Genomic DNA, 144,179 nt, shown 5'->3' on the forward strand with positions numbered 1-144,179 from the left:
CTTTTCTTACATCTCCAACGTTTTATTAGACATTCTCAACGTTTGATATGCTAGCTGGCTCTAAAAATAATGATTACATAACAATGTAATGCAAAATATATTTTTAATTAAATACTGCTATGTAGAATATTAATACAATAAATATATTATGATACATTAATAATATCAACAATAAACTTTTTAAATTTTGAATCTTTTCCATAAAATAGTTCAACATTTTTCCTCTTGATATTATAGATAGTGTATAATCTTAGTTAGTAATCAGTAGAATAATTAATATTCCATTTTGAGTCATACACAATTTTTAATGGTGTCTCATCGAAAGGCTCAATATAATTTTAGTCTTTGGTATTATGTTGTTCAATTACTGTTTGAACAATGGCAGTAACGTTTGCTGGTGCTTTTTTTTTCATAGATTCATTTTTATAGTCCATCGTGATATTTTCTGAAAATGCCCTTTTTATTTTTCTTGCACTTTCACTGTCTATTATCACATTATTTTTACACAGGTAACAGTTTCGGCACGTAGACAAGATATGTTTTACGATCTTAGTAGGAGAGTAGGACTTTCTTTTATTGATCGTCCGTTGAATCCTAATACCTGAAAGGTGACGATTGGATGTATCAGTAGGTAATGTCTTACCTGTAACAGTATCAAGGAGTAGTCCTCTATCATCAATGATTATTTTTATGTTGTCATTATCTTTGAGTGCAATCATCTCTGGAGATCTCAATCTCGCATAACCACCAACGTAAGAGTTGAATTTTTTCGGTATTCCAAAGAAATTTAATTCCTTACTGTCATGACAATGCATGCATACATTTCCAAGAGTGCTACCACCTGTACTTGTTTCAAAGTTTAAATATTTCTCTTTGTCGGCATTCAATGCTACAATAACCTTGTTATGTAAACACACTTTATTAAAATGTTCAATCTGCACTTTTTTTTTTAAATATATTACTTATTTTTTTATAGTTCCAATGAGTAAAAAATAATGATTTAATACATGCAATAGATTAGGTTGTGTCAATAACCAGTCATAGAATACCAGTGGGAAAGTCACCTCATGTCTCCGATAAATCGCAGAGTTCTGTCAATAACATGTCAAATACTGCCAGTGGGAAAGTCATATCATGTCTCTGACCAATCATAGAGCGCAATTGTTACAACTGTAAGCATATTTTGACATTTTAAGTTATGTACAGAAAGAAAAAATAAATAAAGTTGAAAAATTTCGAAGTTTTAAAAAGTTTGAATTAAAAAATTTTAGGATATTGAGTGTCTTTAATTAAAAACTAGTGCATTACAGATTCTCTCAAACCAAGTAAAGATATTTTAAATTATAAAAAAACTACTTATTTAACAAAACCATTTATTTTTTAAATACAACAACTTCCAGAAAAACCACAATGACAAATGCAACTGAGTCTCTACATCCCATGAAATAACGTTAAAATTATACAAAAACTACTGTTATAAAATTAAAATTTAGATTTTAATTAATCAACATTAAAGAAAATACTCAATTAAAACTTAATATGAGACTCTCAAACACTTTACAGAAATATAAAAGTATGCAAAAAATAATTCATTACAAAACAAATTTATATTTTATCTACAACCACTTCAACAAAACAAACACTGAATAAGGAAACAGGGACTCACAAACACCTGCATGCAAAATTTATTTATAGAAAAAACTCATACTTTAACAAACACATTTATTTTTTAAATACAACCAACAAAGTATAAAAAACACGTATTAAGTAACCTGAGTCTATCAAACCTCTTCAAGCTATATTAAAAGATACAAAAACGACTTATTGAAAACACCAAGATAGTTTTGAAAGACAACACCGTAAAGAAAAAATCACCCGGACTAGGGAACGTGAGTCTCTCAATCACCTAAAAGTTCTTTTAAAATATACAAAACTACTTATTTAAAAAGGAAAATTCGTTTTTTAATGACAATCAAGGAAAGAAAAAACACAATGAATTAGGCACCTGTGTCTCTCAATACACTTAAATATATTTTAAAATAAACAAAAAACTAAAATAAATAAAATCTATAATATATTTTTTTGAAAAAATATTAAATAAAATAAAAACTGAATAAGTAACCTGAGTCTCTCAAACCCCGTAAAGATCTTTTAAAAGATAAAAAAAATAATTATTTAACACAATTATTTCGTTTTTAATTACCAACACGTAAATAAAAATAACACGGAATTAGGCTACTGACTCTCTCAATCCCCGTATATATAATTTAATAGATAAAACAACTACTTCTTTAACAGAAATAGTTAGTTTTTAATGAAAAACACGAAAAGAAAAATCACACGGAATTAGGCAACTGAGTCTCTCAATCCCCGTAAAGCTCTTTTAAAAGATACAAAAACTACTTAATGAACAAGAATATTTATATTTTAATGAAAATCAAGTAAAGAAAAATCACACGGACTTAGGATACAGAGTCTCTCAATCAAAGTAAATCTCTTGTAATATATTTAAAAAATACTTAATTTACACCTAAATATATATTTTAATGAACATCAATTAAGTAAAAATAAAACGGAATTATGCAACTGAGTCTCTCAATCCCCGTCAAGCTCTTTTAAAAGATACAAAAACTACTAATTTAACACTAAAATTTCTTTTTTAATGACGATCACGTAAAGAAAAATCACACTGAATTAGGCAACTGAGTCTCTCAATCCCCGTAAAGATCTTTTAAAAGATACAAAAACTACTTATTTAACAAAAAAATTTCGTTTTTAATGTCAATAAAGTAAAGAAAAATCACACGGAATTAGTCAACTGAGTCTCTCAATCCCCGTAAAGCTCTTTTAAAATATACAAAAACTACTTAATTAACAAAAATATTTCGATTTTAATTACAAACAAGTAAAAAAAAATCACACGGAATTAGGCAACTGAGTCTCTCAATCACCTTAAATCTCTTTTAAAAGATACAAAAACTACTTATTTAACATGAAAATTTCTTTTTTAATTACAATCAAGTAAATAAAAATCACACGGACTTAGGAAACTGAGTCTCTCAATCCCCGTAAAGATCTTTTAAAAGATAAAAAAAATACTTATTTAACACAAAAATATCAAATTTATTGACCAACAAGTAAAAAAAAAATAACACGGAATTAGGCAACTGAGTCTCTCAATCCCCGTAAAGATCTTTTAAAAGATACAAAAACTACTTATTTAACACAAAAATTTTGTTTTTATTTACCATCAAGTAAAGAAAAATCACACGGAATTAGGCAACTGAGTCTCTCAATCCCCGTAAAGTTCTTTTAAAAGATACAAAAACTACTTATTTAACAAAAAGAAACCCCATTTAACTGAACCCCTGTATAACTGAAACACCTGTACAACTGAACCTCCGTGCTAAATTTCATTACGTTTAATATCTAGTCACCAAATCCTCCAAGCCTCAGAACAAAAAGGGATTTTTAAAACTGGGAGCCGGATTTACGAAAAAAAAAGGGATACCCCCCGTGCACCTGAGCCCCCCGGGTGCGTGTACCCGGGGATAACCGAAATCCCTCCGTGCAACTGTCTCCACGGTAACTGAAGCCGCGTGCCCCTCACTCCGCTATGCGCCCCACCCCCCTCCTAACACATTTCAGACCATTATTTTTAAATTGACAATATTTTTCAAAAGTTACTTACGTATTATAAAGACCACATCGGCGAGGTAAAGCTAGGTCAAGTCACAATGTCATTCTATCGTTACTTTTCAATTAAGCTATTGAATACTTTCTAGCAATGTCCCTTGTAAGCGTCTACGCAAATATCTTTTCGCAAATATCTTTTCGCAAAAAAAAATTCGCAAATCTCGTAAACTAAAGAAGTAATTACCCTTTTCAAATGCATTACTCGTTCTATTAATGAAACCCATGAAACGAATAGCCAAGTTTTTAAAAAAAAACCTACTAATCAACTTACAGATGAATGACCACGGATTTAACATAAAAAAAACTTGTATATCATGAACTAGAAATCTACGTCAGAAAAAATGCATAACACTGTAACAAGACGTGCTGGTTTTTTTGAGCTTATCACCAAAAAGGCAGTGAACTTTGAAACTGCGTCATTCCTCTTGGCAAAGAGTGTGTTGACCTGTAACTACTAGAAAAAACCTGTTTGTACGGGGGCCCCATAGAACTGCATAGATCTATTCTACTAATAATGCTGGGAAATCCTGTGCCCCCTTCATAGAAATGTCCCCTTCCCCAAGGAAACATCCTCCTTGGAAAGATCCTCCCACGTAACCCCCTCCTCAGACCCCCCCCCCCGACCAGGAAACAAACCCTCTTGAAACGTCTGTATGCTTCCCATTAATCAATACTATATGTAAACAATGGGCGAAGTTCATGACTTGCAGTCCTTCTACCAGAAATTTTGTCAGTTTAAGTATTCTATAGTATATATGTGTAAGGCCGTCAAATATATTAAGTAACATGGATATTTGAAAATTTTGATTGGGTGACTTCGGGAAAAAATGAGCGTGGGAGGGGGCCAAGTTGCCCTCCAGTTTTTTGGTCACTTAAAAAGGGCACTAGAACATTTAATTTCCGTTTAGATGAGCCCTCTAACTATATTCTAGGACTACTGGATCGATACGATTACCCCTGGGGAAATAACAAAAAATAATAAATAAATAAATAAACACGCATCCGTAATCTTTCGTCTGGCAAAAAAATACAAAACTCCACATTTTTGCAAATAGGAGCCTGAAACTTCTATTGTAGAGTTCTCTGATACGCTGAATCTGATGGTGTGATTTTCATTAAAGTTCTATGACTTTCAGGGATTCTTTTCCCCTTTTGTCAAAAAAAACTTTAAATTTTCTCAGGCGCGTTACTTTTGATGGGTAAATTTAAACTTACTGAAACTTATATATTTGAAATAGCATAAAAATCTGATTCTATTGATGTATCTATTGGTATCCAAATCCCGTTTTTTAGAGTTTCGGTTACTATTGAGAATTTCGGATTCCGGTTTTTAAAGTTTTTGTTACTATTGAGCCGGGTGGAACCTTACTTACGGTTCGTTACCACGAACTGTTTGAAAAGGAAACTTTATGATTATTTTGTAGACAAGTTCGAACTGAACCAATCTAGATAGTATTAGGACTACACAAGCGCTTTGGAATTTGTATCATAACTTAAAATTCTCCGTTGTGTGAAATAAACGGATTTCCAGAGATCATATTATGGTTTATTTGTTCTCCGTTTCGGGTAATGTTAGGTGAGACCAAGATGTTGTTGCCTGTTAAATCAATCCAATATCTTTGCGTGCTGTTTAATGACTTCGCACTTAAGATAATATTTGTTTTTATACCTAAGTTCTTAAGTTAATTTTAATTTCATACTGAAAGTTCCTGATATTAGAGCTCGTGTGAGACAATGAAAAGCGTTAGTTGTTGTTGTGAGGCTATGTGCTCACTTTTGACTTCTAAATCAGTATTCTTGTTTTTTATACTTGACTATTGTGTTTTTAGTAAAGTGCTAGTTTTCTATAATCTTACAAATATAGGGAAATATCACCAGTTGGTTTATTTGCACTAGTTTTATCGATATACATTAGACAAGCTGTGAAACAATAATTTTAGTTCGTTTTAAGTTTCAATTTCGCTCTTTACTTCCCTCATAAATTTTTTTTTTTTTAATTAATAGTTTACACAAGTTGGCTAGAAAGCACCACTCATTTGGTGGCTTTAAAAGAACGGTAAAAAAAAATTTTGATCGTTAACGCCCACATGCGGTTGATGTCTCTGGTCTAAATCGGGATTGACTGTTATTTTGCGCATTGGGTAAGACACTTTTCTCCGGCTCAGTTCTTACCAAATAGTTGGCGGTTGGTTGATATTTTTCCTTTTTAATTTTATTTCCGTCTTTTTCTATTATATTTTTTCACTGCATCCCCAGCCATAGTGTCTTATAAGGGGGAGGGGGTGTTTTTGATGTTTTTTTAAGGTTTGTAAATCATAAAAATAATTAATCGTACTCTATACTTAGATCCTGCATTAGCCTAATCCATATAGATTTTCGTCCCCATTCAAGACAAATATTCCTACTTAATTGTATGTTTTGCTCAGTGCGCTAGATTCTACGGTGGGCGGATTCAAACTTTCGTTAATTAACACTCACTTAGCTATTTAATCACATTTATTTCTTCGAAATAGGCGTAACATCTTTTTCAGTCTTTCATTATGCTATATTGAGCATTATACATTTCGTTCCTTTTTAATTTAATCTCACTACAATACGGTAGGCTGCTGTTTCATTGTTTCAAACTTAACGTTTTCTCTTTCTACCTCGTAAAGTAACAGTTTTTTGTATGTCCTGCTTTTCAGGGCATATACACATACTTTATGTTATGGATCAAACTGGATGCATTATGGCAGCAGGATTCCCACCTAAGATTTAATCGTTTTCTTCCTATAAATATTTAAAGAAAATTCACTTTCAGCACCTGTTACTTTATTAAAAATGAGAACTCATATTTTACTATGCAGGAGAAACTAAAAATAAACTTTTATTAATACGTTGATGATTTTAAATGCTTGTAATATGACGGAATGCCTGCAATTACTGAGCCATAAGCGGAAACACTTTAATTACTGGCCACACAACCTATCAACAGGCAAAAAATTTACATTTCATACGGTTTAAGGTGGTGTTTATTTACTTTAGCGGCTAAGTTAAAGAGAAAGAGGCTCTCCACAAATGACATACATCAATAAAGATAAAAGAACAAGTGGTATTCGTATTCTTGATTAATAGGATCTAATGAGCTATTCAAATAAGAAAAAAACGTAAGAGGAAAAAGTCTTTCTCTTGGTATTGTTTTTAGCTTGCGCAATAGTTTCTTTTGTAAAATAAGTATTATTTATGATTGGAAAATTTGCATTTGATTTAATGAAGATTAATCACAATATTTTGGAGCAAAAATTTCCCGCTATTTGATTATTACACCATTTTGCTTTTATTTAACTACATTATTAAGATTGTTTTCTCAAGGTTTCATCGTTATTGCCATTATTTTTAAAATGAGTTGCCAGTTTTATGATAAGCAAAGTTTATATTTGGCAGATGTTTTCTGGGATCTTTTGTTTTATGAGAAAATAACGGTCAGCAAAAATTCCGAGAGCTTGAAATCACCTGAAATAATGATCATACTTGCCGCTTTGATACTCATAATCATCCTGTTGGTTCTAAATAACAAAGTAATGCTTGTCACTAGGGCCGTATCCAGGTTTTTTTTCGGGGGTGGTGTTTTACACAAAAATATTATTTTATTTTTTTGGGGCGGGGGCGAGTAAAAAAAAACTCTAAAACGCGTAGAAAAAATTGTTTATATCCATTTTTGTTACGTTTTTATGACTCAAACAAACATTTCGTGGGGGTAGGGGTTCAAACCCCTATGATCCTATATTTAGGATCAGCATTATAAACACATTCTTTTGATACATTTATTGACATCAAAATTCCGTTTTTAAAAGTTTCGATTACTATTGAGCCGTATCGCTTGTTTCTTTATTGTTTTTTTTTATTACGTATATGTTATTACGTATATGAGGGGGTTCTCCCCTTAGTCAATACCACGCTCTTTACGTTAAAAGTTAAAAAAATTTTTGATTCACAAACCCCTGAATCATAAAGGCAGTTTAATTAGAATAGATAGCTCTTTTGAAAGCACTAAAGAAAACTGTAGCGTAAAGAGCGAGGTATTGAATTGGAGTATAACCCCCTCCCATACTTTATAATTTCTGTTAGTTTTAAGTTATAATATTCCTTCTAACATTTCAGTTGAAAAAACTTGTTTTTTTTATATTTAATTTCTGATCGTTTTTTAAATAATGATTATAAATCTAGTACCCCCTTCAAAGACCTTGACCTGCACCCACATGAACATCCTCTCCGGAAAGATTAGCTAGAGTAACCCCTCCTCTAGCCCCCCCCCCCTCCCGAAAAAATTCTTCCTGAAAATTGTTGTATACTTCCCAATATCCAATAAATAATGCTGGCAAAATTCCGTTTTTAAAAGTTTCGATTAGTATTGAGCCGTATCGCTTGTTTTTATATTGTTTTTTTTTTTTTATTACGTATATGTTATTACGTATATGAAGGGGTTCTCCCCTTAGTCAATACCACGCTCTTTACGTTAAAAGTTAAAAAAAAAATTTGATTCACAAACCCCTGAATCAGAAAGGCCGTTTAATTAGAAGAGATAGCTCTTTTGAAAGCACTAAAAAAAACTGTAGCGTAAAGAGCGAGGTATTGACTTGGGGGAGAACCCCCTCACATACGTTATAATTTCTGTTCGTTTTAAGTTCTAATATTCCTTCTTACATTTCAGTTGAAAAAACTTGTTTTTTTTTATTTAATTTCCGATCTTTTTTAAATAATGCTTGGAAATCCGGCTCACCCTTCATAGAAATGTCCCTTACCCCAAAGAAACATCCTCCGCGGAAATATTCTCCCGAGTAACCCCTCCTCTAGCCCCCCCTCCAGAAAAAATCCTTCCTGAAAATGGTTGTATACTTTCCAATAACCAATAAATAATGCTGGCAAGTCCGGCGCCCCCTTCATGGCAATTTCCCTTCACCCATGAAAACTTCCTTCATTAACAGATCATCCAACATAACCACAGACCCCCCCATACCTCCACCAACCCGAAAAAAACCTCCATAACACTTCTGTATACTTCACAATAACCAATACGATATGTTAACATTTGGTAAAGTTCATAACATTTAGCCCACCCGCTGGGAACTTCGGGGATTAAGTCATCCTAAAAGACATATTTATCATATTTTCGACCATGCTGAACAAAATGGCTATCTCAAAATTTTGATCGGGTGACTTTTGGAAAAAAATAAGCGTGGGAGGGGGCCTAGTTGTCCTCCATTTTTTTTGGTCACATAAAAAGGGCACTAGAACTTTTAATTTCTGTTCCAATGAGCCCTCCCACGATATTCTAGGACCACTGGGTCGATACGATCACCCCTGGGGGAAAAAAAAAAAAAAACAAATAAAAACCCCACCGTTATCTTTATTCTGGCAAAAAAATGTAAAATTCCACATTTTTCTAAATAGGTGCTTGAAACCTCTACAGTAGGGTTCTCTGATACACTGAATATGATGGTGTGATTTTCATTAAGGTTCTATAACTTTTAGGGGTCTTTCCCCCTTTTTTTGAAAATCAGCCAAATTTTCTCAGGCGCGTAACTTTTGATGGGTAGCACTAAACTTGATAAAAGTTATATATTTGAAATCAGCATTGAAATCTGATTCTTTTGATATATCTATTGGCATCAAAAACCCGTTTTCTAGAGTTTCGGTTACCATTGAGCCGGGTCGCTCCTTACTTACAGTTCGTTACCACGAACTGTTTGATATACCCCCTGCAGCTAAAGTTGTTCATGCATTGGCGCACTGTAAACAGGTTTCTTTCGCTAGTTCCTTTCACATAAGCGTGAGAAAAGACAAAGACAAGTGACAGAATAGATGGGAAAAATATAGTTTGGGCTATACAGTGGCACATTAGGGGGGTGGGAGTAAATTTTTGAACAGTGTGCAGTCAGAAAACAATTCTTACTTCAAAATATGCAGGATAATAGTAGCTAGTAGCTAGCACATTTTGCATGCAGACCTGTTGCACTTTACCCCCACTCCCGAATGTGCAAATATATAGCCCTAATTTGTTTCTAAAGTATTATATTTTTATTATACTTTATATTCTATTAGGATTAAGCTAACTTCACTTCTTGAGTGGTATTGGGTATATCATTCAAGTACCCTCAACTCTCATTGGTTTATCAAGAATTTTATGTTTGAAAGTTTAACAATGTTCCACTCGAGAACGGCGTACATAATTGGCACTGTAGTCGTACGTAATTTTGATTTTATCGGACAGTGTGACTAAAATGTCTCCTGGGTATACTCTTAATTCTTGTCAAGTCCCATTGAGATCCAATCATCTCTATTGTTAGATTTCGTGCTTATAGGAAGGCTACTAAAGAGCCATCTATCACAAAGAGGTTGGGTCCAATATGGGCTCCCAAAAAGTACAGCTAGATCAGTTAATTTTAATTTCAACCAAGTATAGCTGAGATCAAATGATCTCTGCTGATAGATCCCCTGATAACAATAATTCAAGGACCCCCCCCCCCAAACCCCCATGACAATCCCTTAGAGGCCTTGATTTCAGTTATAATCCTCAACTGATATAACTAAAACACTAGCTCTTAATTCCCACCAAGTTTGGTAAAGATCTCACGTTACTTCCCCATTATATGGGCATTTTTATAAAGTCAAGTTTGGTTAATGCTAATCACTGTATATATAAATAGCTAATCACTAATTATATACACAGTAATGCTAATGAAATAAAATAAAATAGTATGAATATATAATAGTTTATAAACAAATTTGGGCTATATATTTGCACATCAGGGGGGAGAGGACAAAGCATAGCATATATTAAATACGTAACCTAACCTAGGTACCTCCCCCCCCCTAAACCCCAAAAAACAACAGTTTAAATATCGTATACGCAATGAAAACCACGCTATGGATTGCATTACTCCGAAGCTGTCTCTTGAATTAACCCGTCAAAAACGGGTTTTTCGTGACTGATTTCCTTGCAAATGCCCATATAAGAGAAAGTACCGATCTGACAATCCCTTCTGACAGATGTCCAGATGAAAAAATTAAGGGATCCCATCCCCTTCTCCAACAAAAATTGGATCATTTCCAAGCACCCCAAAAGCTAGATTAGAACACTAATTTTTAATTTCCTTCAAACTTAAATTAGATCTGGCAGCTTCTATCGGAGGATGTCATCGTTTCAGCAGTAGTTGTAACCTAGTAAAGAGCGAACAACAGCCCACAATAACCAAAAGTTAAAATTCGCATTTTGAAAAAAAAATGCCTAGTGAAGAAAAAATTGCCCATCCGACACTGATTCAGGAATAGTAACTATTATTTAAGTTCTTCTTAAAAGTAAAAATTTATTGCGAAAAGATATTAATGGTGATTTCAAAATAGAACCTGATACTCCACGAAAATAGCGTCGGATTGAAATAAAAAAATGCACCATTGGAATCAGCATGGTCAAAAATATTGTACAGGATAATAAGAGTCCTCCACCTTGAACAACAAGGATAATCACTTTTTTGTATGGGTAGCACTGACGTTCTTTTTTTTCTATTACTGCTAGCAGGTGACCAGAACATCATAAAGAGGTGTTTAATAGTTCATTTGAACATAAATTAAATTTGCTAGTGCCCTTTTAAGTGACCGAAAAGATTGCAGGCAGCTATCCCACCTTCCCTAAAGGCCCCCTCCCCCAAGTCGTCTTATCAAAATTTTGGGATAACCATTTTGTACAGCATAGTTTAAAAGTCTAAAAACTAGTTTTGGTGATGATATGACACTCCAAAGTCCCTGCGGAAAGGGCTGTACATGGTATCAGGCATATCGGTATGAAGCGTATTGGTATCGTGCGTGTCGGTGTCGGGTGTATCGATATCAGTTGTTTTTTTTTTTTTTTAAAGCATTGTTTTGTGCCTTCTATCATGGTTGCAGTAGTAGCGGCAATCATGGCTGCAGCAGTAGCTGCAACCTACTAAAGGGCAAACCACAGCCCAATCTCATTAAAAGTAGAAAAACGTATTTTGAAAAAAAAAACTGATGAGAAAAAATTGGCAGCTGACACTGATTCAGAAATGATATTATTTCGCTAATCTTATAAGTAAAATTTTCATTGCAAGAACACAGTGATTTTAAAGAAGAGCCCGAAACTCCTCTAAAATGGTGTCATATCAAAATAAAAATTGCACCATTTGAATCAGTATGGCTAAGAACCTTGTATAGGGTAATTAGAGTCCCCCAACTTGAACAACAAGGAAAATCACTTTTTGCATGGGTGGCAGTGATGTGTATTTTTTTTCTATTTAACGGGTTAACGGATTACCAGATTATCATAAGGAGATGTTTAATGATTTATTCGAGCGGAAATTAAAATTTCTACTGCCCTTTGAAGTGATCAAAAATATCGGAGGGCAGCTAACCCCCTTCCCAAAAGCCTACTTCCCCTAAAGTCGTCCGACCAAAATTTTGAGATATGTATTTTTTTTTTCAGGATAGTTGAAAAGTCCAATAATTATTCTTTTGGTGATGACGTGACCCTCCATAGCCCCTGTGAAAGTGTTTTCAATGGGAAGGAAATTTTCTGGGGGAAATTTCCACGAGAAGTTCCTGTGATTATTCCCAGGGACCCGAGAATTTCCACGAGAGGTCCTGGGATTATTTGAAAACCGTGACAAACTAATCAAAAAAAATGAAAATTAACTGGATTAAGGAGTAACATAAAAACTTAAAACAAACAGAAATTATTCTTTATAAGAAAGGGGGTTGCCCCCTCCATAATAAAAATTTAATAGTTCACGACAGTGCTGCTTCTACATTAAATTTAAATTAAAAACGGGCAAAGATTGATTGAAAAAATTAAGTTTTCAGCGAGGTCAAAAACCTAATATTGAGGAATTACAGTCCCACACCTTTAACACGAACAAAAAATGTTTTTTTTGCATTGTTATCAATTATGTGTCTCGTTTTTTCCTACCAGGGCTAGGGGGTGAGCAGAAAATAATAGATTTTTTATTTACCCTTTAGCAGTACTGTCTTTAAATAACACTGTTTTTGTAACCCCCTTTCCTTTATAATTCCCTCTCGGGGGCCTTTGCATAAAAATTCTACTAAGTTTAATTATTTGTCATGCTGATGTGGCCTGTAGCTTCTGCCCACAAAAACAATTTACTCTTTTCTCCATTTTTTTTTTAATTAATTAAAAAACTTTTTCCACGAAATAAGTTTTTCAAAGAAAAGTAAAGAACTCCAGTAAACCAAAAATGAGCAAAAATAAAATCAAATAATCAACCAAACTTGAAACTACCACAAATCAGCATCGATAAATAAATGAAACCCAAAACAGACAGAAATTCCAATAAATGACCCAGTCAAACTCAAAAAGAGCAGAAACTAACATAAGTTTACAACTTTAATAAATCAAATAATATTAACATTTTGATTAGTAAATATCAGATTATCTATATTAAACTGACAATGCACATTCATTTGTATTTTTTCAGTAAAGTGCAAATTTTTTTTGGCCTTGGGAAGGCATAGGGGTTTTGCGCCCAACTTATGTTAATTTCTGCTCGTTTTGAGTTTGACTCGGTTATTTATTGTAATTTCTGTTCACTTTGGGTTTCGTTTATTTATCGATGCTGATTTGTGGTAGTTTAACGCTTGGTAGATTATTTGATTTTATTGTTGCTCATTTTTGGTTTAATTGAGTTCTTTACTTTACTTTGAAAAACTTATTTTGTGGAAAAAGTTTTTTTAATTAATTTCTGTTCGTTTTATGTTGACATGGTCTTTTCAGGCTTTTCAGGGAAAAAGAAAATAATACTTCAAACCTTTTCGTTTTTAAGACTTTGTAGTTTGGCCTGCTATTTGTAGGCTGGAGAAAAATTTTCAGCAATTTTTAACAACATACACCCTTTTAAAAATCTGGACACAAATAGTACTGTTTAATTAAGTTTCATGCCTCCTCTAGTTGACCTGAAATGAAAAACTTGATACCATTCGCAAAAAAAATATGTTTACTTTCTTTAATAGCTTGGATACACTTACGCTATTTTGATTTGGTTAAATTTTAAGAGCAGAAGTAGCCCCGAAAGTTTGAACATAATACCCTCAGTCGTTCTTGGGATACTGCTGAGATGCCTTATTGGTAATTAGCATTATCACAGTGAATTTTTATTTAATCTTAAGGAAAAATTTATTTTTTAAACATAATGGGCAAATGGGAGGGTGGGCGTGGGAGGGTGGGCGTGGAAGGGTGGGCGTGAGAGGGTGGGAGTGGAAGGGGGATTCGTTGCCCTCAAATCACTTTCGACTATTAAAAAGGGCATCTGCCCTTTGTATTATCAATCGAATGAGCCCTTTTCGAAGTTCCCACGACAACTCCTTCGATACGAATTGCCCTGGTCTAAACAACAACAACATCAACAAAAAATAATACATTATACCCACATCGATCTTTACTATAGAAATGTCAAGCCTTCCCATCACTTTCGACTATTCAAAAGAGCACTGGGCCTTTCGATTTCAAATCGACTGAGCCCTCTTGGAAACGACAACACTTTCTATAAACACCTTATATGCCCCCAGGTCATAAATTACAGCCCGTTCCCCAAGGGTGATTAGTGTGGTTGTCATCCTCTAAGACCGACGTTACAACTTTCAACGTAGTTGAACTTTCAACTACGTTAAACAAAATGGCTATCTCAAAATTTTGATTGGATGTCTTTGGGGAAATGGTGGGCGTGAAAGGGGTGGTAGTGGCTCTCCAATCACTTTCAACTATTAAAAATGGCCCTAGACATTTCATTTTCCAATCAAATAAGCCCTTTTGAAGTTTCTACGACAAAACTTTCAATAAAGTCTTATATGCCCCCAGGGTATAACTTAAAACCCTTGCCCTGAGGGTTGGGGGGGTGGAGTGTCATTCTCAAAGACCTAATTTCCAGAATTTTCTACTACGTTGAACAAAATGGTCATCTGAAAATTTTGATTGGATGTGTTTGGAGGAATGGTGGGCGTGAGAGGGGTGTTAGTTACCCTCCAATTACTTTCGACTATTACAAAGGGCACTAGCCCTCTCAATTTCCAATTGAATGAGCCCCTTTTGAAGTTTTACGACAACTCTATCTATAAAAAACCTTATATGCCCCCAGGGCCGAACTTACAACCCTTGCCCTTGGGGCTCTGGGGGGCTTGTCATCCTTAAATACATAATTACCAGAACTTTCAACTACATTGAACAAAATAGCTATCTCTAAACTTTGATTGAATATTTTTGGGAAATGGTGGGCACAAGAGGGGGGTCAATTGCTCTCCATTCATTTTTGACTATTAACAAGGGCAATTTCAATTTCCAATCAAATAAACCCTAATTGAAATTTCTATAACAACTTTCTATATAAACTTTACATGCCCCAAGGCATAACGTACAACCGTTGCACTAAGGGATCTGAGGGGGTTATCATCCTAAAAGACGTAATTTCAAGAACTTTCAACTACGTTCATCAAAATGGATATCTCAAAATTTTGATTGGATGTGTTTGGGAAATGGTGGGCGTGAGAGAAGCGTTAGTCGCTCTCCAATCACTTTCAACTATAAAAAAAGGCACTAGCCCTTTCAATTTTCAATTGAATGAGCTCTTTTGATTTTTCTACGCTTTCAATAAAAACTTTATATACCCCCAGGGCATAACTTATAACCCTTGTCCTGAGGGCTGTGGGGAGAGGGGTTGTCATCCTTAAAGACCAAATTTCCGAAACTTTCAACTACGTTGAATAAAATGGCTATCTAAAATTTTGATTGGATGTGTTTGGGGAAAAAATATGCGTGAGAGGGGAGTTAGTTGCCCTCAAATCACTTTCGACTATTAAAAAGGGTACTAGCCCTTTCAATTTCAAATCGAATGAACCCTTTTTTAAGTTTCTACGACAAAGATTTCAATAAAAACCTTATATGCCCACAGGGCATGACTTATAACCGTTGCCTTGAAGACTGTGTGGGGGAGTGTCCTGCTCAAAGGTATAATTTTCTGAACTTTGAACTACGTGGAACATAATGGCTATCTCAAAATCTTTATTGGATGTGTTTTGGGGAAATGGTGGGCGTGCAAGGGGCGTTAGTTGCCTTCTAGTCAATTTCGACTATTAAAAAGTGAACTAGCCATTTGAATATCCAATTGAATGAGCCCTTTTTGAAGTGTCTACGACAACGTGTTATACAAAACCCTTATATGCCCCCTGGGCATAATTTACAACCCTTGCCCTGAGGACTGGGGGGGGGGTTCATCCTCAAAGACCTAATTTCCAGAACTTAAAACTACGTTGAATACAATGGCTATCTCAAAATTTTTATTAGATGAGTTTGGTGCAAAGGCGGGCGTGAGAGGCGGGATTGTTGCCATATAATCACTTTCGACTATTAAAAATCGCACTAGCCCTTTGAATTTCCAATAAAATGAGACTTTTTTGAAGTTTATACGACAACGCCTTCTACAGAAAACTTTATATGCCCCCCATGGCATAACTTACAACCCTTGCCCTGAAGGCTGTGGGGGAGTGTCCTCCTCAAAAACATAATTTCTATTTGGAAATCAACTACGCTGAACAAAATGGCTATCTCAAAATTTTGATTGCATGTGTTTCGAGAAATAGTAGGCGTGGAACGGGTGTTAGTCGCCTTCCAATCAATTTCGACTATTAAAAAGGGCACAAGCCACTCCAATTTCCAATTGAATGAGCGCTTTTCGAAGTTTCTACTACAAATTATTTGATACGAAGTGCCCTGCTCTATAGGAAAAATATAATAAATAATACATTGTACCAACATCGTTCTTATATGCCCCCATGGCATAAATTAAAACCCTTGCCCTGAGGGTTGTGGGGGAGTGTCCTCCTCTTTACTTAGTCCCCGTTTCTTGTCTCGTTCTCGAGTGTCCCCGTTCTTTACTTAGGCAGCGCGATCGCGCTGCCTATGATTTGTACAACAACTTTCTATATAAGCCTTATATGCCCCCAGGGCATAACTTACAACCCTTGCACAAAGGGCTCTGAAGGGATTATCATCCTAAAACACCTAATTTCCAAAATATTCAACTACGTTGAACAAAATGGATATCTCAAATTTTTTTTTAGATGTGTTTGGGAAAATGGTGGGCGTGAGAGGGGCGTTAGGCGCTATCCAATCACTTCCAACTATTAAAAAGGGCACAAGGTATTAATTGCCTTCCAATCACTTTCGACTATTAAAAAGGGCACTAGCCATTGCAATTTCCAATCGAATGAGCCCTTTTTGAGGTTTCTACGACAACACTTTCTATAAAAACCTTATATGCCCCAGGGCATAACTTACAACCTTTGCCCCGAGGGTTGTGTGGCAGTTTTCTCCTCAAAAACATATTTTCTATCTGGAAATCAACTACAATGAACAAAATGGCTATCTCAAAATTTGATTGGGTGTGTTTGGGGGAATGATGGGCGTGGGGGGGGGGCTAGTTGCCCTCCAATCACTTTTGACTCTTAAAAAGGGCACTAGCCCTTTGAATTTCCAATCGAATGAGCCTTTTTTGAAGTTTATACGACAACACCTTGTATAAAGACCTTATATGCCCCCAGGGCATAACTTACAACCCTTGCCCTGAAGGCTGTGGAGGAGTGTCCTCCTCAAAAACATAATTTCTATCTTGAAATCCACTACGCTGAACAAAATGGCTATCTCAAAATTTTGATTGGATGTGTTTCGGGAAATGGTGGGCGCGGAAGGGGTATTAGTTGCCTCCCAATCACTTTCGACTATTAAGAAGGGCACTAGCCATTCCAATTTCCAATCGAATGAGCCCTTTTCGAAGTTTTTACGACAACTCCTTCGATACGAAGTGCCCGGGTATGGATAAAAAAAAAATAAACGATACATTGTGCCAACATCGTTCTTATATGCCCTCAGGCCATAACTTAAAATCCGTGCCCGGAGGGTTGTGGGGGAGTGTCCTCCTCAAAACATATTTTCTATTTGGAAATCAACTGCGCTGAACAAAATGGCTATCTCAAAATTTTGATTGGATGTGTTTGGGGGAATGATGGGCGTGGGGGGGGGGCTAGTTGCCCTCCAATTAGGCAGTTCTTTACTTAGGCAGCGCTATCGCGCTGCCTATGATTCAAGGACTGAAGCATTAAAGTAGTTTTGAAAACATTTTATCAGACTCCATTTTCTTCCACTTTACGTGGCACACTTTTAGCTAAACATAGGCACACTCACCCCCTCCTACAGTGCCAGACGTCGTACATTTCTACCGTGTATGGCATATACCACATGTTGTACACGATTCTTGAAGTTGGGTAAACCCTCACTTCGCGGTTTTACCTTGGAATGAGATTGAACTTGGCAGAACTTGATATGGTTTTGTGCCTTCTGTATGATTTTTTTTTTTAATTAAAAATGGGCAAAGATCAATTTAAAAAACAAAGTTTTCTTGAGGGAAGTAAAGAGCGAAGTTGAAACTTAAAAAGAACAAAATTATCACTTCGAGCATATCGAAAAAACTAGGGCAAATAAACCAATTGGTGATATTTTCGTATGTTTGAAGGATTATAGAAAACTAGCGCTTTACTGAAAACCCAAAAGCAGAGTATAGAAAAAATGAATACGATTTAGGAGTCAAAAGTGGGTACACAGCCACTCAACAACAGACTGATTTATAACACTTTTCATAGTCTTACACAAGCTGTGATATCAGTAACTTTCAGTATCTTGAATACTGAATCATATGTATCTTGTTGAATACAGTATCTTGAATACTTTTCAGTATCAATATCTTAGTCTCGCCTAGTATTACTCGAAATGAAGAACAAATAAACCATAATATGAACTCCGGAAATCTGGTTATTTCTCTCTATACACCGGAGAATTACAAGCTATGATACAAATTCTAAAGCGAGTCTATAGTCCTAATACTATCAAGATTGGTTCACTCCGAACTTGTCTGCAAAATAATCATAAAATTTCTTTTCAGATCCAAAACGACAGTCAATCATTGGACTTAGCTCATTGTGCTGAAGTGATGCCAAATTAAACGAAAAAAGAATAAGGAACAATCCTAAAATGCTTTTTTCTTATACTGTTAAAAGTGTCCTTAAATGGTCTAGTTGCACTGTATCAAAGCTCCTGTATTGTTTGGTGTTTTCAGTAAAGCGCTAGTTTTCTATAATCCTAGAAACATAGGGAATTATCACCAGTTGGTTTATTTGCGCTAGTTTTTTCGATATATATATTAGATAGGCTGTGAAGTAACAGTTTTTGTTCGTTTTAACTGTCTACACAAATCCAGCATTGTTTTATTCTTACTTTCGCAGTTAGAGCATTTCATTTGCCTCTAGTGTATACTATTTAGTATGCTAAAATTAAAGCATTTATATTTATTTTTTCCCTTGAAACCTGCAGAAATTTTTATACTTCAGAGGAGTTTTTCGTTTCCGTTTTATGACCCCCATTATGACCCACCTAGCTACAAAAGTCTCATCACAAAAAAGGCAAAGCAGTTTGTGGTGGCACGTCTTCTCAATTGAGTGAAACAGCAAAGTCGTTCTTAACATAAACAGAAATTACCAGAGATAAAGCTGTTGGTCCCCTTAAATGACCTTACAGCCTATTGACATTTGTATTTTAATGAAAACTATATATATTCTGCAAACTACTTTTGTTATTTCATTTTCATACCCTATAAACTAAAATACTGCTCAAACTTCGAGGAATTTCATTTTCGATATCAATATATGTGTGACAATCGATGTGAAATTCCTAATCTAATATGCAACTAATTTCCATTATCATATTTTTCGTTACAATTCTATTCCTTCAATGCAAAATAAATCAACTGGATAAATGGATTTTCAATGTAAGAAATCTTTTAAGTTTTCGGTAAATCACAATTACATTCTAACTTTTAGGGGAGTTGACAAAAACACACTTTGAAATTTATCTTCGTTTTAGTGTTTGAAAATTAGCTAGCTCTGCCTTATTTACATTTTATTATCACTTTTGTGATTTAATCATAAGAAACAGCTTGATAATGAGGTGGAAAGAGTTAGAGCTTGAGAAATATTGCTACGAAAATCCAGTGTTCTTTTCATAGTTTTTTTTTTTTTTTTTTTTTTTTTTTTTTTACTGACTACAAATCTAATTTTGATTTGGCACAAATAATTATAACTTACTACACCTATTGCCATAATGTTCATGAAAATTTAGTATCTCATTCCAGTTGCACTTGTGAATAAGCAATTGTACTTAAGCCGCTGGGGATAAAAACCCAAACTTTTTGCGTAAAGATCAGGGAATTAAGGAGAGAAAGCCACCTTCACATACGGCATGGTTAATTTCCGTTTTACTTGCCGTTTTATATTGCTCTTTACTTGGCATTTGAAAAACACGTGTATTTATTTGTATTTTGCACATTTGAATCAGTGGTGTAATTTTGTCAAAATCCTGGGGAGGGGTCAAAGTTGGAGCCAATTTTCCCAATCAAGTGAAAATGACAGTAAAACCTGAAAAATTAGCCATTTGGTACCATGAAAGTACTATGTAGTACTATAAAAGTATTATAAAGATACTTTATAGTAATATAAAGGAAAATATATACTAAAAGAAAACTGATCCTTTTCTGTTGATGCCTAAATCATGCAGGCTTATCTTAGTTTTGACAAGATTTTTGAAGAAAACAAATTTCAGAAGAAGGGCAAACTCAGGTCTGGGGGGGGGCAAACCGAGGTCTGGGAGAAACAGTTGCACCCTCTGCCCCATAGCAAATTACGCCCCTGGTTTGAATGCCATATCTCAGGCTACTCTAAACATAAGGAATGTTACCGCTGTCTTGAACCCCACTCTTTAAATCAAAATTTAACTTTTACAGAATAGAAACAAGAAAATATCTTAAATTTATATAAATAGAAAAATAAGGGATATTACCATTTCAATCTTGTTAAAGACATAGTTTCAGGTTGCAGTTACCCCTAGTAAGATTTTTACTTAAAATGCTGGTTGTCAGATTGTCATGTTCTGGGTTTTTGACCAGTCTAAGATTTTGGTTTTGATATCTTTGCCGTCCAAGTATTTCTTTTTTGGAAAGTTTTGCCATTCAAAAATTTTAAGCTATTTGTGATTTTGGCATGCGGAAGTTTCCCCGACACTAGTTTGAAAATGCCCAAGAATATACGCCAACATAAACTCATTTTCTAGTGGTATTTTCAGATACATATCACCTAATTAATCGTATTTGAGTTCAGCCCTACCATATGGATTAGTTTCATTTAACTTAGCTTAATCTCCTCATCATCATCAGTTCTCACTTAAATTAACATTCAACTGTAGGGAAATACGACTAAAGACAAATCTTTTAAAAAGAAACTGCACCACGGAGCATGAAAATTTGCTTCAAAATTTACACAATTGCTGCTAATAATAAGAGAAGCGAAATGATTAGAAATAAGTTTGTATAATGAAGACAGTTCCAGGAATGCAACTGTCAGTAATTGATGCGTTCTTAGTATTATACCCAAGGAATATGGCTTGACACTACGTTTTCAAAGTTAGAAACAATCCTCATAGCGTCAAACAAAGTACAAGGCTTGAAACCATTAAAAAATGTCTTATTCGTTAATTTCTGTTTAACTCGCTTAGCCATCTATTAAATAGATCAATAATATAGCCGCATGATAGCGCTATTAGTTGCTAATCAGCAGAACAGTATTAACTGCTCATCAAGTATAATTGCGAGCATCGAAATTAGCATAAAAATTAACTCTGTTTCAAATATATAATTCCCTTTGGTATACCTCAAAAAACTGACTATAAGCATCCATTATCGAAAGAATGAAATGGTGACAGTATTGTGTCATCTGTTTTTACCAAGAGGTTTCTTGTAGTAAGTATTAATTAGTGCAATAAAGGTCAGGGCCGGATAAACAGCGATTGGGGCCAATCGGACCCTGCGTTTGAAAAGGCCCGCCGCCGCCATCAGAGCAAGCATAATTTTTTATGAAATTGCGAAGCATTCTTAACAATTCCTGCAAGCGTTGCTCCTGGGGAGAGATCATTTTCCAGGCTAAAACTGATAAAAAAGAAACTGCGTGATATCAACAACGAATCAGGAATTGATTAAATATTTCAGCAATTATGCCGATTATATTTGAAGATACAAGGAAAATAGATTTTCGGACAGTTTTAGAAAAATTTAGACAACAAAAACTTGGAAATATGTAAATTCATGTGTTCTTTATGCATTTTCATGTATTCAAGGATGAAGGTCTTATAAAGTGGTAAAGTCATAAAGTGATCCCGTGACAAGAATAACACTGCTGCGGTTAAGATACGAAATGGGATTAGCAGCTGATTTCGCATTAAATCAGGAATTAAAAAGGGTTTTGTTCTGTTCTCCTTTACATGGATCATTTTGATGGACTTGGTCTTAAGAAGCACAGGAAGGGCAATGGGAGAACACGCAATCGAATGGGGAGGAAAACAATTTCTGGAGTTATATTATGCTGAGGATTCAAGCATCCTAGGTGAAAGTGTTAGCAAAATGAATGAACTTCTAGAGGTTTTGCGAGTTCAGGGTGCTATAATATGTTTGAAAATTAATGTTAAGAAGACTAAGTCACTAAAGATGGGAATAAGTCAAGATGAAAAGGTGATGCTGGGTAACGAAAAGATCGATCAAGTGGACAGCTTCACTTATCTTGGTAGTTTTATTAGTAAAGACGGTGGAAGCAGTGAAGATATTAAAAGTAGAATAGCCAAGGCTCAGGGTATTTTTTGCACAGTTAAAAATAAGTTTGGAAGAATAGGAAGATAAGCGTGCAAACCAAGATTAGAATGTTGGAAGCTACAGTGATGACAGTGGTCAAATAGGGTTTGAAACATGGGAAAAGCAGATGAAGATTTGTAAAATGATTTCCAGAGAAATTGCCTACGAATTGTTCTGGATACCCGGCTGACTGACCGTATTTCAAACAGTAGGTCGTACGAAAATTGTGGTTCAATCCTCCTTTCTAGGGCTATAATGAGAGAAAGTTTCAAATGGCTAGGGCACGTTCTGTGGATAAATGATGACACATTGCCGAAGATTGTCTTTTTCGGCCAACTGTCTAGGCCCAAACGGAAAACAGGTCGTGAACGGTTGGGGTGGGAGGAAGTCATAAAGACAGATTTAAGGGAAATTGGAACTTCCTGGTAGGGTTTAAAGAGGGAGCCTTTGAATAGATTGGGTTGGGGGAGTGTGCGTAGCTGTGTTGGCCTCAGGCGGTTTGGTGCTGCGGTGAGTTGTTAATAGTAGTAGCAGTAGTAGTAGGTTCTCTGATATTCTGAATCTGAATGTGCGATTGCCCGAAGACGAATACCCCGAATCTGAATGCCCCGAAGACGGCTAAATTGCTATTAATTAAAAATTCCCTGATAAAAATCTATTTAAAATTTTCAAAACACTAGATACTGAGCATTCCAGCTTCAAAGGCAATATTCCCGAGCGATGGCACATAGCGATAGACATTTATTTTAAAGTTTCATTCAACGAAGTTGGTTCATTTGAGATTCATTTGAGGCTTTTTAAAATTATGTACATTGATATATGAATTCGGGTCAGCTATTATGAAAAAGGTGGGGGGATGCCTCATGTCTCAAAACTGTATTTTATGTCCTAATTTTCTCAATCTCTGTTAGCATTCAGATAAATGTAGAAGAGGATCTAGGAGGAGGGACATTAAAAATTAGTCTTTAATCTACCTTCATTTTTAGACTTAGTCTGAAGCATGGGTGCTACAGGTAAATAGCTCAAATTTTATTGAAAGAAATTCTTTTTAATATAGAAACTTTGTTTTTATCGAAGTTTAAATTGGAATATTGAGTTTTATTTTATTTTTTATTTATCAACCGTTTAGTGGTAATGAGACGTAAGTGGAGAGCGACTCTTGCTAATAGTAGCCAAAACTTTAGAAAAAAGGAGTTTGAAAAGAATATATGCATTAAAATAATCAGACTTTTATGGTGACTCCGAATACATGAAATTTATGAATTTTCAGATTAGCCACCAAAAGTTACAGGTCAGAGGATTTTTTCATGAATTTTGAAAAGGGGAGAAAACAACCCCAAAAAAGGAAGTAAATTTAAAGAAAACTAGACCACAAAATTTTGCAATTCAGAAATACCAATTGTAAAGATTTCAATCCATTGCCCACAAATGCGAAACCACAAATGCGTGTTAATTTGTTTGTTTGTTGTTATTTTCTTTTTTTTTCTTTTTTTATCAAGGGTTATAGTATCAAACCACCGGTCTAGAATATCGAGAAAAGACTAATTAGAAGGGGAATTGATCGGCCCAATAGTAACCGAAAGTCTAAAAAACTTAATTTCTATAATACTTACTTGTACTTGTACTTACTTACTTGTATTTGTTGCAAGTTCAGGCCACATCCAGGCTCATCGTGGCGCCCAGCACATGACGACATGTCTCCTTCCATAGGTTTCACTTGAGGGTGGCAAGCTCCACAATTTCCAGCCACTGGCGATCCCAGTGACGGTCGTATTTTCGGAGTCCTCCGATTGGCTCCAGATCGAACTTAACTGTTGCTAGCCACGTCTTCTTTTGACCTCCTGCCCTATTCTTCCATGCCGATAATGGTAGAAATTTGAGGTATTTTTTGCTTATCTGTCCATCTGGTCTGCGCATTGTGTGGCCAAACCATCTCAGTCTCCTCTGCTTAACAATGTCGGAGACAAGTGGGCGATCCCCACGGAAACAAGTGGGCGATTCTCACGGAGACAAGTGGGCGATCCCCAAGTTATAATTTTTATAACAACAGATGCATAAAAAGGATTTGCTTTTTATGTTTATTCCAAATATTCAAAACCTATTAAGTTTAATGTTGCTCATCAAAAACAACAATCCTGAGAAAATTTGCATGATTTTCAAAAAAGGGACCCAACACCTCAAAAACTTAAGTGATCTCGATGAAGATCACACCATCAGATTCAGCATATAAGAGGACCCTACTGTAGAAGTTTGAAGCTCCTATCTACAAATATGTGGAATTTTGTATTTTTTGCCGCAAGAAGATAAGTTAAGATTTTTATTCATTATCAATACACATACAATAATACACTGGGCTAGTCCCCCCAAAGGCTCTTTGGCCTGTAAATTAGGGGAGTATATACGGATCATAAACTCAGAGAACAATAACCATTTACTTAATGAAAAATAAAACAGTACATAATAGAGTAAATAGATAGATAGACTGATAAGATTTATTTATAGAAAAAAAACGAAAAAACAAAATTCATTTCTCCACGTATTATTATCAAATCAAAAAGGTGATCTTCATACCCTTATACAATCCACTTGTCACAATCAAATTATACAGAAAAAAAAGAAAAGAAAAACGGAAACGAAAGGCAATCAAATGAAAAACTATTGCCAACCATTCAAAACACAAAAGTAAGTCATGAGAAAAGGCTGCACATAAGGCACAAAAAAAAAATTCGCTTACTCATGGTCACAGAAAATAGAGCAAGAAGGAGAAGAAAGGAAAATATAAATAAATAAAGACTATAAAGTTAAGTTTATTCATTATTGTAAAGAGTTTAATGTTCAACAATAAATACAGATTTGAAATACAATATTCTTATCCACCCTCGAAAGGTTCCATGGCCAGGGATAAAAGGGGTTTACAAAAAAAAGAGAACAACAGCCAAATAACATAAAATTAAAAAGAGAACATACCTGAGGCCTGGGAGTCAAAAGGCAGAGAAGACAACCATAAAACCATGAAATAAACGCTCAGGGGACATCAACTCCTCAGAGACAAAAAATAAAATATATAAAAAACAAAATGCTATTCTGTTTGATTTCTAACTAAATGGTCCTTAAGAATCCTTTTAAAAGTCCCAAACGAGTGGCATCTCTGTACTGAAGAAGGTAAGAAATTCCACATCTGTTGAGAAGCAATTAGGGGATTGAAAACTGACCGCACAGTAGGGGTAGGAGGAATGCAGACATTATGTGAAGAACGAAGGCTATATGGAGCTGAATCAGAAACAAAGACGTGAGTTTTTTGCAAATACCTCGGTAGATTGCCATGGAGCTGATGGAGGATAAAAGCAGCATAAGAAATAATGTAAATAAACTGGAAATTTAAGAGTAGTGTTGATCAGGAGCAGCTGTTGTCCATCACAAAACACCGCGCTTCATCGTAAATGACAGAGAGTGACCACAGCGTAGAAGGAAAGGTACATATTGCCCATACAATGGGGCAATATGGAACAAATGACTGGACAAGGCAGAGAAAAGAATTCTCAGAATATATCCAGGAAATGTGTGTCCGAGTTTCTGAAGGATAACAAAACTCCGTGAGACCTTAACCCTAATCATGGCTACATAGTTTCTAAAAGAAAGCTTCTCGTCAAGTTGGATACCAAGAAAGATCATGGATGCGTGTTTATCCGTTATTTTTTTTCCCTCAGGGGTGATGGTGTCGAATCAATGGTCCTCGAAGATCGGGAGAGGGCTCATTTGAACGGAAATCAAAAGTTCTATAGTCCTTTTTTAGGGGCCAAAGGGATTGGAGGGTAACTAGCCCCTTCCCACGCCTACTTTTCCTAAGGATATTCGATCAAAATTTGAGACAGTCATTTGTCTCAACATATTTGAAAGATCCAGTAACTATGCATTTTGGATGACATGATCCCCCATGTTCCCTGGGGAACGGACTGTAGGTTACACAAGTTGCCCGTTTTTCGCTTGCAGTATTGGTTATTGAGAAATGTAGGGAATTGTTTAAGGGAATTTTTCACGAGGAAACATTTCTGTGGGGAGGAAAGTTTCCCGGGTGAGTTTTCCATGGAAAATTCTGCATTGGGGCATAGAAAGGGATATTTCCTGGCATGACTCGAAAAATGATCAGAAATAAATTAAAAAAGCAAAGCTTTTTCAAGAAAAAAAAACAAAGAAAAAACATTTTTTAATTTAATCACATGAAAGATTGTATTACAACAAAGAGGCTTTTTCTGCCAATTTATGGGGCGGAACGACAATTCTGGCCCGAAGGTAATAAAAACCCATCAAGATGAATTTTGAGAGAGCTAAACGATTTAAATGATCATTAAGTATATATTGATCTTTCCAGTCTCATCCAGAGGCAGTAATGTTGTGTGGTGGGGAAATCGTCTCATAAAATGCACGTAGTTAATAAATACCTGATTAATGTAGAAACTTATATTAAAGCTTCATTTATTAGGTAGATTCATTGAGGCTCGATAAAATAAAGTACAGTAGTGTTTAACTGTGCATCAGCCACGAGGGAGTTCAGGTCTAGGATGGATGGATAAACAATCTTTTTCTATGTAGACTTGGGTTATATTTAGGGCAACCGTGGGTATGATATGAATGTTGCTAATTTTATACAAATCAAACAATTCGTCGTAACGAACTGTAAGTAAGGAGCCACCCGGCTCAATGGTAACCGAAACTCTAGAAAACGGTATTTTGATACAAATAGATACATCAAAAGAATTAGATTTTAATATTGATTTCAAATATATAAGTTTCATCAAGTTTAGTCCTACCCATCAAAAGTTACGCACCTGAGAAAATGTGGCTGATTTTTGAAAAAAGGGGAAAGCACCCTCTAAAATCTATAGAAACTTAATGAAAATCACACCATCATATTCAGCATATCAGAGAATCCTACTGTGGAGGTTTCAAGCTCCTATCTACAAAAATGTAGAATTTTGCATTTTTTGCCAGAAGAAAGATCACGGGTGCGTGTTTATTTGTTTGTTCGTTTGTTTTTTTTCCCAGGGGTGATCGTATCGACCCAGTGGTCCTAGAACATCGTGGGAGGGTTCATTGAAATGGAAATTAAAAGTTCTAGTGCCCTTTTTAAGTGACCAAAAATGGTGGGCAACTAGGCCCCCTCCCACGCTCATTTTTTTCCCAAAGTCACCCGATCAAAATTTTGAGATAGTCATTTTGTTCAGCATCTTCGAAAATATTATAAGTATGTCTTTTAGGATGACTTAATACCCCGAAGCTCCCGGAGGGAGGGCTGAAAGTTATGATCTTTACCCAATGTTAACATATAGTATTGTTTATTGGGAAGTATACAGACGTTTTCAGGGGAGATTTTTTCTGGTAGTGGAGGGGGGGGTTGGTCGGGGGTTATGTGGGAGGGTCTTTCCATGAAGGAAGTTTTCGTGGGGGAAGGGACATTGCTATGAAGGGGATGCCGGACATCCCAGCATTATTTAAAAAAAAATAAGAAATTAAATATAAAAAAAAACAAGTTTTTCAACTGCAACAGCAGCATCAACAAAACTTAAAACGAACATAAAATATTACATACATGATTTGGTTCACCCCCTAGTCAATTTTTTAGTACTTTCATAAGAGCTATTTATTCTAATTAACGGCCTTTGTGATTAAGTGGTCATTTTTGAAGAATTGGTACAAAGTTCGAAATTTAGGTTAAAGAGCAAGGTATTGAATAGGGAGAGAACCTCCTAATATAAGTATTAAAAATATATGAATATAGAAGTTCGTTACGTAAGTTAATATTACTAATAATAACGTTCGTACATAAAGTTAAACAACTTTCGAGAAAGCCATTTAACCAAATAAAAGTAAAATTAATGTTCAAATTTTGTTTGTATTATTCATGTACGATGAGCCAAAATCAAAACCTGCATTAATTAAAAATGTTCAAAAATTAAATAAAAAAACAAGTCTTTTTTTTAACTGAAAGTAAGGAACGACGTTAAAGCTTAAAACGAACAGAAATTATTCCTTATATGAAAGGGGCTGTCCCCTCCTTAACGCCTCGCTCTTTACGCTAAAGTTTGTCTTTCTCACAGCTCTATTTTTTTAAACAATAAAAAACTTTAGCGTAAAGAGCTAGGCGTTGAGGAGGGGACAGCCCCTTTCATATAAGGAATAATTTCTGTTCGTTTTAAGTTTTAACGTCGCTCCTTACTTTCAGTTAAAAAAACTTGTTTTTTTATTTAATTCTTTAAAGCGACTGCTCAGACACAAGGACTATTAAAATTGGAATAAGAAATATTTTTAAAGCACCTTAAAACTTTAATGTAAGCAGTAGGGGGTTGGAGAGGGGGCAACTCCACTTTGTTTATTAAACCCAAAAATTAAAATATTGCTTTCCCTGTTAAACTTGAAAAAGAGGTAGGCATTTTATGGAGCTTGGAAAAACTGTTAAAACCTGCATAATAAATTATTTAATATATTTTTGGTCGATTCTAATCATTCTGAATTTCATTGGTTGAAAACAGTCAGGGGCACAAATTGATGAAAATATAAGAAGAAGACCAAAAAGTTGTTTTTTAATGAAGATACCTAAAAAAAAGTGTCCTTCAAAATCTAGAAATGTCATTTTTTTCAATGAAAATGAAAAAAAAAGTTTTTCAAAATCTAGCGGGGAACCTAGGGAGTAGTTATTAACCCTTGCTCCTCCCATAGTTGGCGCCCCTGAAACAGAGAGTATGCAGGTGAAAATAGGGGTTTTGTTAAAGGCAAGATTGTGCTTTGCATGAAACGGCCTACATCGCCATTGAATTTCGATCATGTGGCAAAATTTTAACTTATAAAACTTTACACGATAGTCAGTGTCTTTGTAAGCAAATAAAAAAAAAATGACACTAGCTTTGAGGAGACTTGACTCAAAGTAAATAATTGTTTCTAAACGTTTTTTTATTATAAATCTATGAGAAAACTAAATCGTGGAGCTTTATATTACAAAAAAATTCATAACCAAAATTTTAATCAATCTTTATTTAAATGTGTTTTTTACAAAATTAAAGACTTACTTTCAGCTTACTAATAGTTGACTTTACTTTTTTTCAGGAAATGCCAAAAATTAGTGAACCTAAATTTGTAACTCCTCTTAACTTATTGGTTTGACCTTTGTGGCATTAAACCAGCGTGTTAAGTACGCCTTTGTGGTGTGAAGTGATAGTGTTATTTCGTAATTAAAAGTACATTATATTTTCTCCTTTATATAGGAGAAAATATAATACAGCCTTGATTTTGGCAAGGTTTCATATAAATAGTCGCGAAATATATTCGTAAGATCAGTAAGATTTTTAATCTCAAGTATGAAGTTATTCTTATTGGTAAGTCTATAATAAGATTTAAGATACTTTATTCAATAAGCTATCAAAATAAACCTCTTATATTTCCAATAGTTTTTCTCTATATTCGTTTCCTTGAAAGACCGAAGTTGGAGAATGTTGACATTCATCATTAAAAGTCTACATTCCACATATTTCGGTCACAGATATACGTTTCCACAGGGAACGTATGTTTATATATATATATATATATATATATATATATATATATATATATATATATATATATATATATATATATATATATATATATATATATATATATATATATATATATATATATATATATATATATATATATATATATATATATATATATATATATATATATATATATATATATATATATATATATATATATATATATATATATATATATATATATATATATATATATATATATATATATATATATATATATATATATATATATATATATATATATATATATATATATATATATATATATATATATATATATATATATTGTGACTTTTGTTCCTCATGGGTTACTAAGGGCTTTACAGAGACGCCATTTGGGCCAGGACCATCCACCACCCTTCATTCGTGCAAAGATTTGACCGATAAATTGCTCGAGATATGATTGGCAACCCAAAATAATCGAGAGGGGGGAATAAACTAGCAAAAACAAATCATTAGTTGAGACCAATGTTTGGAAAAAGTTTTTTATTTCTTTTTTGTTCTGCAAGAAAAACGCCATATTTGCTATCAAATTTTGAAAAAAATACAGTTATTGTATATTTTTGATATTTGAAATGACTTATCGTGTTTTTATTTACATAACACATATTACGAGATAAGTTTATTTATGCATATTTTTATATTATAATATGAACGTTTTTAATATTTGCTTGAAATCTCGAAGTTAATTAAATGACATCTCGATGGGTTAGATTCTTAGCTGAGCTGTTTTCTTCATATTTAAGAAATCTTCTAAATGCCTCTGAAATCATTAAAATTAGAAAAATTAGCCAAATCAGTGTTCGGACATAACCTTTCCAAGCCCTAATTATAACTAATTGTTAATTCTTTAACGTTTCATTCATGTAGCAAATCTATTTTTAACCTAGAGGCTGTATTATATGAAAAATCACAAATAAGCAGCATTTTTATATAGATCCATTTCTGGTAATTATTGGGTTCATACGACTTTAGTGATATTTCTAGGATCTATACTTATTAGTCGTACAAAGCGGAAAATCCGAAAAATACTTTGTATCAAATTTTCATATACTTGTTTAGAAGCGCAATATATAGTTGTTAGTCACTGTGCATGGATTACCGAAATCAGAAAACTTTTTATATGTGTTATATTAAATTTGTCCATTTCTGATCATAGCATGTATCACGCATATCTATCTGATCAAGAAATCCCAAGCCACAGTCAAATCATTCGTGTTAGTTAACAGTAAGTAAAGAATGGTCCATCTCAACAGGAACCGATATTTTAACTGTAAAGTTTAAAAACCAAAACTGAAACTCTAAAAAGGGTAAGTTTTAAACAATGCCTACATCAAAAGAACGGAATTTTAATGCTGATTCCAAAGATGTAAAATTCATTGAGTGTAAAATTACTCACCTAAAATTGAAATCATAAGAATATTGACATTATTATACCGTATTAAAAAAATTGAGAGGCCTTCGTCAAAACTACGCCATCAAATTCAATATTTCCAATAGCCCTCAAGCGGACGTTTCGACCATCAGTCTACACAAAAAGGAATTCAATATTTTCTATAAGAACTATGGTGACGGGTACTTATTTCTTTATTATAATTATTATTTTTACCAGATGTTATCGTATCCTACTTATTGTAAAATATTGCAAGGGAGGTCATTCAATTGTAAATTTCAGATTGCATTGCAATACCTTTCTTAAGTGAAATAAAGGTTGCACCACACCAAGCACCATTTTGCTATATATCCATCGTTAATTAGTATTTGGGGCATTACAACCTTCCAATTTCAGTTTGAGAAACCATACTATTGTAACAATAGTACGTGTATAACAATACACCGTACAAATGAAACGATCGGTTAGGCAATAATTTACAAGCTTCAATTGACTGAGCTAACCCTCAATAGGATCTTCATCTATTTATGTGACGTACTGCATTGTTAAGGACCGGGGAGGGGGGAGTTAGTGTCTCCGTGGAGGTGGGGCCACATTTCCTGGCATTATTTAAAAAACAATCAGAAATTAAAAAAAAAAAAAAGTATTTTAAGCTGAAAGAAAGGAGCAACAATAAAACTTAAACGAACAGAAATTATTACGTATATAAAGGGGGTTGTCCCCTCCTCAACATCTTGCTCTTTACCCTAAAGTTTGAATTATGTCCCATTTCGTTAATAGTGACTCCTGAAACACAAGGCCCGTTTAATTAGAACAATAAGACGCTTCTTTTAAAATAAACTTTAGCGTAAAGAGCAAGGTGTTTAGGAGGGGGCAACTTCCTTTATATACGTAATAATTTCTGTTCGTTTTTAGCTTTAATGTTGATCCTTGCTTTCAGTCGAAAAAACTTGTTTTTATTTAATAACTAGCCTGTATAAAGCAATGTTGATTATAAACTATGTGTATACCTTGTGTTTTAACGGCGTTCTTAGCTTTGGTGAAAAGAGCTGGAGATCAAAGTGTGTGAACGCCCCCTTTAAATAAAGGTTAATTTATGTTCCTTTTAATTTTAATTGTGGTTTTCCACAGTAAACTGAACATGTTGAAACGTGAACGTGGTATGTACTTGACGTGTATCAATTTGGATAGCCATTCTCCTTAAAATTTATGGTATCTGAAATTTGAAATTTCAGGTAGCTGGTAGAATTCAATTCGTTACAAGAAAAATTTTATGAAATCCATTTGTTTTTCTTATGAATAGTATCTTTTGCAATGAAGAATTTTATGAAAAATAGAGTTCATTACAGAACTGTGTTTAAATACCAAACTCATGAGAAACAAGCCCTAGTTTCAAGCCCAATTTCTTTTCAACTAGCGGAGAGATATGACATGCAACAACAAAAATCGGTTTTGTTGGAATTCTATATATTTTAATATTTTCTAGATTTCATTGTTTGTGGTTGGATACGTTACTACCCAGGAAGTGGATGACGCTGAGTATGCCAAGGAAAGCCGCCTCGGCCATCAGAGGATTCCATACGGATATTTCCAATATGCCAACAATCCTGGTCCATACCAATACGAATTTGGGTACAGCAGGGGTAGCCCACATCACTCGCGATCCCATTATGAACAGGCGAGTGGACCCAGGTTCCGCGCACGTGTCAAATGGAATGACGCATACAGTGGATATGGTGAACATTATATGGAATATAACCATGCAGATTACCACCTCCCCGTTCATTCCGGCGCGGCGCTTGGTGGTGCCTATTAGGCTGAAACCAAAATAATTTATTTATTTCAAAAAGTGATGTATTTATTTGTTTATTTAAATATAATTGAGGAAAAGAAGTTTTGTCTTTGTAGCTATAGTAACACCAAGAGTAAAAACGATAGTAGGTAAAAGTTCAACCATTTTTTGATTGCGCTCATGATATCCTCCCACATCTTTCCCTTTAGTTCGGGTAAGCATATGAATGTATCTCTTATGTTTACAAAGAAGAATTGATTCTGCAAAAAAAGAGAAGCTACGGACCCGTATAGCAAATATCGTAGGTTTGGGGCAAAAACATCCCAAAGAATGAAGAACTTCTGTTTTTAGAGCTCGGCTACTGTTGCTTACAGTTTGCCCCCATGACTGTTTGATGGGTTTTTGTATTTAGAGGGACCCTTGTGCCTTGTGTACATGCTTTATCAAATATGAACACAGTAGGATTTTTGATTGTACTGTAGATGCGACATTTTGATAGGTCAAATCTTTGTCTTTTTGAAGTTGTAAAAGTACTTTTCTACTTTCTTTGTACTACGATAAAATATAATTGGTGCAGTGAATATTGTTTACAAAGCTTTTTGAAACTGTAAAACTTTACAAAGCTTTATGAAGTTTTTTAGATTTTGATCAGCAAAAGACACAAAAAAAATTAATAGTGAGCAACAGTGAGTACCGAATTGGCTTTTCAGACGAATTTCATGCTATTCCTATTTTCCACTTTTGTGAAACAAGTTTGTCTTTAAAGTCAAGGAGGCGCATGCCACTCACAAATCTTGCATTTTTTATTTTATTCAATCAAGGAGGAAGCCATAGGCTTGTCGCATATTTCTATCGACAAACGTGACTATTTTGCGGCTGGAGCACATCTCCCTTTTAAGACGTCCGCTCCTTCATATTGTGGTCAAAACTTCTTCTTATATCATACTTTTTCGTCTGTTTTCCCTTTCCCAGTTTTGTTTCTTTCTTTTTAACCAAAGTTAGGCCTATTGAACTTCCAATGAAACTTTTCACCCTTCTTGTTGCATTAACTTCCTTTCTCCAAGTAATGTTGAAATTAACAATAGTTCAATATGTTTCTTTTCTATTTTTTGACAGTTAATAGGACCAGTCATCTATTTCCCTACAAAGAGGGGTATTTGGCCATTGTCAAACTATTTTATCACGATTACACAATTGTTCTTTGTTGCGAAATGAAGAAAAACGAATAGGATTACGCAACAAAGCTAACTTTTTTTTTGTTTATTTAGATGTCAAGAATAATAGTCAAGCACAAACGAAAAAACAGTATGCAGGAAAGAGACAAAAAATTCCTAATTTTTTTTATTTCTCTTCACGTTTTAATAGCGCACGGACTTTACTGAGAACGACCGAAGCATATGAAGTCGGCACTCATACCAACAAAGTGGTCTCGCCTAATGGATATATATTGATATCTTACAGCAGTGGCTCTTATCAATGACGCAGCTTGGGTTTTGAGTTTGGGGGGATGATATAAAGAAAGTGCTGGATAAAAGTCCAGTGTGCCGAAGAATACTGACACATAAGCTAAATTAAACTAAAACATAAGCAAAATTCCAAGGTATCGGCTCTGCGCCCCAACACCTTGGAACTTGGGTGTAGGAGGGAGTCATCCTCTCCCCCTTAGTTGCACCCCTGATTCTTACAGCAGTGGTTGTTTATCCGTGGAAAATGTTTAGCATAGCGCTCGGTGAATTCAAGGTAAAGAGAGCAAGATTTGACGGAAATACTATTCTGCCTATTCTCGACATTATACCCATCAATAAACCAATTCTAAAAGCATCAAAAGAAGCTGCTAACCTCATCGCACAGCAGGTTAAACCACAAACAATTGGTGAAACACCCAGAAACCCAGCAGTGTTTAAGGTCGCAGGCATCACGCATCTTTAGGGGACTGAGTAAGGAAATGGCATTTGAATTTAAGATTCTTCTGTACCATTCTAACGTTTGGTAGTTATCTCGAGGACAGGTGCTGAAGAAGACCTTTACCATACGTTTGGAAATAGCTGTTTTTCCAAGAGCATCAACATTGTCACTCAATAAACGGATGCTGGGTAGTGGAGTCAACACCATCGAAGGGGAACTAAGCCCGAAGGCTTTTCAAATAAAGCTACCATCATTAAAACGACAAACATAAAACTATTACTTCGCTAATTTTTCATTGATAGATGACTGTGTAAGTACGAATGAAGATGTAGCATTATCTGGAAGTGGAGAAATTTCTGTACCTGTGGAACTGAAGCAAGCAACTTCAACGTTGTTATATCAGAGTCTTTCGACGGATACCTCCCTGCAAGAGAGTCATATTCAGCATGGATGAGACACCTGTTCACCTTTGATGTTGATACAGCAGATTTCAATGATGAATGTATCAATGTAAGCGCTAAAATTCAGCCGAGTCAGGTTTAACACTAACTCTTCAGAACAACAAAGCTCTTAACGTTTTGATGACTACTAATGGTCCAAATGGTTAAGTACACTTTTATATTTATTGCTATGAAAACTCTGAAGTGGTTCACACCGTTTATCACAACATATATTTGGTAATACGAGCTAGACTCTCAGCCTGGTATACCCATATTGTAGTTGTATTTAGTTTGTTTGTTTGTAAATAAAAAGCACTGCTTTTTAAGAATGCTTGATACAAAAACAAAGAAAATGAGAGTTTAGCACTTGCCAAGATTGAACCGTGCATTTCTGGACTGGTCTGTGAAAGGCAGCAGCAAAAGTCACACAGATTTGCTGAAGAGAGTAAATATTCATTATTTTGTTTTTGTTTAAAAATCACTTTAAATGATTTTATTTTTTACTGATTTTTTTTTAATTTTTTTTTATTTTGTGCACCTATATGTAAATACATACCTATGTTTTAAGTTTAAAAAGTAGTGTATTATTTTCTAATTAAGAAGGGTTCGGTGAACTCACACATGAAAGAGGTGGGGGTCAGTAGCTCCAATAAGGTCAATAAGGTCATAACTGAGCAAATTATACATGTTTTCTCCGTTGATTTTTTATATGCCTGTCAATTTTTTTTTCTCATATAAAAAAAAAATGTAAATCCCGGTGAACAGAGATAAACAAGGAATAATAAACTTAGCCTATATGCATAAATAATTTAATACATTATAGGAAATTGTTAATAAAAGAAAACCAAGGACCAAAATTATAGCCAGTTAAATCAAGAATATTCCGACAGGTAATCCACAATTTTATGAAAATAATTATTTTATTTTCCCAAGTAGTTATGTTAATCAGTGTAAAAGGAATACAGAGATGAAGTTAGATCCACGAAACACATGCAATTTTTCCTTGTCTCACTGGATGTGAATTCTCCTTGTTCTTAGAATAAACCTTAGCCGGTTTGGTTTTAATCTTTTATTTTCATGCATAGCCAGTGTTGTCTCATACTTATTTATAGTCATACTTAGTCGGTGTTGTAAGTAAGTTAGTAAGTAAGTATTTATTCGTGAGTAAACCAAATAAGTTATTTCACTCTATATAATGATATAAAGCTACAAAAAAAAAAAAAAAAAACACAAGAAACCACTAATCTAATCTTAAAGTCTCAAAAAAAAGAAAAAAAAGAAAAAAAATACTAATCTAATCTTAAAATCTCAGAGTAAGAAATATTATCAAAAACCAATGATCACCAACTAAGAAATGTATAATGTCCTAGTTCTTTTTAAAAATTAACTAAAAAAAAATTTTTTTAACTGAAAGTAAGAAGCGACATTAAAACTTAAAACGAACAGAAATTATTCGTATATGAAAGGGGCTATCCCCTCCTCAATGCCTCGCTCTTTACGCTAAATATTTTTTATTGTTTTCAAAAATAAAGTTGTGAGACAGAGTCAAACTTTAGAGTAAAGAGCGAGGGGTTGAGGAGGGGACAGCCTCTTTCATATACGGAATAATTTCTGTTCGTTTTAAGTTTTAATATCATACCTTACTTTCAGTTAAAAAAATTGTTTTTTTTAGTTAATTTCTGAACGTTTTTGAATCAATGCAGCTTTGATTTTGGCTCACCGTACATGAATAATTTAAACGAAATTCGTATATTAATTTGCCCTACCTCGCTCTTTACGCTAAAGTTCAAATTTTGTTCGAATCACACGCCTGAATCACAAAGGCCGGTTAATTAGAATAGATAGCTCTTTTGAAAGTAATGAAAAAAACTTTAGCGTAAAGAGCAAGGCATTTACGTCGAGGCAACCCCTCTCATATACGTATTAACTTCTGTTTATTTTAAGTTTTAATGTTGCTCATTACTTTCAATTGGAAATAAATTGTTTTTTTATTTAGTCTCTGAACGATTTTTAAATAATGCTAGAAAATCTGGTGCCCCCTTTATAGAACTGTCCCTTCACCCAAGGTAATATCCTTCATGGACAGATCCTCCCCCGGAACCCCACCTATGGAACCGACCCCCCCCTAGCAAAAAAATTCCACCTGAAAAAGCCATTATAATTCCCAAAAAATAAAACTATATGTAAACAAAGGGCAAAGTTTATAACTTGCAGCCCATACCCCGGGATCAGTGGGGGATTGAGTCATCCTCAAAGACATATTAATTGAATTTTCGACTATGCAGAGCAAAATGGCTATCTCAAAATTTTGATTGGGTAACTTCGAGGAAAAAAGAGCGCGGGAGGGGGCCAAGTTGCCCTCCAATTTTTTCGGTCACTTAAAAGGAGAAGAAGAACTTTTATTTTCCTTTCGAATGAACCTTTGCACGATATTCTAGGACTACTGGATCAATACGATCACCCCTGGGAAAAAAAAAAATAAATAAACCCGCATCCGTGTTCTTTCTTCTGGCAAAAAATACAAAATTCCACATTTTTGCAGTTAGGAGCTTGAAACCTCTATTGTAGGGTTCTCTGATACGCTGAAGCTGATGGCGTGATTTCCATTCAAGTTCTATGACTTTTAGGGGTTGTTTCCCCCTTTTTTCGGAAATAAGGCAAATTTTCTCAGGCGCGTAACTTTTGATGGGTAAGATTAAACTTAATGAAACTTATATATTTGAAATTCGCACAAAAATCTGATTCTTCTGATGTATCTATTGGTATTTCCGTTTATTAGTAATTCCATTTTTTAGAGTTTCGGTTACTATTGAGCCGGGTCGCTCCTTACTTACAGTTCGTTACCACGAACTGTTTAAAAACAACAAGGAAGTTCCTAACGTACTTATTACTCACTACTAAATTCAGACTAAAAGGAAAAATAAGACCTAGTTGAGATAAACACAAAGACAAAGACATTCTCGTGGTATATTATGAAGGACACTCAAATAAAAGACTGATACAATTTTCAGGAATTTGGCAACGATGCCACAAGCTAGAAGAAACTTTACCATTTCTATGCAGGAAACTATTAGACAACAATGGTCGGTAATAAACTGGGTCAACTGATATTTTTGCTCAAAAGAAGAAGTAGCTATTAAATCATCTGTACTCGAAAAGAAACGGCTTCGCCGATAGCTAATTGAAGTTTGAAAATCATTATACGACATTTCGTATAATTTAGGTTTTAGAAACTGACGGATTTTTATTATCAAAAATACTTTGTCAGAACAGTTCAGAAAAAACTTCATCCTTAAAAATACTATGAAAAAATGAGCTTTGAAGTAAAGGGAAAAAAGCTAGAATAAAAATCAGCCATTTTTGAGGGTGGTCTTGGCGAGTATATCTTAGTGAAGCCAGTTCAAACACTCTGATATGAATAGTGAACACACCTGAAAATGCTGTTATTACTTCTGACTATGCAGTTCAAATAGATTTGAATATGGCCAACGTCAAAATTATTTGACCTGATTTTAGTTTTCTCAGAATATGTATTTTATTGAGAGCAGCTATCCAAAACTAGAACAGCGTATAAAAGGGTGCTCTCCACAGCCGACCTGTACAGTTTCGTCAATGCAAAAGGTTTTAGTCCCCAGGTTGTTTTTGCTAACCATTGGAGTCAAGTTGAATGTTGTTCCTCTGAATTGAGTCTACTAACGGCATGGTCTGTTCACATTATTTTCGTAGCCAAAATAATGCCCAAATGTTTTAAATTTTATTTCACTTCAATAATATCACCACCAAATTTAGAAAGGGGGATAAATTCCACCCTGAGGACATGATTTTTCCAGAGCCCTTGAAACTTCATTTTGGTATATAACTACACGGTCTTAAAATAACTGAACTAATTTTATCAAGCTTCCCAGGCATTCTTTTTCTATCAATTTCTTAATTATTCCTGGATGCCAAGCATTATCCAAAGCCCCTTTTATATCAAAAAAATACATAAAGTAAATTTCTTTTTTTAATTTATTATTTTCAACAACATTAACAAAATTATCAACTGCATCAACTGTACTTTTCCCCTTACTAAATCCAAACTGCAAAGAAAAAACCCTAGTCAGTGTTGTCTAGCCAGTTTATTGTCAGCTTGTTTTATTACTTTGCCAAGTCAAAGCGGTAGCAGAACTTATTTAATTGTCGTGTTTGGCCATTGTGGGAGCAGAATTTTTGTACGAAAACATCCGCATGTTTAGGAATAGACCCAATGCCTCCCTTGCCCCCTGTCTCACTCTCTGTGGAGGATTTGCATAATCACGGAGATACTTGGAACTGCTAACATGTTCCAAAGATTCAACAGTTTCATGAACGGTTGGCCGATAGTTTGATTTTTAGAAGTAGAATAACCAAAATCATGAAAATGTTTTACTTAATGCAAAACTACAGGAAGTAACAGCATCCCGATAAAGGGTTAATGTTTGCAACAAAAATAATGATACATCTTAGAGACTTAAATGATCTCTCTTTTAAAAACTGACAAGTAATTGATCATTTCAAGTTCCCACAGAGAATATGATCTCTACCAGAGCATCACGACTATCCGAGTATGGGTTCACTGAGCTAGAACATAGCTGGATTTTTGACTTAAATTATAAACGCCGCTAACTATTGCTTTAGTCGATTTTTACCAAGAAAAGAGTGAGGAGGAAAATGCTTGTGTATAGTAAAAGTACTACTGTGAGTTTAATTTTGTAAAGATTATGCGAGTAATATAGTCAGGTTGACCAATTTGTTTTGTACAAAAAAAAAATGCACAACACATATTATTCGGCATAAAAACTGTACAAACTGAAGCCAAAAAGGACTATTATCATCATAGGCGTGCATCATGTACACCGTCAGGATTTTTTTTCTAGGGGAAAGTAGTACCGAAATGTTTGTTCAGGTTTTAACATAGTTTTACACTACAAAAATGGTCGAGTGTGCATAAAAAATCCAACCTTTACGCTATAAATACTAATACTTATACATGTTTTTGATAAGTATCATTTATAAAGTTAAGGCAAGAGCGTCAATTCACAAAAAAGTAGGAAGGGGGAGAGGGCAAATTTTTTTATCCCTTTGTGTGTGACAACACAAAAAAAATCTTAATAAAAAATACTAAAAAATGCATTTTTCGAAACCTAGAGAGGAATCTAGGGGGTAATTAAGTAGCCCTGTTTCATTTTTGACCATTGGCTCCTTTCCAGTTCAATCAGTACGGAGCATCACACATAGAGCAATGGCGCTGCTAAAGTGAAGAGCGAAGTGGGCACAATGTAATATTTTATTTTTTTATCTAGGCACTTTGTATGGAAGGATTTGTCATAGAACTTTGGAAGGATCCAATTCAATTTGAAATTGAAAGTTCTAGAGCCCTTTTTAAGAGTCAAAAGTGATTGGACGGGAACCAGTCCCCTCCCATGCATCTTTTTCCCCTTAAGACATCCGATTAAAATTTAGAGATAGCCATCTTGTTAAACATAATTGAAAGATCCAATTACTATGTCTCTGGGGATGACAGCCCCACCACACACACGCAGTCCTTGGAGTAAGGGCTGGAAGCTATACAAATTGCCTATTGTTTACATATAGTATTTGTTATCTGGAGAGGGAGCATGTTTGACCTTTTGTGCTCGAAAAGGCTAAGTACATTCAGGTGAAGCTTTCAGGGAATGTTGAGGGGAGTGTTGAACTAAACCAAAAAGCACATTGTACTTGCGGAAACACAAAAGGGTGTATCTTAGGAATGACTTGAAGTAAATTGTTGGAACTTTCATAGAGTGATGAGAGGATGGTTAATTGACCAAAAGGTCACATGCGTATGCTACTACTACTACTTCTACTGCTACAACTACTTCTACTCCTCAGGGCCGTCACGTATGGGGAAGAGGGAATTCTACCCCAATATTTTTGGTCACTCGGTAAAAAAAACAAGCCGGTAAAATCGTGGTGCTTCGCACCACGATTTTTGCGACGCCGCTAAAATTCTTTGTTCGGTTCAATAAAGACCACAAAAATACTGATATTTCATCTACAGATATTTCGAACTTGGTCGGTAAACGTAGCATTTCTACCGACTCCTGCCGTGATTACAGATGGTGCCACAATTTTCCATTTGGCTAAATAAACAGCATTAAAATAGTGATATGATATGTACCGAAATCTGAATCTCGGTTGGTAAATGCAGCGGTTTTAACGACTCGTGTTTTACGTATTTTACGTATTGTATTCAAAACGGGCATTATGGTAATTCTTGACAAAAACAGTCGGTGAAAATGACCAGCCAGTCGGTAAAATCTCTTGCTCCCCCCTCCCAAAACGTTTTGGCTAGTAACGACCTTGCTACTCCTACTACTGCTACTACAACAACTATTTATATTGCAAATACTACTAACGCTGAAGGATATTAATGTGAAAACCCCAGGAAATCTCAAGGGGAAGTAGAACTAAATCAAAATACACTCTGTGCATTCTGGCCGCTGTATATAGATATTATACAGTACGATCATTTCCTGTCTCAACCATTATACAAACCCGAAGCGAGATGGAAGTGCTCCGGAGAACATTTAAACAACCATAAACATAAGCGCATTCGATTTTTTCACGGGTAGACAAGTCAGATTTTTCTTGAACGCGAAACTTGGCTTTAACATCGTACACTGACCCGCTAATGACAGACTAAATAGGAGGAGCTGTTTGTACACGCCGAGGATGTAGTGCCAAAAATCACTGACCAGTGATCTTACTGTTATATTATTTATATACAGTGATTCTGGCTTTCTAAAGGCGTATCTCAGGGTTGGCTTAGGGTACTAAGTTGGAACTTTCAGGAATGATGAGAGGGGCGGTCAATTGACGAAAATGCACTATATGCACGCTAATACAGCTACTAAGTCAAAACACACTATGCATACCGGTTGTCAAAAATGTCCATCAGCAATATTTTAGGAACTGCTTAGCGTATTAAGATAAAACTTCAAGGGAATGATAAGGGGGGAGGGGGGGTGGCCAACCGACTAAAAGGCAATATGAGCATACTACTACTGCTGCTAATTCTATTGTCGCCACTGCTACTTATGCAACTACTACTACTCCTACTACAATTATTATGAATCCTACTTCTACTAACGCCAAGGGTACGAAGGTGAAAATTTCAGGGAATATTGAGTGGGAAGTTGAACTGAATGAAAACACACTCTCTGCACGTAGGCTGTGCTTGTAGGTTGGAAAAAAAGCACATCTTAAATGTTTTCTCTTTTTTTAACTTGAATAAATTTTAAATTATTCTTTTTCGATATTATGAGAAATAAAACCCATAGCTTGAAAAAGAATTGTTTTCAGTACACTGCATATTATGTTTAGGTCTTTAAAAAGCACGGGGTCAGTCCCACTCCTATTAGGTTTTGCTCGTTTTGAGTTTGACTCGGTTATTTACTGTAATTTTGTTCCTTTTGGATTTCATTTATTTATTGATGGTAATTTACGGTAATTTTACGCTTTAACAATTATTTGAATTCATTTCTGCTTATCTTTGGTTTAATGTAGCTCTTTACTTTTCTTTAAAAAACTCCTTTTGTGACAAAAATATTAAAATTATGTCACACACAGCATCACATATGCTAAGTATCATGTGTCACATATACAGCCAAGGTATTCCAATCGGTTCAACTCATTCTTACACCTGTCGACTCTGGCATTCCTTTTGGGTTAAAATCAGACAAAAAAAAGAGCAGAGAGTGCACAAAACGTAACTGACATTGTATATAATATTTTTATAATATACTGTTTGAAGCCGCGAATGAAACTTTAAAGCCAAAATTTTCATTTTAAAAAACAGTCACCCAGAAATACCAAAATGTTGCCAAGATCAAAAATCTTGTACCCTGGAGTGTAAAGATTGGAGCTAAGATTGTAAGAATTTTTATCGAGATTCGAGAATTCCAATAGTTTTCAACAAGAATACACAAAATGGAGCCAATATTGCAAGAATGAAAAATGGGAATATCTGGGGCCGAGTTTCCCAGCAAAAAAAGAAGAAGAAAGAAATCAGGCGTTAAAAACAATAAGGTGCTAAGAATTACGAAAATAGAACCGAAAATATTGAAATTATCATCAAAAATTTCAAACAATGTCATCAAGAATCCACTAAGTGGAATCAAAATTACAACATTTTTGTCCTAATCCCCATAAAATCTCAAAATTTTTATAAAATTTGACAAATTTTGAATTGCCCCTCCCCTAAAAATCTACTCTAGTATAGCCTATGTGATTAGTACTTAGAATTAGTGTAAATAAGCTATCATTTTATTTACCCCTTCCCCCTACACACAAACACTATAAAAAGGATATATAAGAAAAGATTGCCAAGCCCCTCAATTTGTTTTCTAGTTTGAACTAGTTAAGATAAGACTAGAGGTGATGCTGGCCAGCCAAATCTGGCCGTTTGCTTCTTTTTTTCAAGTGTATGGAGGAAGGTAATCCCCTCTACGCCATCACCTCTACCTGCCAGGATCCTATCATTTCTAGCAACAGAAGTTTGAGGAGGAAAGATCAGAGTACTTTCTCGGAGAGAGGTCTAGCCAAAAAGATAAAATTTTTACCCAAGCTTGATTTTGATTCTGTTCTCGCTTTTCGAACTTATTTTTGGTGAAATTTCTTGGTAAACCTGTGGTCAATGCTCCAGATCCCCCGCCATCCCAATTGATTAGGTATAAATAGGCCACCTATTTAAAAAAAGGGTTTCTAGCTTGAATCAGGGTTGCCACCCGGCGACGGAAAAAACCCACTAGATTTTAGTGATTTTTGGTCAATTTAGTAATTTCCCTCAATAATCTAGTTATTTATGCACTAATTTAGCGACTTTTTTTATTTAGGCAATATAGAACTCACTAGAAATAGTAATTAATCACTAGGGGTGGCAACCTTGCCTTGAATGCCTATTAAATTTTGAGAGGTTGCCCCTTTTCATGAAGGGTGTACACCCTATGGTAAGAAGTGTGCCGCGCGGGGAGTGAGGTGAATCATGCATCCTACGTAGATGTTTGGCGGGACAGAGATGTGTCACGGTGGTGGAGAAAGTGTTGCTCCAAGATTTACACTTGGCGACAGAGAGCGGGTGACCCCTTAATTTATTTTTAACTATCCAATAAATAATGCATGAAATAAAACCTGATAATAAACATCATAAGATGTTGGACTGAGATGGTTCATAAGACCATAAAAGTTAAATTCAGTCTAATTTATGATTTTTACCTTCAGGAATGCTGTTGTCTTAAGGAAAATTTCAAAGATACCCTCAAGGCTAAAGGGCTATGCATTATGGCTGCCATAAACTGCTTATACTATAATAATGAAGAAAATTTACCACTGAGATTTAGGAATGGCACATTTAATATAAGCGTTTTATGCATCATTTTCTTTTTCGTAAAATAACTTTCACCGCCGCATGATTGACGAGCCGTACTAAAGGTATTAAATGCAGAGATCTCAAGTAGTGATTTTAATGAGATTAGGATTTATTTATATTAAAGATTAGAAAATTGCTTTAATTTTTAGCTTTAAAGTCACGTCAATAGAAGAAATTAATCAAATTATTGGCCTGATTTCTTAGCTTTTATTTGAATTGGCCATTATGAAAAACAATTTCTAAAACTTCATTTGTCAGAAAAAAACTGTTTTACAGATAAAAAATAGTGAACTTGCTACAAATTAGTGTATTTGTTATGGCTATTTTCAAAAATTATGAAAAAATTGAAAAATCCTAGTTTTTTATACTGTTCATTTATATTCTTAACAAAATTAATTTTTAAAAAAACTAAGTTTTTCCGAGGGAAGTAAAGAGCGAAGTTGAAACTGAAAACGAACAAAAATTATTACTTCACAGCCTATCTAACACATATCAATAAAACTAATACAAATAAATCAACTGGTGATATTCCCTATGTTTGTAACATTAAAGAAAACTAGCGCTTTACTAAAAACACAAAAGCCAAGTATAAAAAACAATAATATTGATTTAGGAATCAAAAGTAAATACGTAGCCTCACAATAGCAAATTAATCTATAACGCTTTTCATAGTTCTACAGGAGCTGTGATATCAGTAACTTTCAGTATACAATTAAAATTATCTTAAAAACTTAGGCATAAAAATAATAAGTTTACAGTCATTAAACAGCATGTAAAATAATGGATTGACTTATCAGTTAACATCCTGGTCTCACCTAGTGTTACTCCAAATGATAAACATATCAACCGTAATAGGAACTCTGGAAATCCAGTTATTTCTCTCTATAAGACGGAGGATTTTAAGTTGTGATACAAATTCTAAAGCGAGTTTATAGTGACACTTCGAAATTGCCTCCAGCGTTGACCCCACCCCCACAGGATTTTGACAAAATTACGCCACTCATTGGGAATGGATTAATGACCTACTCAGAATGACGTTTCAAATCATGGACTGGATGACCTCTATTCCCTTTTGAAGCAAAATGCTTGACCAAATACCTTCCTGGGACATGCATTAAAAAATGAGTGCATCACATTTACAAAAACAGTGAAATTATCTAAAATTTATCGTATAGAAGGGACAAAACCATTTTTGAAAAAAAAAACAAGCAGGAGACGAACGCAAGCCACTAATTCAAAGTCGAACGCTTTACCAACAGAACCAAGCCTCTAATAATCTAATTCCATCTATTAGTGCTTGTAGCTTAATTGTTTAGTTTATTAAGGGGGCTTGGAGGAGGAAAATACGGGACGTGTTCTTGAAAACCTCCAGTTTTCTACTTAAGAAGTGACTTCAAAAGTGTTGTTTTAGTGCTATATCACACTTACGGATGGTAGAATTGATAAAAATCACGTAGATATGGAAAATAGCTTTCAAATACACCATTAAACGTCACTCTAAAAAGTTCTGGTAGCCCACTAGCCCCAGCTTTTCCACTTGAGACATGGGACCCAAAGTGCTGTTTTTAGTGCCATTTGGAGCTTGCTGATGGCAGAATTTATAGGAAGGACGTAAAAAGGGGCGTAATTTTTTATGGGGCGGGGGGAAGGGCTGGGCAACTACCTCCTCTAGACCCAAGTTTGCCCCCCCCCCCAACCTCATTTTGCCCCCAGCAGAAATTTAATTTCTGCAAAAAATCTTGTCAAAATTAAGATAAGCCTGCATAATTCAAGTATCCAGAGAAGCAGGTCAGTTTTCTTTAGTATATCTTTGCCTCTATGATAATATATGGCTCATTTTTCAGTTTTCACTATCATTTTCACTAGATTTGGAAAAAATTGGCTTCAACTTTGCCCCGCCCCCCCAGGATTTTGACAAAATTGCGCCTCTGGACGTAAATATAAGAAATATCTTTTATATGAGCTATTAAAAATCTGTCTAGATGCCTGCGATACCAATACGCCCAATATCAATACGCTAAAACAAAAAATCGCGAAGAAAGGAAGAAAACGAGGACAATTAACAGCCAGTGAAAAGATTGAAAAATTATGCAAATATTTCGGTCAAGACCTCCGCTTGACCGTCCTCAGTGCAGAATAAAACTGATAAAAATATAAAAACCAAACCTTAAAATGAAAACACCAAACTAAAATTGGACGACCCTTTCCTAGTAACGGTGAAAGGGTAACTGAATAAAAAACACAAGTCTAAATAGCATTTCAGAATTTCATTTTACGTAAAGCACTTTTAAAGGCTGATCGCTTTCCAGTTTGATTATTGTCGGAGACTATTCGATTGCACAATATAACTTTGTGGATGTGTGTAAAAACGATCAGAATTAATAATTTTGTCCTAAATAGGATTTAGATTTCTCTACCGTTCCTATTGAGAGCTACCTTTCGGTGAATGTGCTTTTTTATTTCAACTGCCTCCCTGAAAACTTGCGTAAGACCTTTATTGGGGACAACGATGAAGGCCTCATCTAGGAAAATGAAATGGTGTGGACTCTCGTACACATGTTGCGCCAAGGTTAAAGGTCTCACGCAAGTTTTCAGGGAGGCAGTTGAAATAAAAAAGCACATTCACCAAAAGGTAGCTCTCAATAGGGATACTGGAGAAATTTTTCTAAGTCCTATTTAGGACAAAATTATTAATTCTGATCGTTTTTACATGCATCCACAAAGTTATATTGTGCAATCGAATAGTCTCCGATAACAATCAAACTGGAAAGCGATCAGCCTTTAAAAGTGCTTTACGCAAAATGAAATTCTGAAATGCTATTTAGACTTGTGTTTTTTATTCAGTTACCCTTTCACCGTTACTAGGAAAGGGTCGTCCAATTTTAGTTTGGTGTTTTTATTTTAAGGTTTGGTTTTTATATTTTTATCAGTTTTATTCTGCACTGAGGACGGTCAAGCGGAGGTCTTGAACGAAATATTTGCATAATTTTTCAATTTTTTCACTGGCTGTTAATTGTCCTCGTTTTCTTCCTTTCTTCGCGATTTTTTGTTTTATCATGATTTATCAATGCGCTCATACCGATACGCGTAATATAAATACGTCCGATGCCGATACAGTGCACAGCCCTTTCCCCAGAGACTATACAGGGTCATATCATCACCAAAACTACAGATATTTGACCTTTGAATTATGTTGAACAAAGTGGATATCTGAAAATTATGATTGGATGACTTTGGGGGGAGGGAGCCTCTAGGGAGGGGCTAGTAGCACTCCAATCTTTCTGGTCACTTAATAACGGCGCTAGTGAATTTAATTTCCGTTCGAATGAGCTATTACACACCTCCCTATGATGTTCTGGTCACTTCCTACCCCTGGTGAAAAAAAAAAGAAAAAAAGGAGACACATCAGTGCTACCCATACAAAAAGTGATTTTCCTTGGTGTTCAAGGTGGGGGGCTGTAATTGTCCTAAAAAAGGCTTTGGACGATGCTTATTCCAATTGTACATTTTTTATTTCGATATGACCCCGTCTTCAAGGGGTTTCAGGCCTTTTTTTTGAAATCACTATAGATTTATTTTTGCAAAAAACTTTTACTTTTAAAATTTTCCGAAACAATAGCTACCATTCCTGACTCGGTGTTTTTTTTTCACAAGGCAGTTTTTTGAAAATGCGTTTTTAAACTTTTGATTAATATTGGCTGTGTTTCGCTCTTTACTAGGTTGCAGCTACCGCTGCAACCATGATCAGCTACTGCAATTTTTAAATTTTGAACTTTTTACAACTATAGGTAAATTTCTAAAAAAAAAACTTTCCGAGAAAAGTAAAGAGTCTTACTAAAACTTGTGACGAACAGAATTAAGGTAATATAATAAATCAAACTTAAATTGAGCAAAAATTAATATCAGTGAATGAGTGAAACCCAAACGAACAGAAGGTAAAATTTATAATACCGTAAAACTGAAGATAATGGATACCACTATAACTAAATAAATAATTCTTAAAGCAAACAGAAATTAAATGAATTTTCAAGTCAAACTTAAAATCAACAGAAATTGCCACAAACAGGAGTAGGGCTACCGCCCCCTAGGCCCTCTAAAAGCTAGAGGAGCTGTTTGCGCCTTACTGAAAATGGTTTTTAGTTCGGGTAGTGTGTTTTTTATTTGTCATAACATCAACCACAGCAACACAAAAAAATATTGCAAGACTAATTAAGGTCTACAAATAAGAGCGGTGACCCCTCCCCTAATCAAAACCCTCTAAACGACTGACTGCCATTTTTATTTTATTAAAACAGCATGTGAGTTGCATAGTGGGGTTTCTTTTTGTCAAAACATTGAAAAAAAAGAGGAAATCACCGTAATAATCCATATTACTGAAGGGGACTAATGAAAGTGGACTGGTTATTTAATATACAATGTTACTATATCCTGTTAGTTTCAGCCCTTTTTGATTCTTCAATGTTATAATCATAACAAAAGAAAGGTACTGGTGCATTATACGGACACTTCTATATACTGCTGAAGAAGTCAAGTTTGGTTAATGCTAATGAAATAAAATAAAATAGGATGAATATATAATAGTTTAAAAACAAATTTGGGCTATATATTTGCACACTGGGGGGTGGGGGTGGGGAGTAAAGCATACCATATATTAAATACTTAACCTAACCTAACCAGAGACAGATACCCCGTTATAATGGTTTATGAACAAAATTATAAGAATTGCATAAATGGCAAATCCCAAATTGTAATTTTAACATTCATATTAGATCACCCGTTTCACTGAATTCCACTCTAACAACTGTTTTAGTACCGGGTATCTGTCCGGGTATCTGTTGTATCTTCCGTTTGACATTCCATATGCAGTATATAAGGGTGTCCGTTTAATGGACTAGTACCGAAAGGAATTGTTTAAAATATATTCTGTCTACAATAAAGCACATATTACGCTCTGGCCTCTGAAAGTTTAGTGGACGATAGCCCCAATCCTATTTGAAGTAGTTTCTACTTTGTTTTAAGTTTGACCTTATTATTCATTTGAATTTCTGTTTGTCTTAGGATTCATTTATTCATCTATAACTGTAGACTACCTCCTATTTTTATGTTTGGTTATAATTACTCATTCTAATTTCTATCTGTCCTGTTTTACTCATTGATCGCGTATTCTTTTATCAAATTTTACTATCCTTGTTAGGTCACATCGGTACAAAATACTTATCCTGAAAACTTCACATCAATTGCAGAAACCGTTTGGAATTGACAGCTGGTTGGAGACATAACAAATCTGGGTCTATTTTAGGCGTCTCGAATCAACACAACAATTTTATAACCTTTTCTTCACTGGGGTCCTTTTGTGTCCGTCCATAAGCAATATGACCAGGGGCGTCAATTCTGAAAATTGTAGGGGGTCAAAATATACTTTTCAAAATCGCCGGGGCGGGGCATATTTTGGTACTTGTATGATATACCCCCCCGCAGCTCAAGAAGTGAAGTTATGTTAATCCTAATAAAATGTACGATGATAAAAATGTAATACTTTAGAAACAAATTTGGGCTATATATTTGCACATTAGGGGGTGGGGGTAAAGTACAGAGGGTCTGCACGCAAAATGTGTTAACTACAATTATTCCGATAGTATGAAGTTAGAATTGTTTTCTGACTTCACACTGTCCAAATACTTTACCCCACCCCCAATGTGCAAATATATAGCCCAAATTATATATTTTCCATCTATTCTGTCAATTCTCTTTGTCCTTTCTCACGCTAAGTTGAAAGAAACTAGCGAAAGAAACCGTTTACAGTGCGTTAATGCATGCACAACTTGAGCTGCAGGGGTTGTATCATATGAGTATCCATATTTTTTTTTAGTTTTTTCAATGAAAATACCCAAAAAAGCTTTTTAATAAAAGACTAAAACAAAGGTTTATCCAAAATTTACGATAGGAAGGGGGCAAATGACCCCTTCTCCCCCTCCCAATTTGGTGTCGAGCAATGAAAAATATGCAAAGTCAATAAATTAGATTTTTAAAAATGCATTACGAGTCCTAGTTGATCGTAAAAAACAAAATTTAGCCCATTTTCGCTTCATACAACTTTTCCAAGATTTGTTGGTGTATTAGGTTTGCCCTGACTGAAGAACTTACGTATTTAAGCTCCAAATTCTTAAGAAAAATATGTCGTTCCTTGGGAGACTTGATACTTCAAGATGTTTCCGAGACATGGCAAACACGCCAGTTTGCTAACGTACAACATATAGTTATGAATTAATTTATTCAACAAGAAATTTGAGCAAAAAAGTAAACATAGATAATTTCGGAGAGATATTACAGATACGCTAATTTGATAGCCAGGGTGATGTACTGTCTTTCTATTTACCTTACGACTTTACTGTGAAACAGGTTCAAAGTTCGACTGGGACTTATAATGCCAAAACGTTTAGGCAGACGGTAGAATCATACTTGCCCCCCCATATATCCCCTCCCTTTGTCCCCTTATCTCTTCCCTCCTCATACCTCATACCCCTTAGCCCTCCAAAAGCGTCAGAGAATGTAGCAGACAAATTAGGGATAAAAATGATTTTACCAAAATCTTATGGCCCCTGCCCTCTTCCCCCTCCTCTGGTTTAAGACTTGAGGTCCATTTATCCTAGTAGGGTAAGAGGTTCCATTTCTACCACTTTATGTTCCATCCTGTGTTATTTGCCCACTTTACGTTCCCTGGCACCTTTCCATGGCAGATTACCAGACTGAATATTGCTACTGTTGTCAATTGAATATGGAATTATACAAAACCTACCAGACAAGTTTCCGGGCCAAGCAGACATGTTTCTGGGCCAAGCAGACAAGTTTCTGGGTCAACTATAAGTTTCTGGGCCTTTACGTTCCATGGCACCTATCCAGAGCATGTACCTATGGATTTGGGGCCTTTACGTTCCTTCCTGTGCTATTTGGGGCCTTTTATGTTCCTTCCGGTGTTATTTGCTTGAAGCTATAGCAATTTCAACGTTATTCTATAGAAGTTCTACACCTTTTAAAAGAGATTCAGAGCTCCCTCACATGGCATATGGAATTCTATGGAAGCTATAGCAAGGACTGGTTTGGTGGGTATAGTCTGGTTTGGTGGATATAGTCTGGTTTAGTTTTTCAAAGAGAGTGAGTATTTGACATTTTTGCAAAAGGGATTCGCAAATTGGACACTATGAACGATATTAATTTATGTTTTGAATAAAAGAAGCTTGAAACATTCCACTTAGTTACGGGATAGCATGAAGGGGGAGAAAAAAAAGGATCAAACTGAGTAGCGTTTACGGTAACCCCGAAGGAATTGTTAACTCAGGTAATTTTTTATAGATTTGAAGCATAAACATTTTATGAAAATAGCTAACGACGATGGAATGACATTGTGACTTGACCTAGCTTTACCTTTCCGATGTGGTCTGTATAATACACAAGTGATGCTTGATAAGTATTGTCAATTTAAAATAGGATCTAACGTTCCCTTGGTTCCCCATTTTCTTATGGCAGGGGAGGGGTGGGGTCAATTTTGGAGGAAAAATCAAAAATACTCAGAATCGAAAATAAACGGAATCTGCCTCAAGGGAAAGGCTCAAAGACCCTTCGTTCCCACATTTCTGAGGCCAGGGGAGGGAGAGGGGGAGTCAATTTCAGAGGGAAAACCAAAAATACTCAGAATCAAAAATAAACGGGATCTGCCTCAAGGGGAAGGCTCAAAGACCCTTCGTTCCCACATTTCTGAGGGCCGGGGGGGGCGAGGGGGAGTCAATTTCAGAGGGAAAACCAAAAATACTCAGAATCGAAAATAAACGGAATCTGCCTCAAGGGGAAGGCTCAGAGGCCCTTCGTTCCCACATTCTATTAAGAGCTATTGCTATGGAAATTGTTAATTTTTGAATCGAAACTACGCTTTTCTGACTGAAGACACACATTTGAATCAGAAAAAGTGAAAATGTACACAATTGAAACAGAGAAGTGTGTTTTGACTGTATTTTCTATAATTTCGTCTGAAAAATAGGAGTTCACACTTAAAAAGTTCTATTAAGAGCTATTTTTTACGGAAATGGTTCATTTTTGAACAAAAACTACGCTTTTCTGACTTAAGATATACATTATAATCAGAGAAATGTGTTTTGATAGTATTTTCTATAGTCTCATTGGAAAAATTGGAGTTCATACTTAAACAGTTCTATTGAGAGCTATTGCTACGGAAATGATTCATTTTTTGAAGCAAAACTACGCTTTTCTGACTGAAGATATACATTATAATCAGAGAAATGTGTGGGACCATCAAGCACAGTGCTATGAGCTAGACTCCTATTGCGCATTTTCATTTTAAATGTTATTACAGATCCGAGTAAAACCATTATCAGTATACCTCATTATTTCATTCTAACTTAACTTGTAGGAATATGACTTCATTCTAACAAGTAAATCAGTTTTATTCAATGTATAATAGTGTACAAAAATAATATTTTATTTCCTCATTCTCCCCCCCCCCCCATGACCAGGTGCTAATGTCTCCAACTCGCTCGCGCGCAGTGTTCTTTTTAATATACGGTAGAAATTAAGGCTACGCGATCTCCATATTTCGTAATAACCATAATGTGTAATGTAGTGATAATCGTCCAATCTAGGTTTCCTATCTAAAAAAAAAGTGAAAATTAAAAAGCTTAAAATATATAGAATTTGTATATGATGTAATGAACAAAAATTATTACTGGCAAAACCCCTATAATCGAGTCAAACTCAAAACGAGCAGAAATTAACATAAGTTGGGGGCAAAACCCCTATGCCTTCCCAAGACCAGTGTGGGGGGTTGGGGGTTAGGTGGGAGGATCTTTCCATGGAGGGGGCTATGGATTTCTCAGCATTATTTAAAAAGCTTCCTATGCTAATTAAACAAAAGTTTTGGATATTTTTGTCAGTTTTTAGTTTGCACACTAATATCAATATTTGTAACGATTCTATTTGAACTTTCTCCAAGTTGATCAAATTGATCTCAAAAGGGTTCATGATAAAAAAAATACTAATCAGCATCTATAAATAAATGAAACCCAAACCGAAAAGAAATTAGAATAAATAATCGAGTCAAACTCAAAACGAGCAGAAATTAACATAAGTTGGGTGCAAAACCCCTATGCATTCCCAAGGCCAGTTTGGGGGCTTGGGGGTTAGATGGGAGGATCTTTCCATGGAGGAGGCTCTGGATTTCCCAGCATTATTTAAAAAGCTTCCTATGCTAATTAAACAAAAGTTTTGGATATTTTTGTCAGTTTGTAGTTGAGTTTACTTAAAAAAAAACTACCACTAATCAGCATCTAATGCTAATTAAACAAAAGTTTTGGATATTTTTGTCAGTTTGTAGTTTACACACTAATATCAATATTTGTAACGATTCTATTTGAACTTTCTCCAAGTAAGTGTGGGGGGTGGGGGGTTAGGTGGGAGGATCTTTCCATGGAGGGGCTATGGATTTTCTATCATTATTTAAAAAGCTTCCTATGCTAATTAAACAAAAGTTTTGGATATTTTTGTCAGTTTGTAGTTTACACACTAATATCAATATTTGTAACGATTCTATTTGAACTTTCTCCAAGTTGATCAAATTGATCTCAAAAGGGTTCATGATAAAAAATACTACTCAGCATCTATAAATAAATGAAACCAAAACCGAAAAGAAATTACAATAAATAATCGAGTCAAACTCAAAACGAGCAGAAATTAACATAAGTTGGGGGCGAAACCCCTATACCGTCCCAAGACCAGTGTGGGGGGTTGGGGGGTTAGGTGGGAGGATCTTTCGATGGAGGGGGCTATGGATTTCCCAGCATTATTTAAAAAGCTTCCTATGCTAATTAAACAAAAGTTTTGGATATTTTTGTCAGTTTGTAGTTTACACACTAATATCACTATTTGTAACGATTCTATTTGAACTTTCTCGAAGTTGATCAAATTGATCTCAAACGGGTTCATGATAAAAAATACTAATCAGCATCTATAAATAAATGAAACCCAAACCGAAAAGAAATTAGAATAAATAATCGAGTCAAACTCAAAACGAGCAGAAATTAACATAAGTTGGATGCAAAACCCTATGCCTCCCCAAGGCCAGTGTGGGGGGTTGGGGGTTAGGTGGGAGGATCTTTCCATGGAGAGGGCTCTGGATTTCCCAGCATTATTTAAAAACCTGCTCACCAAGTTTAGCGAAATAAAATCGTCTATTTGCGTTCCACTTCATGTTCCAAATTGTAAGAAGGAACTGAACATACATCATCCCTTTTTTAAGGCATTTTATACATTATATCTTTGAAATTAAGTCTCTTCTTATCAGTATACATTATACCTTGGAAATTAAGCCTCTTCTTATTATTATTCTGCAATTCAAACGCTTAATACCCCAAGCATATGCGAGTCAAATTTCACTTTAAAGTGCTGGTATATCTGATGAAATAATTTAAGTCGTATGATCAATTTAGTAAGGACACTCGATATCCTTAAAATGTCTGATTCAAGCTATTATACCTTAGGAAATTCATATATTTGGAATCAGTATACAAAGCCAAGGTATTTTTTTGGGGGGAGTGGGGGCAATGATAGAGTGGATGTCTTAGACTAGTCATAGTGCTGTACTCTGGCATGAATTGCTTTCGAAAACCCGGATGAATTAGTTGAAAATAAAGTTTTAAAAAGAAATGCTAGCGTATCTGATGAAATAATTTAGGTCGTATGATAAATTTAATTTTTTTTTTTAATACAGTAGTTTTTCAGTAAGGACACTCGATATCCTAAAAGTGATTGATTCAAACTTTTACCTTGAGCATCGATATTGTTAGCAGAATTTCAAAAGGATCGTTTATGAAAGCTGGCGTATCTGATGAAATAATTTAGGTCGTATTATCAATTTTTTTTTTAATGCAGTAGTTTTTTAGTAAGGACACTCGATAATCTAAAAGTGTTTGATTCAAACTTTTAACTTGAGCATCGATATTGTTAGCAGAATTTCAAAAGGATCGTTTATGAGTGCTGGCGTATCTGATGAAATAATTTAGGTAGTATGATATTAGTGGTAGTTTTTTTTAAGTAAACTCAATGTTTCTCTATGATTCAATCCCAACGTCGCCCTGCTCTGAGTGTTGAAAATGATTTCACGACATTATTTTATTTTTTTTTTCTTGCCCCAAACTATTTTTTTTTATCATTAACCCTTTTGAAATCAATTTGATCAACTACTTGGTGCACATTAAAAACGAAATTTTTGAGTTAAATAAGTAGTTTTTGTATCTTTTAAAAGAGCTTTAAGGGGTTTTGAGAGATTTTTTTGTTTGGCATAGATGAAAGGTCCAATACCTCACTTAAACTAAGAGGTTAAATTTTGATATTGTTTTACAATTTACTAAATTTTAAGGTTTTATTTAGTTTCAAAATGTTTTTTTCAGTCACCATCTTTGTCAGTCACCATCTCTCAAAACATTTTGAAACTAAAGAAAACCTTAAAATTTAGTAAATAGTCGAAAAATATCAAAATGTAACCTCTTAGTTTAACTGCGGTATTGGACCTTTCATCTATGCCGAACAAAAAAAAATAACTAGTTGAAGTTGTATCTAAATTCTTCATCAATATAAAATCAAAAACATGAAAATTAAAAATGAAATAATAGACTTCTTAATAATTTAATGTCTATAAACAGTGGAAATTGGTTTTCTTCAGTATTGTTTGTGAATGATTAAAGATGGTGACTGACAAGAACATTTTGAAACTAGAGAAAACCTTAAAATTTAGTAAATTGTCAAACAATATCAAAATGTATTCTCTTAGTTTAAGTGAGGAATTGGACCTTTCATCTATGCCGAACAGAAAAAAATCTCTCAAACCCCTTAAAGCTCTTTTAAAAGATACAAAAACTACTTATTTAACTCAAAATTTCGTTTTTAATGGGCACGAAGTAGTTGATCAAATTGATCTCAAAAGGGTTCATGATAAAAAAAAATTGTTTGGGGCAAGAAAAAAAACTAAAATAATGTCGTGAAATCATTTTCAACACTCAGAGCAGGGGGACGTTGGGAATGAATCATATAGAAACATCGAGTTTATTTAAAAAAAGAAACTACCACTAATATCATACGACCTAAATTATTTCATCAGATACGCCAGCACTAATCAACTGTCCTTCATAAATTATTCTAAAAAAATCGTTGGTCAATTTAAAAGTTTGAATCATACAATTTTAGGATAGTGAGTGTCCTTAATGAAAAAATTATGTATTAAAAAAAAAATTAAATTTATAATATGTACTAAATTATTTCATCAGATATGCTAGCATTTCTTTTTAAAACTTTATTTTCAACTAATTCACCTGGGTTTTCGAAAGCAATTCATGTCAGAGTACAGCACTATGACTAGTCTAAGACATCCACTCTATCATCGCCCCCATCTCCCCCCAAAAAAATACCTTGGCTTTGTATACTGATTCCAAATATATGAACACAGCCAAGGTATTTTTTTGGGGGGGGGGGGGCGATGATAGAGTGGATGTCTTAGACTAGTCATAGTGCTGTACTCTGGCAAGAATTGCTTTCGAAAACCCGGGTGAATTAGTTGAAAATAAAGTTTTAACAAGAAATGCTAGCGTATCTGATGAAATAATTTAGGTCGTATGATAAATTTAATTTTTTTTTTTTTAATACAGTAGTTTTTCAGTAAGGACACTCGATATCCTAAAAGTGTTTGATTCAAAGTTTTACCTTGAGCATCGATATTGTTAGCAGAATTTCAAAAGGATCGTTTATGAAAGCTGGCGTATCTGATGAAATAATTTAGGTCGTATGATCAATTTTTTTTTAATGTAGTATTTTTTCAGTAAGGACACTCAATAACCTAAAAGTGTTTGATTCAAACTTTTACCTTGAGCATCGATGTTGTTAGAAGAATTTCAAAAGGATCATTTATGAGTGCTGGCGTATCTGATGAAATAATTTAGGTCGTATGATATTAGTGGTAGTTTTTTTTAAGTAAACTCAATGTTTCTCTATGATTCAATCCCAACGTCGCCCTGCTCTGAGTGTTGAAAATGATTTCACGACATTATTTTATTTTTTTTTCTTGCCCCAAACTATTTTTTTTTATCATTAACCCTTTTGAAATCAATTTGATCAAATATTTGGTGACCATTAAAAACGAAATTTTATAGTTAAATAAGTAGTTTTTGTATATTTTAAAATAACTTTAAGGGGTTTGAGAGATTTTTTGTGTTCGGCATAGATGAAAGGTCTAATACATCAGTTAAAATAAGAGGTGACATTTTGATATTGTTTGACAATTTACTAAATTTTAAGGTTTTCTTTAGTTTCAAAATGTTTTTGTCAGTCACCATCTTTGTCAGTCACCATCTCTCAAAACATTTTTAAACTAAAGAAAACCTTAAAATTTAGTAAATAGTCGAACAATATCAAAATGTAACCTCTTAGTTTAACTGCGGTATTGGACCTTTAATCTATGCCGAACAAAAAAAAATAACTAGTTGAAGTTGTGTCTAAATTCTTCATCAATATAAAATCAAAAAAATAAAAATTAAAAATGAAATAATAGCCTTCTTAACAATTTAATTTAGATAAACTGTGGAAATTGGTTTTCTTCAGTATTGTCTGTGAATAATTAAATATGGTGACTGAGAAAAACATTTTGAAACTAAAGAAAACCTTAAAATTTAGTAAACTTTCAAACAATATCAAAGTGTAACCTCTTAGTTTAAGTGAGGTATTGGACCTTTCATCTATGCCGAACAAAAAAAAATCTCTCAAACCCCTTAAAACTCTTTTAAAAGATACAAAAACTACTTATATAACTCAAAAATTTCGTTTTTAATGGGCACGAAGTAGTTGATCAAATTGATTTCAAAAGGGTTCATGATAAAAAAAAATTGTTTGGGGCAAGAAAAAAAACTAAAATAATGTCGTGAAATCATTTTCAACACTCAGAGCAGGGGGACGTTGGGATTGAATCATAGAGAAACATCGAGTTTACTTAAAAAAGAAACTATCACTAATATCATATGACATAAATTATTTCATCAGATACGCCAGCACTCATAAAATATCCCTTTGAAATTCTGCTAACAATATCGGTGCTCAAGGTAAAAGTTTGAATTAAACACTCTTAGGATATCGAGTGTCCTAACTGCAAAACTACTGTATTAAAAAAAATTAAATTTATCATACGACCTAAATTATTTCATCAGATACGCTAGCATTTCTTGTTAAAACTTTATTTTCAACTAATTCACCTGGGTTTTCGAAAGCAATTCATGCCAGAGTACAGCACTATGACTAGTCTAAGACATCCACTCTATCATCGCCCCCATCCCCCCCCCCCAAAAAAAAAACCTTGGCTTTGTATACTGATTCCAAATATATGAATTTCCTTAGGTTTAATAGCTTGAATCAGACATTTTAAGGATATCGAGTGTCCTTACTAAATTGAACATACGAGTTAAATTATTTCATCAGATATGCCAGCCCTTCAAAGTGAATTTTGACTTGCATTTGCTTGGGGTATTAAGCATTTGAATTGCAGAATAATGATGAGAAGAGGATTAATTTCCAAGGTGTAATATATACTGATATGAAGAGGCTTAATTTCCAAGATTTAGTGTATAAAATGCCTTAAAAAAAGGGATGATGTATGTTTAGTTCCTTCTTACAATTTGGAACATGAAGTGGAACGCAAATAGACGATTTTATTTCGCTAAACTTGGTGAGCAGCTTTTTAAATAATGCTGGGAAATCCAGAGCCATCTCCATGGAAAGATCCTCCCACATAACCCCCAACCCCCCACACTGGCCTTGGGGAGGCATAGGGGTTTTGCATCCAACTTATGTTAATTTCTGCTCGTTTTGAGTTTGACTCGATTATTTATTCTATTTTCTTTTCGGTTTGGGTTTCATTTATTTATAGATGCTGATTAGTATTTTTTTATCATGAACCCTTTTGAGATCAATTTGATCAACTTGGAGAAAGTTCAAATAGAATCGTTACAAATATTGATATTAGTGTGTAAACTACAAACTGACAAAAATATCCAAAACTTTTGTTTAATTAGCATAGGAAGCTTTTTAAATAATGCTGGGAAATCCATAGCCCCCTCCATGGAAAGATCCTCCCACCTAACCCTCCAACCCCTCACACTGGTCTTGGGAAGGCATAGGGGTTTTGCCCCCAACTTATGTTAATTTCTGCTTGATTTGAGTTTGACTCGATTATTTATTCTAATTTCTTTTCGGTTTGGGTTTCATTTATTTATAGATGCTGATAAGTATTTTTTTTATCATGAATCCTTTTGAGATCAATTTGATTAACTTGGAGAAAGTTCAAATAGAATCGTTACAAATATTGATATTTGTATGTAAACTACAAACTGACAAAAATATCCAAAACTTTTGTTTAATTAGCATAGGAAGCTTTATAAATAATGCTGGGAAATCCATAGCCCCCTCAATGGAAAGATCCTCCCACCTAAACCCCAACCCCCCACACTTACTTGGAGAAAGTTCAAATAGAATCGTTACAAATATTGATATTAGTGTGTAAACTACAAACTGACAAAAATATCCAAAACTTTTGTTTAATTAGCATAGGAAGCTTTTTAAATAATGCTGGGAAATCCATAGCCCCCTCCATGGAAAGATCCTCCCACCTAACCCCCAACCCCCCACACTGGACTTGGAAAGGCATAGGGGTTTTGCCCCCAACTTATGTTAATTTCTGCTCGTTTTGAGTTTGACTCGATTATTTATTGTAATTTCTTTTCGGTTTGGGATTTCATTTATTTATAGATGCTGATTAGTGGTAGTTTTTTTTTAACTAAACTCATCTACAAACTGACAAAAATATCCAAAATTTTTGTTTAATTAGCATAGGAAGCTTTATAAATAATGCTGGGAAATCCATAGCCCCCTCCATGGAAAGATCCTCCCACCTAACCCCCACCCCCCACACATACTTTGAAAAAGTTCAAATAGAATCGTTACAAATATTGATATTAGTGTGTAAACTACAAACTGACAAAAATATCCAAAATTTTTGTTTAATTAGCATAGGAAGCTTTTTAAATAATGCTGGGAAATCCATAGCCCCCTCAGTAGAGGAGGGGGTAAAGGTCCGACGATTACACCACCCCTTCGAATCCCGATCCGGACACTTTTTTTTAAAACTCCCACGATCACCACGTGGTTTATGGCCCAAATAAGGGCATAGCCTCCCTAGGGAGAACACGTGGTTAATGGGGTCAATGACCTCTTTTTCCAAGGTCGATTTATTTGATGTTTCTATGTGTAATAACTCCGGGACGAAGGTTGCACATGCGCAATGAATTCTAACGGGAACAATGTTATTGATCTAGGACTCGAGGGGGAAGTGAATTTCCGAGAAATTGATTGCGTAATCGATGGGGGAATTATTGATTCACGAGCGTGGGGAATTATGAAACAATATGATCATAGAGTCCCTAGGGAGAAAGATTACGTAATTACTCAATGACCTCTTTTTCCAAGGTCGATTTATTTGATGTTTTTCTCGGCTAGCCTGCCCTGAGAACTTGATTTACATAATCGCTAGGGGAAATTATTGATTCACGAAAGGGGAATTAATACAAAATAATTTAGTCTTTTGTGAGGGTCGAGATGTTTCTGTTTAATTTATTTACATAATTGTTATTTTAAATTAATGAGCCCCGCTGGGGGAATTAAGAAAAAAAATTAGCGTAAGTTTTGTTTTTATATACTTTCACGAGTAATTGGATTTAAATAATCGCTAGGGGGAATTATTGATTCACGAAGGGGGGAATTAAGAAACATTAAGATTTCTTTAATCTTTAGGCCTGAGGGATTTATTTATTATTGTTGTTTTGGACAAGTGCATGCTAGGGGTGAATGTCAAGGTGTCCTGGAACAGGAAACAGTTAGATCACGTGTTTCCTTCTCAGCCAATCATCGAGTCGGATACATCCTCCTTCTCAGCCACTCAGAGACGTGCTTACATATGATTTCCCCGTTACATAACAATTCGCCCTTGAGATTTCGTATATAACGGGTATGCAATGTGATTAAATTATCAGAAAGTTCCAGAACACAGTTAAAAAAACTATATTTTTTAATTTTTTTTATTTTTAATCATTGGAAAATACATTTTAAACTTTATTTTATTTTTTTTTTTAAAATTTTTTGTCGGGGTGACCAATAGACCATTTGGGGGTAACCCCCCCCCCTCTCCCCTCGTCCCTTTCTTAGTTGCATAAGCTAAAAAAGCTGGAAAATTAGCAATTATTTATTTCCGGAAACACCATCAGGCCGTCCCCCTCGGTTTAAGACAACACTTCGGTTTTCGATAAATTACGTGTCTTATATAAAAGCAGCTGTCAACTTTCTGTCATTCCCTTAATATACAGTCTGCTATGGCTTGACTTACAGATTTCTTGCAACGATTTAATTATCTGATAATTACTGACACCCCTTTAAAGTACCTCCGGCTTTGATAAATATACAAGAATTTTGATAGCAGCTTAACCAACGGTTTCTCTTTAAGAAAAAGATACATTGCGTTATTGTGCGTAAATTTAAGCGAAATTTTACCATATCTTTCGGTGTGGGGGGAGGGGCTATTTTTACATGACTTTTCTAAGGGGGAATGCCCGTGGGGGTGTGTGTCCGTGGACTGTTTTTTTCTGGGGGTGTGATAAATATATAAACTAGGCCGGCCTTTGAATGGTTCAGTGAGCCTTAATTCTACTTTATCATATTCAAAAAGTAGGAAATTTGTCTATTAAACGAAATTTTTTAACTATTGTTTTAAATGATTATATCTTATTTACCTTATCGGTCGGTGGTGGGGGAGGGGATAAGGCTCCATGTCTTTTTCACATTTATTGTGTCCGTGGGGGTAAGTATAATGGTTCGGTTTGTCTGGGGGGTTGGATAATCAAACCTATATTACGCCTTGTTTACGTTGAAGTGATACATATTTATCAGATACAAAAGTATGAGATATCTTTCGGTGGGGGGAGGGGGTATTTTTCCATGACTTTTCTCAGGGATATTTTCCGTGGGGTTATTTTCCGTGGGCTGTTTTTTTCCTGGGGGGTGTGATAAATATACAAACTAGGCCGGCCTTTGAACGGTTCAGTGGACCGTAATTCTCAGATTCAAAAAGGATGCAATTAGTATATTTCACGAAATTTTTTTACTTTTTGCTTTCTTAGTGATAAACTAAACAAATTGCATGGATGAGGGTACTAACTTTCTTTCTGTAAAAAAGGTGGCAAATTATTAAGATACTAACTTTTTCTCTTCTTTTTAAGGACAATTGTGAAGAATGCATATCCCCTCCACCCAAGAAAGCAAAAGTGGACGAGGCAGCGACCATACAGTCCGGTCGAAAACCGAAAAGAGAATGGATGGCTTCTTATAATATGGAGAACCCTGCCGACTCATCTATGCAAGATCGTGAAATAGCCGACCCAGTCGCACAGGAACATAGCGACGCCGGTCCATACACCCTCCAACGCGCACGCTCTAGGGCATCTGTCACCCACTATCAGCTGAGATATAAAATATAAGAGTTTTTACCTTTAGCTAAAGAAATATCTCTCGATTTAATCAAATTATTATAGGCCTTTTTCCAAATGCTACATTTTAGAAAATTGAATAAGAGTATATCTCAGCGGGACTCTTGAATGATTTTTTCTCCCCAAAGGAAATATAATGTTCCCCCTTTTGAATCACGTCAAGTGCATGCATTCGCCCTTTTGCTAAATTAGATTAGTGAAGACAAAAAAAAGACACTATATTATGGTAATTGTAAGTTTAGATAATTTCTATTGCTATATAAACGAATGGTTCGCCTTGCATATAAAAATATTATAAAAAAAACAACTAAAAATATTAATGAGTTTTTTTTAAAGAGAGGAGACGTCGATAAATTTAAAAACATGTTTTTTTTTCCCAGTGCAGATAAAGAGTATTAATATGAAATTTTATTTGGAGGAATTGTTTGAACAAAATCTAAATCTACTATGTCATGTTTTCAACCTTTTGCTAAATTAGATTAGCGAAGCCAAAAAAGGCACTATATTCTGGTCATTGTATGGTTTGTTAGTTTCTATTGATATATAAAATAATGCTTAATCTTACATATACAAATATTATAAAAAAAAAAACTTTATATCTGAATGAGTTGTGTTTCATTAGAGGAGATTGCTATACTTTTCAAATCATTTTTTTTTTTTCCACATATCAGATAAAGAGTATTAATATGAAATTTTATTTTGATGGATTCTTTTAACAAAATCAAAACATACTATGAAATGCGATGTTTTAGACTATAAATATCTTATGATAATATAAGATATGTCACGGGGCCAAAACTCGCTGTGGGGCGGGGAAGCGACGTGGAAAGCAATGTGGGTCAAGGAAGTGCCACAAAGATGCGCCATGGGCTAGGGAAGTGCCACAGAGATGCGCACCGGGCCAGGGAAGCTCCACAGAGATGTGCCACGGGTTTGGAACGCGCCACCGGATGCGCCATGGGCCATGGAAAGCGCCACAGAGATGTGCCTCATTTTAGGGACGCGCCACAGAGATGCACCCCTGTTTAGGGAAGGCGCCAAAGGGCGGTGCCCGGGGCCAGGGAAGTACCCCAGGAAGCACAAAAAAAAATAAAATAAAATTAGAAACAATTGAAAATAAACGAACAACTTGTTTTCTTATATGTCATATCTTAGATTATCTTCAGTTGAATTAACAATATGTTATTAAGCAATAATAATCCAAATTTTAAAAACTGTAGAGCTGATTTGAACACTCTGAAAGTAAGTTATTTTTTCATTTATAGGTTGTCCTGGTCCCCTACTCACCATCGAGTGAAGAAGAGGAGGAAGGGGCAATGGACCTTCAGGACAATTCAGCCATCAGTGACTGGCATGCTATCATTAATTCTGTTGAAGTACTATCTAATATTGATGAGTTTTTTGATGATTTTTTAACTATTTTATATAATATCACTGTTTAAATGGGATGCTTTAGCCAAATAAAAGTGAAATTTTTCGACTTGTTTCCCGGGTAATTAAAAGGGAACCCACAACCCTCCTATCCCCAAACGACTCCACTTCGAACAACTGATGTGGATCATTCGACAGTGTTGGTTGAACAGCGGGGGGGAGGGGGTACTATCCACGCGGGGGATGGGGGTACAACTCTCCCAGACTTTCAGCTGTCAAACAGAATTTTAAATAAGATAGTTGTTTTCACTGCAATGTTTGGTGACCCTTTTAATTCGCTTTTGTGTGGTAATTTTGTCTTTGATCCTGTAGAAATTGTACACAACTATGTAGATAAAATTCGTGCACTTCTGGAGAATCAAATTCAGTTGTGGGGAGGTAGGGATTCAATTAAGGTCTCCATTGTTTTAAAGGTTTTTATTTGAATGAGGGAAAAAGTGAAGTTTACTATCATTTTATACATTCCGCGATGCGTTTGGTTTATTCAAATTTATAAAATTTTGAGGGAATTTTCATGGATTGGGTCGATCAAATTATAACGCATCTCGAGAACTTTAATGAAAACGGGAGTGTCTCTCTAGTTTTATTTGTTGAAAATTTAAGTGTAAATATTTGTAAAATTAAGAAAGATTTTATTTTAAGAGGGGGGACTGGTGGGGCTGAAAGGGATACAGTTTTAAAATATAATCCAGATCTAGAGGGTTGTAAAGGTGTCAAGAAGATATGTTTTGAAACAGATCAAAAGGGTTTCAGATATGCTTTCCTTATCTCAGCATACGAGCCTATAGCTCGGGACGCTACCAAGAAGAATTTAGACGCATGGGTTGTACATGGGAAGGAAGGGTCCAGTTTCCCCATTGTAGATTTTTCTTGTTTAGAAGGGAAATACCCAGTGACGCTTCGATCTATTGATATGTTTGAAAAGGCTAATGCCCATTTGAATATCGGCGTTACTGTGGTACAGTATGAAACAGAATTTGAAGATGGAACTCGCTCTAAAAAGAAGGGGGTGGTTATCCCCGTGAGGAGTTCGTCAGTTGATTTGGTTAAACACTGGGTTTGGTTGTTATACACACCACCTAGTCAACCGAATACAATCGGTCATTTTAACCCTATCACTGACATTAGTAGAGTTCTGGGGGAGGGTAAAAGGGGGCGAGGGGTAAGTTTCTACTGTCCAACATGCCTCTCTAGATTTTGGACTGAACTAAAGTTACGAAATACTATAAAGCATTGTAGACGCCATGGCTATCAGACTGTGGAAACGGTATCAGGGGATGAGGCAATTCTACATTTTAAAAATTTCCAGAACACCGTCTTCCAGTTCACCAAAATATCTTTAGACTGTGAGCCTCTATTAGTGGAGGTGACCGATCCCCGATATCACAGCCGAGTCAAAGAATACCAGGCCATTGCAGTGTCTGATACCTACGAGTAAAGATATAATTATACCCCAGTCCAGTTGTGAGAACTCGTAGTAACAGGGAAGGAGCGGGCGTAAAGGGTCAGTGTGTTGACTCCCCTGAGGATCTCGTATACTGGTTCTATTTATTTTGTGATACTTATCATTTCTCCAAGGGGGCTTTCTTTAGAGGATCGTCTCTCGATTCAAAATAAAGAAATTGGGTGGGTATGTAAGGGGGATTTTACAGAGGAGGGGGATAAGGGGACTAAAGGGAAACGTGGGGGGAGGGGGACAGGGAGAGAGCAGGACCAGGTGGGGCAGGAAAGTACAGCGGGGGGGGGGACTTGGAGGGGACGTGCGCATCAATCGGGTAATTTAAATGTTAGCAAACAGTTTTTTATACCTGTTTTTATTCATAATTCCAAAGATGATTTAAAATTTATTTTACAGGCACTGGCACGTATGAAGCGGGAGGGAGGGGGAGGAGATTGTCCATGGGTAAATAGTTCATTTACCTATAAGATAATTCCCAAATCGGCCGAGAAGTTATTGCTTATTTAGCTGAAATAGCAGGTAGTGGATAATTGAAGTACGTGCTAGAATTAAATTAGATTTTTAGATCCCTTTAGTTTTTTCCCCAAGGAAGTTAGTCAATTGCTTCAAGTGCAAAAAAGTGACAATTTTGATAGCTTTCCCTTGCTTAAACAGCACTTTCCAGACGGTGAAATGTATGACCTGTTGACCTGCAAAGGTCTATATGCATACGATTATTACTGTTCTGTCGCACGCTTAAGTGAGGTGAAACTACCTCCAATTGAAGCTTTTTAGAATTCAGTGACCAACAGTTAATACACAGCCGAGGAGTATGAGTTTGCCAAGAAGGTGTGGTCCAAGGGGGATTGTAAAAATGGGTGGGATGATTGTAGACTGTACTTGGCCAGTGACGTTCTAACTTTGTTGGATATAGTATGTAAGAACACAGACCAGATCTATTCAGAGTTCGTGTTAGATATTCGCTATTATTTTTCTAAACCCCATTTGGTGATGGATTTAATTTTAAAAATTAGCAGGGAGGAAATAGGCCTAATCACCGACATAGATCAGCACCTTTTTGTAGAGCGTTCAATGAGGGGAGGGTATGTTTTTCATGGGGACCGTGTCTTGTCAACTGATCCGAGTGGACAAAGCAGCGGTGCAAAGTCAAATGCAGTGTTCTTGGACATGAACTCATTGTACCCCTCGGCAATGTCCAACTACTCTTTGCCGTGTGGGAACTATCAATGGCTTGAGAATCCTTGTGAGTTCCCCGACATTACCACAGTCGAGGACAATGGGCCACAAGGATGGTTCTTTGAAGTTGATGGTCACATTCCGCTGGCGCTTCACGACTCAGTCAAATATTTTGTCTTTCCCTGTATCAATCGGCCGGTGAGCAGGGACTCTCTGAGCCCCTACAATCGTTCATTGGTTGAGGATATGGGGATGCACTGGACCCCCTCCAAACAGAAACTGATTGCTGATTTGGACCCTAAGGATAATATCGTTGTTCACCATGTGCTTGTGCAGTGGATGGTGAGCAACGTTTTCAAGATCACTAAAATACACCGGGTCCTACAGTTAAATCAGGGACCATACTTGAAAACGTTTGTCGACACCTTTGGCGATAAACGCTCTAGGGCAAATTCAATGGTGGAGAATTAAATGTATAAGCTCATTCTAAATTCAGCGTTTGGCAAAATGTGTGAGAGCGTACGGAACAGGTCTCGCTGCGACATCGTGACTGACCCTCTCGAGTGTGCACGAATTATTGCCGACCCCAATTTTACATCAGTCACGAGCATAGAGGCCGGCATGGTTCTTCTACACAGACGAAAGCGAAATGTAGTACTGAACAAGAATATCGCAGGTGGTAGTTCAGTACTGGAACTTTCAAAAAAGCTCATGTTGTCGTTCTTTTACAATGTGTGCAAGGTGCAATGGCCACGGGAGGGGGAGGTTCAAGTTTACTATGGTGATACAGACTCTCTGCTGTTAAAGGTAAATGGGACTGAAGATTTATTGGGTGATTTGCAAAAGGGGGAACACATCAGCTCGCGGATGGATTTCACCAACTGGAATCCATCACTCTACCCCGAGCTGGTGAAACGTCAAGCCCCCAACCAACTATTAAAATTAAAATCAGAGACGGGGAGTGATTTGATATCCAGGGGGTGTTCCCGGGTCCCAAAGTCTATTGCGTGGAAACTCATAGTGGGGAAGAAAAGAAGGCGTGTAAAGGGGTGCCTACACATTTTGTAAAGATCAATTTCAACATGAGTGTGTAAAGAGACTGTGTAGAAAGTAGCCTAGTGCCGAGAGCACAAGTGCTTGCAATTCGCTCTCTACAGTATAGAAATTATACTGTGAGAGTAGAAAAGAATGCAATGTCATGTATATCCGACAAAGTCTATGTGCTCGAGAATGGTGTGACTGTCCTACCCCACGGCCACTATCGTATTTCAGACCGAGTTGAATGCATTGACTATCGCAATCAACTTGGTCTGGATAAATTAACCTAACCTGACTAACCATCATCACCTAACCTAACCTCTACATAAATTAACCTAACTCAACTGTTCATCTAACCCAAGCACTAACCATCACCACCATCACCGCAACCCCACCCACTCACCCACTACCCGGTAGCAGTGATGACAACTATTCTTTTTCGCCCCGCGGCCCCCGGGGGGAGGGGGGGGGTCCCTTCCCGCGGCCGCCCAGGGGGGGGGGCCCCTTTTGCAAATCACCCAATAAATCTTCAGTCCCATTTACCTTTAACAGCAGAGAATCTGTATCACCATAGTAAACTTGAACCTCCCCCTCCCGTGACCAGTTCACCTTGCACACATTGTAAAAGAACGACACCATGAGCTTTTTTGAAACTTCCAGTACTGAACTACCGCCTGCGATATTCTTTTTCAGTACTCCATTTCGCTTTCATCTGTGTAGAAGAACCATGCCGGCCTCTATGCTCGTGAACAAGGTAAAATTGGGGTCGGCACTATTTTGTGCACACTCTAGAGGGTCAGTCACGATGTCGCAGCGAGATCTCTTCCGTAATCTCTCACACATTTTGACAAACGCTGAATTTAGGATGAGCTTATACATTTCCTTCTCCACCTTTGAAGTTGCCCTAGAGAGTTTATCGACAAAGGTGTCGAAAAGTGTTTTCAAGTATGGTCGCTGATTGAACTGTAGGACCCGATGTATTTTAGTGATCTTGAAACCGTTGCTCACCATCCAGTGCAAAAGCACATGGTGAACAACGATATTCTCCTTAGGGTCCAAATCAGCGATCAGTTTCTGTTTGGAGGGAGTCCAGTGAATCCCCATATCCTCAACCAATGAACGATTGTAGGGGCTCAGAGAGTCCCTGCTCACCGACCGATTGATACAGGGAAAAACAAAATCTTTGACTGAGTCGTGAAGCGCCAGTGGAATGTGACCGTCAACTTCAAAGAACCATCCTTGTGGCCCATTGTCCTCAACGGTGGTAATGTCGGGGAACTCACAAGGATTCTCAAGCCATTGATAGTTCCCACATGGCAAAGAGTAGTGGGACATTGCCGAGGGGTACAACGAGTTCATGTCCAAGAACACTGCATTTGACTTTGCACCGCTGCTTTGTTCGCTCGGATCGGTTGACAAGATACGGTCCCCATGAAAAACATACCCTCCCCTCATTGAACGCTCTACAAAAAGGTGATGATCTATGTCTGTGATTATACCTATTTCCTCCCTGCTAATTTTTAAAATTAAATCCATCACTAGATGGGGTGTGGAAAAATAATATCCTATATCTAACCCGAACTCTGAATAGATCTGGTCTGTGTTCTTACAGACTATATCCAACAAAGTTAGAACGTCACTGGCCAAGGACAGTCTAAAATAATCCCACCCATTTTTACAATCCCTCATGGACCACACCTTCTTTGCAAACTCGTACTCCTCGGCAGTGCATTCACTGTTGGTCAGTGAATTGTAAAAAGCTTCAATTGGAGGTAGTTTCTCCTCACTTAAGCGTGCGCCAGAACAGTAATAATCGTATGCATATATAACTTTGCAGGTCAACAGGTCATACATTTCACTGTCTGGAAAGTGCTGTTTAAGCAAGGGAAAGCTATCAAAATTGTCGCTTTTTTTCACTTGAATCAATTGACTCTATGCCTTGGGGAAAAAACTAAAGGAATCTAAAAACCTGATTTTATTCCAACACGTATGCCCATTATCCACTGCCTGCCATTTCAGTTCGAGAAGCACTAACGTCTCGGCTGATTTGGGAATTATGTTGTAGGTAAATGAACTATTTACCCATGGACAATCTACTCCCCCACCCTCCCTATGCATACGTGACAGTGCCGGTAAAATAAATTTTAAGTCATAATTGGAATTATGAATAAAAACAGGGATAAAAAACTGCTGGCTAACATTTAAATTACACGATTGATGCGCAACTCCCCTAAAATTACTCCCTCCCGATGTAATTTCCTGCCACAAATGGTCATGATCTCTAACTTTCCCCCTCCCCCCACGTTTCCCTTTAGTCCCCTTATCCCCCGCCTCTGTAAACTCCCCCTTACAAACCCAACATATTTTTTGATTTTTAATCGCGAGACGATCCTCTACAGACAACACCATTGGATAATGGGTATTTCTCAAACGAGAAATAGCACCATTAGCCGTGCCAATCAGTTTAGTCAGTGCCTTGACCATGCACTCCCCCTCATCCAATGTCTCTACTTTTTCTAACAAGCGGATGGTGCTAGAACTAACTTTTTTCGCGTGAGTATAGGACATTGCATTGGCCAGATGCTCTTTGACTCGGCGTTGAAATTGGGTAGAGGTTCTCCACACTAAAATAGCCTCGCAAGCTACAGAGATTTTTGGAAATTGGAAAAGGGTGTTCTGGAAATTTTTAAAATTGCATCTTGACCTCACCCCTGATACCATTTCCACTGTCTGGTATCCATGTCGAATCCAAAGTTTTATATTATTTTGCAACTGTCATTCACTCAAAAATCTGGACAGACATGTTGGAAAGTAAAAACGGACCCCTCATCCCTTTTTACCCTTTCCCCGACCTCTAATAATGTCAGTGATCGGATTAAAATGCCCGAGGTTATTCGGTTTACTAGGTTGTGTGTAAACATCCTAACCCATTGTTTAACCACACAAACTGAGGGGCCTCTGACGGGTAAAACCATCCCCTTCTATTTAGAGCGACTCCCATCTTCAAATTCAGGTTCGTATTGTACCAAAGAAACGCCGATATTCAAATGGGCATTAGCCCTTTCAAACATGTCAATAGATCTAAGCGTTACTGGAAATTTTCTCTCTAAGCAAGAAAAATCTACAATGGGGAAACTCGACCCTTCCTTTCCATGCACAGCCCAATTGTCTAAATTCTTCTTGGTAGCGTCCCGAGCTAGAGGCTCGAATGCTGATATGATGAAAGCATATCTGAAACACATTTGATCTGTTTCAAAACAAATCTTCTGGACACCTTTACAACCCTCTAGATCAGGATTATATTTTAAAACTGTATCCCTTTCAGCCCCACCTGCCCCACCTCTTAAAATAAAATCTTTCTTAAATTTACATATATTAACACTTAAATTTTCAACAAAAAGAACTAGAGAGACACTCCCGTTTTCATTAAAGTTCTCGAGATGCGTTATAATCTGATCGACCCAATCCATGAAAACACCCTCAAAATTTTCTAAATTTGAATAAACCAAACGCATCTCGGAATGTATAAAATGATAGTAAACTTCACTTTTTCCCTCATTCAAATAAAAAACCTTTAGAACAATGGAAACCTTAATTGAATCCCTACCTCCCCACAACTGAATTTGATTCTCCAGAAGTGCACGAATTTTATCTACATAGTTGTGTACAATTTCTACAGGATCAAAAACAAAATTACCACACAAAAGCGAATTAAAAGGGTCACCAAACATTGCAGTGAAAACAACTATATTATTTAAAATTCTGTTGGACAGCTGAAAGTCTGGGAGAGTTGTCTCCCCCTCGTGTAGATTACCCCCTCCCCCAAGCTGTTCAACAATATCGGGCGAATGCTCCACTTCAGTTGTTCGAAGTGGAGTCGTTTTGGGTTCGGAGGTTTGAGGGTTCCCGGGTTCATCCCCGGTAAAAAAGTCAAAAAATTGCAATGTTTTTGGTCTCAACTCCCCCTGTTCAACTGTGCTATTATATAAATTAGTTAAAAAATCATCAAAAAAATCATCAATATTAGATGGTACTTCAATAGAATTAATAATAGCATGGCAGTCATTGATGGCTGAATTGTCCTGAAGGTCCATTGCCCCTTCCTCCTCTTCTTCACTCGACGGTGAGTAGGGGACCAATGCTCCAACCTATAAATGAAAAAATATCTTATTTTCAATGTGTTCAAATCAGCCCTACTGTTTTTAAAATTTGGATTATTATTGCTTAATAAAATTTGGTTAATACAACTGAAGATAATCTAAGATATGACATAGAAGGCGACAATTTGGTCGTTTATTTTAAAATTGTTCAAATTTTTTTTTTTTTTTTGGTGCGTACCGTTGCGCTTACCAGACCCGGGGCGCCTCCGTTGGTGCTTACCCTGGCCCGGGGCCCATCCTGTGGCGCGTACCGGAACAGTGGCGCATCACTGTTACGCTTTCTCTGGCGCGTGGCGCATCCTGTGGCGCTTTCCCTGGCCCGTGGCGCATCCCTGTGGAACTTCCCTGGCCCGTGGCACATTCTCTGTGCCTCTGTCCTAGTCCATTTCGCACCTTTGTGGCACTTCTTGGACCCACATTGCTTTTCACACCGCTTCATCGCCCCACAGCACTTTTTGGCCCCGTGACATATCTTATATTAGCATAAGATATTTATAGTCTAAAACGTCTCATGTCATAGTAGGTTTTGATTTTGTTCAAAGACTTCCTCCAAATAAAATTTCTTATTAATACTCTTTATCTGCTCTGTGGAAAAAAAAAACAGGCTTTTAAAAGGATCTCCAACTCATCTCATGATATACAACTCATTAAGATAAAAAGTTTTTTTTTTTATAATATTTTTATAGGTAAGATGAAGCATTCGTTTATATCGCAATATAAACTACCAAACCTTACAATGACCAGAATATAGTGCCTTTTTTGGCCTCACTAATCTAATTTAGCAAAAGGGCGAAATCATGACATAGTTGGTTTTGTTTTTGTTCAAACAATTCATCCAAATAAAATTTCATATTAATACTCTTTATCTGCACTGGGAAAAAAAACATGATTTGAAAAGGATAGCCATCTCCTCTCATGATACACACCTACTTAATATATAAAGTTTTTTTTTTTGTAATATTTGTAGATGCAATGCTAACCAATAGTTTATATCGAAATATAAATTACAAAACCCAAATTTGACCATAAGTACGTGCCTTTTTTTTTTTGTCTTAAATAATATAATTTATCAAAATGTCGAGAGCGTGCACTTAACGTGATTAAAAAGGTAGAACATTATATTTCCTGTGGAGAGAAAAAATCATTAAAAAGCCCCATTGAGATATACTCTTACGCAGGGTTAGAAAATGTTGCCTGTGGAAAAAGGCCTATAAAAGTTGGACGAAATCGATAGATATTTCTATAACTAGAGGTAAAAATGCTTACATTTTTATATCTCGGCTGCACTTGGGTGCCAGAAGCCCCGGGTAGCGAGCGTTGGAGGGTGGACGGAACGGCATCGCTATGTTCCTGGGCGACTGTGTCGGCTATTTCACGATCTTGCATAAATGAGTTGGCAGGGTTCTCTTTATTATAAGAAGCCATCCATTCTCTTTTCGGTTTTCGACCGGACTGTATGGTGGCTGCCTCGTCCACTTTTGCTTTCTTGGGTGGAGGGGGTATGCATTCTTCACAATTGTCCTTAAAAAGAAAGAAAAAGTTAGTATCTAAATAATTTGCCCCCTTTTTTACAGAAAGAAAGTTAGTACCCTCATCCATGCAATTTGTTTAGTTTATCACTAAGAAAGCAAAAAGTAAAAAAATTTCGTGAAATATACTAATTGCATCCTTTGTGAATCTGAGAATTATGGTCCACTTAACCATTCAAAAGCCGGCCTAGTTTGTATCTTTATCACACCCCACCAGAAAAAAAAAGCCCACGGAAAATAACCCCCACGGAAAATATCCCTGAGAAAATACAGGGAAAAATACCCCCTCCCCCCCACCGAAAGATATCGCATCCTTTTGAATCTGAGAATTACGGCTCACTGAACCGTTCAAAAGCCGGCCTAGTTTGTATATTTATCACACCCCCCCCAGAAAAAAAAAGCCCACGGAAAATAACCCCACGTAAAATATCACTGAAAAAAGAAATGTAAAAAGACCTACTCCCCACCAAATACAGATATCGAATCATTTTGAATCTTAGAATTAATGCTCACTTAACATTTCACACGCCGTCCGCTATTGTATATGTCTCACACACACAGAAAAAAACACTCCATGGACCATCACCACCCCCGACAATATACCGGATAAACAACAAATGGTAAAATATCCCCTCCCCCCCCCCCCAACGATATGGTAAAAATTCTAATAAATTTAATCACAAAAGTTAAAAAAATATATTGAATTATACAAATTTCATACTTTTTTGAATCTTATAAAGAAGTATTACGGCTCACTGACCCATTCAAAGGCCGGCCGATTTTGTATTTTTATCACACCCCCCACACAAAAAGTCCACGGAAAATAACCCCCACGGACAATATCGCTGATAAAAGACATGGTCAAATACCCCCTCCCCCACCACCGAAAGACATGGTAAAAATGCTATTAAAATTATGCATAAAAGAGCAATGTAACTTTTTATTAAACCCACTCACCATTAATTTTAACTCGAAGAAACAGTTTGTTTTAAACTTACACGGGAGGTGTTCGACTTGACATTCTCTTTTCATGCGAAACTGCTTTTAATTTAACGGGAAAAAGTATCATTTTTTTCAGCGGAAGCTTTTGCTATCCTAATTCATATGGATTTAGCAAAGCCGGATATACTTTAAAGGAGTGTCAGTAATTATCGGCTATTTAAATCATTGCGAGAAATCTGTAAGTCAAAGCCATAGCGGATAGTATTTTAAGGGAATGACATAAAGTTGACAGCTGCATTTAGATAAGATATGGAATTTATCAAAACAGAATTATGGTCGTAAACAGAGGGGGAAGGAAGGATGTGGTTTACATACCGAAAAAAAGAGCGTATTTTACGCCTTTTATCGAGTATAAACATCATATAGTGGTGTTTGTATAGGGAGGGCGGGGTTACCCGAATATTGTATAGGGGGACCACGTAAAATAAGTTTTAAAAAAAAAAATAACTTAAATGGTAAAATGTATTTTCCAATACTTAAAATTAAAAAAAATTATCCATTCTAGTTGTTTGAACTGTGTTATGGAACTTTCTGATAATTTAATCACATTGCATACCCGTTATATACGAAATCTGAAGAGTGAATTGTTATGTAACGGGGAAATCATATGTAAGCATGTCTCTGATTGGCTGAGAAGGAGGATGTATCCGACTCGATGATTGGCTGAGAAGGAAACACGTGATCTAACTGTTTCCTGTTCCAGGGCACCTTGACATTCACCCCTAGCATGCACTTGTCCAAAACAACAATAATAAATAAATCCATCAGGCCTAAAGATTAAAGAAGCCTTAATGTTTCTTAATTCCCTCTTCGTGAATCAATAATTCCCCCTAGCGATTATGTAAATCAAGTTCTCAGGCCAGGCTAATCAAACAACAATGAAGCCATGTTTTATTCTTAATGCCCCCTTCGTGGATCAATAATTTCCCATAGCGATTATGTAAATCACAGATTAAAGAAGTCTTAATGTTTGTTTCTTAATTTCCCCTTCGTGAATAAATAATTCCCCCTAGCTATTACGTAAATCAATTTCTCAGGGCAGGTTAGCCGAGAAAAACATCAAATAAATCGACCTTGGAAAAAGAGGTCATTGAGCGAATACGTAATCTTTCTCCCTAGGGACTCTATGACCATATTGTTTCATAATTCCCCACGCTCGTGAATCAATAATTCTCCCATCGATTATGTAAATCACCCCTCATGCCATTCGCACGTGGCCAAACAACAACAGATCGATTGACCTTGACACACCCACATTAGACTCGATCGATAATCATTGAATAAATTATGTCCCGTCAGCATTAAACTAAATTGTAGATGGCAGCAGGGGTGCGTGACACGAGTTATAGGGTCACTTCTACTCCCCTCCATGGAAAGATCCTCCCACCTAACCCCCAACCCCCCACACTGGCCGTGGGCAGGCAGAGGGATTTTGCCCCCAACTTATGTTAATTTCTGCTCGTTTTGAGTTTGACTCGATTATTTATTGTAATTTCTTTTCGGTTTGGGATTTCATTTATTTATAGATGCTGATTAGTGGTAGTTTTTTTTTAAGTAAACTTAACTACAAACTGACAAAAATATCCAAAACTTTTGTTTAATTAGCATAGGAAGCTTTTTAAATAATGCTGGGAAATCCAGAGCCTCCTCCATGGAAAGATCCTCCCATCTAACCCCCAACCCCCACACTGGCCTTGGGAATGCATAGGGGTTTTGCACCCAACTTATGTTAATTTCTGCTTTTTTTGAGTTTGACTCGATTATTTATTGTAATTTCTTTTCGGTTTGGGTTTCATTTATTTATAGATGCTGATTAGTATTTTTTTTTTTATCATGAACCCTTTTGAGATCAATTTGATCAACTTGGAGAAAGTTCAAATAGAATCGTTACAAATATTGATATTAGTGTGCAAACTACAAACTGACAAAAATATCCAAAACTTTTGTTTAATTAGCATAGGAAGCTTTTTAAATAATGCTGTGAAATCCATAGCCCCCTCCATGGAAAGATCCTCCCACCTAACCCCCAACCCCCCACACTGGTCTTGGGAAGGCATAGGGGTTTTGCCCCCAACTTATGTTAATTTCTGCTCGTTTTGAGTTTGACTCGATTATAGGGGTTTTGCCAGTAATAATTTTTGTTCATTACATCATATACACATTCTATATATTTTAAGCTTTTTAATTTTCACTTTTTTTTAGATCGGGAACCTAGATTGGATCATTCTCACTGCACTACGCATGATGGCTATTACGAAATATGGAGATGGCTTAGCCTTAATTCCTTCCGTATATTAAGAAGAAAACTAAGTGCGAGCGAGATAGAAGCGTTAGCACATGGTCATGGGGGGGGAGAATGAAAAAAAATAATAGTGTTTTTGTGCACTATTATACATTGAATAAAACAAATTTAATTGTTCGAATGAAGTCCTATTCCTACAAGTTAAGTTAGAATGAAAGAATGAGGTATACTGATCATGCTTTTACTCGGATCTGTAATAACATTTAAAATGAAAATGCGCAATAGGAGTCTAGCTCATAGCACTGTGCTTGATGGTTCCACACATTTGTCTGATTATAATGTATATCTTCAGTCAGAAAAGCGTAGTTTTGGTTCAAAAAATGAATCATTTCCGTAGCAATAGCTCTCAATAGAACTGTTTAAGTATGAACTCCAATTTTTCCAATGAGACTATAGAAAATACTATCAAAACACATTTCTCTGATTATAATGTATATCTTCAGTCAGAAAAGCGTAGTTTTTGTTCAAAAATGAACCATTTCCGTAAAAAATAGCTCTTAATAGAACTTTTTAAGTGTGAACTCCTATTTTTTCGGACGAAATTATAGAAAATACAGCCAAAACACACTTCTCTGTTTCAATTGTGTACATTTTCACTTTTTCTGATTCAAATGTGTATCTTCAGTCAGAAAAGCGTAGTTTCGATTCAAAAATTAACCATTTCCATAGCAATAGCTCTTGATAGAATGTGGGAACGAAGGGCCTCTGAGACTTCCCCATGAGGCAGATCCCGGTTATTTTCGATTCTGAGTATTTTTGGTTTTCCCTCTGAAATTGACTCCCACTCTCCCTGCCCTGCCCTCAGAAATGTGGGAATGAAGGGGCTCTGAGTCTTCCCCTTGAGGCAGGTCTCATTTATTTTAGATTCTGATTATTTTTGGCTTTCCCTCCAAAATTGACCCCCCACCTCTCCTGCCCCCCAGAAATGGGGGAACGAAGGGCCTCTGAGCCTTCCCCTTGAGGCAGATGCCCGTTTATTTTCGATTCTGAGTATTTTTGTTTTTCCCTCCAAAATTGAACCCCTCCCTCTCCTGCCCCTCAGAATTGGAGGAACCAAGGACCTCTGAGACTTCCCCTTGAGGCAGATTCCCGTTTATTTTCGATTCTGAGTGTTTTTGGTTTTCCCTCTGAAATTGACTCCCCATCTCCCTCCCCTGCCCTCAGAAATGTGGGAACGAAGGGTCTTTGAGCCTTACCCTTGAGGCAGATCCCGTTTATTTTCGATTCTGAGTATTTTTGGTTTTTCCTCTGAAATTGACTCCCCCTCTCCCGCCCCTGCCCTCAAAAATGTGGGGACGAAGGGTCGTTGAGCCTTCCCCTTGAGGCAGATCCCGTTTATTTTCGATTCTGAGTATTTTTGGTTTTCCCTCTGAAATTGACTCCCCCTCTCCCTCCCCTGCCCTCAGAAATCTGGGAACGAAGGGCCTCTGAGTCTCCCCCCCGTGAGGCAGATCTCATTTATTTTCGATAAATGAGATCTTGAGATAAATACAAAAGTATTTTTGGTTTTCTCTCCAAAATTTAACCCCCCCCTCTCCAGCCCTCAGAACTGGGGGAACGAAGGGAACGTTAGATCCTATTTTAATTGACAATACTTATCAAACATCACTTGTGTATTATACGGACCACATCTGGAAGGTAAATCTAGTTCAAGTCATAATGTCTTTCTATCATCGTTAGTCATTTTCATAGACTGATGATGTTTCAAATTTATAACAAATTACCTGAGTTAACAACTCCTTCGGGGCTACCTTAACTGCTAATCAGTTTAATCTGTTTTTTTCTCCCCCTTCATACAATCCAATCACTAATTAGAATCATTCACACTCCTTTTATTCAAAACATTAATTAATATCGTTCATAGTGTCCAATTTGCGAATCCCTTTTTGCAAAAATGTTAAATACTCACTCTCTTTGAAAAACTAAACCAGACTATATCGACCAAACCAGACTATACCCACCAAACCAGTCCTTGCTATAGCTTCCATAGAATTCCATATGCCATGTGAGGGAGCTCTGAATCTCTTTGAAAAGGTGTAGAGCTTCTATAGAATAACGTTGAAATTGCTATAGCTTCAAGCAAATAACACGGGAAGGAACATAAAAGGCCCCAAATAGCACAGGAAAAAACGTAAAGGCCCCAAATCCACAGGTACATGCTCTGGAAAGGTGCAATGGAACGCAAAGGCCCAGAAACTTATAGTTGACCCATAAATTTGTCTGATTGGCCCAGAAACATGTCTGGTTGGCCCGGAAACTTGTCTGGTAGGTTTTGTATAATTCCATATTCAATTGACAACAGTAACAATATTCAGTCTGGTAATCTGCTATGGAAAGGTGCCAGGGAACGTAAAGTGGGCAAATAACACAGGATGGAACATAAAGTGGTAGAAATGGAACCTCTTACCCTACTTATCCTCTCCTCAACCCTCCATAAGAGCTTTAACCAAAGTCGTTCCCAGGATATTGCAAATATACAGTTTTGATCACTTGGCAACGCGGAGTATCTTTTAATTTACTTCAGTACTTAACGTGAATAAATTACAGGTCCAATAGGTAGTGCACAAAATCATTCATTTGTATATCAGACATATTTTCAACTCCTCCTCCCATAGCCCCCTCCCTAAATTTGCACCCAAAGTGCACCTTTAGGGTGCCATATGGCACTTTATGACGGCGTTATCAAATAGAAATTACAAAAAAAGATTAAAAATCATCTTTTAAATAAGCCCTGAAGCATCCCTCTATATGTTCCAGTGCCCCGCTAGCGAAAAAAGAGGAAAAAAGAACGCTTCAGCGGTACCCATGCAAACAAGTGATATTCCTTATTGTTTAAGGTGGGGACTGTAAGTTTCCTGTATATAGTTTTTGGCCATCGTTTACTTTTTGTTTTGCACCGAAGCAATTTTTGAGGGGATTCAGGCTCTTTTAAAAATGCTTGTACAATTGTTTTCAAAATACCATTTTCTATTACGATTAATGAAAATTATAGTTATCCTTCGAGAATCAGTTACAAATGGCAATTTTTACAACTTAACACCATCTTTAAAACACATTTTTAACTTTTAGTTACTATGGACCGTGGCTCTTTATTGACTAGGTTGCAGCTATCACTGCAACTATGATTATTCATACAATGTTTATCATGTTTTTTTTAACATAGAGATTTTTTCAACTTTTTTTTGACATATCAGAAAGACATGAAATATGCTTAAAACAAAAAAAAGTCACCTTTAATATTTTCAAAATACAAAATGAGAATCCTATAGATATGTTAGTCGTGACTTTTACTGTTAGAAAAATAATGTTTGTAGTAACACTTTTCTTTTTTTTACTTAGAATTTTTTGGACTTAGAAATTTTTTCATTTTTTTATTTTTACATATTTTAAAATGACATGAAATATACTTGTGAGAGGCAAAGAGAGTGAGAAAGACAAAAACACATAAAAATCTATAGATTCAGACAAACAAATCGATAAAGACAAGTACTGGGACAAGCAAACACCCGGCCATACATACAGGCAAAGGGAGTGAGAGAGACAAAAACACATACAAATATATAGATTCAGACATACAAACCGACAAAGACAAACATTGGGAGAAGCAAACCGACAAAGACAGGCACTGGAACAAGCAAACACCTGCCCAGACACACAAGCAGAGAGAGCGAGAGAGACAAAAACATATACAAATACGTAGATTCACACATACAAACAGAAAAAGACAGGCAGTGGGACAAGCAAACACCAACCCAGACACACAGACAAAGAGAGTGAGAGAGACAAAAACACATACAAATACATAGATTCAGACATACAAGCCGACAAAGACAGGCACTTGGGCAAGCAAACAACTGCCTAGGCACACATGCAAAGAGAGTGAGAGAGAAAAAATTATATACAAACATATAGATTCAGACGTACAAACCAACAAAGACAGGCACTGAGAGAAGCAAACACCCGCCCAAACACATAGGCAAAGAGAGTGAGAGAGGCAAAAACACATACAAATATATGGATTCATACATACACACCGACAAAAACAGGCACTGGGACAAGCAAACACCCGCCCAGATACACATGTCAAGAGTGCCTGTCTTTGTCGGTTTGTTTATCTGAATCTATATATTTTTATGTGTTTTGTCTCTCTCACCCTCTCTTCTTGTGCGTCTGGGGGGTCTTTGCATTTCCCAGTACATCTTTACCATTTTTCAGGTCCGAATCTTTGTATTTGTATGTGTTTTTGTCTCTCTCACACTCTTTGTTTGCGTGTTTGGGTTGATGTTTTCTTTTACCAGTGCTTGTCTTTGTCAGTTTGAATGTCAGAATCTATGTACTTCTATGTGTTTTTGTCTCTCTCACTCTCTTTGCCTGTGTATCTGGGGAGGGATGTTTGCTTCTCCCAATGTTTGTCTTTGTTGGTTTGTATGCCTGAATCTATATATTTGTGTGTTTTTTTGTCTCTCTCACTCTATTTGCCTGTGTGTCTGGGCGGTTGTTTGCTTGTTCCCACTGCTTGTCTTTGTTAGTTTGTATGTCTGAATCTATATACTTGAATGTATTTTTGTCTCTCTTACTCTCTTTGTCTCTGTGTCTGGGCGGGTGTTTGCTTCTCACAGTGTTTGTCTTTGTCGGTGAGTATGTTTGAATCTATGTATTTGTTTGTGTTTTTGTCTCTCTCACTCTCTTTGCCTATGCGTCTGGGCAGCTGTTTGCTTCTCACAGTGTTTATCTTTGTCGGTTTGTATGTCTGAATCTATATATTTGTGTGCGTTTTGTCTCTTTCACTGTCTTTGCTTGTGTGTCAGGGTGTGTGTTTGCTTGTCCCACTCCCTGTCGTTGTCGGTTTGTATGTCTGAATCTATATATTTGTATGTGTTTTTGTCTCTCTCACAAGTATATTTCCTGTCATTTTAAGATATTTAAAAAAAAGGTTGAAAAAAATTCTAAGTTCAAAAAATTGTAAGTAAAAAAAGTGTTACTACAAACATTATTTTTCTAAAATTAAAAATCACGACTAATATGTCTATATCATTCTCATTTTATATTTCAAAAATATTAAATGTGAATATTTTATTTTAAGTATGTTTCATGTCATTTAAAGAAAAGACATGTAAAAAAAAATTTGAAAAATTTTGCAAGTCCAAAAAACTCTAAGTCAGAATAAAAGAAAAGTCTCTCTCACTCTCTTTGCCTGAGTGTCTGGGTGGTTGTTTGCTTGTCCCAGCGCCTATCTTTGTCGGTTTGCATGTCTGAATATATGTATTTGTATATGATTTTGTCTCTCTTACTCTCTTTGTCTGAGTTTCTTGGTTGGTGTTTGCTTGTCCCAGTGCTTGCCTTTGTATGTTTGTGTGTCTGAATCTATATATTTTGAATGTGTTTTTGTCTCTCTCACTCTCTTTGCTCGTGGGTCGGGGTTGGTGTTTGCTTGTCCCAGTGCCTGTCTTTACCGGTTTGTATGTCTGAATCTGTGGATTTGTATTTGTTTTTATCTCTCTCACTCTCTCTGCCTGTGTATCTGGGTGGGTGTTTGATTCTCCTAATGTTTGTCTTTGTCGGTTTGTATATCTGAATCTATATATTTGTATGTGCTTTTTGTCTCTCTCATTCTCTTTGCCTTTGTGTCTGGGCAAGTATTGGCTTGTCCCAGTGCCTGTCTGTCGGTTTGTATATCTGAATCTATATATTTGTATGTATTTTCGTCTCTCTCACAAGTATATTTCATGTCATTTTAAGATACGTAAAAAAAGTTGAAAAAACTTCTAAGTCCATAAAACTTCTAAGTAAAAAAAAGTGTTACTACAAACATTATTTTTCTAATAGTAAAAATCACGACTAACACATCTATACCGTTCTCATTTTGTATTCCGAAAATATTAAATGTGTTTTTTTTTTGTTTGAAGTATATTTCATGTCATTATAAGACATGTAAAAAGAGTTGAAAAAATTTCAAGTCAGAAAAAAAAGAAAAGTGTTACTACAAACATTATTTTTCTAAAAGTGAGAGTCGCGACTTATCATTTTCATTTTGTATTTTGAAAATATGCAATGTGATTTTTTTAAGCATATTTTATGTCATCCCAAGACATGTGAAAAAAGTTGAAAAGATTCGATGTTAAAAAACAAAAAAAAAAAGTTTAAAAAAAAGTAAAAAAACATTAAACTTCTAAAAAAAGTATAGAAAATGGGGGAGGGGGTCAAAAAGTATGGGGGAAGGGCCCTTGGAGGCTGGTGAAGAGGGCCCTTGGTTGTTTAGGTCCTTGGAGGTTTGAGCCCTTGGTTGTTAAGGTCCTTGATGGTTCAAATCCATAACCAACTCACTACTTGATTTCTAAGGATTTCTAAGGATGGCCCTGAGTTTCTATATTGAAATTCTTTTCTTGGCGCCTACAAATTTATTAGTTTCAAGGTTTTAGCATACTCCAATACTAAAGAATATTTTATATTATCTGTACTCCTCAATTGTTGCTTGTGTATTATACAGACCACAGCCAAGAAGTGAAGCTAGGTCAATTCGACTTGTGAATGGATGAATGTATTCTAATCATATTCTGACATTAATGTCATTTGGCGTCCTCAATTGGTAGTTGTGTATTATACCGACCACAGGCATGAAGTGAAGCTAGGTCATTCAAATCAAACGAGAATATATTCTAATCCTTTTCTAACATTTATATAGTGCTGCGTAGGAGTTACCATTCCCTCAGCCTTACCTTTTAGTTGGTAAGCTATTTTAACCCTTGACCTTTTTCATTCAATCCGTATACAAATATTCTAATTATCGTCATCTGGTTTTATCCGAATATTTATATGCCTAGTTAAGACCATTATTGAGTGATCCAAAATATTTGTTACTCAAAAACTAGTTTTTTCTACTTTAAAACTGGTATCGCTTTATCTGGTGTACGTCCAGTATTCCATATAACTATTGAGTCAGAATGTGGTTTGGTAGACCTTTAGGCTGTAAGCGCACTATATCATTATGCTTCGAGTATAACTGGCTCGATAGGTTTTCTGCGATCTCCTTCACTATTCCCTAAAACTATTGGCCCAGAAACCAGTATGGTAGGTTTTTTACGATCTATTTCTGTACCTAGTTCGGTAGTACTAGATGCCTTACTACTTGTAATCTCTTTTGCAGGCTTTGCGTTTTCCATTACTTATGCTGAATTAAAACATCTTTATGGTTTATTTTTGATCTGTTTGAAATCAAAATCAGGAGTCTCTGCCATTATCAAGAGAAAAAAACTTAGGAACAAAGATTATATTACAGTTTTTAGTGTTTTAGCTTCAATTATGCATACTTACAGATCTTGCTTTTTTTCTCCATAACTATAATGCCCTCACTGTGTGCGCCAGTAATACGAAGTGGAAGACAGTTTGCAGAATTTGTACCTGTGCTCCCTACTTTTACTCCGAGCTTCGCTGCACGACATGCATCAAGAAATATTGCCTGGTCACCTGTTGTCGGACTACCAAGGCAAGTTGGAGGAGCTTTCCCATACTGGCTATACTTTCCCAAAGATTTCCAGCCTTCAGAAGGAATAAATCCTCAACTTCAAAGAATTAGAAAGGTGATAATTGTATTTTGATTCACAGTAATAATTTATAATTACTTTAATACAAAACAAATCGTTCATGGGGTAGCAAGTTTTGATTATTTCTATTTTCTCAAACAATTTATAAGTTTTAAAAAGTATTAATTCCAATCGTCTTAATTAGAAGGGGTGTATGCACTAATTATAATCGTCTTAAAACATCTTAAGTAGGAGGGGGTACAAGCCTGCAAAGATTTTTCCAGGGATGGGGCAAACCAAGTTACGATTTTGAATATTTTGGACTCCTATGAAGGGAAAATAGCCAGTCCCTCTCCTTCGGGCACCTAAGCAGCAGAGTATTCGGACTTTAAGCAATGTAGGGTTTAATGTCGGACTAAGCCACCTCAACAATTACTCTTAAAAATAAGTGTATTCACGATAATCAAGGGCACCCGCAGGGGGGAGCAGGGAGTCAGGGATAACATTAAATAAAAAAAATCAGCCTTTTATCCCAAATATGTATTTGTTTCGAGCTTCAGTTCAACATCCTAAGTTATTAGTACATAAGGAAGTTCGCATAATTAAAGAAAACAAAGGAAAACAAATTAAAAAGGTGGGTAATCCCGATAAAAATATGCCGTCAAATTGAGCATGCACGAGTACCCATAAGTCGATATATGAGCCAATTATAACAAGAAATGTTTAATATTGTATCTTTTCCCAGAACTGATACATGTTTTTGTGTTTTGTATTTTTATTATTTTTTTACCAAGAGTCATTGTATTGATATAGTTGTTAAGTTTGAAAAACTTGAATTTTTTATATTTACGATGTACAAAGCCGTCAAATATATCAGTTTTTGGTATTCAAAATAAAATTTAAATATCAATATTACTCAGTAATGTTCAACAGATACAGCCTTTTTCAATGACCTCCAGCACTAGAAATTCTTATTTGATTTTCTTAATCTTAGTTTCAATGCTTTACTTTGACAGATGCTAAATAGATCGGTGTTTGATATCCAAGTTAAAAAGTATCGATGTTATTCAAAAATGTCTGACCAAGATTTTGGCATTACTCAATAGAAATAAAGGCCAGGAGTTCCTACCTTAATTTTTATAAGTAGGCTATTGTTTTGTGTATTTTTTGCAATTACTTTACTTTTTCCGTTTATATATACTTTTACTTTACTTGAAATACCTTTTTCATTACCTTTAAAAAAAAAATTTTCTCTAAGCTTTGCTACCCATCAAAAATCAGACTCAGAGCGTTGAAATATTGACTGTTTTTCTGCGTTAACTGAAGTATCGTGTTCATAAAATTATACCGTTTCATGAAATGTAATCAAACAAATAAGGAAGATTTTTCAACTAGGAGTAGGGAACTGTAAATGAACTGAAAATATTCTGTATATAAGGGGGACTGCCCCCTCCTCAAGTCTTCTCCCATTGAGTTAAAGTTTTTTACTGCTTTGAAAAACCTTCTTTTTCCAATTCAATGACCCGTATGTTTCAGTAAATGTTCTTAAAGAATTTGGACAAAAAGATAAAATTCAGAGTAAAGATTAAGAAGTTAAGGAGGAGACAGCCCCCTTAATATAAAGAATAATTTCTGTTCATTTTAGGTGTCAAAGCTGCTCGTTACTTTCAGTTGAAAAAACTAATTTTTTTAATTTTATTTCAGTTTTTTTTTTCAATCATGCCCGGGCCTAACCAAAGCATAAAATGGGATAAAACCCCCTTAAACTCCTGGTATATTGATGTTAAAATATATATCAATAATTGTAAATCGATTAGTATTGCACTAATTTTTCATCATTTCTGCTTAAGAATTAAAATAAAAATTTGAATATAATGTCAAAATTTGCTAAGGATAGTATTTTTGCTCCAAAAGTCCTTATTCATATTTCTATTGCAGAATTTTGAGTAGACGAAGAGGGATATTATCTTTCATAAGACTAGGAACTATGTGACTTTTGATCTTCTACGCGGCTGAAGCCATCACAACTTCTTCAATAGGATTCTCTGATCGATAAATACATTATATGCATATGTTTTAATACGCTGAAATAGTCTATGTAAATAGAAAACCAGAAATATTATAAATTAAAAGTACTTAAATTAATGTTCCAAATAGCATGTGCCACCCCTCCCCTCAAAGAAATTTCATGATGGAGCTCAAGGCCCACCTCAAGGCTCACCTCACCTTTTCCATTTTTGTGCCGGTAGGCACGGGAATGTTATATTTTATGCTACATAGAGAAATATTTTTATCGATTCCTCCCCCCCCCCCCCGACTCTTTCTACAATTATCGGAAGGTTCATGGAAATTTATCAGTTGGGGCATTAAAATGTGCTTTTTTAGACACCTGCCCCCACACTGGCCGACACAATGACTCACCTCCTCCAGTCATGATAGCTGATACGCAATTGCACATCACTAAACGAAATTCCATAAGAAAATAAAGTGAATCAGCTTAGTTAAATCTAGTACTGCCACTGTGCGGTCTTATTTCCTCTTCAACTGGGAAGCATAAAATATAGTTTTTGATACTTTTAAATTGATTAGCTTCTCAGAATTTAAATTGACTACAAATTGGTCTTCATTGGGGAAAAATCGCAGTTTGGTACCATAAAATGGCATAATTAAATAAATGGAGCTTGAAACCTCTAGGGCAGGATTCTCTGATATGATGAATCTAATAAAGCAGATTTCGCTGAGATCACTTGCAATTTTTGGATGTATTTCCCCCTTTTTTTGAAAATCAGGCAGATTTTCTCAGATTTGTAGCTTTTGGTGGGTAACTATAAACTGAATGAGTTTTAAATATTTAGAATAAGCATAAAAATCCAATTCTGTTAATGTGTCTATTGTCATAAAAATTCAATTTTTAATTTTGGTGAATATTGGCCCGAATAACTCCTTACTTACAGTTCGTTATCACAAAATATTTAATAAGATTCTCTTGTCATAATTCTTTTTATTTTAACCTGTTCATTTTATTCAGTTGAACTTGAGTATCGAAAAAAAGAGGGTCAATTTGACAGCTGGATTGTAAGTTTAAATTTTGTTTTTTTTGCGCTATTCTGTAATTTTTAAAGTGTCTGAAGATATAGGGGCTTTCAGTTCAAGGGGGAGAATTGTCCTTTTATGAAAGAGGTATATTTAAATGGCCAATCAGAAGGTGGTTTCTATGCAGGCAAGGTGAGTTTTGAGCACGGGCCCTTACAAACGTGGAGATTTTAGCGAAACATCACTTTAGGGTCAATTGAGATCTATTGATGCAGGGCAGATAATTGAAGTTCATATGAATGAAATCAGAGTCTAAAATATCTCCTTAGAGGCAGATTTTAAGTTTTTATCTCTACTCTTTCTGTGGCTCATTCTAAGGCTTTGCACAAGACTAGTCTACACCTGTTGCATTCTTGGGAAATAGTAAATCTTTTCATAATTTCGGTTTGAGTCTGATTTTCTTTTACTCTAGGTTTTAGACACAATGGATTAAGATTAAATGCATGATAATTAGATAAGTTATAGATTAAATGGATCGATCCCTTTTCCAGGAATCTTCGCCGTTTAAAATTTGCTTTGTTTTGTTTCATTTTGGCGCAAAGTTAGTTACTCTTTTTATTTTGGGTTTTTTTTCTAAACGTATTTAAGAATGTAATTATCCCTAAGAAAATGTATCCTAAAATACATTCCCGTGCCCCATCTTCCACCCGCCACGGCTATTCTGGTGTCCGCCCTCTCCTGAAAAAGCATCTGCGGGCACCTTTGGTGATAATAACAGATGAATAAATATTTATTGCTTTAAAGGCACAGGGGTCATGGCTACAAAAAAGAAGTAAAAAAAATCAACTCGCACACATTCAACATTATTTCCAGCACTCACCCCTATCCCCTCCCCTTCAAGGACCTTTCGCTGTGTGTCATTCCCTATTGAATGTATTTTGCTATCTTTGTCATTGTCCCGTAGCCTTTTGATCCCATTATTAAAACAATCCATTCATTTGATTCCACATTGCCAAAAAATAATTGTTCCCTTAAATCTTGTAAATTAGGACAAAGAGCCATAAAGTCAAGTAGGTCCTCGCCACTTTCTCTGCACATCAGGCATGAGCAAGGACCATCAATCACCTTACCCTCCCTAGGTATGTTTTCTTTTTTCTCCAAGTGCTAGAAAATTATCACTCCTTGACATATACCACTTGATATTTTCACCTTCCAAACCAGTTTCAAAATAAATATCATATCACCAGGCCTCAATCCATTGTCGGTAAATTCCAAGGAACGTTGAGACTGCGAGTTCACATTGCAATTCGTAAATCTTAGTCTTCCAACCCAACCTTCACTAATTCTGGAACATTTACTATATCATATCCTATCCCCGTCCCTTCATTCTGAACGCCTGACAGCCCATAACTATTTAAAATGGATCTCACTTGGAAATCCCATGATCTTTTCTTTCTATCCTGCAACTAGGGACAGGTACAGAATCAATATTTGAGGAATGGGCATCAGTGAAACTTGAGCTCTCCCATTTATGTTTTCGCGGTAATTAGTTGGAAATTCGGCACTCTGGGGGTTGGAACGGTGCCCTAAAACCACTCCCTGGATCCACCCTTACCTGCAACACTTCTACATAAGTTGCATTTGTTCTTGAATATCATTCGAGATATTTACAAGGATATAACTAGACCCCGGCACCGCGCCGGCGGATCGACCGAACGCCACCCAAGAAGAGGCCCGGTCGGCCGCCACCGAAGTGTCACAACGCCACCGGCTCACCGCAGGCACGCCACCGCCGGCAGAAGCGGTGGCATTCGGTCGACTTTAAATTAATTTTTCGGCAATTCTTTATTGCATCAGCCGCAAAGTCGGAGCTTTTCTTTTCTCGTGTGGTTAAGCATTTCAATTTTCCTGATTAAAAATCAAGCAGGGCTTGCACTATCCCCGAATTTTCGGGAATTTCCCCGAAAATCTATGTGTCACTCCGAAAAAAAATTTGGTTCCCCGAATCCCTAAAAATCACGCAATCACGGTGCCACCCTAAGCGATTTATCACCAGTAACTTTCCCTGCCAAATATTACTTTGCATACCATAATTCTTCACTACTCCCTTGTTCCTTAATTTTCGTCTCTTTTGTTACTTTGCATAAGAACCAGACAAATACAATATACAATTGCAAACATTGCAATATACACAGTTCTTCATAAGTTGACAAAAAAAGTATCGTCTTTATGAAATGAGTTTAAATCATTTTGAAAGCAGTTTCCCAATCACTATTTCTTACATCATTCGTAGTCAAGAATTTTATTTTCAAGTTGAACAGAATTATAGAATGCATTCACTACTATACAGCTTCAGCCTTCAGTTGGATTTCGAAATCGATAGCCGACAGATTGTTTCTACAGCTGAATTGTAAGTTTGCAGAATTATTTTTCTTTTGCTGTTTTTAGATACGATTTTCTTAATGTTTAATACTCAATTGTTGAACACCTGATAGAAAACACAATCTTCTTTCTGAAAAATTTTTACCCCCCCCCCAAAAAAAAAAACCTTCTATTGAGACAAAATTTTGCTATAGACTAAGCTACGTACAAGGTTCGGGAATTAAAGATTGAAACGGAAGCTACCCCAAAAATATGACTCAAAAATGAATTGTAAATTATTGCCTATAGAGGGGGGGATAGGGGGCTATCATTTTTAAATGATAATACCTCATTTTTTATTGAAAGCAGGGATGCCAAAAAGATAATAATTTTTCTCATTTAAAGTGGAGACAGAAGAAAATGATATCAAATTCCCTGGGAAATCATTGAAATATTTTGATAGACCCAGGACCCTCCATTGGGACTTGTTCATTGTCTCGGGTATTTTGCCATTTATTATAGGCTACTGGCCTAATTTGGCTTTTGTGTTTGCTCCCTTTTAATTAGATTCTTTGGATCTTACTGAATACCACGGCGAATCTAGGACTCAGTTTTTCAATAATTTGAGGTATATCTGAATAATTTCGACATTTTTGTTGTTGTCTTTATACCCTACTCATACCCTCAATTTTTTCTTTCAAGGAACACTAAGCTGATTAACGTTATTTTGCGTGTTTTTTTGAACCATATAGTGACCTAGTTAATTATTAAGTAAGTTATTTTTTAATGTAAAGCTGAGACGGTATCCTATCAAGGTGGTACCCAGAGGGGGGGGAGGTAGGGAGGTATTACATTTAAATGATAATATCTCGAAATTTTTTTATTGAAAGAACGGATGCCAAAAAGTTATTTTTTTTAATTTAAAGCAGAGACGGCATCCTATCAAGGTGGTATCCAGAGAAGAGAGGGGTAGTGAGCTGTCATATTTAAATGATAATACATCGATTTTTTTTGAAAGTAGGGATGCCAATAAGCTAATTACTTTGTTTTATTTAAAGCAGCGACAGTATCCTATCAAGATGGTATCCAGGGAGGGGGGCATAGGGAGTTATTATATTTAAGTCATAGTACCTTGTTTTTTTATTGAAAGCAGGGATATCAAAAAGTTGAAAAGTTGACAAAAATTAACAATATTTTCGTGAGTTATACTTGATACAGCACTTGTATAGTTTTATCGTCCAAAGGGAAAGGGGCATATGCGTCCAACCCTTTTTTTCTTATTGATGAAACGGGTTTACTTTGAAAGCATTTATTCATAATTACCAGGCAGATTCACACTAAAACGAATTGGTGTGACGAAAGCGATACCAACATCCCCACCTAACGTTGCACTCGAGTGACAATGGCGCCCTTGGTCCTGTGCCCAAGTTACATTAAAAGGCCAGGTCATAATAAAAGCTTTCAATTTGGGAGGTTCAAGGAGTCTTTGACAGTCTTATGACCTCAGGGTACTAGATGTTGCAACGTTCTTGCGTATCTACAGTGGTTTAAAAATTCATCCCACAAATGATTACCAAAAATATGCACAAATATAACGAATGTAACATTTGGAATATTATAACACTTTTTTCAATGCTTTGAAGAAAAGCAAAAAAGGCTAAATACCCCTAACTACGCTTGAAAGCTATTTTAAAAAGAAATTCTTTGGAGATTTCCATGAATATGACCATAGCGAAGCTTTAAGTCTGGGTGGGGATCAAAGAGGAGTCTTTGAGTAATTTGACCACAGGTGACTTATTTTTGCGACTTTCTCAAATTTGGTAGTTTTTGTGAGCTTTTGGAAATCAAAGCTTAAACTCAATAACTGATACTAAGTGTCCTGACATTTTGCTTGGATTAAAACTGACGAACTAGGAAGAAAATCTAAACATCTTCCTGGAGCTACTTTAGTCTGCATATTATTTCATTTAATTACATTTAAAAAGGATGAACTTCTCATTTTTTACCTAAGAAAATAGCTGGAACTTCATTTTTCTTCATACCGAATAAACCATTAACTGTTTTTTGTTTCATTGTAATTGAAGCGTTCTCATGTGAAGTATTCATCGTGTATTTTTCAATTTGATAAATTTACCCTTTTTAGATGCAGTTTATAATTCGACTCATATTAGGTATTTATGGGTTTATAATTTGGAATGAATCCCCGAAAGAAAAAATGAATAATATCCAAAAGAGCAGCGAAAACCAATAAAAAAAAGCAGCAGTTCAGGCTTAGCATACAAGTCATATATTCTATAAGAAGCCAAAAAAAACTTTAAAATGCATTTTTTTTAAAATTTTTATCTAAAACCAGTTTTTAATACAAAGACGGCTTTGAAGGAATCCGAAAGAGAAAAAATAAACCATCAATATCAAAGTCGCCCATTTCAACTGTTTTAAAGGTGACGAAACAGATATAGGCAAAGGGCATTATGAAAAAATTAAGCTTCTAACTTCAAAGTTATATTCAAAAATTTTACCTAGATAACTGACGAATTTTGTGATACGGTACTTGAAGTTTTGTATGCAGTAATGCTTGATGAAAAAGAACTGCTGATTTTGATAGTTATTTATGTTGAGAATACATAGCTAATAGATACTTCAACTACTCGTATTATGCAAGGGTTCTGAAACGCCACAGCAATTTCGTTTCTACCAGATTTCTACTTTTCTTGATGAATAACGAAGAAGAACAGTTTCCAGCCAGCGACTTGTGAATTTTTGAACTCATGAATAGGCTCGAATCTGTTGTAAATTTAAGCTGTGATTTGAGAAAGACTGATGAAAACATTAATGTTTGCTGTCATCATTGATCGCGCCGGCGCAGCGCGCTGTTTTTGTCCCGCCGCCGCCGGTCTTCCCTCATCGGCGCGGCGCCGGGGTCTAGATATAACTATATTTTAGTTATCTCAGTCAAATCAAGAAAATGTTAATTATCTTCCTCCATAACTTTAAAATTTAAATACTTCTATTCCTCTAAGGTAGAACAGAAAACTACATGTGAACTAACAACGTATTAAGGACTATTTTTCAATTGAAAGGGTAAGGGCTCAGCTACTGAGAAAGCGTTTATATAGCTACTCGATAACCGAAAACTGCATATTTTATATATACAGTTTTACACCTTTAAAGGCGACAGGAGTCCTACTCCTCCAACCAAACACATCATTGATGTGAACTGCTGTAAATCAGTGTTCAAAGAGAAGTTCCGCTCCAAAAGATTAATTATCTAATTGTTTAAAATTGACACTTCTCATTGCCGATCAATCAAGCAATTCGTGGTAACACTCTGTAAGAAAAGAGTAACTTATGCCAATAGTAACCAAAACTAAAAAAAAAAAAAAAAAAAAAAAGTTTGGAAACACTACATGCAAAAGAGTTCTATTTTATGATGATTCCTAATATGTAAAACTTAACTTCGTTTGAAAGTAACTTTGGAAGATTACTCGGAAATTCTCTTGCAGGCTCCAAGCACAGCAGTGATGAAGGAAGGCAGTCAGTGAATTCTAAGTTCCCTTTTTTTATAGTTAGTTATTATTTAAAGCTATTTAAAATATTTAGTACTGTTATTTTTGTATACCAATATATATGAATAAAATACGAAAAATTATGAATCGGGAAAGTTGAATTTTTTGTTGTTGCACACAATAAAAATGTACTACATAAAGTTGGATAGCCTTTAGGTCTTTCTGCAAGGATTGTATCTCTGCTGCTTTACCTATATTTCCTAACCAGGTTTTTTGTCAATTTGAGCTTTCAGTAAAGATTAATATTGGTTATCCACTACAGTACTTGAACTGAAACTACTACTCGGCAGCGTAGAGGGAACCAGACGACAGTGCCATTAGTCGTCTCCTGAGTGGCCTGTCCTTGGTGATGATTGGAGCTTCATTGGGTCATTGCTTCAGAAAGTAAGTTGACTGCGGATGAGGTCCGCCCCTCTAGTGTGTCGTCTTCTTCTGGGGTACGTAGTCTTGGAGTAGGTATAAATTTACTTTTGGAGCGGTGTTTTGCATAGTTGTCAGCGTATTGTCAGGAGGCATGGGGCTATTTAAAAATCACAATTCCAGAAAACGTCCGAGCGGAATTCGGTCTATAGTTAGAGAAAACGATATGAAACTAGTCTGCACCGCAAATATCCATAAAAAACTGCATTATTGGTCTGTCTACAATCCAGACTCGGCGAAGAGCAAAATTCAGGCATTCACCAGTTTTTATTCATCCTCTTTTTAATACTAAACTATGGCTCAGGCTGTGAGTTTGCAAAAATAGGTTTCTGTGACAGCGCTGGCAGGTCCTTAAAAATTTATTTTCACAGCCACCAACATGGCCGAATCAGACGACGGATCATTGGAGGCTACAAGGTTATATGGAAGTAATGTTACGTATTGGAACCGTAGCAAGCCGACAAGTAGACACTATTATCTCAGGAGTACCCAGATACTTTCTCCTATATTGGGATCAATAACAGCTTGTCCGGAATATAACTCGAAACCCTGAGAAATTCACATATTTTGTTTAGATTTTGTATGGTATAGAACGCACAATAATTCAGAAACTTTGCCAAAAGGTAATTGCAAGAGAGTCAATAATAAGAATAAAACACACTTGCATTTCCAAAATTAAAAATCAGATTATTATAGTCATTGATATTATTGACAAAACTCATATACACCTTGAACAATTTTAGCTATTTCCACTAACCTTAAAAAATGAAGTAATGAACGGATTCCAAAGGATCCATTTGACACATGTAACCACCTTGAACAAATCGTTTTGTGAAGACAAGTGGCAGTATTACCCCCCATAGGTCTTAATTTACTCACTCCGAAAATTAGACAATTAAAAAAAAAAACAACACACAAGATCATTTTTTTTCAAGTATCAATCTCTTGAACAAAGAATAGGATTTACCATTTGGTATTAGGACCTTTCATCTCAAATAATCTAAACAATCTGGAATAATTAAATAAGCTAAAAATATGAGATAATCTAAAAGGTAAACAATCTGGAACAGAATAAGGAAGTTCTGTGTGCATTTATCTCAGATTTTCGTCGCTATACCTCACCCTGATCAGCTAGCGAACTTTTTTTTCCTTTCTAGCCCAGTCCTTTGTGTTAAAACAACTTAGGCTATACTTATATCTTCTGAGTTAATTGACCATTCCAAAAATTCTACACTTTCCTTAGCAAAGACATTATTTGCTTTCATTTAGGTGTGATAGCTCAAACCTCTTTGCTACATTTGTTTCCATTTCTCATCCACTCCAATAGGATGACCGTACACAGTAGGAAAAAAAAATTAGCCATGACATTTTCTTTTACACATTCTCAGAAAAAATTCGCTTAGTGCATTCAATTCAAATTGAATTCATGGAGTGCTGAGAGGAAACGAAAATGTTCTTGCAATCAAAAGGGTGGTCACCAAATTACCAAATATAAATAAAAAAGAATTGAGGACATCTTAAAATTCAAGGCGTGCATACAACAAGATGAGTTTTTGCCTTTCTTTGTTTTCTTTTAGAGAAGCGATTCTAATTTTTAATTGATTTTGGACTGCATGTTAGAAAATATTTATAACGATTTTTTTTTAAATCTTATATTTCCTTACAGATATTTTTTATACGACCTTACTATAGATGCTGACCCCGAAATGAATAACGAACATAAACTGCACATTTAGAATTAGCATTACATGGTGTTTAAAGCAAGGTTTGCTAAAGAATTTTTTGCGGAGGGGTGGGATGGAAGCGGAGTATGTCTAAAAAATAACTTCCAGCGGGTCTGCAGTCCTAAGAACGATTGCACTTTTGGATCTATTTTTTCTAGAAAAGCATCATATATTTTTATATGTTGCAAAATTATTTATTTTCTCAAAATTTGAGTCTTCTAAGGGGGGGGGGGTATAATTCCTTTCTTCGCTTGGTGCGAATACCCTTGATTAAAGGCAAGATCTTGGTTAAATTTAAAAAAAAGCTAAGGAGGATCAACATTATAAATACAATTTTAATGGGAATTTTATATTATTTCAAGCAAATGAATATGGATAAGCTCCTCCATTTTCTGAGCATTGTTAAAAATACTGTTTGTCCCATTTCAATTACCTTTGTGTTTGAGCTTTCATTCTCAGTCTTAAATAATTAGAGACAAAAATATCAAAACTTTAGAGTAAAGAGCGCTGGGTTAAAAGAGGAGCAGCCCCCACCCTGAAATACGGAAAAATTTTGTTCGTTTTAAGTTTTAACGCTCTTTACTTTCATAAAAAAAAAAAAATATTTCTGTTTCCATTTACTTGGTACCCTGCCAAGGGTTGCCCTAAATAGGAGGAGGGTAACCATCTTCCCAAACCTAACACTTTATATCAAAGTTTAACTTTTGCAAACCAATGCTTTAAATGGCACACTTAGTGCATTTGTTTTACAACATAAAGTTCAATCTTTCAAAATAAATTATCATCTCCACAATATGAGGCTTTTGCCCAGGAGTATGCCCAAGGAGGGGAGGGGGTTTAGAGGGCTGAGACACCCCTCCCCTCCCTCCTAGAGGTCTTGCATTGAAAGAATATCCTGAGTATTACAGAAAAATTTGGGGTTCTGATAGATTTGTGTCTATTTTAAATTTTTGGCGATATTTTTTTTTTGCGTTTTGAGTAATTACTATGACTTTGAGTACTTTTTTTTCTCGATATGTTCACATAAGATCAGTGAACCTCCTTTCTTAAGAAATAGAAAAATCAATACGACTCCTTTAATTACCTATGGTATTAACAATTCTTGATTTAGTCATAGCCGGAATAGCGAAACAAGGCCCTCCTAGATATTCGCTGCCCCTTCCCTATAAAAGTATCCTATGAGTTTTCCATCACAAAAAAAAAACACTAAAATTCCTCTTTTCACAGCCAATTGATTTTAAGCCATGCTGTTCGCTTCTCTGTTAAATAAACAAATATTTTGTTCTTCCAACTTATTTCAGCCAAACTAGGCATGTTTTCAATCCTCTGTTAGTTGTAAAAAATTATGCATAGTAGACTACTGTTTATGTGGCTGACCCCCCCCCCCCCCAAGCTCTTCTGATGAAAAGATATATCCTATAAAAATTTTTATTTGATTCATCTAACTATCTATATTGAATGTTTGGCAAGGCAAATACTGAAAAATTGACAATTTGCTTTGAGCTGGGTATTTGAATAATTTCTGGGGCGTTGAGAGCTTTTTTACCCAGTTTTACTAATTGATCATTATATATATACATATATATATAACATTTCTAAATTTATTTTTATGAACCATAACAAGAACTAAAACAAACAATGACCTAATGTGAGCAAAAAATTTTCTTTTCAGTGAGCCTTGCTCCAACATTATTGAGCCCTAGTTTCCTTCGATCACCCCTAGAATTTTTATTTTTAAAGAATACCAAAAAGGAATTTTTTCTCAATCACTCTTTTCAAGAAAAATAAGAAATCCGTATTTGCATAGATAGAGGAATAAGCCTTTAATTCTGGAGTTCTGCGAGAAATTGGATTTAATGGTGCCATGAATTGCTTTCCGATGTTGTTCTCTCCCTTTTCTAAATTGCAAAAATTCGTTTTTATGCTAGTAGTTTTTAATACGTAGGTATCTTTTATGTTTGTATTGTTTTCTAAATGCATTTTCTTTGAATTTTGGCTAAACTTGAGCGGGACGATCTATACTTACCGCCCACTGCCACCAAGAGTTTGATGAGTTACCTTTAAACTGTTGATTATTGAGTAAAACTACAATCAGTTAGTTTGTAGTTAGATGAAACCACAAATTATGAAAAGAAGCAGCTTATATACGTATATATATAACAATGATCCATGAATGATAGAATTTTTGGCTATGATTTTTGTCCTTTGGATTCATTAACTGTGAATGACGTTTTGCAGGCAACAACACCATTAAAAATGATTTTTCTAGTAAAAAAAAAGAAAAAAAAGTGCATTCACTAGTATAAAAAATTTTCATTACTGACCACGTTAGATATATAACACTTTCTTTGTTCTTCCTCTAAAATATCACAATAACTAAAACAAATAACAATTAAATTTTTAACACATCTCTGGAGATAATAAGTTGCATAACTTCGTTAGTTCCTTCTAATATTTGGTGGACACGAATGTCTCTTAAATACTGTTGAACAGCATAATCTTTCAGATATCCATAACCTCCATGCATCTGCAATGCCTTGTTGACAATCTAAAAAGGGTAATAACAAAAAATTAAAAAGGGTAACTATCATAATAACAACAAATACTTATACTTCAATGGAAACTTAGCGTTTCCATCTCGTACAACGTCGATGATTCTTGACACCTGAATTAATCATTCTGAACCTTTTATAGCTAGCTCCTCCAAAAACATTACTAATAAGTTTACAATCTATGATAAAACTGTCGTTTTAAGCACAAGACTTGCCCATATCCCTCTGAATATGTCCTCTTCACCTACTTTTCCAGGATCCAGGCAGATCGGCAAGACAAATCTTTCAAGGCATGTATTCAGGTGGTTTTTGAAGGATAAGATCTGGTCATTTTAGATCTCGTAACATTATTATGTTTAATTATTTTAAGGTGTAATTTGAGGAATTCTAGTTTTACTGAAACCATATAGCGTCCATAAATAAAATCACAGCCTACGGCATTTAATTAGTATGAACCAAAGTAAGAGTAAATTTTAAGGGAAAAATAAAGAGACATCAGACATAACAAAGTAGAAACATCTATTGGAATGACATCAGGCATGAGTCGGTATGATTAATGGTATACAGAAAAAAATTACCAGGAAACTGAAAGTTCAAGTCGTGATGACCCTTGTACCTTTTTTTGTGTTAAAAGCAATTTGAATAGACATTCAATTCACAAAAGTTACATGGATACCATGCATTTTGCAATAGATTCCTTTCTAAAACAAGCCTAACTAGCGCTGATAACGATCAAAGTAAAAAAAAAGAAGAAAAAAAAAAAAAAAAAAAAAAAAAAAAAAGGGGCAACTATTATGTAGTGATTTGGCAGTTGCCAAACCATGTCTTAAAGAGTTTTGCGTTGACTAAAATATAACCACAGAACTTCACAATGAAATTTAAAACTGTTAACCTAACCTTGAGTTTCTATTTATAAATATTTAATTTTATTAAGTAGCATCCAAAATAAAATTAGAGGATCTTTTTTTCACTTTCATCAATGCCAGGGTTACAGCAATAGCTCATAAAAAAAATCCCTGATATTTTCATATTTCCCTTATTTTTTCTAACATGATTTTCAGGCGCTTCTTAATTTATTTTTTTGTTTCTTTCTACAGTCAGTCACAAGCTAATTCACATAAGACAATTCAAATGGAACTGAAACCCTCAGCTGTGATAAAAGACAGTACTTCGTCCTATTCTCTTCTGTTAATGGTAAGAAGCATTCCTATACTAATGTCAGCAATCAATTTTTAAATAGAGATTTGTACAGCTCTGAGAAGATTTTAATATTCTAAACAGTAAACACAACACCATTTCCTCAGAGACGAGGTAAAAAGTCAGTAAAACTGCATAGAGGACACATACAAAAACTAACCAATATATATGAAAGACAATAAGAACAAAGAAAAATATTTTCATGTTCATTTGTGTCTTCCTAGACTGTGGATGAATTTTTCCACTTTTAAAGATTTCAAGGCCTTCAGCAACAGCTATCTTTCTGCTGTGGGATGTCAAAATTAGAAAATGCGATGGACACATAATCCTATCGTCAAAGGATTTTAAGAAGTTGTTGAGTATACTTTTCCGAAGGTTTTAGGTTTAAAATCCCCCCCCCCTCCTCAAGGTATCCTTAATACTTTTCGCACAAACTGAAATTAGAGACTCCTCAACACAAATAATTGACAGTCCCTTCCGGTCAACTTACTCACATTTTCCAGATATTTAATTAACGGGTTAGTTAATTATGGATTCAGGCATCTAACACACTTCTAAAATTTTTAAATCCATTAAATTATTTATTAAATTTTATTTTATTACTTTTATTAAATTTAGTAACAACCTAATACTTTTCCAATTATTATTATTATTCATTTATTGCCCGTCAAAAAAAGGTACAAAAGACACAGTAGACGGAGTAATCACTAAAGAAAACAAAAAGAAAAAAAAAGAAGAAAAAGAAGGACGCAAATACACATTGAAAATTCAAATACATGACAAAAAAAACTTTTCATTACATTAATACGAACAATGATGCTAACAAAAGGATGATAAAAGTTTCTTTTAAAACGGGAGAGAGATTTGTTAATACATGCATTATATTCATACAAAAAAAAACAATTGTGAACAAACTGGTGACCCAGGATGATTAAACATACTTTGAAAATACGACACAGGTTTATTCATGCTACAACTAGGGTCAGATATCTTTTACCATTGGATAATTTTATGGTTTTTTGTCCAAGTGGAAAAATGTAGAAGATATTTAATAAATGTGATGAAGATTGATTGTAGCTACTTTTTATCTGTAACTGTAAAAAATTTCCAGAAAGGAGCAATGTAAAGCAGATGTGGAAGGACTGTGGCGTTGTAAATGGATGCTGGAGTGTAACGGTTGAAACGTAGTTTGATTTTTACGATTCCAGCGTAAGAAATGCTAATTTTACGCTCAACGTGAGAAATCAGCAAACGACGTGTGTGGCCTATAGATGTGCCAATTGGAAGGCCCAGGTATGTAATATGGTCTGAGGGTTTAACAAGAGAACCATCCATATTTATAAGAGGATTAGAGGGATTTTGCCAATTGAAAAGGATTACTTCGGATTTCTCAGGATTAAAAGACAGACCGATTTTTGAATATTCATCCTTGAGGATTTTGAAATTCTGCTTAATGCGCTGGATCGTACGGCTGAGATTCAGGATGTCATCAGCATAACAAATAAGAGACATATCGATTCTCCCAAGAATGCATGAAGGAAGACACTTTGCCTGAGCTTCCAGGACAGTATTATTGAACAGGGTTGGGGAAGTGATAGCTCCCTGTCTAGTCCCTTTCTTAACGAGGATGGGGTACTGAGGATTCACAAGCACATTCGAGGGATCCGAAGAGTTTGGCCTCACATGAGAATTAATGCAATTATATAGGGATTGATGAAGAGCCGACTGCAGGGGAAAACGGGATGGGAGTTTTAAACGCACTCTTAGATTCCTATATAAATTCCTGAGAACACGGACAACTGATGGGTTTACGCCTCGCCTTACGGTATGAAGAAGCATGGACGAATGAATTAAGGAATGGAACGCACGTTTAATGTCATGTCCGGCGAGGATCATACTTTCTCTCGAAGATTCAGCGTCGGCGAGGGCAGTAAAAAGTGCTGTAAGAACATGAGAATAGCCAAGATTAGCCTGAAAACCGAACTGATATGGGGGAACGTAACATTTCTGTCTTAACTCATCAAGAAAAAGAAGCTCGAAAAGTTTGCATATCGCAGTAGAGACGGTAATGGACGGAAAGAGGAGCATTACAGCTCAGATTTCCCTTTTTTTGGGAATCGGAGTCAGATCACGAATGCAGAACAAGGATGGAGCAATACCCGTAACAAATATCATTTGCATGAGAAGGCTGAGGTGACGCACCAATAGAAAACTTCCATTAATGATGTGTAGAGTGCTCACCTTATCTATCCCACAAGACGCTTTCTTTTTAAGTTGGGAAATGGCTTTTATAACAGCGTCACAAGTAACAACAAAATCAAGGTCAGGAGATTCATCAATGAAGTGGCAGAGCTCTTCACAAAATTGTGACTCTAAAACAGGATCAGGCTCAGAAAATTCATTTGGAAAATGGGATATCCACTCTGACAAAGGAATGTCATTCGGGTCTGGCAAATTGGAGGAGATAGTACGAGGTAATAGCTTCCACAGAAGATCAGGTGAATTCCTGACTTTCTCGGAATAAAGTGTCTGCATCTTAGATCGATGAAGGGCAAGTTCCTTAGCAAAACATTTTTTTTTTTCTCAGTTCATTGACTATTCCTTGACGTTGGATATATATAGGCAATCTCTCCATAATTTGTACCAAAATTTAGCACGGTCACAAGCTTCAGACAGCACTAGATTTCCTGACCACCCGGGAACTTGGGTACCAACACGTATTTTTTTTAAGAGGAACTGCCCTTTTTTCAGCACACAAAAGTGCATTGCAGATTTCTGTGGAATATATATCAAGAGTTAATCTAACCTCATTAATTTCTTTATTAGAAGACTTTTGCAGAAGATGAAATGGAACCCGGATCTTGTTTAGGATATTATCTGAACATTCGATGAACTGAGATGTGTCAATTTTATTCCAATCGCGAGAAGTATACCACTTGTACCGGTGAACAGTATAAGCCTGTAACACTGGAATCTGAGAAGCTTCTCGTTTAAAACTAGAAGCAATAGGAAGATGGTCTGAAACTTGAAATTTGGAAACTACCTCAACACAAGGTATATCAAGGTTATATGACACAACATGGTCGAGGTTAGATGTGCAAGAGGAAGAGTGAATGTAAGTAAACTGAGCAGATTTCTGTTGAACTTTAAAATCATCACCAAATATTCCTAATAGTAAAGAAGCTCGGATAGAAGTTGAAGACAACCTGCAATTTAAATTACAATTAAAATCACCTACAATCATACTCCGGATTTTCCGTTTAAGGACATCATGAAGACAAGAGATAAGTCTACTAATTGATAATGTGCAATATCATTCCAAATCTTTATCTTTGTGATCTGTGATTATAATAAAATTTATATTTACAAATTCACCAACTTGAATAACTTAAAAAGATTTCATTGGGAAAGAAGACGCTATAATTAGTATTCGATAATACAGAACTAGAAATACCACTGGAAGCTCAGCCTTTAGAAGCACTACATTTAGCTGGAACCAAAAAAGTTTTGAAAGTGGCACTAATGTCAAGTAAACTAAGGCTGTGGTTGGTCAGGAAATGTTCCTGCAAACACAGAATATCATGATTATGAAGTATATTTTTAAGAATAGGTCTTTTTTTATATAAGACCACCATTAATGTTCCAAGAGAGAAAACGAATATCCATTTATCTACTTAGCTGCCCGTTTACCGGTTTGAGCATTGCCAGGGCATTGATACTGTAACAGGTGTGATTAGACTCTTTACATGTAATGCAAAACATGTTCCGAACACATGGATTATCCCTGGTGGAAGAGTGCTCCGTGGAACCACAGCGAGAGCACAGTTCTGCGTCCTTACAATCAGCAGTAAAATGTCCTTGTTGATGGTATCTGAAACACCGTCTAGGTATGAATATGAAATTCTGGACAGTTAACTTTTCATAACCCACCTTCAGAGAATTTTTCAGAAAAGAATCGAGATCACTCCGTTGTTCAAAATAAGTCTTGTAGACACGTGACTTGCCACACTGCAAAGCTTTGACACACTTTGGAATAATTTTCTCTAGATCTCTTTCATTCATTTCTGTCGGTAAGCCTTTTGAAGAAGGCGGGCCGATGAAGGCGGGAGATTTAACAGAGGCTAAAAGGCCAGGTTGGAACTTTTTCATCTGGTCAGCAATTGAGGAGGCAGCGGGTTTACTTTTTACGACAATTTTCCATTCTGATGAAGAACGTTTCACCTCTGAAATATCATTTGTAGCTTCAGGACATATTTTATCAATAAAATCTTTCCTTAACAGTGGAGATGAAAGATTGGAGGGGCAATTTTTTAACACAGCAGCATAGGTAGGAGGATTGGTCCTTGGTGCAAGACGACTGAGCGGAAGAGGGCCAGGGAGAAGTTGCCTGTACAGCCAGATGTTGCATATTTAGCTCACACAAACTATCAATTTTACGGGAAAGTTCTTTCATGCGACAGGTTAACGTTGCAACGATCGCATCACCAATTGTTGGAATTTCACACCGTGAGTATATTACGAATTTTGGGATCTTACATTTTTCTTTCAATGCCTTAGATAACCACTTACAAATGTCAAGGATATTTTTATCGTCTTTTCAGAATCTAATTAAACGTGTTCCGATCTCTACGACCTGATGTAAAACCTCCTTGGCCTTTAGAACGGTTTCATGACTGAAAATGCTTGCTGACTTAGCAATTATTGTCTCTACTTTAATACCATCGATCATGAATCGAGAAATAAAATTTAATATTGGATTTAAAATAATATTCGAGTCGTCCATTATTTCATAATTGCACTTGCGGTAATAATATTCAATATATAAAAATCTACTCCAAATCAATACCAAAAACCGTCGCCAGTATAAACTCAATCCAATCAAGCAAGCAGTGACGTTACAGTGGAGTTATAGCAATGTAGTCCCAGAAATTGTTTTCAAGGTCACAGAATTAATGAGATTTCAAAATCTAAAAAGGTAATCTCACACTGAATCTAGGTCAGGAATTACAATCACTTACATTCCCTACGAAATATACTTGGGTTGCGCAATAAATAATCCTTTTTGTCATTTCAAATATAATCCGATTACGAATGCTATTTATTTGGTTAGCACTGCCGTTGTTTCACAAGCGGGAAACAATTTCCAAGAAGAAGGGGGGGGGGGAGGGTTTATAGGAACGGAATTTTGAGCGGGGGAAATATCGAAGTGGAGGTGGGGGGTTGGGGTCCGTATTAAAATGAATTTAATTTGCATATCTTTTTCCAACTCTGTCCTTATACAATAAAAACAAATTGATTAGGTAATTTATATAAACGACGGGAAAATGACCGCTTTATTCAGTCTGGGATTAACTCTATTGTGAAAAAGCACGACGTTCGAAAAAAAAAAAAAATCAATGTTCGTGTTAACTAATTCAGTGCATTATCGTACTTTTCGACTTATGGACTCGACTCTCCAATAAAGGGCAATTGCAGGGGAAGCTCCGTGGGTGGGGGAATTTTCCGGAGGGCGGAAGGATTTTTCTCGTTTGAGGAGTTATACCCAGGTGAAGAGGAATTTTTAGCAGGGGGAGCGGAAATTAAAGCAGGGGGAGGAGGCATTTTCCCCAGGGGAGGAGGAATTTTCCACGGAAAGGTTTTCCCCCGGAGAATTTTCTAGGGAGAGAATTGTCCAAGGGTGAATTTTCTGGGAGGATTTTCGCGTGGGTGGGGGGATTTTCCGCGGGGGCTGGGGGATTTTACAGGGAGGAATAGTTTTCCCCCGAGGATTTTCAAAGTTCGACAAATAAGCTAGTATATATCTTATCTTTTTAAACGAGCAAGTGTGGATGTAAAAGTAGTAATCGGATTAACGACGCTTCTTGACTGATAAGGTCCATGCGTCAGCCCTGCAGTGTGTTGCTATAGTAAGGTTCCACCTATTAAAGAGCGAGCCACAGCACATAGTGAACACAAGTTGAAAAACACGTTTTCAAAAAAAAAATGCCAGATGAAAAAAATTGTCATCTGACACTGATTCAGGAATGGTAACTATTATTTCGGTTAATTTTAAAAGTAAAAGTTTATTGCGAAATGAAATTTATGGTGATATAAACAAAAGTCTGAAACGAGTGAAACCCCTCGAAAATGACGTCAGAGCGAAATGAAAATTGCACCATAGGAATAAGCACTGTCGAAAACCTAGTATAGGAGAATTACAGTCCTCCATCTTGAATAATAAGGAAAATCACTTTTTTCCATGGGTAGCACTGATGTGTCTCTATTTTTTCTTTTTCAACCACAGATAGCGGGTTACCAGAATATCACATAAAGATGTTTAACGGCTTATTTAAAAGCTACTGCTCATATCTATGTGCTTTTTGCAAATTCAGCCATTTTTAGTGCCACATGGCACTAAAAATGGTAGTTTGTATGCCATTTCTCCAGTGGAAAAGCTGAGGCATAAAAAAATTCAGATGGGACTAGGTCTAGGCCATAAGGTGGATGTGGCATTAATTCGCACCAAAATTTTCTCAAACCTTCTTTTTTAGCGTTTGAAGATTGTACACTTACACTTTTTAGATAATCCTGCTCACAATTTCCTCAAAACTTTTACATTATATACTCCTGTGATACTCCGTCAACCGTATAACAAGTCCACAAATACAACCCCTTCACAGTCGTAGTAAACGGTACCCATTACCTTATTGCCAGAAATTCCATGTATTTTTGGAATACCGATCGCATTATCGCATTTAGTGGTACCAGGACGATAATAAGGACCCATGAGTCAGAATTAAATTACTTGGACGATGAATAAGCAAAGTTGTGTTGGTATCAAGTGACCCATTAATAACAGTCAAAATTTTTATGTTTGAAAATCAGGTTATTTAACGGTATAATCTAACGAAAATTTATGAGGGATGAAGAAATCTTGTTAGGTTCTGAGACTTCGTTTTAAAAACAGTTACTTCCAGGACGCCAAGGGAAAAAGCGCGTGTGCAGTTCATCTTTACACAGAAGAGTGCATGTTTTCTTGTTTACTTCATATGGCATTAAACATCAAAAATACATTAAAACGTTTATCCCACAATTTATGAAAAATCAAAATTTCCGTTTATCAAAATAAGGATTTATGGTATAATTTCACTTAAACTTATGAGAGATACGGAAATTTTGCTTAGGTTTGGAACAGAAATTATTCTATGTCTATGAGGGGGACTGTCCTCTCCCCCAAGAAAAAGATCATGGCAGTGTTGCTTTCATATTAAATTTAAATTAAAAACGATCGTAGATTAATCTAAAAAATGACGTTTTTCTGAGGGAAGTAAATAGCTAAGTTGAAACTTAAAACGAACAAAATTATTTCTTCACAGTCTTTACAACAGTTCGTGGTAACGAAATGTAAGTAAGGAGTGATGCCGCTCAACAGTAACCGAAACTGTAAGAAACAGAGTCTTGATAATAATAGATACGTCAAAAGAATCAAATTTTGATGCTTATTCAACATATGTAAAATTCATGAGGTTTAATGTTGTCCATCAAAAGTTACGAGCCAGTGAAAATTTACCTAATTTTTAAAAACGGGGGGAAATACTCCTAAGAAATCAAGTGATGTTAATGAAAATCCCACCATGAGATTCAGAATATCAGAGAACCCGACTGTGGAGGTTTCAAGCCCCTATATACAAAAATGTAGAACTTTGAATTTTTTGCCAGAAACAAGATCACGGATGATCAAGATCACGTGTTTATTTTTATTTTTTATTATTTTTTGTTTCTCAGGCGATGATCGTACTGAACCAGAGATCCAAGAAGATCAGGAGAGGGTTCATTTGATCGAAAATCAAAAGTTCTAGTGCACTTTTTAAGTGACCAAAAAATTGGAGGGTAGCTAGCCCCCCACACCCCATTTTTTTACCCAAAATTGTCCGATCAAAATTTTGCGATTTTCGTCAGCATGGTCGAAAGATCTAATAATTATGTCTTTGAAGATGACTTGAACCCCTTATCTCCCCAATCTCAGGGGGAAGAGCTACAAAAGCCCATTGCTTACATATAGTATTGGCTATTGGGAAGTATAAAGAAATTTTCGGAGCGGGGATTTTCTGGTGGGGGTGCTTGCGTGGAAGGATCTTTCCATGGTGGAGTTTCCGTGGAGGAAGGGAATTTTCCATGGGAGGGGGGCTCGATTTCCTAGCATTAATTAAAAAACTATTAGAAATATAAAAAAATCAACTAAAAAGTACGGGGCAACATTAAAGCTTAAAACGAACATAAATTGTTACGTATATGAGGGGGGTTGTCCCCTACTCAGTACCTCGCTCTTTACGCTAAAGTGTTTTGAATTTGTAAAAATCTTATTATTCTAATTAAACAGTCCTTGTGTATCAGGAAACATTCTTAAACAATTGGAACTTATTAGCGTAAAGAGGAGGAGGGGGAAACTCCCTATTATACGTAATAATTTCTGTTCGTTTTAAGTTTTAATGTTGCTCCTTACTTTCAGTTGAAAAAAAATTTTTGTTGTTTTTTTATTCCATCAATATATCGATAAGACTAGTGCAAATAAGCCAACTGATGCTATTTCTCAATGTCTGTATGATTATAGAAAACTAGTGCTTTACTTAAAATACGAAAGCAAAGAATAAAAACAAAAATACTGAATTAGGAGTCAAAAGTGAGTGCGTTGCGTAGCCTTATAACAACCAACTAATCTATAACGCTTTTATAGTCTTACACTAGCTGTGACATCAATAACTTTCAGTATACAATTGAAATTATCTTAAAACATAAGCACAAAAATAAAAATTACTTTGATAACCGCGAATTTATTGAACATTCTACAGAAATAATGGATTGATTTATCAGTTAATATTTGGTTTCACCAGCTATAATGCCAATAGTGAGTAATGCATAATTTTAAATTGTAAGAGATACGCTTTGGTATTACACGAAATTAAGATTAAACAACACATAATAGGAACTCTGGAAATCCGGTTATTTCTCTCTATACAAAGAATAATTTTAAGTTATGATACAAATTCTAAAGCTAGTCTGTAGTCCTAATACTATCAGTCATTTTCAGTCATGATTCATTGCTCAACCGGTTAAGACCGTATTGCTTGCTATCGCCCACTCTATGAATCACGTAATGAAATGAATGACGATGGTTAATTGCTAAATTATCTACATGCTGTGATATAATGAAAACTTTGTACAATCTGAAAATACAAGCCTTTCCCTAAATAAAACTCAACAACTGAAATCATTAGCTATTACTCCTCCAAAGTAATTTAAGGCTCAAATTATTCGTGATATGAGATTAAAGGAATAGTACAGTGGGGAAAAAGGACTGATTTAGGACTGGTGGCTTCTTCTTTTGCCAGTAAGACAATTTTAGCTATTACTAAGTTACGATGGGCAAGAAAAAAAATAAAAGGAGTCGTCCAGATAATGATTCTAGCGAGGATATTGCCACAAGTACCCCAAATACGTCAGGAAATCCAGATATTCGGAAGCCAGTGACAACTCAGGTTTCGTTAATGACCCTATCAGAGGAATTTGCGAAGATGATGGCCATTATGCGTGAAACTCATAGCTCAGTCCAGTCAATTGAACAGCGACTCATTGTAGTAGAAAATAGAATAAAAGCAATTGAATCAAAGCAAATAATCTTAAGATCAGAATTCTCGGGGATTAAGTCTTTTATAGATGCTGCATAAAATGGCATTTATTTGCTGAAAAATGATAATAATAATCTGCAGTCAGAAGTTAAATATTTTAAAGAAAATACCCTAAGTATGTCTGATAGGCTTATGGCTGCAGAATATCAGCCTAACGAAAACAATGTGGTTGTATGGAATGCAGTCTGTGAGGATGAAGATCAAGCCAAACATATGTTTACCGAGATATGTACGGATGGACTAAATTTACCAGTGATACCCCATTTTTCAGTTGTTGCAATAAAAAGGATAAGAAATATTTTAAGGTTAATGTAAAAAACCGTGGAAACAAGATTGAAATCCTTAAAAATGGGAAGAAGCTTAAAGGAAGAAATATAGCAAACCAGGGAAACATTTATGTGAGTGATGATGCCCCATTTTCTGTGAGAGAGGCAAGAAAAAAACTATATGAAAAAAATTGTGTCTTAAAACGATGGGTATCATTTCATGGGTATCCAACACAGTTCCACCATATCTTCAGTTGGAACGTCCGGGTGGTACGAAAGTGAAGTTTACGTGTGATGAATGGATTGAGGAACTAGCACATAAACCTCCTCCCTCCACAGCTTCCAGAGGTGCTAAAAAATGTGTGTTTTATTGAATGTATTTAGTTAACTTGTTGATTAATTATCTTTTTTTTTCGCTGTTTAATCAAATAGATATGGAAAAGTTGATAGGGATGAAATTGAAATATTTGGGTTAATGATAATTTTTATTTTTGAGTAAATAATTTAAAATGTTTATTAATGTGAAATTATTTTGAGTGGGTGGTAGTGGGCTGATGTCTTTTTTTGAATGGTTTTGCCTTGTGCCATTAATCTTGCAATAATGTGCTTTTTTAAATTGTATGTCCGCTTTGCCGGAATATATTTTGTTATTTTTTTTTTTGTATTTATCTAGGTCTAGATATATGTTTAGTAGATAATGATTTTTTTTCGCTACCGCCACCCTCTACCGTCACATACATTAACTTTTATTGATGATGGTTAGAGATATCGTTTTTCCTCCTGGGAACAGCAATGTCCTGAAACTTGAAAGTCGAAGGGTTGATTTTTCCAGCCAGTTTAATGAAAGGATAAATAGAAATTTAGATATTAATGCCACTGAGATTTTCACAAATGAACCATCAAGGTATATTTTTAAAGAGGGGGCACTACCCTTGTATTGTGATAGGGACCATTTTGGCCTTAGAATTTTTCATTTCAATTGTCAGAGATTGAATTATGAGCATAATTTTTTATCGGAATTAATAAATGCTAATTAATGTCTTTCAGGTGATCGCTTTAACTGAAACGTGGTTAAAAGATAATAACTCGCTATTACTACATATCCCTGGTTATAATTTATATGTAAGGACTTGCGAGTATTACCAACATGGAGGCCTAGCAGCTTACATTCATGCTGATTATAAGGTTTCAATAAGAGAAAATCTTACAATATATAGAGAGAAAGTTTGCGAGTGTTTTGTTTTACATATCACTAGAGAGAATTTGAACTTTTTATTGTTGTAGTATATAGACCTCCGCAGAGCCTGCTCCAAGACTTTATGGACCTATTTGAAGAACAATTAATGAAACTTCCTATTAACTCTATGCCATGTTATATTATGGGGGACTTTAATATCGACCTTGTAGATCAGTCATCTGCTAGCACTGAATTTATTAATAGAAGTCTATCTAATGGGTTTCATCCTTGTATAAACATCCCAAAAAGAATTACGGGAACGTCAGCTGAGCTTCTGGATAGCATCCTTTCTAATGTACCCTTGAGTCTTCCCGGGGTCCTTATCAACGATGTATCTGACCACTTTGGTGTTTCAGCTAGCTTTAAAACTGTAACGAAGGTGGTTAATGGCAAAAAATCAACGATTCCAGTGATCAGTAAAAGTGCGATGGTAAAACTTAAAAATGATATAGAAAAGGTGGATTGGTACGATGTTCTAGGCGATGTTCAGGACGCTAATTCAAAGTTTGTTTTATTTTATGAAAAGTTGCAGAGATTGATGAGTCAAGTGGTCATATTGAAACCGTTTAATAGAAAGCACTCAAGTAAAAAACCTTGGATTAGTCCTGTGATTTTGAAGCAAAAAAATGTAAGAGATAAATTGTTTAGAGCTCAAATAATTAACCCGACACAAGAAAATAAGCAATTATATAAAATTTATCGAAATAGGTTGAATACAATTTTAAGAAATGAAAAAAAGAAATATTTTGAGAAAAAGTTTAAGGAGGTCGAAGGATGCCCTAAGAAAACCTGGGGACTAATAAAAGAAGTGATTGGAATAAAATTAAATAGTGTACCTGATGAATTAGTTAGCGTAATGGGAAAGACTTTGAATTCTGAAAAGGACATATACAATGAATTTCAGAGTTATTTTTCGAATATTGGTCTGAATTTCGCTATGTCAGTTGTACCTGATAGTGGTGATCCAACATTCGAGTCCTTACTGAGGGACCCCATTGATGTGCCTCTTCACCTTTGACTTCTAACAGTTGATGAAATTAAAAAAATTATTTATGAGTTTCGTAGTAACTCATCTGGTAGCGACCATACTATTCTAAAAACTTCTAAATGTATTTTTCCTGTTATAGCTGAAGTTTTATGTGGGTTAATTAATGAGTGTTTTCGTCAAGGAAAATTACCAGACTGTTTTAAAGTTGCCCATATAACCCCAATTCATAAGGGTGGTATTCAAAATGACCCAGGAAACTATAGACTGATATCTGTTTTACCCATCATTTTCCGTGTTTTAGAGAAGTGTTTTAGTATTAGAATGATGAATTTTTTGGAGGATCATAAGTTACTGGTAGAGACACAATTTGGGTTCCGTAGAAAAAGGACAACGGAACAGGTGATGATTTATTTGAAAACTATTATTAATGAGGCATTAGATAAAGGTTTCAAAATAGGTGCTATATTTTTAGGTCTGATGAAAGCTTTTGACACTGTGGATCATGAACTTCTACTTAAGAAGTGTGAGGTGTATGGTTTGAGGGGTAAATCATTAAATTTTTAAAGAAGTTTTTTAAGTAATCGTTATCAGTATGTCCAACTAAATGATTCTTCTTCCGAAAAAAAACGTATTGAAATAGGTGTTCCGCAAGGATCAGTTCTCGGTCCTATATTATTCCTGATATTTATTAATGATTTACCAAATTGTCTAAATAACTTTTGCTATAGAATAAATGAACTAACCGTAAACCCGACTAATGAAACAGTTTTACTTTTTGCTGATGACACAACAGCCATTAGCACAGCTAAGACAGCGGAGCTGCTGCCGATTTCCATGAAGGAATCAGTTAATAGAATTACAGCATGGCTGAGGGTAAATAAATTAAGGATTAATATGGTTAAGTCTAACTTGATTATTTTCTCGCGATCATCAAACTTTTACCCATAGATCAAGGAATTAGATATGCCCAATGGCGTTACAAAACGGACTGCGTCTTTTAAATACCTTGGGATTGTAATAGATGAAACTCTATCTTTTAAGGAACAAAAAATCTCGGCAAGAAATCTCGGTATAATGAAGAAACTCCAACATTGTTTTCCCAAGTCTGTACTTCGCCATATTTATTTTTCTTTAATACAGCCGTATATACTTTATTGTTCAAGTATTTGGCTCTCTACTTTGTCTTCTATCCTAAAACCAATAAGAGTTATACAAAATCATGCAGTAAGAATTTTAGCCGGTATATCTCCACGTATGTCTATTCGAGAAATTTACCCAACTTAAAAAATTTTTCCGACTGAAGGCCTTCGTGAATTCTATGTATTGTGGTTTATTTTTGGACTGAAGCAGGATGTTCAGCCTCGTTGTTTTGGTGATCTATTGTCCATTAGGTCTACTGTTCATTCTCATGATACAAGGGGTAGCGCTGACTTCTGTGTACCTAGAGGTATATCTTCCCGTTCATGTTTTTCTGTTCTTTATAGAGGTATGCGGAAATGGAATAGCTTGAATAGTGATATTAACACTATTGGTGACCCCAATATTTGTAGAAAAATCATTAAGGAACTGCTTTTTGCTGAATATGAGTTTTGACTGATTAATTGATTTATTTATTGTGGGGGTTTTGTTGATATGATATTCCCAGAGGATGTATAATATATGATATTATTTTGTATTTATTGTTTAATGTGATGGTATTAGTGGTGTCAGTGGCCAAGTGTTCTTTGTTTTAAGGATTTTGTTTTCTCTACCTCCCCCACGGACAAGCTTTGCTTTTTAGGGGAGGCAGCAATAATTTTTTGTTGATATGTTTTTTTTTTCAATAAATCCTTCTTCTTCTTCTTATCAAGATGGCTTTATTTCGGACTTGTCTACAAACTAATCAGGAAATGTCCTTTCCAGAGCAAAGAGATCCAATCATTAGACTGAGCTCATTGAGCGGAGTGATACTCAATTAAACGGAAAAAAAAACAATAATCCTAGAATGGTTCATTTTTATAGTGCAAAAAGTTTCCTTAATCGGCATAATTTTACTGTGCCAAAACTTTTATATTGTTTTGTGTTTTCAGTAAAGTGCTAGTTTTCTATAATCATACAGACGTTTCAGTTGCTGGGCGTTTCTACAGGGACAAGTAGCGAGCTTATCCTCCAGCCTTGCTGCAGCAGGAATCGAGCCGTGATCCCGTATTGCCAAGCAGAGCAATGGAGTGAAGGAACGTGTTAATATAGCGTGTGTGAGTCTATAATTGATAAACAGGAAGGAGGAATTAAAATTTAGTACATATGACGCATGCAAAATGAAACGAACAGGAACATTCCTATTGCTCGTTTATATAAAGCAATTAAAGCAAAAATCTGGGAAATAAGTTTTTTTTTGTATTTATGACGTCATGCGACGTTACACATTTTGACTGAATCTGAGCAGCTAAAGTAAGAGGCATGGAAAAAAGTCAGAGGTGATAATGTAGGAAAATGAAGCGCAAACAAAATCTGCGGCTGGAAGACATGTGAAAGGTAAACTGTCCAATTAGTCTTCAAACAGCCACTGGCGCTGAGCGGGGTTGTTTATTGGGTCTTATTGGGCGATCTGAGTCAGTTGTAGATTTTCCATTGGGGTGTATTAATCGTTTGTGAATCATTGTTAGTGTATTTTTTAGTGTTAACGATAATTAGTGTTTTTATTATGTAAATTTCTTTTTCCATACTCCTCTAAGTGCATTTTTGTATGTATAGAGGGTTCAAATAAATTATTATTATTATTGTTATTATTAGAGTGAAAAATGCAATGCAGAAGCTTGTAACTTATTATGGGTACTGGGGTTTAACCTCAGAGAATTATTTTTGGCGTAGAGCCAGCTTAAGTAACGGCTAAGGGATTAAATAAAATAAAAGAGAAAACCCCCCATAAACTATGAGATAAGCTAGAGATTTCTGAACATAAAGAAAGACAATAACATGAATGAATAGTGAATGGATAGACAGCAAAAGTGGTACTGGAATTCAGTGCCCACAGATGATGTCATGCATGAAACAAATTCAAGAGAAAAAAAACATAAAAAGCAACAGAATGCATCAAAAAAATTTAACTGTAGTTATGATGACCAAAAACATAATTAAAACTACCACAAATATTCATTTACACGTTAACCGGAATCAACTTTGAAAGATGAAACTAATTTCCGCTTTGAGTAAAGTTGGAATTAAAATCGGGCCGCACTTTTACGCCAATAACCGCTGCATGCCTAGGGTTTGTTAAAACCCACGAGCGTCCACACGAGCCAATAAATTTCAAAAGATAAGCTTTACATAAAAAATAAACCGTATTAAATCAAGAGAGAATAGATGGCATAACAATATCCTTGCATGCACACCACATATGTGACAATTTCGGAAAAATGTAGTTTAGGGATTCTAGAATGTCAGCTTTTCAAGTTTGGTCAAATGATACAATTCAGGTGATTTAAAAGAGTCACTTGTGTTGTGATCTACGTTATTTATGTGTTTTTTATTTACTAACTTTTCTAAGTGTTAACAAGAGGGTATTTTTACGAATCACAAAAAGTTACTTTTCTCGACGTTCGCAGACAAATTCTGTAACTTTTCTATGCACTACATACATTTATGAGCAATATATTATTACTGAAATTAGATTCTTGTTTCTCCTGAAAAGTTGAGGTTTTTTCTTGGAAGAAGATGTCCTCGGGAGGAGAAAGATAAATATTTAGGGTCTTTTCTGCGCAAAAATTTAAAATTCACAAAGAACAGCTAGTATCAATTTCTTTATCGCTTCTACTTTTAACTGTTCTTCGTTGACAACGTTCTTCGGCTCCAGAGAAATATTTCTATGTCACCACTATGAGCCACTGACAAAGAGTGCGCGCGGTTTTTCAAAAAGACGTACATGTTGTTTTGCGGTAAGAATGGACGTGTATTATTCAAAGACCTTATACTACTAGACATCGACAGGAGCTATATTAAGCGACCCCCGTCCGTCTTTTGTGCATAGACAACAAGCCCAACACCATCTGTTATAAACTTAAGTAATATGCAAGAGAAACCCTACTTTTACACCCGGAATGCTGATTTTCAGCTATTTTCTGATACATCCTTTAGGATTTTTGGATCCCTAAAGGGTTGTACTTATCGTCTACACAGAATCTAACTTATCTTAGCTTTACGACCTAATTGGACCAATAACTGAGGTCTAGTAAAAATAGGCTCTTAGTGTATAACTCTATGATTGAAGTGCAACATTTAAATAGACCTGATATTTACCTCAAAACATTTTTCAGTAGCGCTGAATTTCGCCATTGAACATAAAGTAACAAGATCTGGATGATTTGTATCCAACGCTTGGGCTGCATTTCTGATTAAAAGTCTTGAAGCTACGAGATCAGTTGCCATTCTTGCAAGCTCGAACTGGTTGTGCTGAAAAAAAAGTTGAGAAAACGTAAACCATATATTTGCTTCTCCTAGACCCTTTACACTGCTTCTCCTGTAATACAACACATTTATCTAATCAAGATAACTCTGCTTGAACCTCTAGAAAAAAGAAAGGTTGAGTTGTTCCAACTCTTTTACAAAAAGAAACAGTGAGATTTTCAACACTGGTGTCAAAATACCAACCTTTTTTTTCTTTTCTTTTTTTCAATGAGGTTCTAAACTAGTTTAATATTGACTAAAGTTACAAAGCTCTTCCCCGTTCAACATTAAAGTTGGGGTTGTAAAAAGGATTGGGCTTTTTATTACAGACTGATTAAATAAAGAGAAGAAATGGAAATATCTTAAGAGCGGTATGCATCAGTTCTGTTATAAGACTAATCGTGTTCTTTATAAAATGTAGACTCAAGTTTTTTCAACATTAAAGAAAGCAAAATGTTCTGAAATCTTGCGAAAGGAACTGCTTTGCATAGCTTTGAAATGGAACTACTTCGTAATGGGTGCCTGTAATTTTTTGTTTGGAGGAAACTTCCTGCACATTTTTGGGAGGAATAGGGTAATTTATAACGCTGTAGGAGAGGGGGAAGGGTATTGTGTCATGAGAGACAAGGAGTCACCATCAATGATTTCATAAACACTTTTAAAATAATTCTTCATTGTCCTAGTTCTGCGACTTTCGAAGAGATGAGTTATCAGTGAATATGGCTATACTAACACGCAAAATGGATGTTTAAAAAAGGTCTTACGAGGTGTGCAAAAGCAGCTTGATGACTATTTTGAGTTCCAAGCAAACTGGCAGTATCAATAAGCTATAAACAAACCACAAAAACATGAAATCACTGGTAATCAGAGATAATAAACTGAATAGCATGTACTGTTTTAAGCTCGTTCCGAAGAGTGTGGCCTACTTATTATAAATTGCACCTACTATTTGGCCTGTTCTGCATAAATTCGAATTTAAGCGTGAACATGGGCCATTCAACAGTACACCATGACCGTAAACAGAACGTCTTGGGCCTTCTATACAGGCCAAAATCATTTCACTTAAAAGCATAAGCCAAACTGAATTGAACATACCGAGATAATTCAAAGCTGACGCATACATAGGACTTTATCTTTTTTAATCCCTCCTTCCTCCCCACTTCCTCTCCTCTCATTAATACCAATATCTTTAAAATACAAAACTTTTAAGTTTATTTCTACATCACCTACACTTAAAATTAATACCTTTTCGAAAATCCTATAGTTTGAGCAGTATTAAATAAACAGAAATAATCATAGTGTATTCAACAACCAATTAAAATTTTCAAAAAAAAAGTTGAGCCATTTTTTTCAGGTTATTCTTCCGTCATAGGGTACCCCTTCCAAGGTGAAACTAAAATTAAATTTACAGAATTACTTTTCAATAACTTCAATCCTTCTGTTTGCCATAAAATTCCCTTCCTCCCAAAAATACTCTCAAATATCCTATATTACCAAACATCCCAAATGAAAAACCTCGTCTTTACATCCCTTTACACAAAAAAAACTGAACAATTAAACAAGGCTTTTCAATTACAGTTTTAGGCATTTAATTCAATTATTTTCACACAACTCTGTCTAACTGCTCAAATTTTGTTTTATAGTAATTGTGTTTTATTTCTTTTTCAGTTATTTTCTTTTTGGTTTCTCATTAATTATTTATCTTTACCTGACTGACAACTCTATCCTCACTCGTACACACATTAATTCTGACCTATCTTTATAGACTAGGACTTTGTTCGGGGCAGAGCCATTCAAAGGGTGGGGACCGGGGCAAGCCACCCTGGACACCATGGCTGGGGGTGGGGGGGGGGGGGTTGAGGTTACCAAGGCTGGGGGGTTACCCCCTTTGATCAAGTTTTTCTCTTTGATTCGGGATTTTTGCAGTGTGGTAAAATAAAACACAAGAAACCAACACATAAAAAAAGGAAAATTATAAGAGAAATATGGGAGTGTATGGGAACAACAAAACACTATAAACTACCATACCCTATGATTCATAATTTTTCAAGCTATGAACTATACACGTAAATTTGTCATATTACTATAGAAAAACTTCCTATTCGCTAAATGGAAAAATTTCCGATTCTGGGTTTGTATAGTGAAATTTGAAATTTATTTCAAATTTCACTATACAAGCCCAGAATCGGAAATTTGGCTTTTTTTTTTTTTTTTTTTTTTTTTTTTTTTTTTGCTCGACGAATCTATATAAATGCCGAAAATGGGTAACATGTGTACTTTAACCTTAAGACGGCTGAGTTGGAAGTTTTACCTGAAAACTGGACAGAGGCTTTCCAAATTGTTTTCTTACTTTCAAGTAGTCGACTGCCAAATCTAAAGAAGCCTGTGCGGCACCTAGAGAGCAAGAAGCTACAAAAAAAAAACGAAATTAATATTCAATCGCTTATTTTTTTACTTCACGTCCATGATTAACACAAAAACTTAAGTGATTACCAAAACTGCGACTCATTCTCTTGAAAGAAATCCCTGTCTACCTCAAAAATGTATTTATTTTCCTCAGCTTCCACGTCCCTATTCAGAAACAAAATGTCCATAAACCCCATTTTACAGTTCCATGAGATAGGTATACAGCATACAACCCTGTCTTTCAGCCATACAACCCTGAATTTGACTTAAAGATGGTTATAAGATGGCTTTAGGTACAGTATGAAATCGAAAAGGTATATAACAAAAAAATACCACTTGATCTTGATTCAAGAATGACAACGCCATCTTGGTTTGTACTCCACAAAATCTCAGAAGCAGTTCTAAAGATAGAAATTTAAGCTATGGCAGGCACTGTTTTTCTAAGACAGAATATATTGGGTCCAATAAAATTTCATATTGGGTCCACTAAAATCTCATCCCAACATCATATAAAAACAAGCCTTTCGCCAATACTTATTTAGGAAATCAGCAAGCAAACCATGCCGGAGGGAGAGTTTTTAAGAGTAGTGCAGACGGAGGGTCCCTTTCAGACTAGGTAAATGTCAAATAATATTCCGTCCTAGCAGCAGTGCCACAAATTCCAAATAAAGATTTTGAATGGTGTTAATGGAGAGTGAATGGCCCACCATCTGACGAGTATTTAAGCAGTCACTTACAGTAAATGACACTGATCACAAGGACTCACAAAATTTAATATAGATTCTCCGATGCAGAAATAAAAAAAGTCCCTGCACCCAGTTTAATCCAAAGGAAAACAATACTAGGACTAGGACAGTATGCATTCACCCCGTATGTATTCAAGCCCACCTCTCTTTATGAGTGTTTAAATGTATTAGCTCGTTCTTATTATTTTAACTTCGTTATATATCAACGTTGTTATATTTTGAGTTCCGAATCATAAAAATATTCAGTGTGTTTTGATATTTGACGGCCAAGCTGTACATTCCCCAAAGATATTAGCAAGCTTTTTTCTGTATGTATATATATCACTATATATCTATATATATATATATATATATATATATATATATATATATATATATATATATATATATATATATATATATATATATATATATATATATATATATATATATATATCACTCGTTTCAAATAACATTTAAAAAACAACAGAGCTTACCAATATTAATTCTTCCGCCATTTAGGCCTTTCATGGCAATAAGGAAACCGTCCCCTTCATTTCCAAGGCGGTTAGCTGCAGGAACTCGACAATCTTCAAATATAACTTGTCTCGTAGGTTGTGAATTCCAACCAATTTTCTTCTCTTTCTTTCCAAAACTTAAACCTAAACCAAATTATGTCACAAAGGCAAAAAAAGAACAAAAACATATTTAACAAAAAAACTGCCTTCAAAAGATACTTTTATGCATTCTTCACGAGCTACAAACTTCTAAATTCCAAGCTAATACAAAATTGAACAGGAACCCATTATTATAGTTTATTGATGTATATTAACACAATTCATTATTAATACCATTAATATAATTCATTGATGTATTGAAAACATAGAATAAATTAATTTATATATACAAAATTTTCGTCATGTTCTAAAAGTTTCAGTACGGAATTTCAAAACTAAAGATTTTCTTTTGCAGACCCTAACAATTTGTATTCTTCCCGAAGAAAGAAATATTTCTATAAGTTAGTTCATTAAAATTATTGTTTTCCTTGCAACGGTAACAAAAAAAAACTTTGGGGTCTGTCCCCTCTGATGACCCTTGAGAAAATTAAACTGCAACACCACTCATCATACTTCAACTGAAAAGTTACACTTATAGAGTTGCAAAGAAAAACCTGACTACTATAAGAAAAAGAACTAGTTTTCAAAATTTATATATTTTTTGTAAATACATGTAGGGACTATGTACCAGATAACAAGATATTACTTAAACTACTATGCATTGACACAACAAGTATTTTATAACTAGTCGTAGTGGTTACTGCATCTTCTTTAACTTCATTAGAAAAAAGAGAATCATATCAGTGACATGACCGACAATGAGAATAAATCAAAGCATCGCTTTTAAGCGAATAATTTTAAAAGTCCTAGTTTTCGGTCTGGAGCAACTTTATCACCATTCGGAAAATTTTGGGTACCTTTAAAATCTTTAGGCCCGTGATTTCCAACGTGGGGCGCATGCCCCACCGGTTGGTGGGACATGGGCAGGATGTGCACTTTTCGGCTGACTATATTTTAGAGCCTTGATTTTGAAAAAAAAATTCATGTGAATGCAGCCACATTCAAATGCATTTAAGAAGCAAAATAGATACATAATAGTATAACAAGGAAGTTATACATTGTATAAGAGGTGTTGTATTCAGAAAATATAAAAATGCCTAGAGGACGACCCTAAAAAAGGTACCAAGTTAATAGCCTTTTAAGCTTCCTTCAGGTTTAGAAGTGTTCAAATTACAAAAGAAGTGTTCAAATTACGGTCAGCTAAAAACGTATAAAATTTTGAACAACAAAATTTAAATGTCACGAGGGGGGTCTCATCAGGATTTTAAAAATGCCTAGGTGGGGCATGGCCCAAAATCGGTTGGGAACAACTGCTTTAGGCTCAAAAGAACATTTTATGCACGAGAATGACGTTGGGTGAGCTTAGATTGTCAGCAAATTCACACTAAATGGTGCACGTTTGGCTAAATTTTCCTTAGTTTTTGCAAGTTAAGCTTGTTGCACAAAAAAAAGAAAAGAAAAAAAAGATCCGGGTTGAAAATCCTATGAGTAGGGGTAACCGTTTTGATTTAACACAGTACAAGTGAAAAAAATAACACGAATTTAATGTTGCTTCATATTCAAAGCCAATAAATACAAAGTAATTATCTGATAATATACCATTCAGAATACATTACTAGCTGCGCCTCATCTCAAAAGAGGTAGTCCAGTATTAAAAAAACCATTGTGAGAAGTATGTGGTGCTCCAAGGGATCTAATTTGAAGAGGTTTAGGGGAATAATGTTTTGAATGGTTAGGATTAACCTTCAGAGAACACACTAGTGGAACTTCGAATACACTTTTGTGTTTTTAGTCAGTCTCTTTAATGACCCCCTCCCCCACCCAAAGAAAAAAAAATCCTGCAGTTTTCAATATAACCCCTTGTTTGATTGTTTTTTGCTGATTTGACGAATGTTCTCCCCTCCTCCGTCCCTCCCCTTCTCTTACCGGTGAATACTCATCACTATATGGCTAATTAAGCCAGCCAGTTATTAGGAAATCAATGAAACATTCAACATTGTGTAGTATCATGTAGGTACATTAGAATCCTTTAAATGACAAGAGAAAATACATATAAGTACATCGTCGACACATAAGTAGCGTGTAAAATTACCTGGAGTTCCTTTTTCAACAACAACACAGGATATTCCCTTTGGTCCAAGGTCCCCGGTTCTACACATGACTAGATAAACATCACTTTCTCCGCCACCACTAATGAAAGCCTGGAAGGAGATTTATGTAAATCAAACAAGGAAAGAAAACGAAAAAAATTAAATTGAATATATCAAGTTCCCAAACTTCTTTCACATAGATCTACAGCCAAGGGCCATATCTAAATGGACCATATTTTAATCAAACTCAGGGACAAAACCATATTTTAATCAATCTCAGGGATGTCAGTTTTTCCTTTTCATACGTAGCGACCTCAACACACTTCTCTGAAAAGAAGAAGTGTGTTTTATCCATGATCAGATGAAAATAACATGGCCTATAAAAAGAATTAACTGAGGTAATAATAAACGAGAAAAACACCGAGTTCAAATAAAAGAAATTTTCGATTTTAATCGATTTTTTTTTCAATTGTGTATATTTATAAAGGTAATTCCCACTAAAACCCAGCCTCCAGTACCGCGATCTGTCTTCCTTCGGACGTAAACACAAGGTAGAAGCTTGCCAATTTCCAGACAGCAACGCACTAATTCCGGTACCCATCGAAAATTAGTATTTAAAATAGATGAAAACATAGAATATCCCTGAAGATAAGGTAGAGCAGCCATGTATATTTTCTAGCAAAATAAATGTCTAGCTCTTATAACTTTTTTGTAATTTAGGGGAGGGGGTGGAGGTAATACATACACAGATTTTACCCCTGTTAATCTTTAATTCTATGAACTTCTTTTTTCCTAGGGAAACGCTTTAAGCAATTAAGGATCCTGCTGGTAAACCATATACATTGAGGTACATCATGCTACCAGAGTTCCTTTGAAGAAGTTCCTGAGCGCAGAAATTAGCAATCTGCATCCGAGTTGTTAGATACTGCTTAAATTTCATCGGTGCCAAAATTAGCAAGCTGCTGACCCAACTTCAGATCCAAAATAATACTGACCAAGATAACAAAGAGCCTATTTTAGGTCTACCACATAAAGATCATACACAGAAGTAGATAGACAGAGTAGATGTTAGATAGGGAAACCTAAATTCTTATCATCAGAAACATCGACCAGAAAGAACATCTACCAAAAGTTGCCTAGTTGTGTCTTTTAAGGAATTGGAACCCAACCCTGTCGCTTTGAGGGAAGTAAAAGGGTGAGATTCCTAGTTATAATTTTTGGGAGTCCATGCCTGATCTGATCTTTTTTGGGGATGGGGGATTACTACACAAAGTAGTAACACACAAAACGGAAGAGACACAGCAACGCACTATAATTGTGTTGCTCCACAAATGTGACCCCAGGGGTCATAATTGATAAGCACCACAGGGCGTTTTCTTGGAAGGTGGAGCTTCAGCTTGTTATTTAACTTTAATTAAACTGTTGAGATTCGTTTTTTCATCATTTAATGTTTTAATTTGTGATCCCAAAAAATTAGGACCTGAAAAATATTACTACAGTTACATTTACTTCTACCTATTAGTCTTTTATCTGATTCCCGAAGGTTACTGCTCACAACTTAGCAATGTCTCACTTTTTTTCATTTTTTGGTCACCGTATGGAACAGAAGGTCGTGAAGCATTTGAGCGGGAAGATTTATTTGACCGGAAGTTGCAAATTCTAGTAGGGGGTCCAGATTCGGTGCAAAATGAGCAAATCCTGATTTGATGCAAAAACGAGCTAAGTCTTAGCTATGGACTGACCCGGTGCAAAAACGATGAATAAAATCGACAATGGTAAAAATTAAAATGAACAGAAATTATCATGAATAACAATAGGGCTGCCGTTCCTTCAACCAACTAAGGGTCAAACTGTAATTTGCACTTTACCGGAAACCACGGCCGGTAACTCAAAAACATCAAGGAGGGAGATGGGGCATGTTGACTTTTTTAATCTAGGGAGGGGATTTTTTTTATAGAAAATACAAAACGGGATTTTTAAATGGAAATACTAAAAACGGTACTGTCATATTCTAGAGGGGGGGGATAAATATACATGGGGGAGGGATAATAGCTTCTCTCCCTCCCTATTGACGCCTCTGCTGATAACCCTATATATTTCAGATACTGTTTCTATTTAATTCAAAAAATTTATAACAATCAAATACTCGTACTGATCAAGTTCACAAGAAAGAAACAAAAATCTCTTAGAATAGCAATATTTTATGTTGAATTTAGTACTTACTAAATTTAGTAATTGCTACACATTTTGTAATTACTGAAGCAATCTGTTTAGTTTATTCAAGCAATATCTTGAATTGGCGGATCGATGATCGCTTTCTATGATCTTGACAAGAATGGATTTCACTATCTATATAGCTTTCAGGAAAGCGCAGACTAAACTCCAACCGTTAGGTTACTTTAAGGGAATAACCCCATTCTTAGTTATGACAATTTTTCATCGTTTTTGTGTTTACTTGATTATTCTTTTTAAGTTCTATTCGTTTAAGGTTTTGCTTATTCATTAATAGTAATTTTGGCTCGTATGAGTTTGACTTCCGTATTTATTTTAGCTTCTATTCCTTTTAGGTTTCATTTATTCATTCAAAGTAATTTCATGAAAGAAACATGTAATTTCAATCATAGTAATTCCGCAATTTTATGAATAATTTCACCTGTTCTGTTTCTGCTCTTGATTTCTGTCTGTTTTATATTTTCCTTATTATATGCCTCGTTTAAGGTTAGAGGATTGCTCTCAATACTTCTTGGAAAACATTTTTGGAAGATTTTTTCAGTTATAAGTAGCAGCATATAAAAGAATTAGTCATTCTTAATCTTGAAAGTAAATTACATTAATAAGTAAAGTATTATTAGACATGAATTTCGAAAACGACTATAGTTAGTATAAGTAGTCGCACTTTTTTCTAACCATATAATTTAATGTAAGTTGGAAAACCCCCTTGGGCTGACTTTATAGACTCCAGACTCTTTGTACTCACAAGATCACTGCGGAGGGTAGTCACAGTTCTGCCCCTACACAGTTCACAGTTCTGCCTTTATTTAAGTGCGTAAAACTTACAACTTGGACTCGAGCAGAAAATATGAAGCAAAAGTTATTAGGCTTCATTGATACAAAATATGTAATATTCATCAAGATAAAAAATACTAGTCAGAATGCCCTCCCCCCCCCAAATATAATATATATATATATATATATATATATATATATATATATATATATATATATATATATATATATATATATATATATATATATATATATATATATATATATATATATATATATATATATATATATATATATATATATATATATATATATATATATATATATATATATATATATATATATATATATATATATATATACCGAGAGATGCCGTAGACAAAGTTTTAAGAGAAGAACAGTGCGGATGTGTCGACCAAATTTTCAATCTTAGGTTAATAATTCAGAAGTGCCTGAGTTTTCAAACACCTTTGGTCCTCAGTTTTATAGATTATGAGCAAGCATTCGATTCTGTTGATAAAAGAGCTTTAGTAAAGGTTTAATCCTTGTATGGTATAACGGATAGTTACATTAAAGTAATTAATGCTATATACGAGAATAACTCTGCTGCAGTTAAGGTAGGAAATAAAGTTAGTAGCTGGTTTCGCATTAAATCAAGAATTAAGCAGGGTTGTGTTCTATCCCGCTTTACATGGGCTATTTTGATGGACTTAGTCTTAATGAGCACAGAAAAGGCAATGGGAGACCACGAAATCAAATGGGGAGGAAAAAGTCTCCTGGACTTAGATTATGCTCATGATTTAAGCATTCTAGAAGAAACTTTGGGCAAAATGAATGAGGTTTTAGAGGTTTTGCGAGTTGAGGGTACTAGAATAGGTTTGAAAATTAATATTAAGAAGACTAAGTCACTAACGCTGGGAATAAGTGAAGATGAAAAGGTGAAGTTGGGTAATGAAAAGATTGATCAGGCGGACAACCTCACTTACCTTGGTAGTATTATTAGTAAAGATGGTGGGAGCTACATATATATATATATATATATATATATATATATATATACATATATATATTTTCGACGTAATACATTAAACTAGTTATTTTTACCATAAACCACACTGCCTTTCTATGATGAACAAATAAAAGTTAAATTGGGGATTGCTAAGCTCTAAACGGAAGAACAACCATACAATGTCTGTTCAATCACACTTCGATCCTCCTGATCTACTTTCCCCTCTCATTCTTTCCTTGAGACCAGACTGACAGACAATTTTAGGTAACTACATTAAAAGCTTGAAAACGTCATATTCGATCTTTCGATGTGAGACTGATGATTTAGAGTTTAGCATTGTAGAAACATCTGAATGGCAAGAAAATATGACTCCTCCCTCCACCAATATAGTGAAGTCATGGGGATTCCGGATAAAATTTAATTACTAATTAAAAAATTAATTACTAATAGAGTATGGATTTTGTTACGATATTATTTTTCAACAATAAATATTTTAACCCAGGCAGGAAAAAAACTAAACTAGCAAAGATCAGTGGGCATGTGTAAAAGTGCATTCAATACGTATTGAAATACGCTGATATCAGTGTTAGACGTCTCATGTGAACATATCTTAACAACTATAGTATGACCTTCTTTTGCAAAAGCTTCCATTAAACGGGCCAACTTGACCGGAGTTTCATTTATACTGCCATGTGTAGAATGTAGAAATCGTGACAAACAGGGGAATTGTTCGCAGCAGAGCACAATAAGGTCTTTTATTCAAAATTATAAGACAAATTCATGCTTCAAACCAAAGGATTGTAGACAAAATAAGAGATACGTGAATGTAGACAAAAGAGAAGAGAAAAAAAAACCTTTTGGTACGTCTTGTCTAAGTTGACAGGACAACCATACACAATCTGGCATTATAGATCGACTCCACATAGCTAAGCAAAATTTACCTTAACACAAGGATAGACAAACTTAATAAAACCAAACAGCATGTTTAAGCTATAGAACTTATTGACTCCTTCATAGTCATTTTAATTAAGATACTACCTACATACAGACTAATTGATAAAATTGAATGTGATTTGCCATACAGAGGACAGGACTCACACTCAAGGCAGTTCAAAGTGTGGGGGGGGGGGCTGATCCAGGCGCCGTGGCCAGAGAAGGGGAAGCCAAGGCTTTTAAAAAGGAGATTGTGTCAATCATTTACTAGTTCATATAATTTTTTCAGGGGGAAGGGGGGGGGTGGAAATTCGCCCAGGACATCACCAACCCAGGAACAGTCCTCTTCATGCTAAACAAAATGGAAATCTCCAGATTAAAACTTCCTCCATATTTTTTCATTATTCTAGTCTTATCTCAACTTAACTGGCCGAAATGCATTCTACTTTGTGAACTACTTATTAAAACTATGCTAAGCCTCTTTACTCATCCTGAATCCCGTTCCAAACCATCGACTTTGTTTCTAACCTCAAACCCCTTCGTCCGCGAACAAGATATAGTACAGGGACCTCCGTGTAACAAAACCTTATACCATAGACAATCTTTAAACAGTATTTTTCAAAACGTCTAGAGTGCCCTCGATTTCGTTATTTGAAGTTCTAATTTTTCAGAGTCGACCCCCCATCAACTTTAAACTTCCCATCATTTTCTTTGTCTTCCTTACTATGTTTCATGATATTTGATTTCAAACATTTCGGCCGTCAGCAGCACATGTCTTTTGTGTATGCATTCTGAACTATGATAAGAGACAGGAACCTTCTTTTATTTGTTGTTGTTGTTTTTAACATTAATATAGGTTGTCCACCAAGCGAGCCTCATGAAATAATTTCCCCCAAAAATTTTTATCAGCCCACATATTTGGAAATTCGTCTATGAAACCGAGAACATGTTTTGGACCTGAGAAATCATCCTCTTGAAATGTGATTTTTCTTTTCATGAGTCTACTGTTACTATTTCTACTTTTTATCTATTCATTTTTATTTATCATTGTGCTCTTCTTTGTGTTTCGGCATATCGGAGGAACAGCCGAAGGAGAGCGTTTTATGGCTATTTTTTTTTAATACGAAGAGCTAGCGCCAAAGAAACAGCGTTCTGATTGTGTTCTTTTTCTGTTTATCTTTCCAAGGCTCTAATATACAGTTCTGTATAAGCACAATGTTTTAAAATTATTTGTTGAATTTATAATGCTTTCTTTCGACAAGCCAATTGAACTTGAAAAAGGAATTCTCTAGTCCATAGCTATATTGATAAAAGGTAAATTGAAAAAAGGGTGAATTATTACTTTGGTTCCGTTTAAAACGTAGGAATCTCCATCTAAACGTGCATTCGTGGATAGACTAGCAGCATCAGAGCCACTTCCAGGCTCTGTTAGGCAGTAAGAGGCAAATAACTCCATTGAAGCAAGCCGGGAAACCCATTTTTCACGTTGGCTATCATTGCCAAAGCAGTCAATCATCCATGCACACATGCTGAAAATATAAAGTATTAAGAGTGCAGAATCAAATACTTTGAAATAGAATTATATGCATAGAATTAAAATATAAAAAACAAGATTTATGTGTTCAAATGTAATATAATTGACGCTCCTGTTTCTTAAGTCATTAGAATGGCGTTCAAAGTTCAAATGAAATATTATCCTCTTGAGATATTTACCTTAGCAATCAATCATTATAGTCACACTAAAATACAATTAAAATATAAAACGGTAATTTTGCCCAAGAAACTTGACTTGTTAAATCTTCAGGAGAAAACTAAAACGAGTTCGAAATTTTGAATTTCAATTCTTGCCAAAATTAAAGATTTAGTGGCAAAACTAGAGCCTCCCGAGTTAACTATAATTCTACTCCAGAAAACCATACTGATTGATTCTTCCTTCATACTCTATCCAGCATAACATATCTTCGTTTCTATGAAAGGATAGCAATACAAGTACAGCCAAAATTTTCCTTCAGGAGGGTGAATGTCAAGACATTTTTTTTTTTGAAATGGCCTTTGGGTAAGCTAATAAAACGCAAGTTCACATAGGTCCAATCTTTGATAGAAGGGGACAAGAGAATTTCTCTTGGGGGGGGGGGGGGGACAAAAAAGCACTAAAAAAAATACATCTTTAGGTTACTACTTTTGGTTTTCTCAAAAGATTCCTTTGATCCTTTCTCAAGGGAAATTCTTTCCTAAGCCCCTATCGACCTCCTCTCTGTAAAATCATAACACAATTGCCATTAAAAAAAGGGAGCAGTGACGGTGAGGACACTGCTTCTAGGTTTAGTAGGACAAGCTAACTGTGCATTTACTTCGTCTGACTCTTCTTCCCAAATTTACTAATAATTGAAAACACTTAACTGCATTTAAGGATTAGAATGGACTCACCAGCCTCGCCTTGGTAAAGAGCAAGGTGACTCCTATGATTTTTTTTGTTTCAGCTGTTTTGTATAGAACAGAACATCATGGCAACTTCAGTGGGGACTTATTTGATCATAAATCACAAGTTCTAGTACCCTTTTAAAGATTCAAAACGGACCAGACAGTATCCAGCCTTCTCGTGCCCTTTTGCACCACAAGACACCCCTGTAGCCCCAATGACATAGAACCAAATTTTGGGATAGTTATGTCACCGTGATTGGAAAAGAGATCAAATAATGTTCCTCCAGAGGGGACATGACTCACACAACTCAACAGGCATGGTCCTAAATTATACAGCTACCCATTCTTCACCGGTACAATTTAGTAGAAAAAGTGTCATAAACCTTGATAAAATTAGAATCATGCAACAAATTTATATATTTAGGATCTGAGTTTTAAGTGAGGCTTGTGACCTCTCCCTTCTCCTCTATACTGTCACCTTTTCAATAGAATAGGTCTGCATGATGCACCTTTTTTTAAATTGGAATCATGCAAGGATTTTCAACCTAAGTGAAAAACTTCTCAAGTCTCAGCAACAGACTGACCCCCTACAAAAAGGAGCTATGTTTTTAGTTGTTGCAAAACAACCTAAGTGTAAATTTGTGCAAAAACCAGTTAAGCCCAGGTTTGGGCAAAAATATTTTACTTTTAGTAGAATAACATAAAAATTAATTTTCGTACATATAAATCCCTTCTTCTTATTTATAAAAAATCAGCGGTTAAATAAATATTTTATTAAAATTACTGAAGTATTTGAAGCAATAAATCATGTTTGAAGAAAGAGCAAATGTCCGTCTAGTCTTTAAGGGGGAAAGAGGTATTGGTGTAGCAGACCCGCCTTTACTTGTGGCAATTTCTGTTTATTTCAACTTTGACTTCTTGTTTGAATTGATTTCTGCCATTCCAAGTTTTATATTGCTTTTTAATTTTTGTTCAAAAATTTTGTAGCATTGATTTTATTACATTAATGATTACCTAAAAATGTGTAACAGAGAATTATGTCTCCCTTATGTTTTAGTATAAAAGGGCAAAGATCATCCACAGCCATTGATGACACACATCAAAGGTTCAATTTCTAGATCTTTCTTACACAGATTAGTAGGAAGACTGTCAGCCAACCTTGCGGAAACTGGAATCAAACGTCAGTACCTTGGTTACCACTCCTAGAGAGGTTAATATCTTCAAATTTTGATTTATCTTTATTGGGACTTTATTGATCTTTCTTTGAAGGTCTAAATGGCCAATGGCACCATAGAGTATCTGTTCAATAAAGGTTATCAGCCATAAACTTTGCTACTCTAGCCAAGACTTCATTATTTCACCATGTTACACTTATTTTGTCTTCATGTTGTTTACTGGGCAGACCTTGACACCAAGGTTCATGCCACTGGGGTTCCTCAAATTAGGGGTCATATAATCTAGTATAAAATCTTTTGACACCTCAATAATCCAAGACACATAATTAACAAACACTGTAGTTAAATTGGTTCTAACTTATGTATGCTTATGTAGGCAGTTGTGGACACACAGCCTTGCGATAAAGCTTCAAAAATAATAGAGGCATCTAATCTTGAAAGTCCTGTCCCACCAAACTCTTCTCTTGCATAAATTGCACCAAAGCCAAGCTCTGCTGCTTGCCGCATAGTCTCAACTGGGAATGTTTCCTGAAATAAACAAAAGAATTATCCACATGAACCATATTGAATATTGGAATACAAAGATTTTAAATTTACAACCTGCATAGACCAAAGCCAGCTTTCTAGCAAAAATATCTACCCAAAAAAATTAAGGTCTGAAAATGTACTGAGCTTCTTATTTTCTTTCTGGACAGATTTTAAACCTAATTGGATGTTTTTATTTTTTTTAAGAGTAAACTGCCAGCGCTGCCGTTAAAACCATGTACATGATTAGATTGACCTTTCCATAGGAATTCAAACCACACATGCTGTTACCTATTTATTTATTTATTTATTTTTTAACTCGTCACTACAAAAAAGCAAAAAGACGGAGTACAACATAATACAAAAAAAAAAAAAAAAAAAACAGAACAAATACTTAAAAGCACTACTTTGACACTAATGCCGCAGAAGGGACGACCACTCGTGCGACAGCCTTGCGTGTTAAAATTCTTGATCTATTTTATAACTATCTGACATGGTTCTGTAACTTTATAATGAAGGCTAATATATGAGTTACGCGTCCACAAAGGTAATCTCAACAGATACTTCGCATAACGAAAGTAGTAGGACCGAATTTGCTTAATGTCAGATTTCAGGAGCATTCTCCAGAAAGGTGCAATATATAGAATATGTGGCAGCGCAGTTGCGTTATACAGCCTAGCTAAATTCATACTTTTAAAACGGTGTTTGTTTGCAATATTATTGCCATATGACGCCAAAATTCGCTTTTTCTGGTGATTAGCTATAAGCGTGCGGATCGCTCGCACGGATGCTCCTACAGGAAGGCCCAAATAAGTTAACGAAGTCACTGGCTTAACGGAAATATCATCACCAAGTCTAACACATACATCAGTCAAATCATTCCAATTAAAAAGAACAATCTCAGACTTAGTTGCGTTAAAACCAAGACCAATTCTCCGGTCTTCATCGTTTAACATTTTAAAATTCTCCTTGAGGCACGCAATGGTCCGACATGGCATAAACACGTCATCGGTATAGCAAACTAGGCTTAGGTTTAGACCGCGAACAATGCATGAACATTCAATTTCCGATTGGGGCTCTATTATTGCATTACTGAAAAAAATCAGATGAAACAAAAGATCCCTGTCTCACTCCCTTATAAACCGGTGAAACAACATAAATATCACTCAGACCAGGAATATAAATACGGACCACGAGATTACCATATAAATCACGATACGCTCCTATCACCGAAGAGTTGACCCCCCTCTTATATGCCGAATGTATATTCGTGGACGAGCGAATTAAATGCACGGTGCACATAGTGGCTACCAAGAGCTACAGATTCCATAGTTGCATCAGCATGCAAAATTATAGCACATAGAGCTGACAGGGCATAACCACACTCTAGTCTCCTCTGAAAGTTAAATTGATCCGAAAGAGCGTAATATTTCGACAGAATTTCATTGCATGTAAGTAAATCAAATAACTTACAAAAAACATGGACACAGTAATCGGTCTGTACGAACTGCAAAGGTGGGGAGGTTTACCTCACTTTAACACAGGGATCAGTTTACCTTCGTAAAAATATTTTGGCACTATACCAGAGGAGAATATCATTTGGTACAGTAAGCTCAGGTGGTCAATCAGAAGATCACTACTAAAATCAAGAGCAGCACCGCAGATACCATCAGTACCCTTGCTGAATTTCTTTTTCAACTTCATTATAGCAGAGATAATCATACTTCGTGTCACGACAAAATCACTATTTGCATGGAACTGTAAGCTGTAGTTAAGCTTTTCAGCAAGTTCTGCACTAAGATTGGAGGGGGGAGGCGCAAACTCTCGGCGGTAATAATCTTCCCAGAAATCTTCACGAGGAACAGAATCCGGCGTAGCATAACGTTTGGGTCGCAGGGCATGTTTCCACAGGGCACTAGGATTTTGATTCACGCTTTCAGAAAAATTGGTTATGCAATCGCACCTGTGCTTGTTTAGAGCTCTGGCAAATACACGGTTTGCGTGTTTCCGGACACAGTTAACCCAGCCTGTTCGTGGTCTGTCACAATCAAGCCAGACTTAGATTTCTGACACGCAGACTTCAGTTCGGAGTTCCAGGACCAACCTTGAATTCCGTTCCACGCCTGATTTTCACTGTTAGCACAGCAGCTTTTATGCCGCATTTAATGGCATGGCAAATAAGAGCACAATAAATGTCCATAAGCACACGAGCATCGTCAAGGGAAATATCTGCAGATTTTTGTAAAAGAATGAAAGGGATCTTGATCTTACGAAGGATTGTATCACAGACCGATTGGAAAGATGATGCGTCTGTCTTTTCCCACTCTTCTTTGACAAACCAGACTGGAATCTTGGCTGTCGGGGCAGCAGCAGAAATTTTTACTTTGACAGTTATCGGAAAATGGTCAGATGTGTATATTGAAGACAGGACTTTCACTTGGCTTTGAGACAGATTTCCCGATGCTAAAACGTGATCGATGTTGGTAGTGGGCCCCGTATGATGAAGATAAGTTGCGTCACGATTTTTCATTAGAACTTCTAGATCACTGGTAAGCTGCAGGATAAGATTTGATCGAGTTGAGATCAAGTCACGTAAGTCACAATTAAAATTACCAATCAGGGGCTTTTCGGGCATAGCATTGCAGGTAACACATTTTGCAAGACGTTTGGCCGTAAGAGCAAAGCATTTTTTAGATTTTTCGGACTTGTAATTTGTCGGAAGGTAAGTGTTAATAGAAGTCAGTTTTAAAATTTGAATAGCAATATGATTGGCTGAGGTCTCCACTAAGACACTGGGAATAGCTCTTCGAATAAGGGTAGAAATGCCACCAGAGGGTCTGCCTTGGCTTAGAAGACGTTTGGCTGGCGAAAGAAATAACACGTGGGAATGAGGAAATTCAAGGAGCTCCTTATTGCACTCAATTAGGAAATGTTCTTGCAAGAACAACACGTCGTGATTCCTCAAGAACTCTTCAATTACAGGGCACTTATTAAGAGCATCGCCATGCATATTCCAGGAAATGACGCTAATTTCCATGGTTAGGCTTCTCTGCAATCCCTTTATGTTTTTCAGGGTATTTTACGTGATATCAGATGTGAGACGATGAATCACAGACTACGCAACGCATTTGCTTCTTAAATGGCTTGTTATTACATAAAACGTGTTCAGGACTCGCGCATCGACCACAGACAGCTTCATTTGTACATGAAGCGGCTTTGCCCATGCCCATTTTTATGGCCCTTGTAACTCTTGAGAGGCAAAAAAATGAAGTTTTTCACATTTAATCACTCTATTCCAACCATTGGCGGGCTTTCGACGGCAAGTTTGAGGTCAGCTGCGGTTTCGAAATAGAGTTTAAATGCCTGTGCAGTACCACAATGTTTGACCTCAATTTGGCCCATGAAGAGGGCCTTCAATTCCTCCTCTGTAACATCCCGAGGCACTTGCGTAACGATACCAATGTATGATGGGGCCTTTGCACGGGCTTCTAAGTTCGAACCAGCCTTTGTTATTTTTTCGGCGATGCGAGTGGCGGTGTTTTTGTTCTTAACAAGTAGCTTAGTTTCAGTTTTAAAACGCTTCAGTTCAATAACTTCATCACAGTCATTTTTATGCCATTGGGTAATAAACTCCTTGCAGGCTTTGGGAGTTTTTAATTCAAGTGGAATGTTTTTTGTTACTGCTGCAGCGTAGGATATCGGTTGGGGAGGGGGGACGGAGGTTTTTGAAGTCGTTGCAAGTAATTGACTAAATTTTTGTTGGCTTTGCGATTCTATAAATCCGTCTAACGTTCTGCACATCTCATTGACACGGGTAATTACGACTGCACTGATTTCGTCTGCAGTTGTAGGAGCTTCTTGTGGGTCTCCTATCACAAACTTAGAAAGCTTGCAAATCTGATCTTTCACCGCTGAGACTATTCTACGACATAGCTCTTTAACTTTGTCTTCATCTTTTAATTTCATAGACAAACGCTCGGTAGTGCGTGATTTCATGCAGCTAAGCTATGGCTTCATTTATCCTTTCCATTTCATAGAACTTAACTGCGGAGCCAACTATTTGCAACAGCTTATTGCCATTATTCAGCGAACGGAAAAGAAAGTTCAGCAGCGGCGAATAAACAAATTTCTCACTCATAGTTTATCCGTAGTTCGTAAGGCAAAACGCTATCAAATATCATTTAACGGGTAGCAGGTAAACACAAGCCGGAGACGGTCCAATTTCGTTATGAAATAAATGTTCAGGTATCAAATATTTCACTAAGATGCTCACCGTTCGAATACTAAACGAATACAATAAGAAAGTATAATCTTTCCTGAAAAACAACTTCACCACCCAAGTGCTGAATGATATTTTTCTGGTGGTTTCAATGCGAGAAAAGTAAGTGAAGTGTTGGAGGCCGTCCACCTTGTACCCGAAATTTGAGGGATAAGCCCAACAGGTACCATAGCTCTTGCGAACAACTCTCCACCCCTCTTTTGCTTACTTTTCTTTCCCCACCCCAATCTCAGCGTAATTACGAACGAATATCGTATTATAAGATTTGCGTAGTAAAACCTTCTATTGACAACTTTCAACCGGTAATACAGAGCTACAATAATTGTTCCCAGGGGAAATCACATGAGTCAAAATAACCAAGCCATAGACAAGCCGATTATAAAAAGTGTTCAAATAAGTGTCCACTGGGAAATTACTCACAATGTAAAACATGGTTTTATCCAAAAGAGAGTTCTTTACACCACAAGCTCTAGATCAAGACTGATGTTCCAACTTACACTGTGATTTCTAGTTGTTTTAATGTCTGCCTTGGCAGCTTTAAATTTTAACATTGTGTGCTCTACATTAATTTAAATTCCCTCCCAGGCAGTGTCAATCTAAATAAATAAAAAAAAAAAAAAAAAAAAAAAAAACTCAAGCCTGTAACCCAAATTGAAGGTAATATACTATATTTAGGCAGGTAGATTTTCTGATAAAGAAATGAAATATTATTTCCTGATTTAGAATTGAAGAAATTCAACACAAATGAAACTTAAAAACCTAGGTTTTGAAACTAGGAGCCCAGTGATTAAGTTTAAAACTGGCAACAATAGATGTTATTATAGGGGGAGGGCAACACTCCCCCCCCCCATTAAGAGTATATAAATTAAAGGTTAATCACTGTGCTCCTAGTTTTGAAACCTAGGTTTTTAAATTTCAATGTATGTCGGTTTTCTTCATTTCTACATCAAGGAACAGAATTTCCTTTCTTTATCAAAAAATAAACTACCTAAATATAGCATTTATCCTTATACTTGGTCAAAGTTTGAGGTTGTTGCTTTTTATAGTCATATGTTTAAAAGAATTGAAAAAAGAAACACACAAATATAAATACTTTCTTGAAGCAGATTGGTGCCAAAATAGGCTTTGGAAACTATCCGTATATTAAAATCCCATATACTAAAAATTAAAGCAAGACAGGGAAACTTTCTGGGGGAAAAGGAGGGGGAGAAATCACAAAGATAGGGGGAAAGAATACAAGAAAGAAAGCAAAACAGGAGAGAAAACAATGACTCTTTTCCATGGTCTTGGAAATAAGTGCTGAGTCCATATACAATTATAAATGTGCCAAATTACACATTTAAATTTTGCTAGTGCTTCTATAATCCATTTTATATGAATATCATCATGTCCAGGAGTAGGCTTATGGTTGCTAAAGCTAATTGATAACTTCATTTCTTCAAAAAGGAAGGATTTTCTAAGGGAAAATTTATGAAAACAAGATTCTGGCAAAATTCCTTATTATCACCTTTACTGTGTCTTTTGATACTGCTATGCAAACAGTTCTGCTTTTTTAATGTCAATTAAAATATTCCTTTTGTTGAGATTAATGTGAAATTTGAAATAATTTGAAAATCAATCCAGCAGCTAAACCTTTCCTATGCTATATCTTTTTTCTGTAGATTCTTTTTAGCTCTGCTGATGCGTGCTTATACACAAGGGCTGTGCTAGGATAAGGACATTTCTTGAAATGCTTCCTGGCTTTTTTCTTTACTTTTTATGCCACTTCACAATCTTCGTCCTGTCATATCTTTGATGAGTTCTTAAGATTCAACTTCTTCTTTTTAAAAGCATTAGCAATAGGTGCATCTACGCCAACAAGTAAACAAGATGATAATTTATTTTCATCTTTTCATTTACGTCTGGAAGATAATACATCTCTGAGTAGTCTTGCTTGTTTTTCAGATGCTAGTTTTTCTTGAAAAAGTGGCCAGTTTGATTTTTGTTTTATACTTTGGCTTTGGATTTTTGGACATATATTATGTGTTACTCATGAAGGTGTAAATGGCTATAATGTCTATTTCTAGTGTAATGATACTAATAATATCAATATCTGAATATAGAGATGTGGCTCCAATCTGGAGATCAATAGTAGAAAAATTATTTTAATCAATGTCTAAACAAGTCTGGAAATTAAAAGGAGTAAACACAGATAGACAAGTATCATTTACCAGTAACTATTCTATACTTTTTTCAGCTTTGTTTTCATGTGTAGTAACTTCCCATAGAGAGTCATATGCATTAAAACCACCACAAATAAGAGTATTGTCATCAATTGTTTCTTTCACAAGAATGCTCAGGATATCAATTTCACCCCAAGGATTGTAAAAAGAGTTGATATTCATATGCTTTCCAGAACATAGTTTGACTGATGCTCCAATTGCATCCACTTCAAAATTATAACTCAGTGGCAAGGGGAAATTGATAATGGTATTCTCAACTAAAATTGCTACTCCTCCTACATTCCTGTTGTTGTCCCTACCTTCTTCAAAGCCCTTAAAACCAGGCAGGTGAATATTTTTTAAATTGTGAAGGTTTGTCTCTTGAAGGCATATAATATTAGTAACATTATTCTTTGGAATACAATCAGAAATTTCAGTTAAGTTAATTGAATTAATTGATGCTAAATTTCACTGTAGTATCTTCAAAGATTTAGAAGTGTCACGAGTCATGTTTTTTCAATGAGGTAATGCAATACATGACAATGGTTAAGTACATGAATAATATTAGCCTCTGTTTCTTCAACAAATGATTGTGAAAAATATTGTGTAGCTATTTATCTAATAATGGTGGCTTTCACATGTTGCATTATTTTGTTTGGGAGATAGTGGTGACTGATATCAAGTGCTGGGTCAAGTTAGAGTGTTCTATGAAACTGGGTCAACATTGAAGCAGTAGGCATTACATGTGCTGGAACTGAGGGTGTAATGTTCATTTCTATCGGCTTAGAGCTGACCTTAGGAGGAATTTTGCCAGTTTGGTGGCTTTACTCTGGTTGGGAGAAATTCAAGTCAGCCAGATGTGACTTTAACATGATTCCAGGGAGATGTAATGCTGCTAGTAGAAGATCTTTGTGGATGTGTCCTATTTATGCTACGGGCCCGTAGTTTAGGTGGGGACTTTGTACTTTTACTTGATGCAGAAACACTTCCTTGAGAATATTACTGCATAATCTCCTGCAATGCTCCATCTTCTTTTTATAGTGTATTTAATAACCATAGCTTATCTTCTGAAATTAAAGACTGTTCATCTGTGAGTGTTGTTGATATAAATAAAGGAATGCAAAGTGATTCAATATCTAGTTTGGAATCAGCAACGTTTGTCACTGCTGAATCTCTTTCAAGTAGTGTTTCATCCCTTCCTTTTGAGTCAATGTGTAGTGACAACAGTGTCTCAGAGCCAAGCAGAGCAGATGAATATGAAAAAGATTATAAACAAAAACGTAAGGAATTTCTATTACTAGTAGCCAATGTTGATCAGTTAAACAACAAGATTGAGGAAGTAACAAGCCTTGTAACAAATAAGGAATATGATTTGGTGATGTTAACAGAGGGGAGTCCCAAGAATAGTAATACTTGATTGAAGAATAATCACATCTGTATTCCTGGATACCAGGTAATATCAAACTTGAGTTTGAGTAATTGCAGAAGGGGTGCATTAGTAATAGTTAGAGCAGAATATAATGGTAAAGTGGTAGATACTTCCCCTATCAATGATTATGTTGAGTTGGTCTGCTTTGATCTAAAGGTTCCACTTGACCCTGGTATTACAAGAATTGCTTATATTTATAGAAGCCCTTCGGCTCCATCTAAAATCGCTACAGAACAAGCCATAGTAGATCATTTTTGAACATTCAGTGCATCACATAAAGGTAATTTGCTAATAGCTGGGGACTTCAATTTCCCACAAATATCATTGAAAGATGGATTTGGCTATCATGAGGATGATGCAACACAACAACCATTCCTTGATTGTATTAATTAAAAAAAAATTTCATTAAAAGAATGTTTGAAAATAAAAATAAAGTTAATTTTAAACTTAAGCTCAGTAGATAAAAATACATGTTAAAATTAAAACTCAACACGACCAGAAGCTACTATTAAAGAATAAATGAAACCCAAAACGAACAGAAATTAAACAAACAATCATAGAAAAAACATACAACAAGTAATAATATAAATGAATAAATAGATCTTAAAGCGAGTAATGCTTAGATTGAATATGAACATCAAGCTTAAAACAAAAAAAATATTTTCCTACTGAAGCATAAATGAAACTTAAAACGAACAGAAATGAAATAAACAATCAATGCAAACAAACATACAATAGATATTAGTGTAAATGAATAAATAAATCTTAAAACGAGTGAAACTTAAATTGAATATTCAAATCAAGCTTGAATCGAACAAAATCACTACACACAAAAGTGTGGGTATGACCTCCTTCTCTCACTTTAAAAGTCTGAAACCTACTGCGTCATTGACGCAGTAGGTTTTTAAAAGGTATTTGTATCTGCTGAGCTTAAGTTTAAAATGGCCTTTACTTTTCTAATGGCCTTTACTTTTACTGGCCTTTACTTATTTTTAGGAAAGTTTTTTTTAATTAATTTTTGTTCGTTTTTTCTTAAAAAAAATTTCAAGTTTTTAAAAATTCCTTATTTCAAAATCAAAATTAAAAAAAAAGTAATCAAATATTCATCAAAGTAACAAAACTGATATCAAAGTAACAATATCAAAGTGAAAAAATGGGCTTGTGTCAACCTCGGAGTTTGAACTATTTTTAACAAAATTGCTATCTCAATATTTTTATCGGATGGGTTTGGGGAAAAGGGGCGTGGGGGGACTAGATTAAGCTTCGGTCTCTTTTGAATCTTTAAAAGTGAACTAGAACTTTTTATTTTCAATCAAGTGAGCCCTCCCTGAAGTTTATACGAGTATCACTTCTATAAGATCCATATATATACCCGGAGTATAACTTACAACGCCTATCCTGACTTGGTACTATCAAAATACCCAAATGCAGGAATTTTCCTAATGGGTGACGCAAACAATATAAGACTTGATTCTACATGTAACGCTTTTAATTTAAAACAGGTCGTTAATATCCCTACTACAAAAGGCAATACTACTCTTGATTTAATTTGCACTAATCTTTCGAAGTTTTACAAACCCGTCTCCACTCTGCCCCCTCTAGAGGGCAGTTACCACTTTAGCCTTTTCCTATCTCCGCTGGCTAAAGCTAAACAGTCGTTTTCTATAACTGAATACTTTTCTTTCCCCACCTCAATCTCAGCGTAATTGCGTAAGAATATCGTATTATTAGATTTGCGTAATAAAATCTTCTATTGGCAACTTCCAATCGGCAACACTGAGCTAAAATAATTGTTCCCAGGGGAAATTACAGCAGTCAAAATAACCAAGCCATAGATAAGCCGATTATAAAAAGTGTTCAAATAAGTGTCCACTGGGAAATTACTCACAATGTAAAACAGGGTTTTATCCAAAAAAGAGTTCTTTACACCACAAGCTCTAGATCAAGACTGATGTTCCAACTTACACTGTGATTTCTAGTTGTTTTAATGTCTGCCTTGGCAGCTTTAAATTTTAACATTGTGTGCTCTACCTTAATTTAAATTCCCTCCCAGGCAGTGTCAATCTAAATTTAAAAAAAAAAAAAAAAAAAAAAAAAAAAAAAAAAAAAACTCAAGCCTGTAACCCAAATTGAAGGTAATATACTATATTTAGGCGGGTAGATTTTCTGATAAAGAAATGAAATATTATTTCCTGATTTAGAATTGAAGAAATTCAAAACAAATGAAACTTAAAAACCTAGGTTTTGAAACTAGGAGCCCAGTGATTAAGTTTAAAACTGGCAACAATAGATGTTATTATAAAATCAAAAAAATCAAAACGACCAGAAATTACTATTAAAGAATAAATGAAACCCAAAACGAACAGAAATTAAACAAACAATCAAACAATCATTTTTTTAATTAATTTTGGTTCAATTTCTATTGCATAAAAATTTAAGGTTTCAAAAACACCTGATTTCAAAATCAAACTTAAAAAAAAAAAATCAAGACTTAATCGATATATCCCAACTTGTGCTAGAGTAGTATTATCAAAGTTAAAAAATGGGGTTGTATCAACCTCGGAGTTTCATTATCTGATGTTTTAACTGTTTTATAAACAATTGCTATGTCAATATGTTCATCGGATGGGTTTTGGGAAAGAAGGGCGTGGGGGGACTAAATTAAGCTTTGGTCGCTTTTGACTCTTTAAAAGTGAACTAAAACTTTCTAATTCCAGTCCAATGAGCCCTCTCTGAAGTTTATACGAGTATCACTTCTATAAGAACCATATATATACCCGGAGTATAACTTACAACGCCTATCCTGACTTGGTACTATCAAAATACCCAAATGCAGGAATTTTCCTAATGGGTGACGCAAACAATATAAGACTTGATTCTACATGTAACGCTTTTAATTTAAAACAGGTCGTTAATATCCCTACTACAAAAGGCAATACTACTCTTGATTTAATTTGCACTAATCTTTCGAAGTTTTACAAACCCGTCTCCACTCTGCCCCCTCTAGAGGGCAGTTACCACTTTAGCCTTTTCCTATCTCCGCTGGCTAAAGCTAAACAGTCGTTTTCTATAACTGAAACTGCTTATAGACCTCTCACTGACTTAGGAAATTTCAATTTTGGCTCCTGGATTACTACTGAAAATTAGTCCACTGTGTATCAAACAAATGACGTTGACTACATGGCTTTGTCCCTCCAAAATTCATTGACGAATAATTATGAATTCCACTTCCCTGAGAAAAAATTTAAAACGTGTTCTACAGATAAGCCTTATGTTACTGAGTCTTTTAAAAAACTTATAAGAAAAAAAGTCAATTTTTTCAAAGCAGGTCGTATTACTGAGGCTAATAGTCTAAGGAAGTTCATAAAGAAAACATTAAGAAAAGCAGCTTCTAATTATTATAATAATAAAGTCAAAGATCTATATTCTAACAAGCCAAAGCAATCGTACAGAAAAATTAAAGAAATATGCGGAAAAAGTCCTTCCGAAATTGATTTTCATTTCCCTGAACCCCCTAATTAGACTGCCAACGATTTGAACTTGTACCTTGCTTCCATCGTGAAGTCTCCCCCCTTTCACTGGCTCAAGTCAAACTATTCCTCCCAAGACTTCCTTCCCCTTTATTTCTCCCTCTGATGTTATAAATGAAATTCTAAAGCTTAGAAAATCAAGTATTTGCCCCTTGGTCAATCCCAGTTGACTTAATTGGACAGCCTTTTCAGACAAAATTGCTGAGCCTTTATCAAATATTTTCAACCACATCACAAAATTTGGTAAATTCCAAAGTTGCTGGAAACAAGGTTTTATAACACCTGTCCCTAAAAAATGTACCAGTCTGACTTTCGCCACCATTCGCCCCATTAAACTCACTTCTGTCTTTTCCAAACTTTATGTTAAATACAAAAATATTTTCTCTAACCCCCTCCCTATATATTGTGGAATTCCTCAAAGAACCTTGTTGGGACCACTTTTATTTCTAGTCATGATTAACGATATTGGTAAGGACCTCCCCCAAAGGTGGAAATACGTGGATGACTTGTCGATCCTCGAAGTATGTCACAGGAATTTTAAAAGTGACCCCCTTGAAATTCTATCCCACATTTCGTATGAAGCTAAGAACCTAAATATGAAAGTAAATTCCACTAAATCAAATATAATGACGATAAAATTCTTGAAATCTACTCCCGCCTTCCTTGACCCTATCCCCCCAGATAGTTCTGTCTTCCTTTAAATTACTTGGGGTTGCAATTTCCTCTAATTTAAAGTGGGATATCCACGTGAAAGATATTGTCCGTAGAGCTAATGCGTCCATGTCTCTCCCTAAGCTCTTGAATAAAATTTAACGTCCCCTCATCCCATTCTTTAAGGATTTATACTTCCTTTGTCCGCCCGCATCTTGAATATGTTTGTCCAGTTTGGCATCCTGGCATCTCCCGTGATAAATCAGATAAAATTGAATCTATCCAAAAAAGAGCCCTAAGAATAAAATTTAAAGAAACTTTGGTACCATATTCACTCCTTCTAAAAAAGGCCAAGCTGGAAACTCTCGAGCACAGGAGAGGAACGCTGTGCCTCCTTTTTTGCAAAAAATGCAATAATAAACCCTCGCACGGAAAATATTTTCCCCAAAAGACACTCCCCAACCAGACACCACCTGCCACGTAC

At 35.5% G+C, this 144,179-nt stretch overlaps 3 protein-coding genes across 3 annotated transcripts in view; 2 read left to right on the forward strand and 1 right to left on the reverse strand.

The window, feature by feature from the left end:
* The first annotated feature begins 29,804 nt into the window (after nucleotides 1–29,804).
* Nucleotides 29,805–33,347, forward strand: LOC148955433 (uncharacterized). Its single transcript, XM_089108199.1, has 2 exons — nucleotides 29,805–29,842; nucleotides 32,941–33,347. Exons 1-2 carry the CDS (start codon nucleotides 29,825–29,827, stop codon nucleotides 33,268–33,270), a joined length of 348 nt encoding a protein of 115 aa, XP_088964325.1. The 5' UTR covers nucleotides 29,805–29,824; the 3' UTR covers nucleotides 33,271–33,347.
* Nucleotides 33,348–40,263: 6,916 nt separating this feature from the next.
* Nucleotides 40,264–94,316, forward strand: LOC148955434 (uncharacterized). The gene is made up of 3 exons (XM_089108200.1): nucleotides 40,264–40,307; nucleotides 85,061–85,324; nucleotides 94,165–94,316. The coding sequence occupies exons 1-3, from the start codon at nucleotides 40,281–40,283 to the stop codon at nucleotides 94,201–94,203; spliced, it is 330 nt and encodes a 109-aa protein (XP_088964326.1). The 5' UTR covers nucleotides 40,264–40,280; the 3' UTR covers nucleotides 94,204–94,316.
* Nucleotides 94,317–98,704: 4,388 nt separating this feature from the next.
* Nucleotides 98,705–144,179, reverse strand: part of LOC148955435 (isobutyryl-CoA dehydrogenase, mitochondrial-like) — a 56,407-nt gene continuing 10,932 nt past the window's right edge. Inside the window, exons 2-8 of the mRNA XM_089102238.1 lie at nucleotides 131,439–131,608; nucleotides 128,827–129,013; nucleotides 122,539–122,647; nucleotides 120,327–120,491; nucleotides 119,010–119,107; nucleotides 116,552–116,704; nucleotides 98,705–98,919 (exon numbers count right to left, since the gene is read on the reverse strand). Coding sequence (XP_088958364.1) covers nucleotides 98,764–98,919; nucleotides 116,552–116,704; nucleotides 119,010–119,107; nucleotides 120,327–120,491; nucleotides 122,539–122,647; nucleotides 128,827–129,013; nucleotides 131,439–131,608 — 1,038 coding nt within the window. The 3' untranslated portion in view covers nucleotides 98,705–98,763. The remainder of the gene's footprint in view (nucleotides 98,920–116,551; nucleotides 116,705–119,009; nucleotides 119,108–120,326; nucleotides 120,492–122,538; nucleotides 122,648–128,826; nucleotides 129,014–131,438; nucleotides 131,609–144,179) is intronic.

Source organism: Artemia sp. Qi Xiang Cuo, chromosome 2, assembly GCF_049724085.1.
Source record: "Artemia sp. Qi Xiang Cuo chromosome 2, ASM4972408v1, whole genome shotgun sequence".
NCBI classification, from domain to species: domain Eukaryota; kingdom Metazoa; phylum Arthropoda; class Branchiopoda; order Anostraca; family Artemiidae; genus Artemia; species Artemia sp. Qi Xiang Cuo.

Excerpts from the sequence above, each read along its gene's own strand:
- LOC148955434 (XM_089108200.1), top strand. The coding sequence starts at position 40,281 with ATGCTTGTGTATAGTAAAAGTACTACT. Across the intron at positions 40,308-85,060 it reads TGTATAGTAAAAGTACTACT|ATCTTGCTTTTTTTCTCCAT; the intron begins GTGAGTTTAATT and ends GCATACTTACAG. Across the intron at positions 85,325-94,164 it reads AACTTCAAAGAATTAGAAAG|GCTCCAAGCACAGCAGTGAT; the intron begins GTGATAATTGTA and ends ATTCTCTTGCAG.